The 132,191-nt window shown below is 40.9% G+C and overlaps 4 protein-coding genes across 6 annotated transcripts; 2 read left to right on the forward strand and 2 right to left on the reverse strand.

Annotated features, from left to right (window-relative positions):
* Positions 1–38,931: 38,931 nt before the first annotated feature.
* plod1a (procollagen-lysine, 2-oxoglutarate 5-dioxygenase 1a) lies at positions 38,932–63,806 on the reverse strand. 2 transcript variants are annotated; one of them, XM_053425131.1, is made up of 19 exons: positions 63,404–63,806; positions 59,434–59,525; positions 59,067–59,200; positions 56,285–56,448; positions 54,849–54,961; positions 54,007–54,070; positions 51,591–51,688; positions 49,406–49,507; positions 49,137–49,268; positions 48,336–48,457; positions 47,939–48,043; positions 47,624–47,749; positions 46,400–46,541; positions 46,059–46,172; positions 45,006–45,071; positions 44,737–44,841; positions 44,213–44,359; positions 42,323–42,448; positions 38,932–39,770 (listed from the first exon to the last, which is right to left on the reverse strand). In XM_053425131.1, exons 1-19 carry the CDS (start codon positions 63,492–63,494, stop codon positions 39,615–39,617), a joined length of 2,199 nt encoding a protein of 732 aa, XP_053281106.1. In that variant the 5' UTR covers positions 63,495–63,806; the 3' UTR covers positions 38,932–39,614. The 2 variants fall into 2 exon arrangements, with proteins under 2 accessions (XP_053281106.1, XP_053281105.1); XM_053425130.1 differs by lacking the exon at positions 42,323–42,448 and adding an exon at positions 41,947–42,072 and having other exon boundaries at positions 63,404–63,805.
* Positions 63,807–75,787: 11,981 nt separating this feature from the next.
* On the forward strand, positions 75,788–83,544 carry kiaa2013 (KIAA2013 ortholog). Its single transcript, XM_053423878.1, has 3 exons — positions 75,788–77,128; positions 80,074–80,927; positions 83,178–83,544. The coding sequence occupies exons 1-3, from the start codon at positions 76,180–76,182 to the stop codon at positions 83,226–83,228; spliced, it is 1,854 nt and encodes a 617-aa protein (XP_053279853.1). The 5' UTR covers positions 75,788–76,179; the 3' UTR covers positions 83,229–83,544.
* Positions 83,545–87,572: 4,028 nt separating this feature from the next.
* LOC128441790 (polyhomeotic-like protein 2) lies at positions 87,573–98,379 on the reverse strand. Its single transcript, XM_053423879.1, has 7 exons — positions 98,096–98,379; positions 96,701–96,863; positions 95,013–95,091; positions 94,101–94,212; positions 93,811–93,937; positions 92,438–92,672; positions 87,573–90,460 (listed from the first exon to the last, which is right to left on the reverse strand). The coding sequence occupies exons 2-7, from the start codon at positions 96,836–96,838 to the stop codon at positions 90,306–90,308; spliced, it is 846 nt and encodes a 281-aa protein (XP_053279854.1). The 5' UTR covers positions 96,839–96,863; positions 98,096–98,379; the 3' UTR covers positions 87,573–90,305.
* A 23,984-nt stretch (positions 98,380–122,363) lies between these two features.
* Positions 122,364–131,765, forward strand: rcc2 (regulator of chromosome condensation 2). Of its 2 annotated transcripts, none has more exons than XM_053425251.1 (13): positions 122,364–122,470; positions 123,480–123,702; positions 124,227–124,320; positions 125,848–125,991; positions 126,133–126,264; positions 126,534–126,622; positions 127,608–127,722; positions 128,204–128,370; positions 128,491–128,671; positions 128,836–128,941; positions 129,233–129,305; positions 129,400–129,477; positions 130,608–131,765. In XM_053425251.1, exons 2-13 carry the CDS (start codon positions 123,502–123,504, stop codon positions 130,710–130,712), a joined length of 1,485 nt encoding a protein of 494 aa, XP_053281226.1. In that variant the 5' UTR covers positions 122,364–122,470; positions 123,480–123,501; the 3' UTR covers positions 130,713–131,765. The 2 variants fall into 2 exon arrangements, with proteins under 2 accessions (XP_053281226.1, XP_053281227.1); XM_053425252.1 differs by lacking the exon at positions 122,364–122,470 and adding an exon at positions 122,663–122,798.
* Positions 131,766–132,191: the final 426 nt, after the last annotated feature.

A 132,191-nucleotide genomic window follows, 5' to 3' on the forward strand; every position in this document is an offset into this window, starting at 1 on the left:
TAAAGCAATTTCGTGTTTCACGGCGAGGTGATGAACTTTGATGCCACGCCATTCATATGGCGTTTGACGAAAAGTCACAGTTATCTTATGCCTTCATTATCAATGTCTTGAGACCCATTTGGTACAGTTTGACATGGTTGAGGTCAGTGGATGAGGAGGAATACATCCAAGTGTAAGACAAGCAAAAAACAAGACATTTCCTGGTGCCACCAGAGGGCGCTGTGATTTTAAGTCATTATTTCTGTGTAGATGTCATCAGGCCGGGACTCTTCTCTTACATGTCTAGTTTGGACTTGATTGGACCATGTATGTTCGAGATACAGATGCACGTGTTTTGATGGCGTGGAACCAAATTTTGACTTCACGCCACGGTCACACGAAGTGACGGAAAAAAATTCCGTTGATCATTTTTTTTCTCAATCTTGTTGTGATGACACCCGTCTAATTTTTAAGTTGATCTGATGAAAGCTCTACGACAAGTACATTAAAGTAAAAATGTGGAATTTGGCCAAAATGGCCACTAAATCCAAAATGGCGGGCTTCCTGTTTAGTCTAGCATATCTATCCAAGAGACTTATTTGTTTGTTATGAAAAGACACATGCCCAAATCGATTTTTGTACATGTCGGCCAAGCGTAGTGCCGGGGCTGCCCGTTAGGGGGCGCTAGTCAGTTATTTTGCCACGCCCATTCCTTAAAACCATATGAAAATCTTCAAGGGGGGGGATGTTGTTGCACACATGTAGTTTGAGTGAGATAGAACCATGAACACTGAAGTTAAAGCAATTTCGTGTTTCACGGCGAGGTGATGAACTTTGATGCCACGCCATTAATATGGCGTTTGACGAAAAGTCACAGTTATCTTATGCCTTCATTATCAATGTCTTGAGACCCATTTGGTACAGTTTGACATGGTTGAGGTCAGTGGATGAGGAGGAATACATCCAAGTGTAAGACAAGCAAAAAACAAGACATTTCCTGGTGCCACCAGGGGGCGCTGTGATTTTAAGTCATTATTTCTGTGTAGATGTCATCAGGCCGGGACTCTTCTCTTACATGTCTAGTTTGGACTTGATTGGACCATGTATGTTTGAGATACAGATGCACGTGTTTTGATGGCGTGGAACCAAATTTTGACTTCACGCCACGGTCACACGAAGTGACGGAAAAAAATTCCGTTGATCATTTTTTTTCTCAATCTTGTTGTGATGACACCCGTCTAATTTTTAAGTTGATCTGATGAAAGCTCTACGACAAGTACATTAAAGTAAAAATGTGGAATTTGGCCAAAATGGCCACTAAATCCAAAATGGCGGGCTTCCTGTTGCATTTTTCATAATGCTCCAATAGACTTTTTTCTATGATTAGTCACGTTACACCAGTGTCTAGATTTTGGGGAAAATCGCTTATGTGGAAACCTAGGGGCTGGTTCCAGGGGGCGCTGTTGAGCCATTTTGCCACGCCCAATTCAAATTACTCCAGAAGACTAAATTGTCCGCAGACCTTGAATTTCCTGCAAAGTTTCACAACTTTTTGAGCATGTCTAGACCCTGAAAAAGCTCCCGAAAGGGAAATAATAATAATAACTAGGGCTACGTTGTAGCACTTGCGGGCCCGAGCACCCGCACGTTGAAGCCTGTTGCGGTCGGTGGAGAGAGCGATCGATGACCAAGCGCACATCATCGATCGAGCATGCACTTCTCCACGTTGCATGCATTTTGCGCCCTGCGGCAGTAGGTTTGCCAGTAGGTGGCGCCATCACTATTATTACGCCCAGACATATATATCTGTTCATGTAGGCGCTCTGATGTAGCGTGAGCAATTTTGTGTCAATTGGACAATGTTAACACAACTTAATTTTCACACTGATCAGTAGGTGGCGCTATGACCCTGAACTAATATTTATATGTGGAGCTGTTCAGATCAGTATTGTGATCATAGGTCAGTAGTTTGGAGCCGGTTGGATAATGCAGAGTAGATTAACAAAGTACTTCCTGTTTCCTGGCGAATCAGTAGGTGGCGCTATGACACTGAGGAAATATTGACACATAGAGCTGTTCAGGCTTGGACTCTGACCATGTGACAGAAGTTTTGTAGTGATAGGACAATGCACAGTGGAGTTATGATAACATCGTGTCCTTTGGCGAAGGAAAATCCTTCGCCGCACATCAATGTTTACACGGTTTGAGGAAACGTCACAATTCTGACCATGATGTAATGACTTGACTGATCTGATTTGAGCTGTATATTGTAAATCAGCCAGGAGCAGTTCATCAAAGTATAAAACATGTCACTTCCTGTAGCCACCAGGGGGCGCTGTAATTTCAAGTCATAATTTCTGTGTAGATGTCATCAGGATGGCACCCTTGTCTTACATGTCTAGTTTGGACTCGATTGGACAATGTATGTCCGAGATACAGAACCTCGTGTTTTGATGGCGTTTAATCAAACTCAAGACGCCACGCCACGGTCACACGGTGTGACGAAAGGTCAATCTCTTAATCACTTTTTATCTCCATCTTGTTGTGATGGCACTGATCTTAATTTGAAGTTAATCTGATGAAAGCCCTGGGACAAGTGCATCAAGTAAAAATGTGGAATATGGAAAAAAAATGGCCACTTAATCCAAAATGGCGGCCTCCCTGTTTGGTCAAGCATACCTATCCAAGATATTTTTTTGTTTGTTATGAAACGACACATGTCCCGATAGATTTGTATAAATGTCGGCCATCGTAGTGCCGGGGTTGCCCTATAGGGGGCGCTGGTCAGTTTTTTTGCCACGCCCATTTCTTAAAACCATATGAAAATCTTCAGGGGGGGGCTGTTGTTACACACATGTAGTTTGAGAGAGATAGAATCATGAACACTGAAGTTACAGCAATTTCGTGTTTCACGGCGAGTTGATGAACTTTAATGCCACGCCATTCATATGGCGTTTGACGAAAAGTCACGGTAATCTTATGTCTTCATTATCAATGTCTTGGGACCCATTTGATACAGTTTGACATGGTTGAGGTCAGTGGATGAGGAGAAATTCATCCAAGTGTAAGACAAGCAAAAAACAAGACATTTCCTGTTGCCACCAGGGGGCGCTGCGGTTTTAAGTCATCATTTATGCATAGATGTCATCAGGCGGGGACTATTGTCTTACATGTCTAGTTTGGACTTGATTGGAACATGTATGTCCGAGATACAGATGCCCGTGTTTTGATGGCGTGTAACCAATTTTTAACGCCATGCCACGGTCACACGGTGTGATAAAAAAAAAATCCCTCAATCATTTTTTATCTCCATCTTGTTGTGATGACACTCATCTGAATTTGAAGTTGATCTGATGAAAGCCCTGGGACAAGTACGTAAAAGTAAAAATGTGGGATATTGCCAAAATGGCCACTAAAAGCAAAATGGCGGACTTCCTGTTGCGTTTTTCATAATGCTCCATGAGACTTTTTTTCATGACTGGTCACGATACACCTATATCCAGATTTTGATGAAAATCCGTTATGTGGAAACCTAGGGGCTGGTTCCAGGGGGCGCTGTAGAGCCATTTTGCCACGCCCAATTCCAATTACTCCAGAATACTAAAATATCCGCAGACCTTGAATTTCCTGCAAAGTTTCATAACTTTTTGAGCATGTCTAGACCCTGAAAAAGCCCCCCAAAGGGAAATAATAATAATAATAATAATAATAATAATAATAATAATAAAAATCCTTACAGATTCAATAGGGCCTCTCACCATTCGGTGCTCGGGCCCTAAAAATCCTTACAGATTCAATAGGGCCTCTCACCATTCGGTGCTCGGGCCCTAACTAGGGCTACGTTGTAGCACTTGCGGGCCCGAGCACCCGCACGTTGAAGCCTGTTGCGGTCGGTGGAGAGAGCGATCGATGACCAAGCGCACATCATCGATCGAGCATGCACTTCTCCACAATAAATGCGTTTTGCGCTCTGCGGCAGTAGGATTGCCAGTAGGTGGCGCCATCACTATTATTACGCACAGACATCTATTTATCTGTTCATGTAGGCGCTCTGATGTAGCGTGAGCAATTTTGTGTCAATCGGACAATGTTAACACAACTTAATATTCACACTGATCAGTAGGTGGCGCTATGACCCTGAACTAATATTTATATGTGGAGCTGTTCAGATTAGTATTGTGATCATAGGTCAGTAGTTTGGAGCCGGTTGGATAATGCAGAGTGGATTAACAAAGTACTTCCTGTTTCCTGGCGAATCAGTAGGTGGCGCTATGACACTGAGGAAATATTGACACATAGAGCTGTTCAGGCTTGTACTCTTATCATGTGACAGAAGTTTGGTAGTGATAGGACAATGCACAGTGGACTTATGAAAACATCGTGTCCTTTGGCGAAGGATGATCCTTCGCCAAACATCAATGTTTACATGGTTTGAGGAAATGTCACAATTCTGACCTTGATTCAATGACTTGACTGAGCTCATTTGAGCTGTATATCTTAAAGCAGCCAGGAGCAGTTCATCAAAGTATAAAACATGTCACTTCCTGTAGCCACCAGGGGGCGCTGTAATTTCAAGTCATAATTTCTGTGTAGATGTCATCAGGATGGCACCCTTGTCTTACATGTCTAGTTTGGACTCGATTGGACAAAATATGTCCAAGATACAGGAGCCTGTGTTTTGATGGCGTTTAATCAAACTTTGAGGCCACACCACGGTCAGACGGTTTTGCTAAAACTTAATCCTTCAATAACTTTAGATCTCCATTTTGTTGTGATGACGATCGTCTAAATTGTAAGTTGATTTGATGAAAGCTGTAGGAGGAGTACTTAAAAGAAAAAATATCGAATATGACCAAAATGGCCACTAAAGTCAAACTGGCGGGCTTCCTGTTGCGTTATTCATAATGCACTGATGGACTTTTTTGTGCATCTAGTCATGATACACAATAGTCTTTGTTTTTTTTGATGATCGGTGAATGCTAAATGAGGGGCTTTTCCGTAGGTGGCGCTATTGAGCGGTTTTGACACACCCGTTCCCAAATACTTCAGAATACGTAAACTTGCGCACATTTCTAATTTACTGTACACTTTAGAAACTTTTTGAGCACGTTAAAGCCCTCAAAAAGCCAATTCACTGAGCGAAGAAAAATAATAATAATAATAATCTTTTCAATTTCAATAGGTCCTCTCACCGATTTCGGTGCTCGGGCCCTAATAATAATAATCATTTCAATTTCAATAGGGCCTCCCACCGATTTCGGTGCTCGGGCCCTAATAATGCCTACAATTTCAATAGGGCCTCTCACCATTCGGTGCTCGGGCCCTAATAAAAATCCTTACAATTTCAATAGGGCCTCTCACCTTTCGGTGCTCGGGCCCTAATAATAATAACGAGGGCTACGTTGTAGCACTAACGGGCCCGAGCACAGGCAATTTCAAGTCTGTTGCGGTCGGGGAAGAGAGAGCGATCGATGACCAAGCGCACGTCTCTGCCTTGCGTGCGTTTTAAGCTCTGCAGCAAGAATAAACGCTTCACTTCCTGTAGCCAGCAGGTGGCGCTAGGATTTTAAGTCATGGTGTCCTTGTAGATGTCATCAGATCGCGACTCTTGTCTTACATGTCTAGTTTGGAGTTGATTGGACCAAATATGTCCAAGATACAGACGCTCGTGTTTTGATGGCATGTGATCAGACTTTGACTCCACGCCATGGTCAGAGTATGGTGTTTTCCTATTTTGTAGCAGGTAAAAATACCAGTTAAATGTCAACAGTTGTCTTTATTGTCGTTCTGTTATTTAATAAATGCAACAAACTATAGTTTTTATATATATTGTATAACTATATATATATATATGTATATATATAACTTTATAACCTGTGTTATCAAATATGTTGTGCGGCTCCAGACAGATTTAAATTGGGGGAAGAGGGGACGAAATGGCTTTTTCAATAGTTACATTTTGTGTCTTGATCAAACCATGGTGTTACACTGACCTCTGGTGCCTTAATATTGGCACTACAGGTGTAATTCAATATTAAGTCACTAGAGAGCAGTGTTGGACCATTAACTACAGACATGGTGTTTTCATTTTGTTTATCAAATTTATAAGCCTCACCACGGTCACACAGATTGATGAAAAGTTTAAATTTTGATAACTTTAGATCTTCATCTTGTTTTGTACACATGCATCAAATTTTTACGTTGATTTGATGAAGGCCCTACGAGAAGTGAGTCAAACTGTAAGACATAGAAAAACAAGACATTTGCTGTTGCCACCAGGGGACGCTGTGATTTTAAGTCACGATTTCTGTACCGATGTCTTCAGGTCGCGACTCTTGTCTTATGTGTATAGTTTGGACTCGATTGGACAAAATATGTCCAAGATACAGGAGCCTGTGTTTTGATGGCGTTTAATCAAACTTTGAGGCCACACCACGGTCAGACGGTTTTGCTAAAACTTAATCCTTCAATAACTTTAGATCTCCATTTTGTTGTGATGACGATCGTCTAAATTGTAAGTTGATTTGATGAAAGCTGTAGGAGGAGTACTTAAAAGAAAAAATATCGAATATGACCAAAATGGCCACTAAAGTCAAACTGGCGGGCTTCCTGTTGCGTTATTCATAATGCACTGATGGACTTTTTTGTGCATCTAGTCATGATACACAATAGTCTTTGTTTTTTTTGATGATCGGTGAATGCTAAATGAGGGGCTTTTCCGTAGGTGGCGCTATTGAGCGGTTTTGACACACCCGTTCCCAAATACTTCAGAATACGTAAACTTGCGCACATTTCTAATTTACTGTACACTTTAGAAACTTTTTGAGCACGTTAAAGCCCTCAAAAAGCCAATTCACTGAGCGAAGAAAAATAATAATAATAATAATCTTTTCAATTTCAATAGGTCCTCTCACCGATTTCGGTGCTCGGGCCCTAATAATAAAAATCCTTACAGATTCAATAGGGCCTCTCACCATTCGGTGCTCGGGCCCTAACTAGGGCTACGTTGTAGCACTTGCGGGCCCGAGCACCCGCACGTTGAAGCCTGTTGCGGTCGGTGGAGAGAGCGATCGATGACCAAGCGCACATCATCGATCGAGCATGCACTTCTCCACGTTGCATGCGTTTTGCGCTCTGCGGCAGTAGGTTTGCCAGTAGGTGGCGCCATCACTATTATTACACACAGACTTATAGATCTGTTCAAGTAGCCGCTCTGATGTAGCGTGAGCAGTTTCGTGTCAATTGGAAAATTTTACCACAATGTAATTTTCACACTGATCAGTAGGTGGCGCTATGACCCTGAACTAATATTTATATATGGACCTGTTCAGATCAGGATTGTGATCATAGGTCAGAAGTTTGGAGCCGGTTGGATAAGGCAGTGTGGATTAACGAAGTACTTCCTGTTTCCTGGCAAATCAGTAGGTGGCGCTATGACACTGAGGAAATATTGACACATAGAGCTGTTCAGGCTTGGACTCTGACCATGTGACAGAAGTTTTGTAGTGATAGGACAATGCACAGTGGAGTTATGATAACATCGTGTCCTTTGGCGAAGGAAAATCCTTCGCCGCACATCAATGTTTACACGGTTTGAGGAAACGTCACAATTCTGACCATGATCTAATGACTTGACTGATCTGATTTGAGCTGTATATTGTAAAGCAGCCAGGAGCAGTTCATCAAAGTATAAAACATGTCACTTCCTGTAGCCACCAGGGGGCGCTGTAATTTCAAGTCATAATTTCTGTGTAGATGTCATCAGGATGGCACCCTTGTCTTACATGTCTAGTTTGGACTCGATTGGACAATGTATGTCCGAGATACAGAACCTCGTGTTTTGATGGCGTTTAATCAAACTCAAGACGCCACGCCACGGTCACACGGTGTGACGAAAGGTCAATCTCTTAATCACTTTTTATCTCCATCTTGTTGTGATGGCACTGATCTTAATTTGAAGTTAATCTGATGAAAGCCCTGGGACAAGTGCATCAAGTAAAAATGTGGAATATGGAAAAAAAATGGCCACTTAATCCAAAATGGCGGCCTCCCTGTTTGGTCAAGCATACCTATCCAAGATATTTTTTTGTTTGTTATGAAACGACACATGTCCCGATAGATTTGTATAAATGTCGGCCATCGTAGTGCCGGGGTTGCCCTATAGGGGGCGCTGGTCAGTTTTTTTGCCACGCCCATTTCTTAAAACCATATGAATATCTTCAGGGGGGGGCTGTTGTTACACACATGTAGTTTGAGAGAGATAGAACCATGAACACTGAAGTTACAGCAATTTCGTGTTTCACGGCGAGTTGATGAACTTTAATGCCACGCCATTCATATGGCGTTTGACGAAAAGTCACGGTAATCTTATGTCTTCATTGTCAATGTCTTGGGACCCATTTGATACAGTTTGACATGGTTGAGGTCAGTGGATGAGGAGAAATTCATCCAAGTGTAAGACAAGCAAAAAACAAGACATTTCCTGTTGCCACCAGGGGGCGCTGCGGTTTTAAGTCATCATTTATGCATAGATGTCATCAGGCGGGGACTGTTGTCTTACATGTCTAGTTTGGACTTGATTGGAACATGTATGTCCGAGATACAGATGCCCGTGTTTTGATGGCGTGTAACCAATTTTTAACGCCATGCTACGGTCACACGGTGTGATAAAAAAAAAATCCCTCAATCATTTTTTATCTCCATCTTGTTGTGATGACACTCATCTGAATTTGAAGTTGATCTGATGAAAGCCCTGGGACAAGTACGTAAAAGTAAAAATGTGGGATATTGCCAAAATGGCCACTAAAAGCAAAATGGCGGACTTCCTGTTGCGTTTTTCATAATGCTCCATGAGACTTTTTTTCATGACTGGTCACGATACACCTATATCCAGATTTTGATGAAAATCCGTTATGTGGAAACCTAGGGGCTGGTTCCAGGGGGCGCTGTAGAGCCATTTTGCCACGCCCAATTCCAATTACTCCAGAATACTAAAATATCCGCAGACCTTGAATTTCCTGCAAAGTTTCATAACTTTTTGAGCATGTCTAGACCCTGAAAAAGCCCCCCAAAGGGAAATAATAATAATAATAATAATAATAATAATAATAATAACTAGGGCTACGTTGTAGCACTAACGGGCCCGAGCACAGGCAATTTCAAGTCTGTTGCGGTCGGGGAAGAGAGAGCGATCGATGACCAAGCGCACGTCTCTGCCTTGCGTGCGTTTTAAGCTCTGCAGCAAGAATAAACGCTTCACTTCCTGTAGCCAGCAGGTGGCGCTAGGATTTTAAGTCATGGTGTCCTTGTAGATGTCATCAGATCGCGACTCTTGTCTTACATGTCTAGTTTGGAGTTGATTGGACCAAATATGTCCAAGATACAGACGCTCGTGTTTTGATGGCATGTGATCAGACTTTGACTCCACGCCATGGTCAGAGTATGGTGTTTTCCTATTTTGTAGCAGGTAAAAATACCAGTTAAATGTCAACAGTTGTCTTTATTGTCGTTCTGTTATTTAATAAATGCAACAAACTATAGTTTTTATATATATTGTATAACTATATATATATATATGTATATATATAACTTTATAACCTGTGTTATCAAATATGTTGTGCGGCTCCAGACAGATTTAAATTGGGGGAAGAGGGGACGAAATGGCTTTTTCAATAGTTACATTTTGTGTCTTGATCAAACCATGGTGTTACACTGACCTCTGGTGCCTCAATATTGGCACTACAGGTGTAATTCAATATTAAGTCACTAGAGAGCAGTGTTGGACCATTAACTACAGACATGGTGTTTTCATTTTGTTTATCAAATTTATAAGCCTCACCACGGTCACACAGATTGATGAAAAGTTTAAATTTTGATAACTTTAGATCTTCATCTTGTTTTGTACACATGCATCAAATTTTTACGTTGATTTGATGAAGGCCCTACGAGAAGTGAGTCAAACTGTAAGACATAGAAAAACAAGACATTTGCTGTTGCCACCAGGGGACGCTGTGATTTTAAGTCACGATTTCTGTACCGATGTCTTCAGGTCGCGACTCTTGTCTTATGTGTATAGTTTGGACTCGATTGGACAAAATATGTCCAAGATACAGGAGCCTGTGTTTTGATGGCGTTTAATCAAACTTTGAGGCCACACCACGGTCAGACGGTTTTGCTAAAACTTAATCCTTCAATAACTTTAGATCTCCATTTTGTTGTGATGACGATCGTCTAAATTGTAAGTTGATTTGATGAAAGCTGTAGGAGGAGTACTTAAAAGAAAAAATATCGAATATGACCAAAATGGCCACTAAAGTCAAACTGGCGGGCTTCCTGTTGCGTTATTCATAATGCAGTGATGGACTTTTTTGTGCATCTAGTCATGATACACAATAGTCTTTGTTTTTTTTGATGATCGGTGAATGCTAAATGAGGGGCTTTTCCGTAGGTGGCGCTATTGAGCGGCTTTGACACACCCGTTCCCAAATACTTCAGAATACGTAAACTTGCGCACATTTCTAATTTACTGTACACTTTAGAAACTTTTTGAGCACGTTAAAGCCCTCAAAAAGCCAATTCACTGAGCGAAGAAAAATAATAATAATAATAATCTTTTCAATTTCAATAGGTCCTCTCACCGATTTCGGTGCTCGGGCCCTAATAATAAAAATCCTTACAGATTCAATAGGGCCTCTCACCATTCGGTGCTCGGGCCCTAACTAGGGCTACGTTGTAGCACTTGCGGGCCCGAGCACCCGCACGTTGAAGCCTGTTGCGGTCGGTGGAGAGAGCGATCGATGACCAAGCGCACATCATCGATCGAGCATGCACTTCTCCACGTTAAATGCGTTTTGCGCTCTGCGGCAGTAGGTTTGCCAGTAGGTGGTGCCATCACTATTATTACGCACAGACATATATATCTGTTCATGTAGGCGCTCTGATGTAGCGTGAGCAATTTTGTGTCAATTGGACAATGTTAACACAACTTAATTTTCACACTGATCAGTAGGTGGCGCTATGACCCTGAACTAATATTTATATGTGGAGCTGTTCAGAATAGTATTGTGATCATAGGTCAGTAGTTTGGAGCCGGTTGGATAATGCAGAGTGGATTAACAAAGTACTTCCTGTTTCCTGGCGAATCAGTAGGTGGCGCTATGACACTGAGGAAATATTGACACATAGAGCTGTTCGGGCTTGTACTCTTATCATGTGACAGAAGTTTGGTAGTGATAGGACAATGCACAGTGGAGTTATGATAACATCGTGTCCTTTGGCGAAGGATGATCCTTCGCCGCACCTCAATGTTTAAATGGTTTGAGGAAATGTCACAATTCTGACCTTGATTCAATGACTTGACTGAGCTGATTTGAGCTGTATATTGTAAATCAGCCAGGAGCAGTTCATCAAAGTATAAAACATGTCACTTCCTGTAGCCACCAGGGGGCGCTGTAATTTCAAGTCATAATTTCTGTGTAGATGTCATCAGGCTGGCACCCTTGTCTTACATGTCTAGTTTGGACTCGATTGGACAATGTATGTCCGAGATACAGAACCTCGTGTTTTGATGGCGTTTAATCAAACTCAAGACGCCACGCCACGGTCACACGGTGTGACGAAAGGTCAATCTCTTAATCACTTTTTATCTCCATCTTGTTGTGATGGCACTGATCTTAATTTGAAGTTAATCTGATGAAAGCCCTGGGACAAGTGCATCAAGTAAAAATGTGGAATATGGAAAAAAAATGGCCACTTAATCCAAAATGGCGGCCTCCCTGTTTGGTCAAGCATACCTATCCAAGATATTTTTTTGTTTGTTATGAAACGACACATGTCCCGATAGATTTGTATAAATGTCGGCCATCGTAGTGCCGGGGTTGCCCTATAGGGGGCGCTGGTCAGTTTTTTTGCCACGCCCATTTCTTAAAACCATATGAATATCTTCAGGGGGGGGCTGTTGTTACACACATGTAGTTTGAGAGAGATAGAACCATGAACACTGAAGTTACAGCAATTTCGTGTTTCACGGCGAGTTGATGAACTTTAATGCCACGCCATTCATATGGCGTTTGACGAAAAGTCACGGTAATCTTATGTCTTCATTGTCAATGTCTTGGGACCCATTTGATACAGTTTGACATGGTTGAGGTCAGTGGATGAGGAGAAATTCATCCAAGTGTAAGACAAGCAAAAAACAAGACATTTCCTGTTGCCACCAGGGGGCGCTGCGGTTTTAAGTCATCATTTATGCATAGATGTCATCAGGCGGGGACTATTGTCTTACATGTCTAGTTTGGACTTGATTGGAACATGTATGTCCGAGATACAGATGCCCGTGTTTTGATGGCGTGTAACCAATTTTTAACGCCATGCCACGGTCACACGGTGTGATAAAAAAAAAATCCCTCAATCATTTTTTATCTCCATCTTGTTGTGATGACACTCATCTGAATTTGAAGTTGATCTGATGAAAGCCCTGGGACAAGTACGTAAAAGTAAAAATGTGGGATATTGCCAAAATGGCCACTAAAAGCAAAATGGCGGACTTCCTGTTGCGTTTTTCATAATGCTCCATGAGACTTTTTTTCATGACTGGTCACGATACACCTATATCCAGATTTTGATGAAAATCCGTTATGTGGAAACCTAGGGGCTGGTTCCAGGGGGCGCTGTAGAGCCATTTTGCCACGCCCAATTCCAATTACTCCAGAATACTAAAATATCCGCAGACCTTGAATTTCCTGCAAAGTTTCATAACTTTTTGAGCATGTCTAGACCCTGAAAAAGCCCCCCAAAGGGAAATAATAATAATAATAATAATAATAATAATAATAATAATAATAAAAATCCTTACAGATTCAATAGGGCCTCTCACCATTCGGTGCTCGGGCCCTAATAATAATAATAATAATAATAACTAGGGCTACGTTGTAGCACTTGCGGGCCCGAGCACCCGCACGTTGAAGCCTGTTGCGGTCGGTGGAGAGAGCGATCGATGACCAAGCGCACATCATCGATTGAGCATGCACTTCTCCACGTTAAATGCGTTTTGCGCTCTGCGGCATTAGGTTTGCCAGTAGGTGGCGCCATCACTATTATTACGCACAGACATATATATCTGTTCATGTAGGCGCTCTGATGTAGCGTGAGCAATTTTGTGTCAATTGGACAATGTTAACACAACTTAATTTTCACACTGATCAGTAGGTGGCGCTATGACCCTGATCTAATATTTATATGTGGAGCTGTTCAGAGTAGTATTGTGATCATAGGTCAGTAGTTTGGATCCGGTTGGATAATGCAGAGTGGATTAACAAAGTACTTCCTGTTTCCTGGCAAATCAGTAGGTGGCGCTATGACACTGAGGAAATATTGACACATAGAGCTGTTCAGGCTTGTACTCTTATCATGTGACAGACGTTTGGTAGTGATAGGACAATGCACAGTGGACTTATGAAAACATTGTGTCCTTTGGCGAAGGATGATCCTTCGCCGCACCTCAACGTTTAAATGGTTTGAGGAAATGTCACAATTCTGACCTTGATTCAATGACTTGACTGAGCTCATTTAAGCTGTATATCTTAAAGCAGCAAGGAGCAGTTCATCAAAGTATAAAACATGTCACTTCATGTTGCCACCAGGGGGCGCTGTGATTTCAAGTGATAATTTCTGTGTAGATGTCATCAAGCCGGAACTCTTGTCTTGCATGTCTAGTTTGGACTTGATTGGACCATGTATGTTCGAGATACAGATGCTCGTGTTTTGATGGCGTGTTACCAAACTTTAACGCCACGCCACGGTCACACGGTGTGAAGGGAAAAAAAATGCCTTAATCAGTTTTTATCTCAATCTTGTTGTGATGACACTCATCTGAATTTGAAGTTGATCTGATGAAAGCTCTACGACAAGTAAATCAAAGTAAAAATGTTGAATAGGGCCAAAATGGCCACTAAATCCAAAATGGCGGGCTTCCTGTTTAGTCTAGCATATCTATCCAAGAGACTTATTTGTTTGTTATGAAAAGACACATGCCCAAATCGATTTTTGTACATGTCGGCCAAGCGTAGTGCCGGGGCTGCCCGTTAGGGGGCGCTAGTCAGTTATTTTGCCACGCCCATTCCTTAAAACCATATGAAAATCATCAGGGGGGGGATGTTGTTGCACACATGTAGTTTGAGTGAGATAGAACCATGAACACTGAAGTTAAAGCAATTTCGTGTTTCACGGCGAGGTGATGAACTTTGATGCCACGCCATTAATATGGCGTTTGACGAAAAGTCACAGTTATCTTATGCCTTCATTATCAATGTCTTGAGACCCATTTGGTACAGTTTGACATGGTTGAGGTCAGTGGATGAGGAGGAATACATCCAAGTGTAAGACAAGCAAAAAACAAGACATTTCCTGGTGCCACCAGGGGGCGCTGTGATTTTAAGTCATTATTTCTGTGTAGATGTCATCAGGCCGGGACTCTTCTCTTACATGTCTAGTTTGGACTTGATTGGACCATGTATGTCCGAGATACAGATGCACGTGTTTTGATGGCGTGGAACCAAATTTTGACTTCACGCCACGGTCACACGAAGTGACGGAAAAAAATTCCGTTGATCATTTTTTTTCTCAATCTTGTTGTGATGACACCCGTCTAATTTTTAAGTTGATCTGATGAAAGCTCTACGACAAGTACATTAAAGTAAAAATGTGGAATTTGGCCAAAATGGCCACTAAATCCAAAATGGCGGGCTTCCTGTTGCATTTTTCATAATGCTCCAATAGACTTTTTTCTATGATTAGTCATGATACACCTGTGTCTAGATTTTGGGGAAAATCGCTTATGTGGAAACCTAGGGGCTGGTTCCAGGGGGCGCTGTTGAGCCATTTTGCCACGCCCAATTCGAATTACTCCAGAATACTAAATTGTCCGCAGACCTTGAATTTCCTGCAAAGTTTCACAACTTTTTGAGCATGTCTAGACCCTGAAAAAGCCCCCCGAAGGGAAATAATAATAACTAGGGCTACGTTGTAGCACTAACGGGCCCGAGCACAGGCAATTTCAAGTCTGTTGCGGTCGGGGAAGAGAGAACGATCGATGACCAAGCACATGTCTCTGCCTTGCGCGCGTTTTAAGCTCTGCAGCAACAATAAACGCTTCACTTCCTGTAGCCAGCAGGTGGCGCTAGGATTTTAAGTCATGGTGTCCTTGTAGATGTCATCAGATCGCGACTCTTGTCTTACATGTCTAGTTTGGAGTTGATTGGACCAAATATGTCCAAGATACAGACGCTCGTGTTTTGATGGCATGTGATCAGACTTTGACTCCACGCCATGGTCAGAGTATGGTGTTTTCCTATTTTTTAGCAGGTAAAATACCAGTTAAATGTCAACAGTTGTCTTTATTGTCGTTCTGTTATTTAATAAATGCAACAAACTATAGTTTTTATATATATTGTATAACTATATATATATATATGTATATATATAACTTTATAACCTGTGTTATCAAATATGTTGTGCGGCTCCAGACAGATTTAAATTGGGGGAAGAGGGGACGAAATGGCTTTTTCAATAGTTACATTTTGTGTCTTGATCAAACCATGGTGTTACACTGACCTCTGGTGCCTTAATATTGGCACTACAGGTGTAATTCAATATTAAGTCACTAGAGAGCAGTGTTGGACCATTAACTACAGACATGGTGTTTTCATTTTGTTTATCAAATTTATAAGCCTCACCACGGTCACACAGATTGATGAAAAGTTTAAATTTTGATAACTTTAGATCTTCATCTTGTTTTGTACACATGCATCAAATTTTTACGTTGATTTGATGAAGGCCCTACGAGAAGTGAGTCAAACTGTAAGACATAGAAAAACAAGACATTTGCTGTTGCCACCAGGGGACGCTGTGATTTTAAGTCACGATTTCTGTACCGATGTCTTGAGGTCGCGACTCTTGTCTTATGTGTATAGTTTGGACTCGATTGGACAAAATATGGCCAAGATACAGGAGCCTGTGTTTTGATGGCGTTTAATCAAACTTTGAGGCCACACCACGGTCAGACGGTTTTGCTAAAACTTAATCCTTCAATAACTTTAGATCTCCATTTTGTTGTGATGACGATCGTCTAAATTGTAAGTTGATTTGATGAAAGCTGTAGGAGGAGTACTTAAAAGAAAAAATATCGAATATGACCAAAATGGCCACTAAAGTCAAACTGGCGGGCTTCCTGTTGCGTTATTCATAATGCACTGATGGACTTTTTTGTGCATCTAGTCATGATACACAATAGTCTTTGTTTTTTTTGATGATCGGTGAATGCTAAATGAGGGGCTTTTCCGTAGGTGGCGCTATTGAGCGGTTTTGACACACCCGTTCCCAAATACTTCAGAATACGTAAACTTGCGCACATTTCTAATTTACTGTACACTTTAGAAACTTTTTGAGCACGTTAAAGCCCTCAAAAAGCCAATTCACTGAGCGAAGAAAAATAATAATAATAATAATCTTTTCAATTTCAATAGGTCCTCTCACCGATTTCGGTGCTCGGGCCCTAATAACTAGGGCTACGTTGTAGCACTAACGGGCCCGAGCACAGGCAATTTCAAGTTTGTTGCGGTCGGGGAAGAGAGAGCGATCGATGACCAAGCGCACGTCTCTGCCTTGCTTGCGTTTTAAGCTCTGCAGCAAGAATAAACGCTTCACTTCCTGTAGCCAGCAGGTGGCGCTAGGATTTTAAGTCATGGTGTCTTTGTAGATGTCATCAGGTCGCGACTCTTGTCTTACATGTCTAGTTTGGAGTTGATTGGACCAAATATGTCCAAGATACAGACGCTCGTGTTTTGATGGCGTGTGATCAGACTTTGACTCCACGCCATGGTAAGAGTTTAGTGTTTTCCTATTTTGTAACAGGTAAAAATAGCAGTTAAATGTCAACAGTTGTCTTTATTGTCGTTCTATTATTTAATAAATGCAACAAACTATAGTTTTTATATATATTGTATGTCTATATATATATATATAACTTTATAACCTGTGTTATCAAATATGTTGTGCGGCACCAGACAGCTTTAAATTGGGGGAAGAGTGGTCGAGCACAGGCAATTTCAAGTCTGTTGCGGTCGGGGGAGAGAGAACGATCGATGACCAAGCGCATGTCTCTGCCTTGCGTGCGTTTTAAGCTCTGCAGCAACAATGAACGCTTCACTTCCTGTAGCCAGTGGCGCTAGGATTTTAAGTCATGATGTCTGTGTAGATGTCATCAGGTCGCGACCCTTGTCTTACATGTCTAGTTTGGAGTTGATTGGACCAAATATGTCCAAGATACAGACACTCGTGTTTTGATGGCGTGTGATCAGACTTTGACTCCACGCCATGGTCAGAGTTTGGTGTTTTCCTATTTTGTAACAGGTAAAAATAGCAGTTAAATGTCAACAGTTGTCTTTATTGTCGTTCTATTATTTAATAAATGCAACAAACTATAGTTTTTATATATATATATATAACTTTATAACCTGTGTTATCAATAATGTTGTGCGGCACCAGACAGCTTTAAATTGGGGGAAGAGTGGTCAAGCACAGGCAATTTCAAGTCTGTTGCGGTCGGGGAAGAGAGAACGATCGATGACCAAGCGCATGTCTCTGCCTTGCGTGCGTTTTAAGCTCTGCAGCAACAATAAACGCTTCACTTCCTGTAGCCAGCAGGTGGCGCTAGGATTTTAAGTCATGATGTCTTTGTAGATGTCATCAGGTCGCGACCCTTGTCTTACATGTCTAGTTTGGAGTTGATTGGACCAAATATGTCCAAGATACAGACACTCGTGTTTTGATGGCGTGTGATCAGACTTTGACTCCACGCCATGGTTAGAGTTTGGTGTTTTCCTATTTTGTAACAGGTAAAAATAGCAGTTAAATGTCAACAGTTGTCTTTATTGTCGTTCTATTATTTAATAAATGCAACAAACTATAGTTTTTATATATATTGCATGACTATATATATATATATATATATATATATATAACTTTATAACCTGTGTTATCAAATATGTTGTGCGGCAACAGACAGCTTTAAATTGGGGGAAGAGTGGAGGAAATAGTAAAGGTTGCCTACCCCTGCCTTAGGTGACACAATTTGTGCCTTGGTCAAACCATGATCCTACACTGCCCTCTAGTGACTTAATATTGCGGTACAAGTAGGTTGTGCCGGCAATATAAAGCCACTAGAGGTCAGTATAAGACCATGAAACACATACATGGTTGAAATGAAAACAGGTCTTTTCATTTTGCACATCAAGATTTTAAGCCTCACCACGGTCACACGGATTGATGAAAAGTTTAAATTTTGATAACTTTAGATCTTCATCTTGTTTTGTAGAGTCTCATCTAATTTTTAAGTTGATCTGATGAAAGCTCTCCGAGTAGTACATAAAAACATAACACGTCTTAAAAACAAGACATTTCCTGTTGCCACCAGGGGGCGCTGTGATTGTAAGTCACAATTTCTGCAGTGATGTCTTCTGGTCGCGACTCTTGTCGTATGTGTCTAGTTTGGACTCAATTGGACAAACTATGTCTGAAATATGGAAGCTTGTGTTTTGATGGCGTTTCATCAAACTTTAACGCCACACCACGGTCAGACGGTTTTGCTAAAACGTAATCCTTCAATAACTTTAGATCTCCAATTTGTTGTGATGACGATCGTCTAAATTTGAAGTTGATCTGATGAAAGCTGTACGACAAGTACATCAAAGAAAAAATATGGAATATGACCAAAATGGCCACTAAAGTCAAACTGGCGGGCTTCCTGTTGCGTTATTCATAATGCACTGATGGACTTTTTTGTGCATCTAGTCATGATACAAAATAGTCTTTGTTTTTTTTGAAGATCGGTGAATGCTAAATGAGGGGCTTTTCCGTAGGTGGCGCTCTTGAGCCATTTTGCCACGCCCTTTTCAAAATACTCCAGAATACGTAAATTTTCGCCGCCTTCGAATTTACTGCAAACTCCTACAACTTTTTGAGCACATTAAAGCCCTCAAAAAGCCAATTCATTTAAGCTAAGAAAAATAATAATAACTAGGGCTACGTTGTAGCACTAACGGGCCCGAGCACAGGCAATTTCAAGTCTGTTGCGGTCGGGGAAGAGAGAGCGATCGATGACCAAGCGCACGTCTCTGCCTTGCTTGCGTTTTAAGCTCTGCAGCAAGAATAAACGCTTCACTTCCTGTAGCCAGCAGGTGGCGCTAGGATTTTAAGTCATGGTGTCTTTGTAGATGTCATCAGGTCGCGACTCTTGTCTTACATGTCTAGTTTGGAGTTGATTGGACCAAATATGTCCAAGATACAGACGCTCGTGTTTTGATGGCGTGTGATCAGACTTTGACTCCACGCCATGGTAAGAGTTTAGTGTTTTCCTATTTTGTAACAGGTAAAAATAGCAGTTAAATGTCAACAGTTGTCTTTATTGTCGTTCTATTATTTAATAAATGCAACAAACTATAGTTTTTATATATATTGTATGTCTATATATATATATATAACTTTATAACCTGTGTTATCAAATATGTTGTGCGGCACCAGACAGCTTTAAATTGGGGGAAGAGTGGTCGAGCACAGGCAATTTCAAGTCTGTTGCGGTCGGGGGAGAGAGAACGATCGATGACCAAGCGCATGTCTCTGCCTTGCGTGCGTTTTAAGCTCTGCAGCAACAATGAACGCTTCACTTCCTGTAGCCAGTGGCGCTAGGATTTTAAGTCATGATGTCTGTGTAGATGTCATCAGGTCGCGACCCTTGTCTTACATGTCTAGTTTGGAGTTGATTGGACCAAATATGTCCAAGATACAGACACTCGTGTTTTGATGGCGTGTGATCAGACTTTGACTCCACGCCATGGTCAGAGTTTGGTGTTTTCCTATTTTGTAACAGGTAAAAATAGCAGTTAAATGTCAACAGTTGTCTTTATTGTCGTTCTATTATTTAATAAATGCAACAAACTATAGTTTTTATATATATATATATAACTTTATAACCTGTGTTATCAATAATGTTGTGCGGCACCAGACAGCTTTAAATTGGGGGAAGAGTGGTCAAGCACAGGCAATTTCAAGTCTGTTGCGGTCGGGGAAGAGAGAACGATCGATGACCAAGCGCATGTCTCTGCCTTGCGTGCGTTTTAAGCTCTGCAGCAACAATAAACGCTTCACTTCCTGTAGCCAGCAGGTGGCGCTAGGATTTTAAGTCATGATGTCTTTGTAGATGTCATCAGGTCGCGACCCTTGTCTTACATGTCTAGTTTGGAGTTGATTGGACCAAATATGTCCAAGATACAGACACTCGTGTTTTGATGGCGTGTGATCAGACTTTGACTCCACGCCATGGTTAGAGTTTGGTGTTTTCCTATTTTGTAACAGGTAAAAATAGCATTTAAATGTCAACAGTTGTCTTTATTGTCGTTCTATTATTTAATAAATGCAACAAACTATAGTTTTTATATATATTGTATGACTATATATATATATATATATATATATATATATATATAACTTTATAACCTGTGTTATCAAATATGTTGTGTGGCACCAGACAGCTTTAAATTGGGGGAAGAGTGGTCGAGCACAGGCAATTTCAAGTCTGTTGCGGTCGGGGGAGAGAGAACGATCGATGACCAAGCGCATGTCTCTGCCTTGCGTGCGTTTTAAGCTCTGCAGCAACAATAAACGCTTCACTTCCTATAGCCAGTGGCGCTAGGATTTTAAGTCATGATGTCTTTGTAGATGTCATCAGGTCGCGACCCTTGTCTTACATGTCTAGTTTGGAGTTGATTGGACCAAATATGTCCAAGATACAGACACTCGTGTTTTGATGGCGTGTGATCAGACTTTGACTCCACGCCATGGTCAGAGTTTGGTGTTTTCCTATTTTGTAACAGGTAAAAATAGCAGTTAAATGTCAACAGTTGTCTTTATTGTCGTTCTATTATTTAATAAATGCAACAAACTATAGTTTTTATATATATATATATAACTTTATAACCTGTGTTATCAATAATGTTGTGCGGCACCAGACAGCTTTAAATTGGGGGAAGAGTGGTCAAGCACAGGCAATTTCAAGTCTGTTGCGGTCGGGGAAGAGAGAACGATCGATGACCAAGCGCATGTCTCTGCCTTGCGTGCGTTTTAAGCTCTGCAGCAACAATAAACGCTTCACTTCCTGTAGCCAGCAGGTGGCGCTAGGATTTTAAGTCATGATGTCTTTGTAGATGTCATCAGGTCGCGACCCTTGTCTTACATGTCTAGTTTGGAGTTGATTGGACCAAATATGTCCAAGATACAGACACTCGTGTTTTGATGGCGTGTGATCAGACTTTGACTCCACGCCATGGTTAGAGTTTGGTGTTTTCCTATTTTGTAACAGGTAAAAATAGCATTTAAATGTCAACAGTTGTCTTTATTGTCGTTCTATTATTTAATAAATGCAACAAACTATAGTTTTTATATATATTGTATGACTATATATATATATATATATATATATATATATAACTTTATAACCTGTGTTATCAAATATGTTGTGTGGCACCAGACAGCTTTAAATTGGGGGAAGAGTGGTCGAGCACAGGCAATTTCAAGTCTGTTGCGGTCGGGGGAGAGAGAACGATCGATGACCAAGCGCATGTCTCTGCCTTGCGTGCGTTTTAAGCTCTGCAGCAACAATAAACGCTTCACTTCCTATAGCCAGTGGCGCTAGGATTTTAAGTCATGATGTCTTTGTAGATGTCATCAGGTCGCGACCCTTGTCTTACATGTCTAGTTTGGAGTTGATTGGACCAAATATGTCCAAGATACAGACACTCGTGTTTTGATGGCGTGTGATCAGACTTTGACTCCACGCCATGGTCAGAGTTTGGTGTTTTCCTATTTTGTAACAGGTAAAAATAGCAGTTAAATGTCAACAGTTGTCTTTATTGTCGTTCTATTATTTAATAAATGCAACAAACTATAGTTTTTATATATATTGCATGACTATATATATATATATATATATATATAACTTTATAACCTGTGTTATCAAATATGTTGTGCGGCAACAGACAGCTTTAAATTGGGGGAAGAGTGGAGGAAATAGTAAAGGTTGCCTACCCCTGCCTTAGGTGACACAATTTGTGCCTTGGTCAAACCATGATCCTACACTGCCCTCTAGTGACTTAATATTGCGGTACAAGTAGGTTGTGCCGGCAATATAAAGCCACTAGAGGTCAGTATAAGACCATGAAACACATACATGGTTGAAATGAAAACAGGTCTTTTCATTTTGCACATCAAGATTTTAAGCCTCACCACGGTCACACGGATTGATGAAAAGTTTAAATTTTGATAACTTTAGATCTTCATCTTGTTTTGTAGAGTCTCATCTAATTTTTAAGTTGATCTGATGAAAGCTCTCCGAGTAGTACATAAAAACATAACACGTCTTAAAAACAAGACATTTCCTGTTGCCACCAGGGGGCGCTGTGATTGTAAGTCACAATTTCTGCAGTGATGTCTTCTGGTCGCGACTCTTGTCGTATGTGTCTAGTTTGGACTCAATTGGACAAACTATGTCTGAAATATGGAAGCTTGTGTTTTGATGGCGTTTCATCAAACTTTAACGCCACACCACGGTCAGACGGTTTTGCTAAAACGTAATCCTTCAATAACTTTAGATCTCCAATTTGTTGTGATGACGATCGTCTAAATTTGAAGTTGATCTGATGAAAGCTGTACGACAAGTACATCAAAGAAAAAATATGGAATATGACCAAAATGGCCACTAAAGTCAAACTGGCGGGCTTCCTGTTGCGTTATTCATAATGCACTGATGGACTTTTTTGTGCATCTAGTCATGATACAAAATAGTCTTTGTTTTTTTTGAAGATCGGTGAATGCTAAATGAGGGGCTTTTCCGTAGGTGGCGCTCTTGAGCCATTTTGCCACGCCCTTTTCAAAATACTCCAGAATACGTAAATTTTCGCCGCCTTCGAATTTACTGCAAACTCCTACAACTTTTTGAGCACATTAAAGCCCTCAAAAAGCCAATTCATTTAAGCTAAGAAAAATAATAATAATAACTAGGGCTACGTTGTAGCACTAACGGGCCCGAGCACAGGCAATTTCAAGTCTGTTGCGGTCGGGGAAGAGAGAGCGATCGATGACCAAGCGCACGTCTCTGCCTTGCGTGCGTTTTAAGCTCTGCAGCAAGAATAAACGCTTCACTTCCTGTAGCCAGCAGGTGGCGCTAGGATTTTAAGTCATGGTGTCCTTGTAGATGTCATCAGATCGCGACTCTTGTCTTACATGTCTAGTTTGGAGTTGATTGGACCAAATATGTCCAAGATACAGACGCTCGTGTTTTGATGGCATGTGATCAGACTTTGACTCCACGCCATGGTCAGAGTATGGTGTTTTCCTATTTTGTAGCAGGTAAAAATACCAGTTAAATGTCAACAGTTGTCTTTATTGTCGTTCTGTTATTTAATAAATGCAACAAACTATAGTTTTTATATATATTGTATAACTATATATATATATATCTATATATATAACTTTATAACCTGTGTTATCAAATATGTTGTGCGGCTCCAGACAGATTTAAATTGGGGGAAGAGGGGACGAAATGGCTTTTTCAATAGTTACATTTTGTGTCTTGATCAAACCATGGTGTTACACTGACCTCTGGTGCCTTAATATTGGCACTACAGGTGTAATTCAATATTAAGTCACTAGAGAGCAGTGTTGGACCATTAACTACAGACATGGTGTTTTCATTTTGTTTATCAAATTTATAAGCCTCACCACGGTCACACAGATTGATGAAAAGTTTAAATTTTGATAACTTTAGATCTTCATCTTGTTTTGTACACATGTATCAAATTTTTACGTTGATTTGATGAAGGCCCTACGAGAAGTGAGTCAAACTGTAAGACATAGAAAAACAAGACATTTGCTGTTGCCACCAGGGGACGCTGTGATTTTAAGTCACGATTTCTATACCGATGTCTTCAGGTCGCGACTCTTGTCTTATGTGTATAGTTTGGACTCGATTGGACAAAATATGTCCAAGATACAGGAGCCTGTGTTTTGATGGCGTTTAATCAAACTTTGAGGCCACACCACGGTCAGACGGTTTTGCTAAAACTTAATCCTTCAATAACTTTAGATCTCCATTTTGTTGTGATGACGATCGTCTAAATTGTAAGTTGATTTGATGAAAGCTGTAGGAGGAGTACTTAAAAGAAAAAATATCGAATATGACCAAAATGGCCACTAAAGTCAAACTGGCGGGCTTCCTGTTGCGTTATTCATAATGCACTGATGGACTTTTTTGTGCATCTAGTCATGATACACAATAGTCTTTGTTTTTTTTGATGATCGGTGAATGCTAAATGAGGGGCTTTTCCGTAGGTGGCGCTATTGAGCGGTTTTGACACACCCGTTCCCAAATACTTCAGAATACGTAAACTTGCGCACATTTCTAATTTACTGTACACTTTAGAAACTTTTTGAGCACGTTAAAGCCCTCAAAAAGCCAATTCACTGAGCGAAGAAAAATAATAATAATAATAATCTTTTCAATTTCAATAGGTCCTCTCACCGATTTCGGTGCTCGGGCCCTAATAATAACTAGGGCTACGTTGTAGCACTAACGGGCCCGAGCACAGGCAATTTCAAGTCTGTTGCGGTCGGGGAAGAGAGAGCGATCGATGACCAAGCGCACGTCTCTGCCTTGCGTGCGTTTTAAGCTCTGCAGCAAGAATAAACGCTTCACTTCCTGTAGCCAGCAGGTGGCGCTAGGATTTTAAGTCATGGTGTCCTTGTAGATGTCATCAGATCGCGACTCTTGTCTTACATGTCTAGTTTGGAGTTGATTGGACCAAATATGTCCAAGATACAGACGCTCGTGTTTTGATGGCATGTGATCAGACTTTGACTCCACGCCATGGTCAGAGTATGGTGTTTTCCTATTTTGTAGCAGGTAAAAATACCAGTTAAATGTCAACAGTTGTCTTTATTGTCGTTCTGTTATTTAATAAATGCAACAAACTATAGTTTTTATATATATTGTATAACTATATATATATATATGTATATATATAACTTTATAACCTGTGTTATCAAACATGTTGTGCGGCTCCAGACAGATTTAAATTGGGGGAAGAGGGGACGAAATGGCTTTTTCAATAGTTACATTTTGTGTCTTGATCAAACCATGGTGTTACACTGACCTCTGGTGCCTTAATATTGGCACTACAGGTGTAATTCAATATTAAGTCACTAGAGAGCAGTGTTGGACCATTAACTACAGACATGGTGTTTTCATTTTGTTTATCAAATTTATAAGCCTCACCACGGTCACACAGATTGATGAAAAGTTTAAATTTTGATAACTTTAGATCTTCATCTTGTTTTGTACACATGCATCAAATTTTTACGTTGATTTGATGAAGGCCCTACGAGAAGTGAGTCAAACTGTAAGACATAGAAAAACAAGACATTTGCTGTTGCCACCAGGGGACGCTGTGATTTTAAGTCACGATTTCTGTACCGATGTCTTCAGGTCGCGACTCTTGTCTTATGTGTATAGTTTGGACTCGATTGGACAAAATATGTCCAAGATACAGGAGCCTGTGTTTTGATGGCGTTTAATCAAACTTTGAGGCCACACCACGGTCAGACGGTTTTGCTAAAACTTAATCCTTCAATAACTTTAGATCTCCATTTTGTTGTGATGACGATCGTCTAAATTGTAAGTTGATTTGATGAAAGCTGTAGGAGGAGTACTTAAAAGAAAAAATATCGAATATGACCAAAATGGCCACTAAAGTCAAACTGGCGGGCTTCCTGTTGCGTTATTCATAATGCACTGATGGACTTTTTTGTGCATCTACTCATGATACACAATAGTCTTTGTTTTTTTTGATGATCGGTGAATGCTAAATGAGGGGCTTTTCCGTAGGTGGCGCTATTGAGCGGATTTGACACACCCGTTCCCAAATACTTCAGAATACGTAAACTTGCGCACATTTCTAATTTACTGTACACTTTAGAAACTTTTTGAGCACGTTAAAGCCCTCAAAAAGCCAATTCACTGAGCGAAGAAAAATAATAATAACTAGGGCTACGTTGTAGCACTAACGGGCCCGAGCACAGGCAATTTCAAGTCTGTTGCGGTCGGGGAAGAGAGAGCGATCGATGACCAAGCGCACGTCTCTGCCTTGCGTGCGTTTTAAGCTCTGCAGCAAGAATAAACGCTTCACTTCCTGTAGCCAGCAGGTGGCGCTAGGATTTTAAGTCATGGTGTCCTTGTAGATGTCATCAGATCGCGACTCTTGTCTTACATGTCTAGTTTGGAGTTGTTTGGACCAAATATGTCCAAGATACAGACGCACGTGTTTTGATGGCATGTGATCAGACTTTGACTCCACGCCATGGTCAGAGTATGGTGTTTTCCTATTTTGTAGCAGGTAAAAATACCAGTTAAATGTCAACAGTTGTCTTTATTGTCGTTCTGTTATTTAATAAATGCAACAAACTATAGTTTTTATATATATTGTATAACTATATATATATATATGTATATATATAACTTTATAACCTGTGTTATCAAATATGTTGTGCGGCTCCAGACAGATTTAAATTGGGGGAAGAGGGGACGAAATGGCTTTTTCAATAGTTACATTTTGTGTCTTGATCAAACCATGGTGTTACACTGACCTCTGGTGCCTTAATATTGGCACTACAGGTGTAATTCAATATTAAGTCACTAGAGAGCAGTGTTGGACCATTAACTACAGACATGGTGTTTTCATTTTGTTTATCAAATTTATAAGCCTCACCACGGTCACACAGATTGATGAAAAGTTTAAATTTTGATAACTTTAGATCTTCATCTTGTTTTGTACACATGCATCAAATTTTTACGTTGATTTGATGAAGGCCCTACAAGAAGTGAGTCAAACTGTAAGACATAGAAAAACAAGACATTTGCTGTTGCCACCAGGGGACGCTGTGATTTTAAGTCACGATTTCTGTACCGATGTCTTCAGGTCGCGACTCTTGTCTTATGTGTATAATTTGGACTCGATTGGACAAAATATGTCCAAGATACAGGAGCCTGTGTTTTGATGGCGTTTAATCAAACTTTGAGGCCACACCACGGTCAGACGGTTTTGCTAAAACTTAATCCTTCAATAACTTTAGATCTCCATTTTGTTGTGATGACGATCGTCTAAATTGTAAGTTGATTTGATGAAAGCTGTAGGAGGAGTACTTAAAAGAAAAAATATCGAATATGACCAAAATGGCCACTAAAGTCAAACTGGCGGGCTTCCTGTTGCGTTATTCATAATGCACTGATGGACTTTTTTGTGCATCTAGTCATGATACACAATAGTCTTTGTTTTTTTTGAGGATCGGTGAATGCTAAATGAGGGGCTTTTCCGTAGGTGGCGCTATTGAGCGGTTTTGACACACCCGTTCCCAAATACTTCAGAATACGTAAACTTGCGCACATTTCTAATTTACTGTACACTTTAGAAACTTTTTGAGCACGTTAAAGCCCTCAAAAAGCCAATTCACTGAGCGAAGAAAAATAATAATAATAATAATCTTTTCAATTTCAATAGGTCCTCTCACCGATTTCGGTGCTCGGGCCCTAACTAGGGCTACGTTGTAGCACTAACGGGCCCGAGCACAGGCAATTTCAAGTCTGTTGCGGTCGGGGAAGAGAGAATGTTCGATGACCAAGCGCTCGTCTCAGCGTTGCATGCATTTGCGCACTGCTGCAAGATAAACGCTTCACTTCCTGTAGCCAGCAGGTGGCGCTATGATTTTAAGTCATGGTGTCTTTGTTGATGTCATCAGGTCGCGCTTCTTGTCTTACATGTGTAGTTTGAACTCGATTGGACCAAATATGTCCAAGATACAGAAGCTTGTGTTTTGATGGCGTTTAGTCACATTTTGACGCCTCGCCACGGTCACACGGTGTGGCGAAAAATTGATCTTTCAATAACTTTAGATCTCCATCTTGTTGTGATGACACTCGTCTAAATTTTCAGTTGATCTGATGAAAGCTCTCCAAGAAGTACTTGAAAATAAAAAACATGGAATATGGTCCAAATCGAAAATGGCGGGGTTCCTGTTGCGTTTTTCAAATTGCTCCGAGCGCGTTTTTTGTGCATCTGGTGATGATACACAACTGTCTTCAATTTCGTGAGGATCAGTGAATTCTAAATGAGGTGTTTCTCCATAAATGAGGGGAAGCTCTGTTGGTGGCGCTGTTGAGCCATTTTGCCACGCCCATTCTTTAAAACCATCTGAATATCTTCAAGGGAGGGGGGCTGATGATACACACATGTAGTTTGAGGGAGATGGACCCATGAACACGGAAGTTAAAGCGTTTTCGTGTGTCATGGCGAGCTGATGTGACGCCCCGCCACAGTCAGACAGTGTGACGAAAAGTTGTTTCTTTGATAACTTTAGATCTCCATCTTGTTGTGATGACACTCGTCTAAATTTTCAGTTGATGTGATGAAAGCTGTACGAGAAGTATATCAAAGTAAAAGATTATGGAATATGACCAAAATGGCCACGAAATCGAAAATGGCGTGCTTCCTGTTGCGTTTTTCAAATTGCTCCGAGTGCGTTTTTTGTGCATCTGGTGATGATACACAACTGTCTTCAATTTCGTGGGGATCAGTGAATGCTAAATGAGGTGTTTCTCCGTAAATGAGGGAAAGCACCATTGGTGGCGCTGTTGAGCCATTTGCCACACCCATTTCCAAATACCCCAGAATACGTAAATTTTCACGAGGCCCATAATCTGCTCTATAGATGTTGAATGCATTCTGTAGTGAGAACACATTCAAGCACATGTCCTACACCTCCATGAGAGGGGGGAGGGGTGAGAAGGGGGAGGGATGAGAGGGGTGAAAGGGGGTGGGGTAAGATGGGGGCGGGGTGAGAGGGGGGCGGGGCCTTCAAAACAGGTTGATCTGAGGAGGTCTGTTTTAGACAGAGTATAAAGGTGCTGTTTTAAATTATCCTTGGGGTATTTTTACCAAAATATTTTACAGACATTTCATTAAGAACCCAAGGAACCATATCAACTGTGGTGAAATGGAAATAATATGTCCCCTTTAAAGCGAATATGTCCCCTTTAAAGCGTTTTCGTGTGTCATGGCGAGCTGATTTGACACCCCGCCACAGTCAGACGGTGTGTCGAAAAGTTGTTTCTTTGATAACTTTAGATCTCCATCTTGTTGTGATGCCACCCGTCTAAATTTTAAATCGATGTGATGAAAGCTCTCCGACAAATAAATCAAAGCGCACGATGTACAAAAACAAGACATTTCCTGATGCCACCAGGGGGCGCTTTCCTTTTAAGTCATGATTTCTAGGTAGATGTCTTCCGGTCGCGACTCTTGTCTTATATGTGTAGTTTGGAGTCGATTGGACAAAATATGTCTAAGTTACAGAAGCTCGCTTATATTGGCGTTTAGTCGAACTTTGAGACCTCACCACGGTCACACGGTATGATGAAAAGTTTAAATATTGATAACTTTAGATCTTCATCTTGTTTTGTAGAGTCTCATCTAATTTTTAAGTTGATCTGATGAAAGCTCTCCGAGTAGTACATAAAAACATAACACGTCTTAAAAACAAGACATTTCCTGTTGCCACCAGGGGGCGCTGTGATTGTAAGTCACAATTTCTGCAGTGATGTCTTCTGGTCGCGACTCTTGTCGTATGTGTCTAGTTTGGACTCAATTGGACAAACTATGTCTGAAATATGGAAGCTTGTGTTTTGATGGCGTTTCATCAAACTTTAACGCCACACCACGGTCAGACGGTTTTGCTAAAACGTAATCCTTCAATAACTTTAGATCTCCAATTTGTTGTGATGACGATCGTCTAAATTTGAAGTTGATCTGATGAAAGCTGTACGACAAGTACATCAAAGAAAAAATATGGAATATGACCAAAATGGCCACTAAAGTCAAACTGGCGGGCTTCCTGTTGCGTTATTCATAATGCACTGATGGACTTTTTTGTGCATCTAGTCATGATACACAATAGTCTTTGTTTTTTTTGAGGATCGGTGAATGCTAAATGAGGGGCTTTTCCGTAGGTGGCGCTCTTGAGCCATTTTGCCACGCTCTTTTCAAAATACTCCACAATACGTAAATTTTCGCCGCCTTCGAATTTACTGCAAACTCCTACAACTTTTTGAGCACATTAAAGCCCTCAAAAAGCCAATTCATTTAAGCTAAGAAAAATAATAATAATAATAATAATAATAATCATTTCAATTTCAATAGGGCCTCCCACCGATTTCGGTGCTCGGGCCCTAATAATAATAATAATAATCATTTCAATTTCAATAGGGCCTCCCACCGATTTCGGTGCTCGGGCCCTAAAAATCCTTACAGATTCAATAGGGCCTCTCACCATTCGGTGCTCGGGCCCTAATAAAAATCCTTACAGATTCAATAGGGCCTCTCACCATTCGGTGCTCGGGCCCTAACAAGAGTTCTCCAGAGTCCATCTGGTTTAAGTAAAAGGTCAAACTAAAGATTCAATGCAGAAGTACAAATAAATTTAATTTATGAGGCTTGATATGATGCTATCTACAGTAAAAAAAAGTCTGATTCAACCTCTGGTCTAAATTCACGGTGACATTAATGTAGCTACTGATCCAACTCAATGTTTCACCAGAGTCAGAAGATGACAACTGTGGTGAGCTAGACAACCAACGTGATGGGAGACACTTCATGATCCATCCATTATCTAAACCACTGATGCTTTGAGGGGGATGGAGTCTCTGGTTCTTGTATGATAAACACCTGCAGGGAATTTCATTTTTCTAACCCTAACCCCTCATCAAATTTGATACAAATATTAATGTGTCCTCATATGAAACTTAAAGAAATGTATGTAAACTGATACTGGAAGGCAATAATTCAGGTTCTGTCATGTCTATGGAAATATTGGTACCGAAGATACTGTTATGATGTCAAATTCTAGATCCTCCATACTCTTCATAGGTTTCCTTCTATTGTCCTCATAGCTGGTTTAATGATGTGACCAAGTATAGAAGGGATCAGGAATGTTAAACTTTTATTTCTAGAATGTTTTTTACAAGATACTTGAATAAGCTGATCAACGGAGACGCCTCCGAAGGCAGAGGGCGGATCACCTAAGAGAGGTATAGCCAGATGCTGGGCACCTCTTCATCAATGTCAGCAGCTGATCTATGACGTCCTCCGGCACCTGAACTACCTGCTCTACTGTTCAACATTTCACGCAGCTACAGAGCCATCCTCCTCCAGCTCCGTGTCAGGAGGACCATCTTTAAATTGTCAAAAACCTGGTGCACAGTCTGCCACAGTGCTCCTGGTGTCCTCCAAGCTGCCATGGTTGAGAAAACTGTCAAAAATGTCTTAGAATTTTTCACATTATTTACTACTTGTTTGCATTTCACTGAGTGAATCAAAGATGACAGATTTTACCGTGGGTAAAAGTGCTTTTTTAAAATCAGTTAACTGCACATCAGTGATGCCGGTAACGCGTTACTCTAATCTGACCACCTTTCAGTAATGAGTAATCTAACGTGTTACTATTTCCAAACCAGTAATCAGATTAAAGTTGCTTGTCCAAGTCAGAAAGTGAGAAAAAAACACCCTAAATATGTTTATAACTTAAAAGAAGCTTTCTTCTACAGAAGCGTATTACATTCACTTCACAAAGAATTATTCTGTTTTTCGGGGATAATTATCTCGAAAATTCAGAGACAAATGCCCAAAAAAATAAAAAATAAAAGTGAATGCAATACGCTTCCGTATTCTTCTGTTGATTCTTTTTTTTTTATCTTGCCATTGAAATACGCCATCACTTCTCAAAATAACTTCATGACTTTAATGCTGTATCTAGACCCACATACATAAATCGATTTTGTCCTGTATTGTTAAATGTTAGAATATCTAATTTAATCAATAGGCTGTTATGTGGGCGTCGCTGGTGGTGGTGCATGTGGTGCCTTTCTCTTTTCTCTTGGGCCGAGGGGCGGTGTCCGGTTGGAGGGGACCGGCAGCTGCTGAATGTTACTAATTAAGTAACTTGTAATCTAACTTAGTTACTTTTCAAATCAAGTAATCTGTAAAGTAACTAAGTAACTTTGTCAAAGTAACTGCGGCAACACTGCTGCACATGATGGCAGATGTTTTACGTAGCACAATGACAGCTGTGAATAAAAGAGTACATAAATACCTTCTGTTCATTTATTTTTTTCTTTTCTGTTTGTCAGTATAGCCATAAATCAATATTGTGATTAGTCTGACTTTTGGCAACATGACAGCTTGGAGTATCAAAGTGTCAACAAAAAAACATTTGGGCATCGGTGATAACTTTGGGGTCATCATAATAACATTGTTATGTTGGATTGAGGGGCCTTCAGACGTTTGTCCCCAACGAGTTTGGATTATTAATTTTATGGAACACTTTTGGCAGAAGTCCTTTGGTTGGGAAATTAACTAGTACAGTAGCAACATTTGAACAGTGAAATGCACACTTGGTAAAGGTAATCTGTAAAAACGAGGTATAACCATATCAAAAATAGAAATAAACAAAATAATGACAGTTCAATTTTAGCTGACAATGTTGAACATGCGTTAAAAGTAGACCTTGTCCGAGGGTGATGCACATTATATACTACTATTCGACGATATTTGAAAGTGCAGGATGCCGAAAAACAACATTTTAGTTTATTTAGTCCAAACATTTTACCTCTAATAAAATTGGACACAATGCAGATGGCTCATAATTACCTATGCTGTATAGAATACAGTCATTTTTCATTCAAGGATTTCCCCTTGATTTTGAACCCTTTGAATGAAGCAGCTGTTGGCAATCTGTATACCAGAGGGAGTCAGAGGTACAGGGCAGAGTTGCAGCACAGAGGGACCATCACATTACATCACATCACATTACATTACATGTCATTTGGCTGACGCTTTTGTCCAAAGCAACTTACAATTATTACACTCAACATTTATGAGGGGCCATTTAGGGGTTCAGTATCTTGCCAAGGACACTTCGGCATGCAGATGGGGAAGAGTGGGATTTGAACCGGCAACCTTCTTGTTGAAGAACCACCACTCTACCACCTAGGCCCAATACGGAAGCAGCAGTTTTAGAACAAGCCAGCCAGTGATGAGAGACAAATCTTCTAGCTTCACACGTTAAAGCAAGGCGGTGGTTCGTATAATGGGTAGAGGTATCTCTGTAACACTCTCAGTCATTTAGCTTTTCAATTACTTTTAGAGAAGTTTCAGCATTGGAGTGAGATTGGATGGTCTCATGTGTAGCCGATTGCGTGTATACCACAACCCTTCAGTGCTTCAGCAACAGCCCCTCATTGGTACATCAGCTATATGTACCTCTTAACCCAGCAGTCAGTTAATGCATGAAATGTACATGTAGGTGTAACTATCCTGTACATACCTCATAATTATCCATTACACTATGGCCTGATATTGGGGGGAGGGGGGGCCCAATCAGTGTCTCCCTAGAATTCACAGCTCTATGCTACCGGCACAAAAGGCCTTGAATAGGAAACTTCCAGGTGCACCCAACAAGATGGACACTATCGCAGGATAGCAGCTTCAGAACTAGTCTCCAGATGTAGCAAGACGTTCTGTTTTCTCAGGGAGTGCGGTAACAAGTCTCTTTACTAGAAGTCATTGTAAATCTGTAAGGGCTTCAAGTTGCTGTGTTGGGTTGGGAGGGGACTTTGTATTTGTAACTCTTGCAGATTAAGTCATATGGGCCGCCGTTCCAAAATCTACATTCAAGTCTACACCTACGGTTCATAAAAGGAGGAATCCTTCACTTTCAGGTCTGTGGTATTTAAAAGCTTCTTCTGGAAAAAGGTTTCCACTTTGAATTGTATTCAGTCAAACAGTTGTCCCTCTGAAGGCAGTTGTAATTAGGATAACTCTAATTCCAGTGATTGTCTTGTAGTGTTGTACTGCTTGTATTTGGGGAAGGGTATTGTTGGGAGAGGCTTTTTCCTTTGCATTTTTCAGTGTGCTGTGTCCTGTGCGCTTTCCAATACCCAAGATCACCAGGAACTCCTAACTCATTGTTTGTACAAGTTCCCTTGCGCATCAAGCATCACGTAAGGTCACTAAATGTATTCACATTTCTAGTCCATCAGGGGAAGATCTGATGGACCTTCATTGATTCTGACATTATCTGCAGTAAAGCTTATGGGCAAGGATATCAATGGTCAGTTCTACGATTACCTTGGGGGGCATAGGGGGTGTTTCTTGTTTACCTCTTGTTTGATCTTGCAGAACAGTCTGGAGGAAGAATGCGGTCTACGTGAGACAACACAGGAATCATCTCAACCAACATGCAGTTTGAACAATGGGATTCAGATTGCTTTTTGATCAATGGATTGAAATGATTAGCCCTCATCTGCTAACCCTTGTGCAACTGTGCATGTGGTAGGTTGCTCATATTAAGATCTTGAAATTGCGCAACAGCCTTCCTCTGAGCTGAGGTGCATGGTGCAGCTTCAATTTGGTCTGAAATGCAGTGCAAATGTGTTGTAGTAGTTTATACTGCTATTGAGTTTGGTTGGGTTTATCCCTGCACTTCTCTTCACAGAAATAATAGTGCGAGACTGGCTCAAGAACGAGTGAAGTCCTCCAACCTGGAGCAGGTAGTAAGATAATGGCTTAACTTTTCATAATGAACTTCTGCAATGTTGTAGTTGAAAAATTACATCTTGGAACTGTCTTCATGTTAACCTAAAGTAATTAGTAACAATAATGCTTTACTAGCATTTCTCCATGGCCACAGGGCCTCCTGACCGAGATAAATATAAATTCCAATGTGGTGACAGAATAATATAGCAGCCAGTTGCTGAGTGGTTTTCTTTAACTGGGGGAACAAAGCCTTGGCTTTGTTCCTCCAGGTTTTGCTTTTGCCCTTATTACAGCAAAAACAAAAAAGCAAAAGACCCCGGTGGTGGCACTCCTGACTTTGTCAGGACAGGGTTCAATTCCCTGCTGTGTCTTGCTTTTAAGAATGCTGTGCAATGGGGTGCAAAAAAAAAAATGGTGTGTTAGAGAAGAACCCAATTTATTTGGGGGCCGATTCAGATCCAGGATTTTTTTTTTCACGTTCTTAACATTGAGAGAATATTCCCTGGAAATACTTCATTGATCTTGATGAGTTCAGGGAACTGATATCTATGAGTGTGTGAAATTTGTTGTAATTTGATTAAATTCAAACGGATTGTCTGGCCTTTTTCTGCCATTGAAAGTTGGGCCAATAGTGACTGAAAAGGTTCAGTCAGAAGAAAAAATGCTTATCTAAACATGCATCTCTCAAACTGAATAAGGTCAAAGTTCAGAAATAAACATAATAAACATGTTAGTTCATTAATACGCAGATTTTGTCGGCTTTTGTGAAATTGATGAAGATGTTTTCTTACCTTGCATTGTGTTTTGTCAACTTGCATGTGTTTTCTTAAGTTGCTGTTCGTTGAGCTCTCAGGGCCACCGTACGCATCAGATAATGAGGTAACATATTGTAATATTGCATTCACTCTTGCAATCAATACGATTGTAAGAGTGATATTAAATCTACACCTGATTTGGATTAACCAATCATTCATCATGACCTCTTGGGTCGCTGACCCAATAAGGACCACGTACCCTAAAGCATGGCATCAAACTGTAATCTACAGGTCTACAGATAATATGCTGCATGTAGTAGTTCCCAGCACTTGGCAATTACATTGTAGATGTTTGAATCTGTTTAGGTTGAGAAATGTGAAAGTAATTATTTAATAAATGGTCTCTGTCATGGCCCCTGCCTCACCTGCCTTCTAGTTTCTCTCTCTCTCTTTCTCGCTTGTTGCAGGTGGCGGCACTAATTATTGATGAGGTCCTGGTGTGCTGGAGTTGGGGCCTTGATTGACCAGCTGCCTTTATAAGCTCCACTCCTGCTCTCAGTCGGTGCCGGACTATAGACTAAGCTAAGTCAGTTGTCGCAGCCAAAGAAGCAAGTTAGACTCTGAAGCCTGTTTGTTCCCTGTCTGACCTCCTCTGTCTCCCTGCCCAGGACCAGCAGCTGGACTATTTGCCCCGACTCCAGCCCCTGCCTGCCTGCCTGCCTGTTATTTGACTATTGGATTCCAATAAAGCATCCTTTAACTTTACTTCTGCCTCAGCCTCTGTCTCTGCCTCTAAGTCCCAGGACCTGGCCTTAACAGTCTCTCCATCTGGAGAATTCTCCAGCTGCTGTGTCTTTATACTGGATGTCTTAGAGGAAGTTTTCAATCACTTTCCTCTGAACCTTTCAGGTCCCCCAGTTCAAGGCCCAGCCGCTGCCAGATTTTGAGTCTGTGATTCTCCCTGAAAAGAAGAAGCTGGAGGCCACAAAGCCGGAACCCTTCAGACTTCTCCTCGATGAACGTGGTTCTGTGAAGAACAGTCGCTGGGAGCTGATGGTATGATGGATCTGCCTCGGAATGCACACAAGCACCTTTTATTCTTCACAACATTTACACATGATCTCTGTGCCTCGTAGGTGAAAGAGCAGAAGCAACAGGAGGAAGCAGCAACATTCAAAGCCAGGCCCAACACTGTCATTCATAAAGAACCTTTCCAGCCCAAAAAGCAAGAGCGAGCTACAGCAGGTAGGACTGACATTTAATTTTCTCCTCTTCATGAGAGCCTGATGAAGCTACATGTAGAGTTTCCACTGGACTCTGTTCCCATCCAACCCAGATGGTCTCACAGGAGCTGAGTCAGTTCTTTACTGAAGACACAGCCTCTTCAGTCCTAACTCATCAGTGTCTTCATCACAATCAGTATTTTTTTACTCCAACTGATCAGTGTGAGTTATATTATCTGATCAGTGGAAACATTATAGTTCAAACGAAATTGGAAGTTTATAACAGTTTGTATTAGTATTGGAACATATTGTTGATGATCGCAGCTTCGTGCTTCAGGCCTGATTTATAATTTGATCACATGATCAGGTATTGAACATTGTATGTGACGGTGAAGCAGCTTCAGCCTCCTGCTCCGAGCCTCCTTCACTATTGTGAACTCACTGTGCTCTTGTCGTCTTGACTATCGGTCACTTCTCTCTTAAGTCCCCCTCTCTTCCACAGCTGTGGGGAATTTTGAGCTGTCGACAGAGCGACGCGCCCGGGAGCGCCAGGAGTACGAGCGACTGGTCAGCGAGAAGGAGGCTCTCAGGGAGCTTATGGAGGAGGAGCAGAGACGAGAGGAGGAGCAGCGACAAAAAGAGGAGATCACCAGGCTGCGGCAAGAACAGGTCACTTTCAAACACGACACTATTCATTGAGAGGAGATGAGGGAAAATACTATGAGACAACTGTGTAGCTGTAAATTTAACCTGTAATGAAAATGATGAGATATTATATAATGTTAAAAGAGCAGTTGAGAATCCATTGTTATCTTACCAATGTGCGACTAATTTGTTAATAGATTCAATATTTAAAAATCAGTTGCATGGATGATCCTCAGCATTAAAACCAATGAATTAGCAGTTTGACTGTTGTGTTTTTACTAAATTACTTCTATGCCGCTGTATCAGATGGTGTGCGTGTGTGTGTGACACTCTTCCTCTGCATCTCCTCTGCAGGTTCACAAGGCTCAGCCCGTCAAACACTTCAAACCTCTTCTGGTTAAGAAGAGTGACGTTCCTCTCAAGGTCCCACACAGTCCAAACTTCTCTGATCGCTTCCGCCTGTGATCCAGACAGTGTCTCTGTACTTGTACATAGATTGTATATTTGAAACAATTAAAGCTTGACGTAGTTTCTTGAGCTTTATATTTCAATAAAGCGTTTACATTTTAACGCTGTGTTTTGCACTTTACTTTCCTCTTAATAAAGTTGATGAATCAATCATGATTATGGACATTTAATTAGAATTTCTGATGGCTGTAACCTGTAATGTTTTTGCTCTTGAATCTTAATATTTTGTACATGTGCTATTAAATGCAACATCTATTGAACTTCAGTCCATCCGGAGATGGGGATCCCTCTCTTGTAACTCTCTGAGCTCTGTTTGCTTTTTATGTCACCTTTTGTTGAGGGTTGTCCAATTTGGTTTTTACCGTCTCAGGATCATTATCAAATCCATTTCAGAAATGATCATACATGCTTTTATTAACTCACGGCCTGAGGTAATACATGATTGCAGTCTATACAAAAAACATTTTCTTTCTCTTCAAACTTCATGGCCTTCAGTATTTTAACCAGGTTTCTGTTGTAAGTTCTCTAAATAGTTATTATTGAAGGTTCAATGTGTATATTTTAGTGATATCTAGTGGTGAAGTTACATGTTGCAGCTTAATAACCCTCACCTCACCCTACCCTTTTCTAAACATGAAAGAGAACCTGTAAAACATGGTGATCTCCGCAGAGAGGACCTACTCTTGATAAAGTATTAAATATAAAGGTCCTTTTCTACGGTAAAGAAAACAACTGTACAATTTAGTTGAAACACACTAATGAAAACATCACTAAGATTATTTTATATTCAATTTCTGCCAATACATATCTTACACACTGAACTTTTTAAGGGAACAGGATGTCACACAGCAGCAGGATGTGAAGCAGTTTAACATTCAATTGAAATCATCTCCAGTGTTTTATGGTTCACAGCAAACACTGACCTCAGTGCTGTTATGACATCACTGAGTGAAAGTGAACTGTCTGCACAAAGCCACTCTTTTGAATGCTACCACATCACCTGCTGCCTTTGTATCTACAGTTTGATGTGAAGCTGCTCTGAGCAGAGAAAGCTAGTCTATGTTCTTAGTTTTCTCATCACATCTGTGAGAAGCTTCAGTCAGGGATCACAGCTCAGAATCACTTTGGTAAATTGTTTTATTCAAGTTGTGTTTAAAGCACAGCGAGTGTGTGAATATGTTACTCAGACCAGAAACTCAGCTGACTGACCTCAATGAAAGCAGAGGAATACAGAATCTGTCAAACAGCAGTGAGAAAGCAAATACACAAAATAGTGGAGTGGGTTTTATCAAAAGAACTCAGATTAAAATAAATTAAGAGGCATACCAGGAGTTGGAGTATTTCACTTCAATGAAAAATCTAAAAAGAACAGATGTGAGTATAGAAAGGCACTTTATGTAACTTATGGAAGTAAATTCAACAACACAAGCTTTTTACAAAAGCATGTTTAAAAAGTCTGAGCAGAACTGGTGATTTCCTGAGAAACGTGGAGCTAGAGGCAAAGCAGGCTCCATACCAAACTCCAGACCAGTCTTTAGATCGATCAAAAAAGAAAACTGTTGTATTTTAATGACCTCCTACATGTTGGTGTCTCATTACATGATTGATCTCTGAAACTCCACTGCTGATAAAGGTTGATTAGAGCCATAAGTTGTGTTTGATTCTATAAGTAAAAAAGAAATGGTCATGTTGGACTTTTAAAGAAAAAAAATGGTCACCACTCCAAATCAGACGATACAGAGTGGCTGTGATTGAGAGTTTGTCCCCTTTGGTCTGGACTAGCTGGTGGGGTGTCGTCATCTTCAGGGATCCACAAAGGAAACTGCAATGTAGCGGACGCCGGCAGTGGTTGGCAAGCCTTCGTGGTAGTGGGTGAGGCGGCCCGGGTGCATGAGGGCCCAGCCTTTACGAGGAGCGTCTACGGAGCAGTCGTAGCGGAGGAACCTGCATCCACCACCCTGCAGTCAGAGCATGACACACGTTAACATCTGACAGCAGAACAAGGTTCAAGTGCTGGTTGTGCTTGTTCCAGACATTTTTTTTAAATATGCTATTGTATAGATATGATATAATTGTATAGAAGGGTTTAAAGTGATTATTGCGGTTTAAGTTTAGTCTTTTCAGAAATTTTGCTTCGATTTGCATTCGGACTTCTAATACTGAGAGCAACAGAAAGGGAGCTACCATTTTTTCTTTGTGCCAAATAGTACTCCACACTCACTACATACCCCTGGGGTAGAAGTACCCCTGGTTGGGAGTCACTGGTGTTTTTTCTATGGTTACCTGCCACTAAATAGAACCATCAGGGTTCTGTTTATCATTACATGTGGTTAGTAACACTCCATACTGTTCCACTTTACTAGGATTCACCTCACTGACCATTTACACTGTTTGACTAACTTCCTGGCAGCAGATTGTTTCCTTAATAAAATGAATGGAGACATAAAAAAGTGTTCCACACAGGTGACCTCTCTGCGACATGAAAATAATGCTAGTCACAGTCACCAGATCTCAATCCAACTGGACGCCTACGCCAGAGCTCTTCACCACCATCATTACACCACCTGTGTAACTGTTCTTCACCTGTCGCACAACCTGGAGAGTGTATGACAAGCAGCACTGAGGCTGTTCCGGTTTTTGGTTGAGCGAACACATTTACCCATGTTGGAGTTTACCATAATTTGTAATCATCTCTCACAGTGATGTGATAACACTGTGGATTCATGGCTTCAATCTACTGAAGATGCAGGGAAAGAACATGGATGCAACAACTAACACAAGGATCCAGCTTCAGCTGTATGTGTCATGCAAAGAAGACAGACTCCCAAAAAGGAGTGATGCACAGGGAAAGTTTGAAACACTAGAATGTCGATGAACAGGCCAGAACAATGAGGGCATTCCATTTTCAATGATATGACTCTGATTTCAGCGTCATGCTTCTTCAGACCTTCTGAGCTATTCCAAGTTAATATTCACCTTAAAACAGGGAACAGTAACTCCTTCTATACCTTGTATGTGTTATTTACTGACTAGTTTGTGATCCTTTTATGAAGAGATGTAGACTTTATGCTCATCAAACTTGTTCTGATAATAATCTGTATTGATTTCCTCTATATTATTTTTCCACACAATACAAGGATCCATCTGACTATACTTGATTATGGACGTGGCTCAATTCCTCGGCCACACCCTATAAACATTGGCCCCTTGAACATTGGTCGCGTGTATCATGCCCAGATGTACAAAAAGCCTGAGCCCAACAAGAAGTTGGTCATTTTAGCTTCCCAACCACAGTACATGAATGAAGTCCTCCAACAGAATTAAACAGAGTGACTTGACAGTGTGTATAACCTAGAGAACTCCACCATGTAAAGGTATCAAAATATTGCATTTTCAATCGAGGGCGTGTCCGAGGCGTGGCGTACAAATTTGATGTTTTGAAAAGAGTCACAGCCTTGAGGCAACTACATGAAATATTCAGTCAAAGTCCACAGCTCTACCTATTGGACAATTATATGGTCTATTCCTTTATGTTCTCCACATGTCTGGGGTCAAACGAGGGCCTGATCATAGCTGCTTGCAGCATTAATTTTATTCGGTTCATACAAGGTTTATTTACTAATTCTCTACATTTCTGATGTTTTCCTTGACATTTCCTCAAAAGAGAACAAAAAAGGCTGGTGTGATTCAAACTTATTGCTAGTGAAACATAGACAGAGGTCAGCTGAAAGTGCAAAACATGTTCAATCTAGATATATGCTATATGAAGGAAAGATTTTTGGATGATAAATAAATACTGAATAAATAACCAATAATTAGTACCAAATTATATAATGCTCCACTCTGTGAGGTCAAGCAAGTCATCTGATTTACAGCAACATATTATTTGATTTTGAAGGAAAACTGCAACTTGAAATAGAATTCAATATATTCTATGACATTGTGCATAATTTATTTTCAATTTGTGGGTTTGAATTTCACAAACACGACGGGACAGAAGCACCACCATGATGTAACATAGTCATATGGTGAATGACCAATTGGTCTGACTGACATCATTGTGTGTGGATCATGTGATTATATGTTGAGTAAATAACATTTGGTGCTATGCTACCATTGTCTGAACACACTCACCTGGTAATCAAGGCCCACTTGATTGAGTGCAAGGTTAATAGTGAATGTGGAGGCATCATGGTGTGGCTTCAAAGAGGGCTGCTCATCTGGTTTATATCTAACTACAAAGGCCAAGTCAAACTGAGCCTGCAGACACACAGATTGAGAGGAGTCATGCAAAGCATTCGCATAGAAACTGCTCATGTGGCCAGACCCAGAGTGTGTGTACACGACGTACACCCCTCACAGCTCCTGCTCAGTAAAGACAAGCATCAGCTCGGCTCCTAATCAAGCATTCACTTCCAGCGGTGGAGCAGAAAAGCAGAGAGAGAGGAGCAGATCACCTGCATCATCATGTCCTGTAGCGTCTATTACCTGCCTGCTCCTCCACATTTACCTGGTAGTCAATGTCTTTGCTGTTGAGAGCTATGTTAATAGTGAATGTGGAGGCGTCATGGTGAGGGACAAGCAGCGGCTGCTCGTCAGGTTTGTACCTCACCACAAAGTTCAAGGGAGTGGCACACTGATGAGAGAAGACATATTGGTCAGCAGAACAAACAGCAGCAGCTCAGGAGCCACTGAAAAGACACATTATACCAGAAACTGGATATAAAGATGGATGACATGACAGCTCCCAAACATCTGGACAAAATGAAGTCATCAAGATTGCCTCCATGTTAGCAGATAGAACATGGTCGCGTCAAGAGGATTTTTGTCACTTTAGGTAGTTCCTACTGAGAGTCCATTTATCAAATAAGTTTGGTTGTGATTGGTGGGGTGGGTGTATCCATTCTGTGTGCAGACTCTGGCTCCTCATGAAATCGGAAGCACCTGTATCTAGGAAACACTCCGTTTTCAAACACTGGGAGGGGGTAGGGCCGCATGGTCCACCTTTACATACAGTTGTTGGCCTACACATGATCCTCTGCATTGTTCAGTAACTCAATAAAACGTCAAAGATGATTGATAAATGATTAATCACTAATCAAAATCGGACATCTGATGACTGGAATTAATTCAGTACCATGATGAGGAATCACACACATAACCCAGTTCTGCTCATATGTATAAAAAGTAAACCAGTACAACAGTAAAACAAGTTGATGATGAGAGCATTTCTTGTCTGGTGTTAAAAATACATGTGATACAACCATGAACATACACTTTAGTTTATAATGACTGATGTGGATGAATCCGCTGCGAGAAATAGTCCCATACAAAAGCACCTTTTTTTTTTACAGCTTTTGACGACTATTGATTATAAAGTGGCAAAGTGGGAGTAGGCAGAGGTTACAATGTTTGAACATTTTTGACAACATGAAAGGACGGGTTCACAAGTGTCTCATAACAACAGGTGTCTGTGTGAGCACTGAAGCAGCTTCTACTTTTTGACTCATCAGGTTGGAAGGCTTCAGCAGTTACGCATATCAAGTGGGAGTCTTCTGAAGTTAATAGGATATTTCATGCAGCCTGTTCAAAGCTGGAATGTTGCCCAGGTGTGAACATGGTTGTTCATGTCTCACCTCTAACTTAATGCAATCTAATCTACACCCACATTAATATGTTTTTGTTTTAAAATAAAAACCTTATCTCATCTAATCTTAATAATGACATAATCAGGAAGTGGATTATCTGCTCTGCTGTTTGTTGCTTGACTGCAGAAAATACTACGGACAATAAACAACGATTGTGAAAAGAAAGAGGATGGATTTCTTTTCTCTGAGCAAAGTCTACAAAAGTTTTAAAAAATGGGATCAGCAGTGTTTCTAAAGTCTCTGTTTAAGGGGCTGGAAAGTTCCAGAGTGGTGTGGATGCCAGCTGTAAACAAAAGTGATGCGTGTTTAAAACTAAAGGGTGTTGGTGTGGACAAAGTGTAAAATTGGACTGGCGATAATATGGCAGCTGGTTTGGTTTAGAGTACACGAGAAAAGTAGCCGACTTCACAAAAAAAGCAATGTGTGTGTAAAAGGGGCGATTGTCTTATTTAGCAAGTGGCTCAGTTTTCAACTGAACCGTGTGAGTTGCACTCTGCTCAATGGTCCCAGGAGCAGCCAGACTCCTGAAATTGTTTAGGAATAAAATAAAATAAACTTTTCCTCCTGAAAGAAACACTGCAGCCAGTTTCAACCTGCAACAAAGCTGGAGACAGTCAGCTTATATCAACATTTCATGAAGTAAACTGACTCTCTCATCTAACAGTTTGGAATTTAGGAGAGGTCAATTAATTTATTGTCAGCTCAGACTTATTCTCATCTCGTGGGACAGTTGTGTGACCATGAAGTCTTACCTTGGTGTAGTAACCAGGATACATTTTCTCTGTTATTGGTGCTATATACTCCAGTAAGAATTTTTGCCATTCCTTATCAAAGTTGATTTGATTCAAGTGGATATCAATGGTGGGGACGTTCTCATAGCCACCTTGGATTCTGGTGTCCTGAAAACACAAAAATCAACCTAGTCAGATAATTCTTTAATATAAATGACAAATACAGATTATTTTGGCATCGAAATCAGTCAGTATAGTCATTCTTTTATATATATTTACTTGTATTAAGATTTGTTTACTTATTTATTAATTTTCTACTGATGTTTCCATATTTACTATCCTCCTTAAAATGTGCTATGACAATACATTTAACTTTATTTTATCCATATTATCTATGTTCATCTATTATCTCATGTGATCTTTTCTTTTCTTAAAACACCCAATGATTTATCTTCACAATCACATTTTAAACGAAAGAAGATGAAAAACGCACTGCTACACACACACACTGCTACACAAACACACACACTGTTATGATAACATACCCTATTGTCTCCTCCAGACCACTTCCCAAAGTTTTCCAATTCCTCAACAAGGTGGTTACAAGCTATGTCAGAGAAAACTGGGAACCAGTACACATCAGGACAAGGCTGTTGGACAGGAGACACAACACAGTTTAACCAGTGACATCATTTATACATCATACAACCACACTGTTACACACTCATGTAAATATACTGTAAATAGTTTTGTTTCTTTGGAAATATTTGTCTTTACTACTGAAGGAATTTCTTCCCAGTGTCGGGCCACTCACAGTTTCAATCAGCTTATCTTTCATGATGCGTGTGTAGTTCTCATGAATGTAGCGCTCCTGCCAGTCCTGAAACCAAAACACACCACTGACACTGTTCAGTACAATCACGCAGCACGTCTACCATGTTACCAATGTTAAATGTTCTAAGAAGGAGGGAATCTCTGTGGTTTGTGTCGAAGCTGTGGCCCTGTCCCGAACATGGACATTCCCAGATCAGCCTCACTACAAAGTTTTGCGTCCCGTCCATGCGGTTAACCCTAACCCTAACCCTCCAGCATCATCTGAGCCAACACACCACAAGGTGGTGAATGGTTCACAGCTCTTCTACTCTCTAGTGTCCAGGACATATGAGCGCAGATCAGGTAACAGAGGTCTGGTCTATGGAATCAAGGTCTGAGGCCTAACATGCTCTGGTATCATGTGCACTCATGAACCACCTTATGATTGAATATTGTACTTATTTACCATCTTTCTGGTGCGCTTTGGAAACGCAATTACAATAATATACATAATATACGCAATACATTCATTATTAATCAAAAGTTAATAAACAGGTGAACAGTGGGCCAGATCATAATACACAGAACATGTACATATTTTTGAAAAAAAGGACAAAAAGAAGAAAACACTTTTTTCAACAAAGGTTTCTAGCTTCGCTCTGTGCCATAGACAGTAAATAAAAAGCTCAGCACACAAACTATAAAAAGTGACAGTATATTGTAGAACTGTTTTAGGAGGACTCACTAATGACAAGGAATATTTCTGATGTAGCTCCAGAGCATCCACACAGGACAAGAGAACAGGCACTGCAGTAGTATACTTTATGAACTCTGAAAATGTAATGTATGTGTGTGTTATTTTGAAGATAAGATAATACTTCATTAGTCACACCATGGGGATGTTTTTTATATTATAAAATATATCTGAAGTCGAAGGGTATACAAAACATTTATTGCAACTGCACTAACCAAAAGCACATTGATGTTATCATTAGTAATATGAACATGCAGATACATCTGATACATCAGCAGCTATTTAATCGGACGGTCTCACCTCCGGGTTTTCAAAGATCTGCCACAGATCATTATGAAGATGGTTGGTCGGATAGTTCTCTGTTGACAGGATACGACCGAAACTGTGCACGTTGGTTACATACATGAAGATTCCCTGGAGGAAGATTAACAGGTCCAATATTATTATGGACGATTTACATTTACAACTAAGAACATTTATTTTTCATTAGATCTTAGGTCCCTTCCAGATAAAACGTGATGGGTCAAAACTAACTGAAACTATAATTTCCATGCTGTTATGATTCAGTTCATTTTTCATATAAAATCCATTCATGTAAAGATGCTAATGAAATTGGATACCTCTCCTTCTCTGTTACCCACCTTGTTGCGTACGTTGTGGCAGTAAGCCATGTCTGGGTCTAAGATGTGCGAGTTGAACAGTTCCTGGTCTGTGAGCTCTGATCGGAGGATGCTGGCCTTCACCAGGTACACATTGGACACATACGGGACATTCCACACACCCCTAACAACCAGAACAATCTTAGACAATTTACACACCAACCCAAGGATCTAATATCACAAACGGTCCTAAGTTTCCTCTGCCCACTAAAAAGAACCACATGAAAGGATTCCACTTGGAAACCCATGATGTTATAGATATTTCCTACATAAATCTCACCACTGTCTAATGATCACTGTGCAGGGCTCTGTTTAAGTGTCTAGACTGCAGTGTAACGCCGGGTTCACACCGGACGCGGAAGCGACGCCAAAGCGTGGCGTAAGCGCTAATCCCTAGCGCGCCGGCGCTTGGCTGTTCACACCGGACGCTGAAGCCACGCTGAAGCGCCGGGCAGCGCTAATAATATCACCCGTTGATCCAGTATTATAAATGCATATAATTACTTGGTGCTCGAACATTAAGCAACAGCGTCCCAACATTTGTCTTTTTTTGTGTTGTCTTTATACAACATGTTCCGAGGATCATACAACTCACTGTACTTCTCCACTTCAATTATTTATTTAATGTCATCCATGTTAAAGAACTTCTCCGCTGTTTGCTCCGTTAAATATCGGGTGTCGAGGGTAAATTACGTATTCTCCACTCAAGCCTATGTGGAGAATACGTAGCCCCCCCTCTCTCTTTTTATCTTTATCACTGCTTGTGTGGCTGTACTGGAAGGGCAGAGGGGGACATTTATGTGGTTGGTAAAATTGGTAAAATTAAAACTCCAAGACAACAGAAGGTGAATACAAAGTATGGGATGCATATTTGATCATTTATATCATATAAAATATTTCATCAATATCGTTTAAAATCATTTTTCAGTGTGTTTCCTGGCGCGATACGCTCGCGTCAAGCAGAAAAAAAAGACTCGACGCCGAAACGATTGCTTCACGGCGCTAGGCAGCCGCAGCGCAGCGCGGCGCTTCAGCGTCCGGTGTGACCCGCACAAAGGTTTAACATGGGAGTGGATGGGAGCCAGCTGTTTTTTAAGGCTTGGCGCTGCTTCCGCGTGTGAACCCAGCGTAAGTGTTGTCAACAAAAGTCTTATGTTGCTAAACAGGCGTCTCAAGTCTTAAAAGAACAATGTCGGAGCAACTTACACTCTGCGTCCTTGAACTATGTCCACGTAGTCCTCTGACCTGGCGTAGTAGCCATCTGCACTGACAGCTCCCCAGAAGTTGCTCCACAGTCGACCAGGTCGAGTTATCATCGGTGCTACGATAGAACTGAAACACCATAAAAGGAGCATAAGTGTATTCCTTCATCTTGCCAAAGGCTGTGATTAAGGATCGAATCATGTTAACAAATTAGTGTAATAAAGAGATTTACTTTGTGTGGTTGTCACTAGAGCAGTCCAAAGACATCAGCTAGCACCACATTGTTTTTAATATTTCACTATTGATAAATATACTTGCCGGTTTTGTTCAATGAGAATTTTGAGTGTGTTCTCATTCTTTAAGACCACTTCAATGTCCAGGCATAAGAAGTAGTCACAGTCCTTGTCCTTCCGGCACATATCACTGAAAGAAGGGAAAGAAACTGTGTGTAACACTGGAACACACTCCACATGAACAATATGTCAAACACCACATGTGATGACACCTACCCCAAAACTGCCACCTTAATGTTCAGTAGCTCTATGACAATGTCAAACAACATGTGCTACTATTTTAATAGCAGCCAAATTGATTTATAGAAGTCATAAAGATTTTTACTCAGAAATTTAAATATAAAGCAGAGATATAGTCTCTTTAGAATCATTTGAAACTTAAGACGAGTCACAAAGCCAACGGCTAGTTTCATTGGACTCACAAGCCCAGGTTACGGGAGGCAGCTCCGTCCATGTCCTCCTCATGCCCGAAGAGTCTGACGTCCTCATAAAGGCTTCCATGATCCTGCAGGAAAGAACTTATCTGACCTTCGTGATGAGCTTTCTGGAGGAGGAGAAGAAATTAACAAATAGAAAAAAATAATGACATTTGTTTATGTCTAAAAGGAGTGTGAATTACTATTGGCACATAGAGCAGCACATGCCTCCACTTGGTAGGGAAAGATGTTCTCTGAGCAGATTGTGTTTGCACAACTATCATGATATCATGGAGTCAATCATTTTTTTTTTTTTTTGCCTTTACTTTGTTTATGATGAACCTGCACCAATAAAGTTGCATTAGCTGCTAGTAAGTTAGCAGTTCCTATTAGCAATGAAATCAAGTCTTTCCATCAGTCCCAAGTGTTGATGAACGGTATGTGTTCAGATTAACAGAGCAGCGTTTCAAAATGAAAAGAATCAATTGGGTTCAAATAAACTTTATGCAAATTTTTTATTTCATCACAAAATTCTATAGTAAGTTAAACTAAACACTGAAATCTTCAGTTCAATGCATAGCTCATTTGAAGCCTTTATTTTATTTTGGTGTCTCGTTGATATGTGACTTATATTATCATATCCTTATCACTGAATTTTGATATCAGTGTCCTGTTAAATATACTGGTGTCATATTCTTTTTACAGGGTCTTGATTTCAGATGAAGTTATTTTGCTGCAACAGTTGCAACAAAAACACTCAACAGGGTCATTAGAGCGATGTAAATGTATGAACTCTCCTCCCGTTACCTGGCTGTGAATGAAAAGCTTGAGCCTGTTCTTGGGGTACTGCAGCTTCAGGAGGCGTTCAAAAAACACTGCGACAAAGGGGGTGGGCTGCTGAATAAAGATGCCGATCATCACCAGTGGATACTCACTCTCCTGTGGGACAAAAACATGCATCGGTGTACCAGGAGAAAATACTCATTACTTGTACTTTTCGCCAAACATTGATGGGGAAAACTCCCAAAGCCTGAATCATAAATATTTGAAAGAATGAGAAGAGCCTGTGAACAGACCGTAAGAGCTGTGAGAGGATGGAGATCTTCATGACACACTGTGCATCCAGTTTCAAATGTCCAAGTGTTGGGGATGTAGTTACCCAGGTAGTTGATCTGGAGCTGTAAAACAAATGCCTGTTATCACACCTCAATCTAATATATAAGAAGTGAATGCCAGACTAAACCTTTTCAATATCTTTACAAATACTTTGTTAAGACTGAGTTTATGAACTAAACAAATATCTTAAAGCCCCAAGAGGTGTTCCCTCAATGTGGGTGAGTTGGTGTCGTGGACGTGTACAGCTGAGCTGGCAGAGGCACCACCACACTAACTTGTCCACAGACCTGTGGTGTTAAGTTGGCAGTGGTGTGACGGAATGAAAAACACAGCACTGAACATCTAAACTGACAAATGATGACATTTGGAGGGAAACTTTTCTTGTTGTTCATTGTGCTTCAAAGCTAAGAAACTAATAAGCTCTTGAGATTGTTAGCTCACTCACACCACTTTCAGTTCGAGAGGCAGACACTATCTGTTCATTTAAGAGTAGGCTCAAAACCTTCCTTTTTGATAAAGCTTATAGTTAGAGCTAATTAGTGCGGCAGAACGTTACTTGTCTTATGTTCTCAAATAGGAAGCGTTTAATTTAAAAAGGCATAGAGGTATTGATGGCTGATCTATTGAGTGGGCCACATGGTATTCATCGTACTACCATACAAACAAGTAGCGAGTCAGATTTACCTTGAGCCTCAGTGTACACCCAAGTTCAGCCTGTATCATTGATTACAAGGCAAAAACCCCTGATGATGCTAAGACGCAAAGGGAATTTATGACACACGGAGCTTCTCTTTCCAGCTTCTCCTTCCTCTTCTCCATCCCTATCACATCGAAGTAAGTCATATCTCATCAGTACATGTTACTGACTTGATCCCTTCCCCGAGTCCCTTTGCTTTATCGCCCGCAGATCCGGGCCCGCTGTGGCGCACCATGGATTACGATTTGTGGATCGCGCATCAGAGGTCGCAATGGTGGATCCAGTATGGCGGATTCTATATCGTGCTGGCTCATCGTAGTGGGAATGACGGATCCTTTGTCGCGTTGGAGTGAGATAATGGTGTTGGACCATGTCCGAGGCGGCGCCTGATGATGGATCCTAATAAGCGGCAGTGGACAATGACTGTGGACTATAGTGGATCTGATCAGGATGGCGGATCATTATCTTGCTGGCTGCTGACCATGGACTATGATTGCAGCTTGACTACTTGACATATAGTATTGAAGTTATCCTTCAAGATGTTTACCCTCATCAATGCTGCTAAAACCTTTATCTTGATGATGTTTTCCTACACCTCACATCTATTGCACGTCTGTCCGTCCTGGGAGAGGGATCCCTCACATGTGGCTCTCTCTGAGGTTTCTATGTATTTTTACCCTGTTAACAGGGTTTTTAAGTATTTTTTCCTTACTCTTGCTGAGGGTTAAGGACAGAGGATATCTCAACATGTTAAAGCCCTATGAGACGAATTGTAATTTGTGAATATGGGCTATACAAATAAAATTTGATTGATTGATTGATAAGGCAAACTGGGGTGTAGCACGGAAATCAGCCCCATGTTTAGAGATAAGAAGAAGACACAGCAGGCTGTAAACAGCCATCCAGTCAACCAGTTGGCCAGCCACCAGTCCACCAGCCAGCCAACCAGCCAGTCAGCCAGCCAGCCAACCAACCAGCCAGTCAGCCAGCCAGCCAACCAACAAGCTGGCCAGCCAACTAACCAGCCAGTGAACCAGCCAGTCAACCAACCAACTTGTGGCTTCATGATGATTTTACCTAGTATTGCAGTAATCTAATAGAGTACCATTGTCCTGCATAGATGGAGATCTTACTTCAACACAGCCAATCAGATATTTCAGGAACATCAGTGTGATATCATAGATAAAGCAGATGTTCACACTAAGCCAGACAGAAGCTACTGCATAACAAAAGAGCCACAGATGTAACAACACATGAGCTTTCCTATTAAAACACTGATGATCTGTTTAAATACTGTAAATTCAGTGTTATTTGAAATCTGAGATCTGAGATGCTGCTCAACGATTGATTAATAATTGAAAATGTCTTTTCTCATGACACACAAGGAAAATGTATCCGGCTGATATGATTAGCATGTGATGAGACAGTGTGGTTTGACAGGTCAATACTTTGGTTTCTCCATTCCCATGGATGATGACAGGCAAGGTATCATACAGCACATTTCTGGCTCGTACACGACCATCCTCAAACTTCAGTACCACCTCATCTGCGTGAGACACACACAAACACGCACAATTCGATTCAATTTTAATTGCACAACGTCAAATGACAACATACATTATCTCATGGCATTTTACAAAGTAAGGTTGAGACTTGAGACCTTAGAATATTATAGAGAAAACCCAACTGTTCCCACAATGAGCAAGCACTTGGTGACTGGGGAACCAGATTCAACGTGGGCGGCCATCTGCCTTAACCGGTCAAGGGGAGCATCTGGATTATTGCAACGCTTTTTTTACATGCCTTAGTCAAACCTTAGTAACTCGTTTGTAGCTTGTTCAAAATGCTGCTGCTCATATTTTAACTAAAACAAACAATAGGTCTTATATCACGCCAATCCTTAATAACTTTCAAAGCTTAACATGGGCTGGCCCCCACTTAAATTCCACAGCTCTTGCTTGACTCCCTACATCTAGTCAAAACCTAAGGTCAAGGCTGGCTACTCAGAGTGACCAGGTTTTGACTGTCATGGCCCCGAGGCTCTGAAACTCCCTGCCTGACGAGATTAGGCCTGCCAACTTACTTCCTGTCTTTAAATAACTTGAAAATTATAGAAAAACAATTTGACATGTGATTTGTCCTTTTTTTTACTTATTTGAGCAAAGACACCATTGCAAATCATTGGAACTACGAAATAGCTTTAAATTACAGTAATTCAAACAGGCCGCAGATATACACCAATTAGCCACAACAATTAAACCAGTTACAGGTTTAACACTGTTGGCTGTATGTAAAATGTATGTTGAAAAGAAAACAGTGGTTGGTAGGACTGTGGTATGAGGATTTCCTAGGGGACACTATTCATGCCATGGACTCTCAATGTTATCTCTGCAAGCTTTGGCACATCCATCTCACAGAGAACTCTCAAATTCCTTTCTCAGGGAAAAAATGTCCTGCATAGATTTCAGCTCATGTTTAAACGTGCAGCCTGATAATGCCACAACTGTAAAACCTTTCAGGTTAGACTTCACTCCGTCCACTGTGCTGGTGTAGCAGGGCTTCAGTGATCAACTGATTCTGAGAGGGCTGTAACTCATGGAGTTTTTTATAACTGCAAGAGGGGTGGAGCAAATTTGAGGAGAAGTACAGAACACATTTTACTGTTCAGTGGCCGACATAGTGTGCACTAAGTGATTGCAGGAGAGGAGGCAGGTCATTTCATTAAGTCCTACAAGATGTTTATCATCCAGACGTTTCCTTCTGGATGAAAAGAAACATACAATTTCTCAAACGTGTTATTGGAGGTGTGCACTTAGCATTTCTAAAATAACAGGAGAGACTCTGCATCCAGTTAACTACACACAATGTGTTGCAGGATATTTCAGCTCATGCAATGACTCCTCCATGTACACCAAAGTTAACAATGGAGTTTCAAAAGGTTCTGAACTTTTTCACTTTAAAAGCACATAAATAGCTCATAGCACTCTATTGTCCCGATTCACTTCCTAAACACAGGCTCACTTGTTTCCTAAAGGTTGTAAGAGTAGAATTGGAGGTAGAGCCTTCAGTAACCAGGCTCCTCTCCTATGGAACCAGCTCCCACTCTGGGTTCGGGAGGCAGACACCATCTTTACATTTAAAGTTAGACTTAAAATGTTCGTTTTGGATCAAGTTTATAATTGGTTCTGATCAGGGGAGTCCTGAGAGATTCAGATAAAATACAAAAGCACACACAGCCAAACTTGATAAACACTAGGTGCTGGACAGAGGTGACAAAAACCAGACGACAAGAGATGTCTGCTGGTGTTCCCCCAAACTTTTACATTTTGCCTCCCAATAGGCAATGTTTCAGAAACAGGCCCTTCCATCTTTCTTAGTTATGCTACTTTAGTCCTCGACTGGTGGGTGAACTCCCATCATGCCCTGAGCACTTATCTCTCCGCGCTATGTCTCTGTGCCCCCCATTTATTTTACTACATGTCACTTACTTTTTTTCTCTCTCCGTCCTCATTCTACAGGTATCTGATCGGACATTATTCTAATATATATCTCTCTTCTCTCCCCTCTTTTCCTCTCTTCCCCAATTTTTTCTGCACACCCCAACCGGGGCGAGGCAGATGGTCGCCCACATTGAGTCAGGTTCTGTCAGAGCTTTCTTCCAATTAATGAGGGAGTTTTTCTTCTCTCAACTGTAGCCAAAGTGCTGCTTTTTGTGTGAACTGTTAGGTTTCTCAATAATGTAATAAGGTTTGTAGCTTGTTCCTTCAAAATGTCCAATTCAAATAAATTTAATTTAAGTGAATTGAAATGTTCTGTCATCTTAACAATCTTCAATGGCTGCACCTAGAAATTAGAGGCACTCACCGAGGGCTCCATGAAGGTTCTGGAACAGTCTGCATTTGTTATCCACTGTGATATTTATGGATTTCTGAAACATAAAAATACACAGTTTCACTTTATTTGTAATTATCATATCTAATGGAATAAATTATCATATAAAAAACTTAATATTTGAGAAAAAGACCCTTAAAATGAAAGCAGAACAGTGAGATGAAATGACTTGTGAAGCTCACACGGTGCATTCGCTACAATGTTTTTCCAGAGCTTTGATTCCATCAGAATGAAAAGAGAATTATGTCACACTCCACACTCTTCTCTTTTAATATAATCCTGCTTTCTCCCATAAATTGATTCAAGTTGTCTACTCTGCTGTTTTGTTGTTTATCCTAAAACTACTTTCATTAAAACTTTGCCCTTCCTGCAGATGTTTCAAATTAAAATCCCACCAGGAACATGAGAGATTATGCTGAGCTACTGGTAGATTTTAATGTGAAACATCTGTGCAGAAAGTACAGAGAGGCTCACTGACAGCATTTTAGCACCGCTCGAAAAATGGATATGACAGAAAATAAGTCACTAAAAATATTTTTCCTGTTAGAATTAGTAAAACATGACAAATCATATTTCTATAGCAAAACGGAAATAAGATTCCTGCCATTCTGACATTATGATCTGGTTTTCTCATTTTTCAAATTAAAGCCAGTATTTGAGGATTTTTATAACACATAATGAGATATCATTGTGTAGCACAATATTACATTATGTAACACATTTCAAACTTTGATACATTAGCAATTCTATTTTAATACATCTTATTATCAAAGTGCATATCCATAAGGTGAACACCACAGTGAAACAACTCCTACTTTTTTAGCTGGATCAATGTAAATCTTGGTGAAGAACAGCTGGTCACTCTCATCGTCTTCACCTGTCCAGTCGGAAAGCATCTCTTTGATGCTTGGGAGGTAGCCAATGAAACCTGAGGACAGAGCGAACCCAGAGCAGACACAAGATCCAAGTTAAAAGTTTGAAAGGATTCTAGTCTTGTACATCAAACAGATTTACATCTATAGCCATGTACATGAACTCTTGTCACATTCTGTCCGCTCTTTCAAATTACCAGGACCCATGACTACTGCCAGCTTGTTTTTATGACTGCTGACTGCTGACTGCAGACCTGCTCTTTCTTGCTATAAAAAGAAATGGCCAAACTCCTTCCTACAAAGCAAGACCAAGGGTCTGGAATCATACCAGTGGCCTGGGAGCATAAGGCTATCAAGAGTATGTAAAGTTCATCTGGAGCCGTGGAGAGTAGTTGCAGCGCGATGCGGTCGTGGACGACTCAGCATCGACGCCATGACAGACCATATTCAATTCATGTTTTCTGCTACGTTAATTGTTTTAGCGTTTTTTCCACCACTGAATAATTATAACCACCGCTGCTTCAGGATCAGGACTGATGCACATTAAAGGTTCAGTCGTCCTGTATGTGTCAGACTCTCCTCTGTTTTCTCCTCACTCCCCTGCTGACCTGCGCTCACTTAACACTTAACACTATCACAATAAACACCATCACTGATCACAAGTTATTAGGACACGTACAGGACTGACGTTTACTTTGTGTTTGATTCACTCTAGATTTTGAGACACACATTTAAACCTGAGACTAACAGTCAGGACATGAGTTAAAGTGACAAGAACGATCTGGATTCATGATCCGACATCATTGATTAAAAACTAAATACATGTGGTTATCAGTTGTGTGAAGAGGGACAGAGTCAAGCGCACACACACGCACGCACGCACACACACACACTCCTGCAGATTATGATGTAACACAGTGTTTTAACTTAATTGTTGCAGAAGAAATTTATCCAGGAACATTAATATGAATTCAGCAGGTTTGAATAAAGATCAGTTGTAAGTGTGATGATTAGAAAACATCAGAGGAGCAGAGTCCCTTGTTGACCAGTGTAGTAATGCGCCTCAGTGCAGTGGTGCTGCTAAGGGGGCCCGGGGCGGGTGTAATCACAGTTTGTCCTTTTTAAGCCTTTGGTGCAGTTCACAAGCCTAAACTGAATGAATATTACATCAGTCTGGAGATCACTGACCACTGTCTTAGACTTACTGTTGTATTCTGATTTTAAATAGAAAACTTCTATTCTATTCTACTTCTTATTACTGTTACAGAAAATGTCTGTAACAGTAATAATAACATTTAATATAACAGATTAATTTCATCACAGTGTGAAAGTTATGTGTCCTGCCCCGACTGTGAGTCGGACAGGACTGATGGACCTACCTCCTGAGCCCAGGAACCTGTTGCCCTCCCTGACGTGAGGATGTTTGTCTTCCAGGTGTCTGTCGGGCCAGATCAGGCTCTCAGAGGAGAACACCACCTTGTGTTTGGCCTGCTGGAACTTCTTGAGCAGCTCTTTAGGACCCGAGGCAAAAACCACATCATAGCTGTATCGAACAGGAAGTGAAAATAGAAAACTTTATTGCACTGTGTATAAGCTGTGTGTGTGTGAAGCCAATGATATAATTAAAGTAAATTGAGGGGTTGCCTTCATAAGCAGACAGCATTTTTTACTTGGACAATTAAATTGCCAGTGGTTGTGTTTAGTCGCATAAAATGAACTGCTAGAATAAAAATACAAAAACATACTCTCTCTTGATTTCATGAGTGATAATAAGTGTAAGTACAATAACCATTACATGTTTTCCCATATACTACTTTCCATTACTTTTGAAGCTGCTTTAAGATAAAGTTCTACAATATAGGAGACATCTTTATAGCTTTTTTTCCAATGAGTGCAATGAGAAGTCATAAAATCCATAAACCAAATAATTTCTAACACCAGAACTCCAAACTTGAGTTTTCGCCAAGCAAATCAGCCAAAGAAAACCAGCAACAAAGATGAAGTGATAACTCTTACTACAAATAAGTTTATTTGGATATTGCTTATCGAGGTGTAGATTTGTTCTGACCTGCAACTGGCTGAAAACAGACCTAATCAGCTCCATACATAATTTTGAAAACCACAGTAAAACTGCTCACTTAAAGCTGAAATATGCTACTCCAACTCCGTTATGGATGGACAGACGGATATGTATGGTTCTCCGAAGGCTGTGGGTCCTGAAAACAATTCACAGCCAAAACAGTAGGTGGCGCACGTTTTTTTTGTCGAAGACGAGCTTAGAGAATCATAGTTGACTCTGAACACGCGTAGAAAGGACAGTTTTAGCTAGGGATGCACCGATATGGAAATTCTTGGCCGATACCGATACCGATATTTAAAATAACAATCTGGCCGATAGGCGATACCGATATTTGTTTATTTTCTTTTTGTTGTTAATCATTCACCCTTTTGTGCCAGAAAAATAATTAAATCATTATTTAAAAGCACTATTTAAAAAAATGTCAGCCCTTCATCACTCTTATCTTTTAATGAGCACAAATTGAATCAGATTTATGAAACAATCTTTGATTTAACTAAACTTTATTTAACAGAGACATATTATACCCATTTTACCGCAAGTTGAAATGGTTCCTCGGGATCTTAATGAAATGTCTGTAACATATTTTGGTCAAAATACCACAAGGATAATTTAAAACAGCACCTTTTTACCCTGTCTAAAACAGCCCTGTTAAAGTATCATTATAGAGAACGCTCTTCTCATTGATTTACGGTAGCAGTATTGCCCGTTTATTAGATGTGTTACGGCTTCTGTGTGTATGACGTATGTTGTCAATTCCCTTGTTACCTGTGCATGAGACGGATGAATAGAGCCGGTGCACATGAGAATAAAGTACTTAAACAGACGCTACGTTCATACTTTTTACGCCAAGTTACACTGCGTGAGTCAAGATAACTTAACAAGCCCTCCTCAGTTTTACCTGTTTTTAGTGTCGGGCAGAAATCACATCGCGTCAACACCCACCGTGGCCCTTCGCGATGCTTGTTTGAATTAAACAGTCGGATTCCCCTGGTCCGCACCAGTTCTCAGTCAGCTGCTAGGCGCCAACCGAGGTGCACCGCAGGGTGCACCGCAGGGTGCACCGCAGGGTGCACCGCAGGGTGCACCGCAGGGTGCCCCCCCCACGCTGAGGTGATCCGCGAGAAGGGCCCGACACGCGTCCAGAGTGGCCGCCGCTGACCGCGTACCCGGTACCCTCCAACGGCCCGCTTTCCGCGCCGGCGATGGACACCGCCCCGCGGAAAAGCCCCCGCACCAGTGACGCCGTAAGGTGCCACCGGATGAGGACCTCCCGGTGCCGCACACTGAGCCTCCGGCGGCGCGGAGAGGAGGGCGACGGAGCGACTGCTCCCCCAGCCGCGGCACGTGCCCAGCGGTTTTACCACAAATATGAACATCGGCCAATGATATCGGTGAAAGTCAAGTTTATTACCGATAAGCCGATATCAGTTAACGAGGCAAATATCGGCCGCTACCGATGTTCGGACGATAAATCGGTGCATCCCTAGTTTTAGCTGAAATAAAGTGACAACCAGCAGGTCAAAATGCTTGCATGCATGTTATCGTTTCTTAGCGCAGCGGTTACCCGGTCTTGTTTCCGAACTGCGTTGCTAATTCCACGGCTTGAAGCTACACGGAGGCAGCTAGCTTCCCCTCAAGCTTCAACACACAGTCATAATCCGATTAGTCGATTAATCGTTTCAATAATCAATGAATAATAAAGAATAGAATAGTCGTTAGTTTGCAGCCCTAATATCAATAAACTAATTAATAAATTCCACCTATAGATAATGGATGTCAGTCTCAATGGAAATATAAAAAACTATTCCTTTAAATGATTTTTGCGGACACAGAGAGACAACAACGCCAACTCAAAAAAAGTCTGGTTTACTAATAGCTGATGCAAAAACTGCATGTAAACTAAGATATGACACATTTCAGACACAGCTTTCTTCCCTAAAGTGATGTTGTAGTGGAAATAAATGTAAACAATGGCTGCCTGAAGGATAGATTAACACCATGATACCTCTAGTCCGGTATGGTTTGGAGAATGTTCAGCAAAATCTACTTTGAGTGAGGTCCAGTACAATATAAAAGTGTACCTGTCAATAAAAAGGATGATTCTTTCCTCATTCTTCATTTCCTCCACAGCTGCTTTGAAAAGTTGCACTTTTTGGCCTCCTCCTGGAGCGGATGTGTAGTTGCCTCCTTTCCATTTCTGACCCCGACCAAGAACCTTAAAACATTCATATAAATATTCACTGAGATTTGGAAAAAATTGAATATACTGTATTTATCATTCATTTATCTTCTTTTCTGCTTCTAAAATAAAAAAAACTTACATTTCTTTATAAGTTATAATCAGTATAAAACTATGTCGATCCCAAACTAATATGTTTCCTTTTAGAGCATAGAGAGGGGCTTTCAAGTCTAGACAGTAGGAGAGGAACTTGCTGTAGGGGTTCCTACCTGAACAGTGTAGTTGAAGTGTTTAGCCGACCTCAAGAAACGCCTGAAGCCATCTGTCTCTTTGGTTGCAACTGTCACAACAAGAAGTTTCTCTGAAAAACATAATATCAAAGAGGAATTCAAGAAAAGGCTCTGTGTGCACTTTTTTCCTCTTGCCTTAAAGGAATAGTTTACCCAAAAATGATAATTCGCTCATTATCTACTCTACCCTATGCCTAGGGGGGTTTGGGTGAAGAGATTGAGACCATATAACACTTCTGGAGTTTCAGGGGTAAACCGAGTAGCAGCTGAATCAAATACAACTGGAGATATAAGGGACTTATCTTCAGATGTAAAAAAAACTACAGATAAAACACATAACATGTCTCCATTCTGCTCGTGTGGTGTCATCCAACATTATCATTCAACTCGAAACGGAAGATATCAGCAGACATTTAGGCTTTAAAACACGGTTCATATGAACCCGTTTCGAGTCCAAAATAACGAAGGTCGGGGCTTATGGACACTTGGATGATACCAAAGGAGCAGTATGGAGGCCTTTTTTTTTCTTTTTACTGTTGTTTTATTATGTCTGAAGATAAGTCCATAATATCTTCAGTTGTATTGGATTCAGCTGCTACACTGAAACTCCAGAAGTGTTTTGTGGACTCAACTCCTCACCGATCCCTCCATTGGCATAGTGGTGAGTCGATAATGAGTGAATTATCATTTTTGGGTGAACTATTCCTTTAATCATGAATCGACTCAGAGATACAATAAGTTTCAGGGATATCCTGATTATGCACAAAGATAGTCTGATCAGAAATAAAACTGAAAAGTACTAGATTTATCTAATTAAATCCCTGCAATCCCTGTATCTATTACCATGCATCATAATTATAGAACTAGACTTCAACACAGGCTATAAATATACATATATATAGACAGAACCACATGATTAAATTAATAATGAATTGTTCACCTTGGTTTATACTGTTGTCTACACAGCAGATGGAAGTGAAAAAGCTGCTGAATGGTTATTTAGCTGTGTTACAGATGATTTGCTGATGAGCTCATTCATTTAATGCGCTGGGCTGTAGCATCCATGTTAAAATCCAACAAGGAAACTTTGTTGCATCACTCTGTATGTTCTTCTTTCTTAACTGTGACACAGCCTTTAAGAAACACATAACTTTACAAATCTTTACAAATACCTTTGTTACTGCTGCCACTGGTAATGGTGAATCACTCTCAGCTCTCTCAGTATATGGATTGCTTTTAAGTTTTTTAAAGATCCATAACAATCTGAAACCTCTGAACAGCCATTCGCCACTCAACTTTTATAGTCTTGGAAAAATATATCGAGACAATTCTGATCGGTTAATTCAGCAAAAAAATCATAATATTAATAACTTTTTATAGCACCTTTCAAGGAACCCAAGGATGCTTTAAATAATGGGAAATAATGAGAATGCTGTAGCAGTGACAGACGTTTTTCCATCTCTGTACAATCTGCCGTGGAAATGTACAAAGCCAGCAACTCAACTTTCACTTTAAATGATGCAGAGATTATCACAATTTGTCTACTGTAATCTGGAGATATGAACTGGTGGGAGAAATTATTTTAAAACATGATATTGGGTCAGTTTGATGGTAACCTCCTACCACAGCTCCCCTACCATCACACTCCATGAACTGGAGTGTGAATTAATAAGAGCCCAACTATTGACTTCACTTTAAAGTGAGTAGCATACACAGAGTTAAATCTGATGTTATTTGGAACTTTGTAACAGTTGTAGTTACATAAGAATACACAACTTTAATTAGGTGTTATTGGGGTAGAATGACTATTCTTGTGGTACTAACTTAGCATATTAACATTGTCATCTACACAGCAACTTCCTCACCATGGACATGCACAGCATAGGGCTGAAGTTGCCTGACTGACTTGTCCCTCAGGAGACAAACGTTTCATTGTGGTTGCATTAATAGAAGTAACCCAATCGTTCTTTAAGTTTGATTGCATTGCTTGTATAATCCAGTCATAAAAGATTTGTTAAAAAAGATGCAGTCATATCCTTTCCACGTTTTCATGTGACACTGTCCAAACAGGGTGACTGTGTCTGCATTTACTAAATCTACTTTTTGAATATTTGCTTTAAATGATGTACACAATGTCAACCCATAATGCTCTAATTTTATATATTAAGAGTTTATTTCCAAAGTTTCAAAGTTGTGGTTTGCAATCAGATGACAGTGTTAAGCCCGATACGCAAAATCACATTGCTGCTTAAAGTAATTTACAGGAAACAATAGCCTATCTGACTAAATTGTTAACTTACACTAAAGTGTTAACTTACACTTTAGTCTGATAGGCTATTCATATCTCATCAATACATGTTACTGACTTGACCCCTTCCCCGGAGTCCCTTTGCCTTATCGCCGGCAGATCCAGGGCCGGAGCTGTGGCCACACCATGGATTACGATTTGTGGATCATGTATCAGAGGTCACAATGGTGGATCCAGTATGGCGGATTCTATATCGTGGGGGCTGATCGTAATAATAATGGAGGATCATTTATTCCGTTGTCATCAGATAATGGTGGTGGACCACGAACGAGGTGGCGGCTGATGATGGATTCTATTTGGCGGCAGTGGACAATTACTGTGTGTGGACTATAGTGGCATCCGATCTTGATGGTGGATCATGATCTTGCTGGCTGCTGACTATAGACTATAATTGCAGAAGGACTGCCTTCAAAATGTTTACCCTCATCATTGCTGCTAAAACCCTTATCTTGATGATGTTTTCCTATACTTGACATATATTGCACTTCTGTCCGTCCTGGGAGAGGGATCCCTCACATGTGGCTCTCTCTGAGGTTTCTACGTTCTTTTCACCCTGTTAAAAGGGTTTTTAGTAGTTTTTCCTTACTCTTGTTGAGGGTTAAGAACAGAGGATGTCACACCATGTTAAAGCCCTATGAGACAAATTGTGATTTGTGAATATGGGCTATACAAATAAAATTTGATTGATTGATTGATTGACTTGCATGGAGGGGGGAGAACGGTGTAGCTCTTTTTTTTCAGGTCAAAGCAATGGCCCCCCTTAAAGTCTGTGCACGATCCTGGTCCTTACTCACTATCAATGAGCGGTTCTTAGGAGGTAATCACGGAAAACTCTTAGCTTAAGTCCTGGTGGCTGTAGAAGATTGGCATGCAGAATCCTGTCATTACTGAGTGCTTTATAACGGCTGACAAAGAACAATATCCTCCTAATATGCAAGGACCAGGTTCGTGGTACTCCTTCATTGTTCCATCCATGAAGAAACTAAAAGATGATGTCCTGGTGAGTCAAACCATGTGTCTCTGAAGGAACTCAGAACATTTCCCTGAATGACTCCCAACTCAAATCGTTTGTTTAAATGTTTCCTCAACTTTACTCTATTGTTTACCAAACACCTGGAGTGTGGCTGTAGGAGAGCACGGGGGGAGACTGGCCTGATCAACTTTTCCTCCGGAACCAGGTCACCTGTTCAGATAAACCCTTCATACTCGGTCCATAACAAACTGCTGCCAATCTCAAACATGTTCATAAAGCATGGCTAGTCTAGCCTGGAGCTAACCTTAGCGTTAATTTCGTTAGCAGAGCTGACAGCCCCCCGGCTGCACCGACACCAGCCCCGTCCACGTCAGCGGCATGGATGCATTGGGGAACTAAATTAGCATTAGCACTACAGTCTCCGAGCGAGGGGGGGCTGACAACTGAATCTCAGCTTTTCCCTCCAGGCTACTGTTGTTTAGGCCAAGGGTGAAAACTGTCTCATATACTGTGCATTAGCTAACAACTCTGCTGGAATCTTCTAGCAGACATGTTTGTCATTTCAGAGGGAGAGCGTTTCCTTCCACATGAGCCGGGGAGTCAGCCCCGGTCCCGCAGCGCTGCTCCGAGCCCACACATGCTGGGTCTACTGGGTGCTGCTGACTTACCTTCAGGGATCCGCTGTTCCTCACACTGTGTCAGAGGAAGAAGAGCACAGACAATAACTCCTGGAAACAACAGCAACGACCAGAGTGTCATTTCTGCCAAGTGAAAGCTGGCGTCCCGGTGAGGAGAAGCCCTTTTCCTTCTGCTCCAGTCTGAGGAGGGGAACTCTACAGAAGTGTGGTCTGCCGGCACCGCCTTCTGTGTCCGTCTGTCTCTCCCTCCCCCTCTCTATCGTACAGCTGTTCAAATAATTCAGTAAAACAACACTAGTATAAAACAGTATCTTTCGCTTATTTGGAATGCCGAAGGTCAGAAGGCAAGGGCTGCATACATTCCCAACACCCACTGCCCAGATGGAAAAACTCTGCTCTGTTACAGACAGATGATCCAGCTGTTCAGTGAACATGATCACTTGCACGTAGTCTGCTCCCTCCACCACACTGCCCAGCTCTCATACTCCTCTCCAATATGACGTTGAATACCATATAAATCTAGTGATGTTTTCACTAGTGGGTTTCATCTAAATTGTATGAATTGTTGTTTTATTTACCATAAGATTAGCCTTTTATGCTTACATCAGTAGCGGGTCCTCTGTGGAGGCCGCTTCGTTTTTATTTACAGTAGCCCAGACTGAACAAACTAAACACCTTTTCAGTTTGTATGCCAACTGAAGGCTACCAGAGGTTCTTTTTCATGTTTCGAAAGGGGAGGGTGAGGTGAGTCGTATTCAGCTGAAACAACAGTGTGTACAACTTACACACTTAACCCTTTAACACATTTATTCAACAAGTCAATTCAAAGTGCTTTACATAAGATATGAAATCCAAATTGTAAAACAAATATACAGTATACCATTACAAAACAGCAGGATTTTGAAGTTAGTTAGTGACAGGGAGTAAGTTTAAACAGTAAGTTATGTTTCACTTTCTCTGCGTTAGTGAGGACTCCAGCAGCAGCATTTTGAATCACATTCATTTACATCTATACGCGAAAGACAATGACATAAGGCAATACCCCCTTAAGTGATATCTTTTAATGTACATGAACATGTGCAGGTGAATGACACTCATGCATGCATCAACTACTCACCTATTAAAGGATTGACTGGGGATTTATGAATTAAAAACTGCAGCTCACCATTCGCTTAGAGACTAATAGTGAGGGGTTGAATCATAAAGAACAGTGTGTAAACATGGGGGAGAAGCTCATCTCCTGATTTTGTAGACTGAATCTTTGATTCATGTCCCAGCTTGCTCCCTGCAGGCTATATGTCAGGATTATCTTGTTTTAGAGCTCTGGCTGAGATGACAGCATCATTTCTTCACAAAGGATAGGACCACAGCATTCCTTCTTTCCTTTTGATCAGGGCCAAACTAACCAGTTATGATAACCCCTGATATTTTACTATTTGGCTCCTTCTTATGTGTTTGGTTCTGTATACACCATCACTTTAAAACTAAGTTTGACACAGTGTCCCTCTGCAAGACAAAGCAATACATTTAGCTAATAATGGAAGACCTGCTTAAAATTGGTGTACTTATGTGGCACGAATCCAAACCAGCTTTGCAATTGGTTAAATTGGCAGTGAAATATATAAGCTGGTGAAATATGGTGTTGGGGTTTCATGGAACTCCTGGAACTTTTGCTCATTTTACCAGTCTAGCGTCTGGTCATTTCATAAGATACGATCAGATAAGATAGAATAAGATAAGCTAAAGGGCTACTGCTGATGCAAGATGTTGCATGTAGGGGATATGAGAAGTCCTCCATTATGGAGCAAAGCTCGGCCATCACCCCTCTCTCGTACCACTTCCTCTGTATCCAGGGGGAATCCAAGAACAGGGCCCACCCTTTTGACAATTTTTTCCCGTCTTTCATTGTGGCCCCATGCAGGCACAGGGAGAACATGCAAACTCCCCCCAGAAAAGTCATGGTTAGCCATCACGTGCAAAACAAGTAGCCATCTTGCTGTGCGGTGACAGTGGTACCCACTTCACTGTGTGGATTAGTCTCCAATACTTCTCAGCAGCTATATGGCTGAGTATGGCGTTGAATGTCTACTGCATAGCGTATGCCCTGATATGGTTCCTGGACACTCCCCTCACATTATTCTCTGCTGCGGGTTTTCTCTTTCATATTTTCATGCTATTCTTCTCTGCACACTATTCAGCTCTTCCTCATTCCATATCCTAAGCATGTGTGTTCTGTTCATAAGAGTGATATGGTGACGCACCACCAAAGCGAAAAAATGTTCTATCATATTCTACCACATGTGTTACACTAGTAGTGATTGCTCTAGACCATTTGACCTTCTTCGCTTGTCCAATTAGTGTATGGTTGTCCTCCATGGAGTAGCGCTACATGAAGTAGCGCCCCTTTTAGGGGATTTCAGTCAAGGTGAAAATTGTCCAGATTGCTCTAAAAGACTCTATATTCCAGTCACGTCCCTGAGAGGAGTTCCTATCAGTCATCGTAGTAACGAAGATAAATTGGCAACAAAACAAATAGGACACCCCCAGACCAAATTTGAACATTAAACAAGTTTCTACCAAAGGGGGGAAACCCTATAGATTTTTGCTGGGCTGGTTCTTTATTCTGCTACCATGCATGATGTTCATCCCTGGACAACTACCTAAGTCACTGGCATGCACCATCTGTCTGAAAAGGTGAAAAACGGCTTCAGTTTTCAAGGGGAAGGCAAAGCCTGTGCAGAGCAAGCTTCTGCAATGCATTCTAGCAGTCATCAGGGACCCATAATGGAGGAGGTCAACTCTGCTAAATTTCAATCCATCCAAGCAGATGAAACCGATGTTTCAACACAGACGCAGCTGGTGCAAGTGGAGAAATACTTCAACGTGGACCATTCTTGATCCGATTGTCACACGAAGGCTGCCAAGAGCTTCATCCACAAGATGGAGCTTCAATGGCAGAATCATCAACACCGTGTACGAGAACCTAGATGACCTCAAACAGTGTTTTTAATCCATCTCAGTCATCAGGTTCATTTGACAGTACAACATTAAAGGAGTTATCTGGCTTCATACGGATGTTGCAGGATGATGACTTTCATCAAATCATGCCTAATGTTGACGTGCTAAAACAGCAGCTGATTACTGCAGTCTTCATCAAATCTGCCCTCCAGAGCTTCACAAGCAGTGTGCACTGTGCAGGCCATAGATTACAGTCAAATAATATTGTTACACCCTTCTCATTACAGAACCATGACTAAATGTATACATGAAGTACACCTACACCTAACCCTAACAAACATTGTTGGTCTGCTGCCCTCAGGGACTCTTCTCAGCAGTAGCAGCGACCAAGGATTGGCTTGGGAGAAAAGAAGCACAGGCAGACGTCTGCGATACAATCCTAAAAGGAAAGGTTCTCCTTCACTGATCACCTTGTGAGTGCCACACAACTACAAGCAGAGATGTTTGAACAGCACTGTGGCACTGTCATACATTTCCTGTTGAGGTTCTGAATTCCACTTTTAAGGCACTGTGCAGCTCAAGACATAACTATCACTGCTGTGGTGCACTGGCTCTGTACCAGGTTCTACTGAGATAAAATCAGGAGACGTTGTCTGAGACTGCGGCTCTGCTGAACATCCTCATTGCCACCCCATGTGTTAAGTCTTGATTTTGTTCGGACCCCAAAGCAGAGACTGATACAGGTGAGTAGATACATTTATTTATTGCCCAACAAAAAGGAAGGTAGAGCAGGCAGGGGAGGCAGAGAGCAGGCTGGCTGGTAGAATCCCAGGGACGGCACAAGTGCTGGAGTGAAGGCCAGGCTTTATGAACTTGTCTGCTGCCAACCCAGTCTCATCAGAAAAATGTCAGTGGCAACGTTGGTCAACTTGGAAAGACGTTCCCATCTCACAATCTGGCCTCTCAGATTGTGAGATGGGAAGGTCTCTGTCCGCCCATTGTTTTGCATTGGTGTGTTCTCACGTCACGCGACTCCCAAGTTCCCGTCTGCGGAAAGGAAAACATGGTGGAGATTCCTTGTTTTTTCAGATAAAAATATCATTTTGTAACTTAGTTTGGGCATAAAAATACATTCTGGCACCATTTCTAGCGAGAAATGTGCTCTTTGCTTCCACATTCTTCAGCCAGTTCATGCTTATGATATATATTTTAATAGTTATCAGGAATGTTTTTATCATTGCTATGATGGTTGCTATCAACGCTGCCATGCCGAAAACCATGTCGTAGCATGCTGTTTAAATCATCATCCCTGCGGTGTGTCGTTCAGTGATCGTTGATGTTATTCACGTTATATAATATTAATATTTGATGAAAGATTACACCCTCAAGCGAAGAATCCTGCGATTCCGTTCATACCGAGGCGTGCCCGAGTGCGCATGCGCGAGCGGAACTGTCGTGTGACTGTCGTAAACAACGTTTTTGTAAACATCCTGTCCATTTAACACACAGCTGCTTCATAAACACGGAGCGCTTGAAAGACGACGATGTTATCTTCCTTCTGTCAGGTAAGTAGTCTATTGTTTTTAAAGATTGTTTTCCATTGTTTTTCCCCAGGCTGCGGCCCACGGTAGCCGGTGTTACCTGGGATGTGAATATATGTGTTGGGACATGGTTTTTGTGCAAACCACAGGCCTCATTTCAGTCAAACTTGAAACAAGCCAGCCGCATGTTCTGGAGTGAACTCAGTCTCCCAGAGTGCCACATGTTCCCTTTGTCTTAAGACAGTCAAGGAACTCCGTCTCCCAGGATGTAACAGGACGCTGCATTTCCTGTGGGCTGGGCAATATCACACAAAGGTGTCAAGAACCTGGGGGGGTCACTCCTATTGGTCACTCTGGTCCAAGACCTGTGAGGTCACCGGGGCCAATATAAGGAGATGTCTGCCTAAAATCTCTCTCTTTCTCCAATCCTCCCGAGGGCGGAAGGCTGCTAAAGCCTCTCTTCTCTCATCCCTCCAAGGACGGAAGGCTGCTACAGCCTCTCTTCTCCTACATCGCCAAGGGGGGGGGCCTGGCTGATCCAGCTTCCTTCTCTATCCAACCCACAACCGGAGGTCAGAGGTGCAGCTCCCAGCTCACCCCTCTCAAGGAAATCTCCTCGCCCTTCAAGCTCTACAAAACTCCTCGTAGCGACGCGATGTCCTGCAGGAAAACTTCAACCAGCATCTGAGCACACGGCTCGACAGAATCACGAATGCAGAACTCTACGACCACAAAGCCAGGAGACGTCACAGAACTGCAACTGGACTGCAACTTCTTTTCCCCTTTCCCTCGGACTGGTAACATAATCTGGGCTTAATAATTATACTACGCTAAGCAAGACTGTTTATTTGATCGGTGTGTGTTTATATGTTTGATATGTGTTGTGATATTGTGGCAACAAGTTATTTGAAAGTAATTGTTAGTTAGGCCCTTCACAGGCCTCCTTTGTAGGTCTCTCTGACTCTTGCATTATCTGATTAACATCTACACAGACACACGCATAGTCTCCACCTAGTTAAACCTACCCCCATAAAGCAACCTCAGAAGAAGGGGGGGGGGGGGGGCTCTTATCTTAGGGGCCATTTTTAAAGCATGCTAATTTACATTCACACACACACACACTCACACACCTCCTTGTTAGTTAGTTTGATTGTTTAGTAATTTGTGTTTTTATACTTTATTATGTTCATAATAAATGTTCTTCTTTCACAAATGTTCTGTCATTAATATTGCATAAGTGAATCTTGCCAACTGTTACACTGTTAAGAACTCCATAAAACCTTCATTGTTCCTTATATAATCTTTAATGGTAAAATATTGAGATTTCTAATTGAACTAGATCTAAATGAGACTGATCTTAATCAATAAATTGGCTATCTTTTCCCTTCTATGAAGGGTGGTGCCCCGCGAGAACTTTAACCAATTAAAGTTATGATTTAATATTAATATTTTAAATATTAATGTTTTACATTTTATTTTGATAACCAAATTTATTGAGTGCCTAAAGGCACACCATTCTATGGTAACACTTTTTACGTACTATTGCACAACATATGGTTGGTGAAACCAGTTCAAGACGCTTAGCTCATCATTGAGGGACGCTACAATATAAATATAAACATGAACAGATAATGTAATGGTATAAGGAAACTAACAGAAACCACGAATCAGCCCATAAAATAGTTTTACACGACACAGTGTAGGGTGCAGGGTGAATTTTTGGTTTCTATTTTGTTTGATTTTGGTTTCTCAAATTAAGGATGGTTTATGACTTAACTTTGATTTATGAATGCTTTAGATTAACAAGGACTGTATTTGTCTACCATTACTCCACAATATCAGATCAATTTGGTTTAATTTATAGTATGCAATATGACAATAATGTTTTCAAAACAAGATGTTGGGGCGTTGTGATTCATTTTATAAAACAATTGCTAGGTTCGGTTTTTTAATCAAGGAGGATCCAAGTGAAGCTGCAGGAGTTTCAGTAACTTCAAAAACTTGGACCGAACAGTGGGTTTCGCTTGATGAGGAGCAGGAAGGGCAGACTGGAGAGAAAGAGAAGCCGGGTTGAGGCCACTCCACCATCCACATACATCGAGGAAGATGAGGGAGAGAAATTATCCTACCATTAAAGAGGTACTTTTAAGTTACATACAAGAAACACCATTTTATATTATATACCAAATATAATATTTTATTAAGTCCCCAAAGTACGCTGGGTGAAATACAAGTTAATATCACACTGAAAGAATTTGTATCAATCATCCTTCCCTGCTGTGATTGTTCAACTGGGAAAACAACTTTTTCCACAGGAAGGCAATTAAATTGGATTGGAATGAATCTAAATGTTTTTGGGGAAAAACATGTATGCAGTTTTATCATTCAAGATTGCTTGTGCATTGAAATAATTGCTTTTTGTCTTTGAATTTCACGGTGATACAATCATATACTTTCAGTGGAAATTTCTGATCTAGTTGAAAATCTTGTACGCTGCGGATAGTTCACTATACACTCCTGATCAAAATCTTAAGACCAGTTAAAAAATTGCATGAATTTGCATTTTGCACTGTTGAATCTTAGGAAGGTTCTAAGTAGAGTTTCAAAATGCAAAAAGAAGAAATGGGAACAAGAGTCCAAAAGTTGTGAGCAGGCAATTTATTGAAAACAACAATTTAACTGAAGTAGGCTGTTCATCAGCTGATCAAAGGTTTAAGACCACAGCTCAAAAAAAAAAAAAAAAACTCCTAAAACAGAAATTAAAGTGTCAAAAACTGACTCAGTAATGAGTAGCTCCACCATTATTGTTGATCACTTCAAAAATTCGTGTTTCCAAAAGGCTAGTGCGAATGTTGCGCCAAGTGGTGAAGATGGCTTCACGAAGGGCATCCACTGTCTGGAACTGAAGTCCATTTTTGTAAACTTCCCTTGCCATCCATCCCCAAATGTTCTCAATTGGATTAAGATCAGAGGAACATGCAGGATGGTCCAAAAGAGTGATGTTATGATGGTTATTGGGCTGCAGTCAGCACCAGTAATGGCCTTAATTTGGGACGAGGATCATCCCGTGTCTTGACGGACAGCCATTTGGATCCTCCGGCTCAGCGCTGGTGAGATTTTTTGGGGTCTACCACTTGATTTTTTTGTTCCATAACCCTGAGGATCTTTTAAGATATGCAAAATGACTGTCTTACTGCGTCCAACCTCAGCAGCGATGGCACGTTGTGAGAGGCCTTGTTTATGCAGTTCAACAATCCTACCACGTTCAAAGACGGTGAGCTTTTTTGCCTTTGCCCGTATTCAAATTTTTGCACAGATTTTGGCTTTTAAAGGCTGTGGTCTTAAACTTTTGATCAGCTGATGAACAGCCTATTTGAGTTAAATTGTTGTTTTCAATAAATTGCCTGCTCACAACTTTTGGTCTCTTGTTCCCATTTCTTCTTTTTGCATTTTGAAGCTCTACTTAGAACCTTCCTAAGATCCAACAGTGCAAAATGCAAATTCATGCAATTCACATGTGTGAATTTTTGTTTCAGAAAAGAGCGATGATCCACGGTCAGTGGGCGGCAGCACAAGACTCCGCAAACTAGTCTGTAAGCAAAGTAGACGAAGGCGGTGAGGTTGCCGTCTGCCATCATTGTTATTTTGCTTAAGGGACTGAATATGTTTCGTGCAGAAAAATTTGCATTCCCTTATATCTACAAAAACTGCTTGTTTCACAGACTGCAGTTTTGTTTTGCTTCGATGTGGTGTGCAAATACTAACGCTTGTGGCTCAGGGCCAAATGTCTTGTATCTGTCACTGTGGTACAAGCTTTGAGCCACTTGTAGGCACTTTACATTACAGCAAAATGCCTAGAAATGTCCCACACTAGGGGTTACGGAAGTGCAATATTTGGGTCTCTCTGAGTAATTCAAAAGGAAACATTCCTATGATCCTCTCCAAAGGAAACCCTCCTATGCTTATCTCCAAAGGATCCTTGGTTCCCGATATTTCCCATGTTTCCTATGGTTATCTCCAAAGGAATCAAAGGAAACATATGTATATCAGTTTCCTGTGTTTAGATCTCTCTCATTCTCTCTCCCTCTCTCTCTCTCTCTGTCTCTCTCTCTCTCTCTCTCTCTCTCTCTCTCTCTCTCTCTCTCTCTCTCTCTCTCTCTCTCTCTCTCTCTCTTGTACTGCATCGTCACTCTGAGATCACTGTGACTCCCTGTGTTGATCCTATCTGCAGAAAGCCCCCCGCCCATATTAATTATACACAATTTAGAAGAAAAAAAGATGGTGTGATCCAACCTCTTGTATTTCCAGATTTCCATCACAATAGGCATGGTGAATGAAAGGAGGCAAAAGGGAGAAAAAAAATTAAATTGTTCAATTGTATTCATTAACCACTGTTCCCCTATCATGAGGCCACTTAAAGAGGACAAGTGATAGATGAATGTGCAACATTAGGTACTGATCTGGATCCATTTCCACTGAGAGGGAGACCGCTGCAAACAGAGCAGGCGTCGGCTTCGACCCTAGCCCCACTTCCAGAGTTCAACTTTGTTGTGGAGGAGAAGGTAGGCAGGGCTTTCAGCTTGCATTTCACATGTGGAAGATGTGCTTATTTTACAGAGAAGCTGAAGATGGCACAGCCAACGGCTTGGAAAAGCCAAGTTTGCGGAATAGGAAGGGGAAGAGGACGAGGAAGAGGAAGAGCTGAAGCTTGTTTCATATGCGCTGAAGCAGGACATTGGGCGAGAAATTGTCCTGATAATCCGCACAACACAGTGCTACTGACCAGAGGTGTCAAGTAACGAAGTACAAATACTTCGTTACCTTACTTAAGTAGAAATTTTGGGTATCTATACTTTACTGGAGTATTTATTTTTCAAACGACTTTTTACTTCTACTCCTTACATTTTCACGCAAATATCTGTACTTTCTACTCCTTACATTAAAAAATAGCCTCGTTACTCCTATTTCATTTTGGCTTGTTTTCATTCCGGTTTGTCATCGTTCAAAAACATTAAACCCCCCTCCTCCCTCCGGAGGAGCGAGGAGAGGTGCCCGCCGCAAGCGCGGGAGGACGGCCAGGCCGAGGCCGCCACACATCCGCACCGGAGGGTTCCGAAAAGTAGCAGAGCAAAGGAGGAGAGCAAAGCCAGAGCTGCGTGCGGCACCATCCTCGCAGCATCAGCCATCCCCCGCCTCCGCTGACGCGCCTCGCTGTCAGGTCCGTCGGCCATCGGAGCAGGCCGGCAAAGACGCACGGAGGTGGGTGGAAGAAAGGAGCAGGAGGCACCGCGTGAATGCAATACGCTTCCGTATTCTTCTGTTGATTCTTTTTTTTCTTTTATCTTGCCATTAAAATAGGCCATCACTTCTCAAAATAACTTCATGACTTTAATGCTGTATCTAGACCCACATACATAAATCGATTTTGTCCTGTATTGTTAAATGTTAGAATATCAAATTTAATCAAAAGGCTGTTATGTGGAGTGGAACTTCTAGCTCTAGGTCCAACCCTCTTCCTTTGATGTGCGCCGCAGGATGATGTGCGGTGATGATGTGCCGCAGGATGATGTGCGCCTCAAGACGATGTGCGCCGCAGGATGATGTCGCCGCAGGATGATGTGCGGTGATGATGTGCGCTGCAGGATGATGTGCGCCGCACTGTTAAGTGGGGCGGCATTGCTAGCTCTACGATCACCCCTCCTCCTTTATCCGGGCTTGGGACCAGCAAAATGAGCCAAAAGAGACACTCTGGCAGAGCAAGTTTTGTTTTTCATACGTTTTTTTTTTTTTCAGGGTCCTGAAAGGGTTTAGTTTTACCACGTTCCACACTAGAGGTCTGGAAATGTTTCAATTCTTAGATGCATCATGATGTGGACTCTGCATCGATGAAGAGACTGAACTCAATGACTCATGAGGTGCTGTCATTTGCCAGCACCTCGGCACACAAAACACACTGAGGACGTTGCTCAGTCGTGCCAGTGAGCCGATCCGAGGACCTCACTAAACCATCCAATCGGTAGTAGCGACGGACGGTGTGTACAAAGGGCAGGGCCTCAGCAGGCTGTGAAAGACTGTTGAGTGTTGTTGGGGCTCATCTTCAGTTCAGGTGGAGCATGCATAGGCTCAAATAACTTTGAGAACCTGCTGCTTTTGCGGCTGAACAAAGCCTATCGGTAGTGTTGTTGTACATAGATTTAGTCCAAAGGTCTCATGGTCTCTTCCAATAAAGGTTATTGATAACATTCCACTGAAGTTTGACTTTTTGCACGATTACAATACTTAATGTCAATAATTAAGACATTCCTGCGAAATGCAATGGGCCTCCAATGTCTGAATGCTCGGTCATGAACATGCCTGATTTGAATAAGATGTCACAGTCTGCTCATCTCCTGTCTGCTGGTATTTTTCCACTCACCTGTCTCTGCTCCACTCTGCCAGTCAGCCACACCTCCTCATCAGGCCAACTCTCCACACCTGTGACAGCCCTGGCTGCATTTAAGCCTGCTCCTGTCTCTGCTTCAGTGCCAGATTGTCTTGTGTTATGCCTGACTTCCAGCGTGTTTTCCCCGGACTGATCACCTGTTGTCGATCCCCGACCTGCCTGCCTCGTCTCTGCCCTGGATATTACCTCAGCCTTCTGTCTTCGACCACGAGTTTCGCCTATTCCCTCCTGGTTACGCTCCTGCTCGGCTCTGTGGCTACACAGCTCACCACTGGACCTGTCTGCCAGCTAGGTAACCCATCAGCTGTGACTTTACCTTCAGTCAGCGACACCAGGCTCGCTCCTGCTCGGATCTCGCAGATGATCACTGTGAGCAAAGACTTTTCACCCTGCCACTGTTTGAACTGTTAAAGACTGCAGTGAACAATAAAGGTCATTACCGACTGGTATTTCGTCTGCCTGTGCTGCTTTTGGGTCCTCACCATATCCGTGACATACGAGGGATATTGATCACTTTTCTGGTTTAAAAGTGAGACAAGCCAAATGTCTACTTTAGTTTTCTATTTTTCCTATTGCTATTGCTGTTAATTGGTGAATGTGTGCACTTTCATTTGCACTTAAAGATAATTAATCTGCAAAACCCTTTTATTATTTGCATTTATATTAACTATTATGTACTTGCAGTTTATTTATGTTTGTCATGTTTACAATCATACCTTACCATTGTCATGTTATAGTTATTCATATAAATGTTCACTTAATGCAAGTTACTAGCACTAGATACTACATTTATATTATTGGGTCAGTGCTTGTACTCAAAAAAACAATGTTAATGAATACTTCTAATGTGTTTTACTTGTATGTAGTCTACTTCTTTATTAATGGTAAAGCAGATTTCTCTTTCCATGTTCAAATTGAGAATTTACCTTCAAGAATTTGAAGGTAAACTGATGACAACAGTGGACTGATCATATTCATCGTAGAGCCAACATAATGTCTATGAAGACTCCTGAAGTAACATTCCACAAATAGGCCTAGCTTAGTATGTAGCTGAAGGGGAAATCTTTGTACTGTATTGCCATCTAGGGGTTATAGGTATTGCTATGTGAGTTCGCCAGAAAAAGACAATTATTGTGCTACCAATTAATTTACCTTAGTCATAATCCCAACAATTGCCCCCCCCCCCCCCCCCCCCCTAAAAAAATCTGTGAAATGTTTTCTAACATTGAAACGGGAAGTAAAAGTAAAGCAATAGAAGGGATTTCCACATTCATGGACATTTTAACAATCAATATAGTTCACTTCAAACAAAATCTTCAATATTTACTAATTTCAAAGTACTTTAAGACAGTTTGTCTTAATACAAAAAGTGGGGTTTTATTTTCATGCATTGTATGTTTTTACTCAAATACACATTATTCAATAAAAACACATGTACTCAGAAACCCAAACTGGTGTTTGCGACATTTCCGGTCACAGCTGTGCAGGTTTGCTTTACGACACTTGTGACATACCAGAAGTGTCAGTCGCTGCAGCAAAGAGCGACAGGTGGCTTTCTCTAAGCTGAAGGCAAAGTCAGAAACGAAACTCACAGACGTGACCCTCTGCTGACGGTCATACAAACCCGGCGAGTGAGAGGACTGCAACCACGATGCGAGAAATAACAGTTGATTTCCGACAGCTTTCCTTCACGGCCCTAGCCACCTAGCTAAGCTAACCCACCCGGATGCTAGTGAAGCCAGTTTGCCAGCTTTGAGCCCGGAACATGTTGTGAGCGGGAGACGAATTCAATGTGACTCCCTGACATTTGCACCCCGTGGGCAGCGTTTCCACTCGTGGCTGGGCATCCATCATTCTAACACAAAATGTGGCTCCAGCAGAGACTTAAGGGGCTACCGGGCTTGTTGTCAAGCAGCTGGGCGAGAAGACTGCTCATAGGACTGCTGCTCTTCCTCATCTTCTACTGGTACCTGGGAGCGGAGCGCAGGTTGAGGTTCTTCAGCAGCTCGGCCATGCCCGGCGGGGCGGCAGGACAGTGTCTACAGGCGGAAATCCACCGGTGGAAGTCGCTCGTAGACCGAGGAGAGGGAATATACAGCACACCTCAGGAACAACTTGACACACCGTTTGTATCAGGTAACGGCCACATTTTGATTGACATTGACTCTAACAAACTGTGGGTGGCGTCGTCCTCGCAGCCCGGCTCAGCCCCGGTCCATCCAACTGAGTATTCACCGAGAGTCGGCGTGCACCTGGAGGGGAAGCGGGCCGAGGCTCAGGCCAGCATGCTGTGGTTCCGGAAAGGTTCCGTGCTGTCGGTGCGCTGTGCCTCCCTGCAGTCATCCCGGGACTGTGTCAGCATCAGAGAGGAGTTCATCGCTCACAGAAGCCGACCCAACGTCTATCTTCAGCGAATCCACATCAACAACCTGTCTGACAGGCCCACCTCCCTGGACGTTTCCTCTGGCAATCCCTCCTTTGGTAGCAAATTCTCCACCAGCGATGAGAAACTAGAGGAAAAGGAAATACTGCTCTCCTCTGGCAGAGTGCCTGTGGAAAATAATCGCATGGTTCTGGTGGTAGTGGTCACCAAGAAGCTGAACAGCAGGATTCAAGTCCCTGCTAAGTCAGAGTTCACAGACAACATTGTGTCAGTGGTCTGGACCTCAGAGCCCATCGAGCCCTCCAAGCTGGAGGAGACCTTCATCAGCCTCAGAGAAGGAGCCAAAAAGGAACTGGGGGAGCTGCTTAGAGCCAGTGTGGAGGAGCTGGTTGTAGATCACCAGCAAGCGTGGATGGATCTCTTCATTTCAGGTGAGCTGAAGCAGCAGTAGCAGCAGCTGCTGCTGTGCTTTTGAGGGGCACACTGATGTTCCATTAGATTTGAATTCCATCTACTATAAACCCTACTAAACACACTACTAAAGTATATTACCATGCTATAATGAGACGATTGTGGTAATAAAATCCAAAATTTCAGACAATGTGAAGTACTTCAAACTTGCCTGCAATGTGTGGAAGGGCAATAAAAAAAGCCTTTAAAATGGTTTAAAGTCAACAGCCCATCTACTACTGACCAATCTGATCTCTGGAAAAACCGATTCATCATTCCTACAGGATCCTGACAGGGACAGCAAAGTTCACAGTAAAGTGAGAAACATGCAAGAGAAGTAGATATTCTTACAGAAAAGAGAATTGTATTCATCTGTGTTCTGTGATTGTCACAGAACACCTGACAGTGTTGATTATTTTACCCTCATTATATCAGTTCAGCTCAGAACAACACAAAGAGAAATATACACTAAAGCCTCAGATTTTATTTCTTTTTATGAATATATTGTTCACATTGTTCAATATTATAAATATAATAATATATTTATATATTCAATCAAACATTAACTACTTATATCCCTTCCTCTTCTGTCTGACATCACTTCACGTGTTTATCTGCATCACATGTTCATTTGTCAATCATTGAACCATAACCATAGCCATAAACTCAATAAAATTCTTCTGATCATTTACAGTTTATTGTCAGCCTGACTTAACCTAATAACTGGACATTATCTCTAGTGTTTCTGTTCTTCTGATCATGTGATCATATTGTTCACAGGTCACACTTTTGGGCCACACCATCAAAGATCTTAATGAAATTTGACATGCAGAGTTTGCAATATGAGAAACATGGTACATATCTTAGGTTTCTAAGATAGTGTGTGAACAAAGTTTAAACCTTTTTAGAAAGACTAAAATTGACTGGTCCAATTCTTCTGATTGATTTCAGCTCTTATTGATTCCAATATGGTCAAACATTGGTCAAATGGTAAAATTACAAAATATCTTCCTTTTTTTAGAAGCAAAGACAAAATAGCAGCATCAAAGTCTGGAAGGAGCAGAAATTAAGAATGGCCACTGCTATGTAGAGGCTCTGTGCCACCTCAGTAGAATAAACATTTAGCTTAGGATTCTGATTCCACACATGTTGAATTTCTTTGAATACATTATCAAGTATATTGCTTGTGCCTGACCATGCACTAATCACTAAGTGCTGTTCAACAAGATTATAAAGAATTAGTGATGTGATGCTACATCAGATAAATACTGATCTCAGCAACGAGTCGGGAACCAAAGCCCAAAATATCTTCGATTGATCGATCGATCGATTATTGTAATTGGCTTGTAGCACATGCACTCTCCTCCTGTAGAGTGACATAAAGGGAATACTAACAATGTTATGACTGGCTCTGTATGGGATGGTATCATCAGCAGGCATGGTGATAACTGTATAGTGGTTTTGATGGTCAATTGACGAAGCAGGATTTCACATGGTTGCTATTGAACAAGTTTCAATACGAATCTGTGTGCTTTAAACAAAAACATGAGATCTCAGCAGCAGAATTAATATGTTACTTCATGCCTCTGCCTCAACAGTTCTGACTCAAGGCCAAGGCATTTTGCAAACATATAAACCTGATTAATACAGCACAGTAACCGTTAGGGTTAGGGTTATTTTGAAAGAAATCGTTTGTTGCTCTCAAGGGACGAGGTCACAGTAGTTTGTCACAAGACATAAAAAAAATGTCCATCCAAAATGTCCTTCAGTCTTTTTAGTGTTGCATTGTAATGTTTTATATCTTTATTATTTTCTTCCCCGATTTTTATTCAACTCAGTCCTGAATAGGATTTTAGTGGTAACCCAGTGTCACCGTTACCATGTATGAATGTTGATGATTATCACACATTACTTTTACTTATTAGTGGTATTGAAGAAAATGCAACAGAAACCAAGAATCTCACATTGACCCTGTCGACCTGTCAGACTTAGAATCTTGTTTCGTTGTACCACACAGACAAATACACAGAAAATTACAGACACCTGCAAGACTAATTATCTCCATCGACTAGGGGTGGGCAATTAACCACAAATGTATCAAAGCTGGCCCTCCCCCCTTTTCCCCGCTGGCCAGCACTCACTTTACACATTACCAATGAACACCAACACTAATCATGAATTATAAGGACCCGTACAGGACTTGAAGTTTCATTTGTTTGATTCGCTCTAGAGTTTATGAAACACGTATTTGTAAGGCAGAATCATCTTTCATTAATTGTTATCGAGGTGAAGTTCAGAATAATCGTGATATTTGATTTGAAGTCATATCGCCCATCCCTACCATCCACCAAACTGACCTATAAGCCTCTCTGGGGCTTGGCAAACACCAGTTTCAAGAAATAATAAGTAAAAGCATTTGTGTTTAAGTTAAAGTATGGTCAGAATTTTATGTTAATTACAGTAATGAACAAAAACATAACACACAAATTATTCTATTGCTTTGGTCAATATTTAACATATTCAAATGTGTTAGAGATATTTATTACAGATTTAAAGAAACACATATAGGGAGTTTGCTGTTCACTAAAAGGATCTGCTGATGTAAACCAAGTCAAAAAGGAGAGACCTCTAGTGACTGTAGATAAAGAGTCATGTGAAAGATCTGTGTTGTTGCCGTCGTTATTTTGTAAATAGTTGAGGAGTCTGCTGACAAGATCGTGATCAGAATTCACAGGTTTTATCAATTAAATCAAATTATCATCCCATAAAAATGTTATGGACAATGTATGTGCCATTTAAAAAAAAAAAGCCAAAAGCTCTAGAAAAGCCAGTAAGTGGAGGTTGAGTTAAGATGGTGTTTTTGTCTAATTGCATCATCTTACAATCACAGTAATAAATCATTGCATTTGCTTCTTCATTCATTCAGGTGTTGAAATGAGGAAGATCACAGACTCCCATACGCCATCAAGCCGCACGGTGAACACCACCCTCTACTACATCCTCTCATCCTCCGCGGCTCCCCTGCTGGACCGTAGGCTGAGCAACGAGGAGAGCGATCGGCTGGAGTCCAGCCTCAACTACGCTGACCATTGCTTCAGTGGCCATGCCACCATGCATGCAGAGAACCTGTGGCCTGAGCGGGTGAGCAGTACAGCCCAGATCCTGCAACTGGTCACGCTATGGACCTTGACTCTGCAGAAGAGAGGCTGCAAGGTACTCGTTGCAGCTGGGGCCCATGGAACAATGCAGGGCATGGTGCTCAGCTTTGGTGGCCTTCAGTTCACAGAGAACCACCTTCAGTTTCAGGCTGATCCAGACGTGCTGCACAACAGCTACGCCTTGAGAGGAATCCACTACAACCAGGACCTCATCAACCTGGCAGTGCTGCTGGATGTTGAGGGGAAGCCTTTTCTTCATGTTTCAGTGAAGCAGCAGGATAAACCAGTGAAGCTGTATGCTTGCGAGGCGGGCTGTCTCAATGAGCCTGTGGAGCTGACATCAGAGGTCAAAGGTCACACCTTCCCAGTGATGGTCACTCAGCCAATCACACCGCTGCTCTACATCTCCACAGACCTGCGCCACCTGCAAGACCTGCGTCACACCCTCCACCTTAAGGCCATCTTGGCCCATGAGGAGCACATGGCCATAAGATACCCAGGCCTTCCCTTCCTTTTCTGGTTCAGCGTGGCCTCTCTCATAACTCTCTTCCATCTTTTCCTCTTCAAGCTCATATACAACGAGTACTGTGGCCCTGGCGCTAAGCCCCTCTTCAGGAGCAAGGTATAAACTGTGGCAACGGAAAAACAAAAAAACTGCAAACTGATAAACTATGCTCATCTTTTTCCTTTCATTTGTTTTTTGTCTTTTTTTGACTTGCGTGTGTTGGCAAAGATTCTTCTTTCCCTCTCTCAGTGCTCTCTCTGTTGGTTGGTTTCTTGGTTTTGACTTTCTCCCTCTCGGTGAGTACTTCCTATCTCATGTGGTATCCTCTTGGAGTGGGTTGTTACAGTAGCCTTACACACCTCGCCTTCCCCATATCACAAAACATGATTCCACAGGTCTTGTTCAATGGTGGGGCTGATAAAGTTTTTCACCACAGCTGTTGTCTAAAAGAAAAGTGAGCAATGAAAAATGTGATCGAAGTTGAAGGCAGTAGAGTAGCAACCTCCATTCAGAGTCAGACTTCACAGTTTCAATGAACCATCTGATGTATGGCGTCATCTTAGCACAGCATCTGTTCCATGTTTAGAATGTAACAAAATTGCTGATTGCAATGGAAGAAAAACAAACACAAGAATAATTTTTTTCTTTCACGTCAGGAGGTGATGTTTCACTGCATTAATGCCACTTTGTGACAGCACTCCCATTGTCCTGTCTTAGCATTCTTAAGGGAACATATCAGTGTTTTCCATTTACAAAAAAAGACACATTTTACAGGGAATATCACAACAAGCTAAGGGTTGTAAGACTGTTCAAAGCTGCACATTGAAGGTGATCTGTTGAGTAATGTTGTTAGGGTATACATCTTGTGCATACTCAAGGACATGACAGTGAAACTAAAAGCAACCAGAGACTGCTCATAAAAAAGTATTACACCACTTCCCCCCACTGCACAAAAATGAAGCTAAAATACCCTGGATATGGGTGCTGCCATCTTGTATTAGGGACATCATGTGGAGCTAGAATAGACCATAGGTGTAAATGTGAGTGTTGACCCTGTGATTCGCTAGCGACCTGTCTAGTACCCCCCTCTCGCCCAATGTTAGCTGGGATTGACACCAGCTCCCCCTTAAAGGTTAAGCAGAATAAATTATGGATGGATGGTGTACTTGTTAGTTTGATCCATTTCCGATGCGCTAACAAGGAGGGGCTGGGGTTTATGACTGCAGCCAGCCACCAGGGGGCAATATCTATGTTTTGGCTTTACTGTTGGGAGACATGTTGTCTTTATTTATATTGAGTCACTGGATGCAACAAGTTTTTGGGTGGTGTCAGGAAAAAGAAGGCTGCGGGCCGGTGTAAACATGGATGTTAACTAAACAAATGTGTACTAAAGAGCTAAATTCATATCAGAGCTTTAGTGTGTTTATAAGAAACCTCCACATAGTACCTTTGACTTTGGCAGGGGTAAGAGCAGCTTTAATGCTGACCCTCACACTGGAACTGACACAATGGGGAGCACTGACTCGCTGATGGCCAGGGAAACCCTTAAATCTGCTTGCATCACTGGTTTGCAGTGAAGAAACATGATCATGATTTATAGTACATGATACTTAACATTGGTATGGTCCTTTCCCTGATTATCTACTTTGCTTTTTATAGGTCTGATCAACAGTACCATCAGTAATGATAGAGTATTCACAACGACATTGGGAAAAACTGAGAGGCTCAAGTTTATCACCCAAACTGTCAGCACACAGTTGTCGCTGTGCAGGAAGAAAGTAGTATTCACATGTTCTCAATTGACCACCAAATGAAGTGGTTTAGATTACCCGCAGTTTTGTTTCCACTCTGTCTGTTTCCTTGTGAGCTACAATACATTTTACTGTTCATGTGAGATTGTTGTCATGGATCAACCCAAATCAAATTAATCCTGCAAACAATAGAAGCCCAAATTGGACCTCATTGTAGTGTGGTGGTGCTAACTTTACAGATGTCGTTTTAAAAAACATGTTGACATGATGGACCGTTAGGGCAGATTATGCTGAAGGGTAAACGTTATTTTCTGATCAGCTTGGACTGTGTGCTCACTTTTCAGGAACCTTTTCTGCTATTCCTTTTTCTTCCTGACTTTTGATGATGTTTTATATTGAACCACTCAATTAAATTAACAAGAAATCTATGGGTTGGCTTTGGCTCTTCACTATTGACCTGTCACCTTTCTCTGGCACACTCACACTTTTCTCATCCTCAGCATGTCTATGTTTTCTCCTCTCTCCTGGGAAGCAGTGTGGATGGGTTGGGTAGTATTAGTCAGGTTCCCAGCTCATAAATCAATCTAACCCCTTACCCCCTTTCTGACTTCACCAGGTCGCCAGCAAAAGTGAGGATGGCTGCTGCAACACCACAAGCGCCGCTTGAACGCTGCAGTGCTGTGCACACATACATCATGTAGCGGTGGTTCTGCTTGAGCTTTGGCAGCATGCAAGATGTTAACATGGGTGTGCTGGTGCTGAATCTGAAACGGTCTCAAACAATTTCTTTGTTTGGGCCTGCATTGTGTGGAGAGATACTCCTCCAGATCTGCTGGTGAGAGGCTGCAGAGGCATGGAGGTTAAAACTGGCTGAGTACAATCAACACCAAGTATTTTGACAGTTGGATTTTTTTTTTGTTTTTCAGGTTCTGTGCTTCAGCATTAAATTTCGCCAAAATTTTTGTACCCCAGAAATTTTGGAGAAATTTAATGCTGAAGCACAGAACCTGAAAAAAAAAAAAAAAGTCCAACTGTCAAAATACTTGGTGTTTCTTGGGCAGCTGTTGTTTCAGTGTCAACCCTACAGGTTATTGAGATTGATTTATTTGTCAGTATGAAAAGTAAAGAGGTGACCATGTAAGTCAGGAAAAAATAATGAGGTCTAAGACAGCTAAAATCTGTCACAAATATCAAAGGTTTGTTTGGACACTTTCTAAAAAATAACCAAAATGTCAAAGATACAGTTTGACCGGGAGCACAAGACTTTACAAATCCATGCAAACGCACATGAAGAGACCAGCATGATGAAATAAGATATCAACCTCCAAGTGGTGGAAAGAGGACAGGTAGGAGAGCGAACAGGAACAGTTCTTGAGGTAAAGCCTACACCTCAACTGTCCCACATAGCACTGATTCTCTCCACTGGAAGTGACACACTATTATTTACTGATAAAAAGGATGAACAGTGACAAGTCATCATTTAACAGGACTACAATACTAAAAAAAAAACCTAAGAAACAAAGAGGTAGAATATCCTGCACTGGGTTCGACAATCAAAGGCACTAGTCAGCTGGTAGCTCCTCAAAGATAATTTTTAACATTAAATTACTGAGTGCTCAGTGATTTTCAAGGGCCATTAGTGGATTATTCAGCTCCCAAGACAAACCTCCTGGACCATGACCACTAAGGGAAAGCTAATCGAGAGAGACTAAGCGAATACACCCAAAACTCCCATGATGCCACGCTGTGACCTTGTGACCAAAATGTTTCGTTAATACTTTGATCGAGAGATCCCCTAGTGGAAGATAATTACATATTGTGTGTTTAAATAGGTGTTTTTTTTGGTTTAATGTGTTTTTGTCCAATTACTTTTGAACCCCTAAACTTTAGGCACCATTTTTGTAAAGGGTTGTAGCCTATCTCCACACGCAAAATATTCTTCTTTTTTCTTCTTTTTTAAACCTTCTCAAGTTAATGCTGAGAATGGACCCTTTCATGTAGGATTAAAATTAAACTGAATGTGTTGAATTTTTCAGAACCTGAACTAGATATTTTTAACCCCTCAGAATATTGAGTCTAATATCAGACAAGATGGAAAAACAGCCAATTTTCAGATTTGAGAAACTGGAAATTTAACATATAGACTATGACAATGAAAGCATATCTCTTCCTGATGTTTGAAAAGCATTTCAAGAAAGCAACTTAACAGTGAATCCAAATTTTTGGAAACTATACACCATTTTCATGGCAGCAATTTTGATATGAATGGTTAACAGCTAGCAGATCTGTTAGCTGCCTGTATTTTAGCTTGCTAACGAGCTAACATGATGTTAACATGGGCGCAGTAGTCTTTACTATGCTATGTCAGTATGCTAACACCTGTAGATTAGCACTATGTTAATCATTGTGTGACAACAATGTCTTGATGCAACACATCTTGCAACACCAAGATGTGTAAAGAAAACGTAAAACTCTGGATGGGAATGGTGAAAGTTTCCTGCTGGTAAAATGAAACAACTTTTTTGTTGAAATTATTTTGACTCATTTCACCTTTTGATAGTCACAGATTGCATGCAGCTTACCTGTCGCTGGCTTAATGGGCCTCCGGTGAACTGCTCTCTGGAGTTTTCTCTCTTAAGCCGTTTTCAGACGTGACCTGTGGTTGAAATCCAGACAATTAGCTACGGAGTTTACCTGCAGTTTGCCTTTCACACATGCACAATGCAGCGGGAGTTTCTTTGCACAGATACCCTCACAACAGCAACAAATTTAGATGAGAGTTGTTGCAGACAACAAATTAGTCCTGGACTTCTATGAACTTTGTACTTGGAGGTCTGGCGGAGAAAGTCTCACAGGAACTGTGCTTGGCTGAAAACAGCCCAGAACTCCCAAAGAGACTGGCTCTTAAGAGGGCCTTTACCTGAAGGCCACCATAGGGTCTCCTACATGGTTTGAACAAATTAGTGAGGGCTTTTCAGCTGGTTGCAATGTGCCTTGCATGCAACATCACCACTAGATCCTACCAATTCCTACATTTTTGTTTGTTCCATAGTGACCATTGGTGCAGTCTGGGCTGCTTTCAGTGCCTTTTAGAATTCAGTATGTTTGAAGTAAACAAGATTGCACAAGTCTGAAGGCCAAAGTATTTGTTCAGACAAGACGTGGAAGGCTTTCATGGTGTGTTGTAGGTGGTTGATGGCATGAAAAGAGAAAAAGATGTCCAAAGGTTGCTCCCTACGTTTTGTCCAACACTGGTTACATAGTGCTTTGGTTGTGATTGAAGGTATGTCGGGGCTGTTTCTACTCATGGCATTTTAATGTGAATTGCAATTAATTGGATAGTACGTCTAGCTGGAGACCTGCCACACATAGAGGTATGGATAGTATATATATAAAGGCTGTTAAATGGAACCCAGCTGAACGTTGGTGTTCAGTTGAGATGTCAGTCAGCAAACTAGTCATCAAGCCAGTCAGTGAGCCCTCCTGCTCTGTAATAAAGTCCTTTTGCCTTGATTCTCCTTTAATCAGATCTTCCCTCCATGTGTTTTTTTCCTGACATCCTGTTCATTGAACTTTCCCTGTCATCAATTCTATGAAAGTATTTCTTTACACGACTTCACTAAATTCCCAAAAGAAACAAAACAGCTTCGTAACAGCTCTTCCACAAACACTATTCTCCACTGGCAGAAGCTTGATTAGCCAGACAAGGGATGCTGATTTATAACGCCTGTTTTTTAAATGTCTGTACATTTTATTGGTTACAATAATACTCTTCAGACCAAAGGGATTTTCTTGGTTATGTGAACAGAAGTCCAACAGGTGACGCTGCTTCAGAAGTAAGAATCGAGGCTGGAAACCAACCTCCAGGTGAACCAAACATCACTAAATATCAGTGTACCGATAGAGTTTCTCCTTCCTCTCTTACTTTTGTCTTGAGAAGTTAATTAATTTAACCCCCCAGAACACAAATATCTTTGCTAAGCATTCACTGAAAACAGTGTCTGACTGCCCATACTTCTTGACTGTTGAAACTGTGTCAGTGATACTTTGCATAACCCAACATGACATGCTGGGTTACAAATAACATAACCCAACATGCTTATGAAAGGATTTATAAAAAGGAAATAATACAAAGAGTGGGCAGGATATGAGTACCATGAATTGGCAGAAAGGCTGAGCATTGACTTGATTCATTAATCCATTTATGGTTCAAACATTCAAGCCTGTTGCACTTGTGTCCTCATCAGTGATGTTACGGTGGGTATCTAGTCCTCCACAACACATCTGCTGTGACATCACTGGCTGTGGTACAGGCAGGAAAATGGCTAGAAAGTTTAACTGCATTAGTTCGCACATATTGGCTGTCCCTCTGGATTAAAACTACACCATTTATATTGTAAAACGTTGAGTTATTTCGACTATGTAACACGGGGTACAATCGGTTAATATAAATAAGAAATAGAAATTGTGTTCGAATTTATTTTGTCCATTGAAATCACTGGCTTGTCTGTTAATGATTTGATGTGATTTCTGAGGAAGATAACTTGGGGTTGTTCAGCTTTTTTTGTCGTTGGGTTATCTGATTAATCTGTGAACTACTGAGTCTGCCTTAATGAATAAATGAAGTAAGAAGTTAATTTATTGAGCTCATGGCCAGAACTATTGACTAAGTAGATTGTACTTGAATGCTTTGGTGTACGATTGTGTCAAATAGATTTTTTTTCTGGAAAATAAATCACCTTGTTATTGTTAAGGAATGTATGATTATGTTGTCTGAGGATTTGCTTCATATATGTCTGGGTTTATGCAACATCATGTCAGAAGAAATGTCATCACTATAAATTTGACCCTGGTTCCGTACTCGGGTCACATGCTGGCCAATTAACTAATTTGGTTCACTGAGGAAGACCATGAGATGTTAAAAGCTCATGAACAGGAATACCAAGTTAGGGCACACGACATATTAACACTTATCAACAGAACTTTAAAGTAAACTATGTGTATGGTGTTCTGAGCACTAATGTAAAGGGGACATCACTAGTGTATTGCTCCTGTCCTCTACAGGGTCTTATTGATTCAAACATTGATGGATAGATATAGTTTAACTTTGAAAGTGAAAGCAGGCAGACCAATGTATTTATATAATGGTTTTATATTTTAATAAAAAAAATCTGGAATTCAGTAAAAAAGGAGAAAAAAATAAACTTCAGAAGAACAAAAACAGTGTTTAACAAAGATTTTTCACAGTCATGGCCCCAGTACTGCTACAGTCCAGCTCCCACTAAAGAAACTGGTTTGATTCCAAAATAACATACTTTAAGCAAACAATTACTACGTTCACATATGTGAGATGAGATCTTGGAATTGTTTAATAACATTAAGTAATGATGCTATCTAAAATGAAATGTGTCTCTGTTCTTATGATCCTGATGAATTCGATACGGATTTAAATGAAATATTAAAAAACTTCAGAAAACAACTTTTCAAGCATTGTCTGTCATCTGTGGTAAGAACCCTGGCCAACATTGCCGTGGCTCACAAATGGCTACCTCAGCTTAACACTTTTACTCAAGACACCAATTCAGCAGTAACATTCACTTGACTTTGGTAAACGTTTTATATTAGTTAACTCCAAACTATCCACAGCGGTCTCATTTTTCAAGACTGAATTATACTTCTGCACTTTTCTGTGTGCATAGACTCCACCTGATCAATGTGGAAGAAGAAGAAAATTCAAGTTTATCCAAGTTCACTCTGACACAGAGCTTGACATATTAGAGTCAAAAGGTAATCTGCGTTCAAATGGCTGATACAAACATACATGCCATCAATAAATACATGAATATTCAAGCGGCTAAAATTAATGAACCGATCCCTTGGACAAAACTTAGCTATTAGGATATGAATGAGGTTGGGTCATTCATAGGTTAGGTTGTGGTCCCATTTCTTTTCATATGTGTCTGTTGTCTCCGTACGGAGGCACAGTGAAACAGAAGTATAAATCATCCTCGATTAAGAAACATTCATTTTTCTGTTGGATGAGGAATATTTAAGTCGTGTTTGAACTAAACATTGGTTTGTCAAAAACCGAATTCAAATAATCATGATCGGTGTTCAGCCCAGCGGTTCTTCAGTTACTTCTTGACCACAATAAACTGAGCAACTGACCAATCAAGGCATTTTCTGATGGTCCTGGCATTGAGGGAAATACTCCTGAGGTGAATTCGCAGGAGATAACCAGCCTTCTCGTAGGCTTCATGTCTGGGTGCCCAGTGCAGACATTGTTAGTCTAGCTTATCACAAGGACCGGAAGCAGAGATAAAGCTGTACCTAGTGGTTAAGTCTGTTTACACACAGCACTAAGGGGCTCAATCTGCAGATCTGTGTCAGGGTCATTACTCAGAGTTGTAGTTGTTTGATGTCTTTTTTTCCAACTGCTGTTGGGGTTAGTCACTCTGCCTCCAGTCGCTTTGCTAAACGCAGTCTTGACTTACATAATGAATTTTAGCTTGAACTGTAACACTATGCATTGCTATTTGTTTGAACTAGAACAGTTTAGTCACTGAGCACCTCATTAAACAATCAAATAGAAAACCACACACTAAGTAAAAAAGTCCACTGAAGACCATGGAATGTGGTTTAAAAACTAGTGATATTATTCTGTCAACTACTTTCACATCTTCTTCCCCTTGAACAATCAATAAGGACTTAGAGATTCAGGTTTCTGTCACTGACTGGGGAGCTGCTCAGCACCGCTGACCTCAGTGCTGCCACTGGTGGCTGGAAGATATACCGCCGCAATATTGCCCTGTTCACAGTTACATCGGTCTCAAGTGACCCAATCACAAGTGGACAGCTCCAAGTCCTTTTGTTCACACTTGACAGAAGAAGGTCTCCTGTGACCACTGTGATCAGATCTGACTTCTCCTATGAACTTTTCTTTTCATTATCACTAAATAATGCTGTTTTTACCCTGTCTGACAATACAGCTGGGTCAGTTTGGTTGAGTGAGAGAGAGCACGAGACAAGAAGATGCTGACGGAATGCTCTGCGCACAGCTTTACATGAAATAAGATTGAACTATATGACATGAAATTGAAAAAAAACATCAATATTTGGCAGTTAGTGTTAACATTGGGCAGTGGTCACAAATACAAGATAATTTGAAAACACTGAGAAGTGTTAAAATACTCTGGTTCAATATGAAAGTGTGATGGGACAAAGAGTAAAAAATGTAAAATGTTTTTGTTAACCTTGCACTTGCATCCCTGTCATCTTTCCCAACTTTTAAGAAGCTAACAAGATTTATCACTTGAATCAGTGAGTCTGTAATTTCAATAGTATCCCTGTAGTCTTTTTTATGAGCAACTCAGTGAATGAACTGTCCAGAGTTCAAAGAGACATCAGCCGTGCTTCTGTGGAAAATACCAGAACAAATCAACTGCTAACCTTAAATGTCTCCAGCAGGAACACATTGCACAGGAATACTTAACAAAAAAGAATCACGTACTCAATGAAACCCTGTTCTTGTCACAGCTTAGTGAACTTGATGGAGAGCCAGGGTGAAGTCTTCAGTCTAAGCAGTCAGTCCAGCCGTTCAAGCTGGTGTCCTTGTGTTCAGCAGGCCTTGACAAAACAACCCAACAAACAACTGACACAGAACCTGAACTCAATTCAGGTAGTCAACGTGTGGGATCCTGAGCACATTGTCCGGAGCTGTGACATGTGTGTGGAGTGGGATGGGCTATGAGTCTTTGAGCATGCAAATCTCCGCAAAAATCTTGAGTGCAGGGCCCAGTTTGATGTTCATGGTTGCCATAAGATGATCCTCCTTCAGCAGCAGCAGAGCCTGTCCATCGATCTCCTGAGAGCGGAACTCCTCAGCAATCTCCAGACAACCTGCAGCCAAAACCCACCAACAGTCAGTTTACACCACGGCCATGCACACAAACCCCACTGGATTTGTGTCTCAGTATGATCACCATCATGTCTGTCTACATTCATATTTCATTCCTTACTTCCATGGTTGCAAATATAATTGTTTAACCAGAATCACAAAATGTATCAGTGTTTGATGATTCTTATTACTGAAAGGAATAAAGAAACATATCTTGAATCAGATCTTGTATCAGAAATCAGAAATGTCCTTTAGCCTCTGAGTGGGCAGGCCAATGTCATGTACTAAGCTGAGAGGAGACACATTAAACCCATTAGGGATTGGTTAACCAATTGTCACAAAGAAAAACAAAATAAAACAATAATCAGTGGTCCAGACAACCAGATAATACAACTCTGATTGTCTGCATAGAAAAAATTGAAATTCATTTGACTGAAATAAACTTAAATATATATAAATTTACTGCAAATGCGATATTCTGTCCACTGTATCATCATCATTTGGGCGAACAGTTTTTCTTATTTTTTCAGCACAGAAAAGTTTTTTCTTCTGGTCAGTCCAGTGACATGCGCAGCTGTAACCCTTACTACGGTGGCCCTGAAAGCTCAACGAACGGCAACTTAAGAAAACACATGCAAGTTGACAAAACACCATCAAAGTAAAAAAACATCTTCATCAATTTCACAACACAACACAACACATTACAGCAACGCGCTGTACAGTACAATGTTGTGCATATGTTTCGCGAACGCTTAACTTAACGAATCAGTTTTCATATTATTAACGTGAACGTAGCGATGAACGTGAGTGAATGTCACGTACATTTTTTTACACCCACACACACACACACTCGCCCGCTCCTGGTATTTCATGATGGCCTGATACGGTGATGATTTAAAAAATGTACGTGACGTTCACTCACGTTCATCGTTACGTTCACGTTAATAATATGAAAACTGATTCGTTAAGTTAAGTGTTCGCGAAACATATGCACAACATTGTACTGTACAGCCACTGCAGAGGGGCCGAAGAGCCGCGGGTGGCCGAACCCTGTGTGGAACCGAATTTCTATGGTGTATTGGACGTTTTTGTGGCAGCAGTGTCCATCACTTTTAGCTGTCCCCTGGAAACACTTCCGTTGTGTTGTGGCCTCTTCTTGCTGCGCGTTTGGCTTTTTGCAGCACGTTCCGGTATTTGCAACGCGTTCCGGTATTTGCTGCGCGTTTCTCTATTTGCAGCTCGTTCCGGTATTTGCAGCGCTTTTCTCTTTTTGCAGCGCGTTGCTGTAATGTGTTGTGTTGTGAAATTGATGAAGATGTTTTTTTACTTTGCTGGTGTTTTGTCAACTTGCATGTGTTTTCTTAAGTTGCCGTTCGTTGAGCTTTCAGGGCCACCGTACCTTACGCATAATAACACCATCTAATATAGACTGAAACATTCTCATCTATCACCACCATATAACCCCCTCACATCCAAGTCATGCCCCAATTTCAATTACAGCGATGTGGACCCTCATGGAAAACCTCTCTCTCTTTGTGTCTGTCACAGTGAGTGTTGGACAAAAACAGACACATGAAAGGTCTCCACTGGGATTAGTTAGATTGATATGAATGACACTGGTATATCGTGCCTCCAGGAAATCATCATATGCAAGCTTGCCATGCTTCAACGTGACTTACAGCTTTCACCTTCTTCCAAATACTTGGCTTTTATTTGCCACCAAACTAACTGTCAGACATGTAAATTTAAGCATTACAGCCCTGAATAGTTATAAAGTTAAGTGCAAACATCAGCAAACACAACAGCTTTTCTCTAGATTTTGATTCTAACAGTTACTCTCTCTTCTGCTTTCTCATCCACTTCAAACCAGGTAGGCAATTACAGAAAAAAATGCTAATCCAGGAATCTCATGTAACTCAAGGTAGCTGAGTTTTGGATATAGCCTAAAATAGCACTGTGACAGCGGAGGCAGCGCCCACCTGGTCGAGAGGAGATGAAGTCGTAGACGTCCTCAATGTTCCACTGGCCGGGATCACTGGGCAGGAAGCTGTGTGGCAGCAGGGGCAGCTTAGAGCCTTGCACTTCAGGCACCCGCTGGGTGGCTGACAGGAGAGGTGGTGTTTTTTTGTAGCCATACAAGTCTGAACATTGGCTAGACTCTCCTGGTGCAGGCTGGACAGAGTGACCAGTGGACAGAGCAGCAGCAGCAGGCTTCTGCACAGAGAGTCAGAGGGGTTTAACACAGCACTTCACGACAAGAGGAAACTCAAAATACCACACAGTGGTTGTTTGCCTCCACTATCCAGTACAATTTCAGTCTACATACATTTTCCTTCCACTCTAATATGAGGTCACAGTGAACTTGACCCCTGAAATATAATCACTTCATCCTAGAGTACAAGTGACCACTGCTCAAAATGTGAAGACATGTCCTTTAGACAGACTTGAGATAGAGGCTAAAACATGTTTTGTGAGGTCCCTGAGACCCTTGACCACCCAAATCTATGTGAGCAGAAAGAAAGCTGCGTCCATCAGCCTTCTTTCTGAAGCTGTAAAATGACCCTGCAGTAATTGAGTCGTGGCAAGTAAGACCAGCTGTGGAACTCAATCCGCAGAACCCTGAAGCCACCGCTGCTGCACAAACAGCTGTTAAACCTTTATTCAAAGTTCGGTGACGCTCGAGTCTGTAAACAGAACCGTGAACTGTAGAGTCGATTGTCATGAACACACTCTTGTTTTAATATCGCTTACGTTGATGATTCCCAGGCTCTGCTGCTACAGGGCGCTGGTTGTCTGTATATTCAAAGTTCATTAATATTTAACATACCACATGTCCAAATCGTACCAAATGCAGCATTGCACTTCCTTGGGCCATTTACAATACACTTTCAAAGTGAGAAGCAGATAAGATGAAGGGTTCTCGAGATATGCATTCCACATACAGACAGATTTCTGGAATCATTTAATTCTCTCAATTCATTTTTTAAGATAACACATTCACAGGGCAAAAAGGGTTACCATGACCTTGACCTTTAACCACCAAAATCCAACCAGTTCATTTTTGAGTCCAAGTGGACGTTTGTACTGAAGCTGAAAGGATTCCCTAGAGGTGTTCCTGAGATATAGCGTTCACGAGGCAAGGGTATAGCCAGCGTGGACTCATACAAATTTGACTTACATGTTTGCCTCTGACATGATGCGATGTAGAGGTGGCCTAAAGGTCAGATACAGAGGACAACCTGTATTAGACCTGTGCTGAAATAATTTTTAAAGGGTGCAGGTGGTCCTGTCACAACCAGAGGGCATTTCTCCTTATATTATACATTACATTACATTATAAAAACTGTCTCACCTTCTTTTTAGATTCTAAACTGTAGATTTTGTGTTGTCCGTTCGGTTCTCTTTGTTTCTTCATGTTCCCCAGGGTGGTTTTGCGGTTTGGGAAGAGACCCACTCTCTTTGTACATCCCACGTTGTAACTACAAATTAAGTTAACATGGTGAGAAGCACAGCTCTATTGATTATTTTTCTAAGTTGGCGACTATCAAACTTGATCAGTACATCCCTTATTTCTACCACAGGGGGAGAATAGCAGAAATGTAGCAAAAGAAAAGATGGTAATGTCTTTGTTGTCTTTCTTACCGTTTGGCACACACTGTAGAGCAGAACCTCTTAGATCTTTTGAAAATGTAGGCAAAATCCACCCTGCCACACAGCTCACAGGTTAGCATAGGCTCCTGCTGGGCCTTTAACTCTGAGTGAAAACAGTCACAAAACACAGTCAGCTGGACACACAATCAACAACAACATCCACAGAAAAAAACTCTGTGTACTTATATCCACGTTAAAAGGGAGATGTAAATAGTCCGGATTTTTGTTTCTCTCTAACTTCTTCAAATTCATCTGTTTATGTCTGAGTAAGTCCTTAAAATCGAACTTGCAAACACATTGTCCTCAAAGTTCACTTGATCATAATGAAGATGTTTCGAACGTATCATTTCTTTAGATTAATAATGAAAGAGTGATGAAAGAAATTAAATTTTCAATGAGAGCAGGCAACATACATATATATATATATATATATATATTATAGACACACCGACATAATGAGGGGTAATATAATTGCAATAACATTTTCATAATCAAAAGTTAGCTTTACTTATATAGGATAAAATACACAAATGACCCACATTCAAATGTTGTCTGAACATGCTGACTCTCGCTGTTAAAAGACACGTGAAGTTAATATGTCATCTGACCTCAGAGCAGTCCAAGGACACACCGAAGACATTTTATATTCTATCTAGTGTGGGAATGCCTTAGGATCCCCCAGAAGACATTTCTAGAGAGGACATCTGAGATACCTTTAAGTGTTGGAAAATTACTATACACTTGAATATAATGAACCAACCAAAGAAATACCAGATATCCTGATACTGGGAGAAGGTGTAGCCTTGAGACAACATCATGTTTTGTATAGTATTGCATTCACACATGTATGTACTATACAGTGAAATAAGTAATTAGGCTGTTCTACTAGTCCAAGGACTTTACCCTTTGGAGAGAGATTGTCCATCTTTGAGTCTGCTGTGTTTCTCCTTAGGCTTTCAATAGAGAAAGATGGATGTTCCACCTGCAGACAGAAAATGAAACATTACTAAAGCAGCTAATAGTGCTGCAAATTACCAGAACACCTGCAGAACAAGATGAACATGTGATCTGGCCTCTTGTTTGTTTGTGTGATCCAGATCAGTCAAGCTTTCAAGTGCCCATATTTTTTCTTTACTGTGCCATGTGTGAAAGATGCAAAGATACGACGACTAGTCAACAGCATAGGGAGTTCCCACCCCATGGTGGGCCAAAAGCTATAAACAAAGCGTTTCATACCAAAAGAGGTACGTTCATTTTGATAACACAGTATGTTAACCTGTTCTAGTAAACCCTTTAATTAAATGCAACCCTAAAGCAGCTGGAGCTGCAGGTCAGTTGAGCAAGCAGCCCCATCCTGCTATCTGTACTCTCTCATATATATGATCAGTTCGGGCAAAGAGCTTTCTAGGTTTGAAACCCACATTACTGGGTGTTTCTTTAATGTGTCATGGCATGAAGAAGCATCCCTATCATACCACCTTCAACTTAACCTTTTCAAGATGACCTCTTAATCATCCTGGTCAATCAGTCTCTCAGGCACTTTATAAAAGAGATGCGGTTGTGCTGTACGATGGCAGCACTGACGCGAGCTCTGAGTCAGTTCAGCAAATTTAGCTTATAAATTAGCTTATTCTCTTTTTGCACAAACTCAGTTAATGGTATTTAACTTTTTTTTATGTTAGGTTTTTTAGCTGCTTACCTGTCCTGTCCTTGTCCAACATTTGTAATTATGCTGTTGACCCTGTGTTAATTTACATATGACAAATAAAACTTGAAACTAAAAGTAAATACTGGGATTCCTGAATAAAAATAAAAAATAAATATATATATATATATATATATATATATATATATTCTTTAAAATAAAACTTCTGAATTGATAACTCCGTAAAATAACGTTTTCATTCATTCAGTCATGAATGGCTCATATCTGCAGATTTCACAAGTCAGGCTTGAGTATTAGTCTTAGTCTCTTTGGTGCCATACTTTATAGAAGTATTCAGATGAAAATAACTATAGGCAGGTTTCTGAGCAACATACAGAGAGAACATAAACCCCAAAGGATAAAAATGTAAGGGTGGATCAACATGAAAGGATGCTTTACTGTACTGTAAAATTGGCAAATGTTTGTCAGGCTCAGTGAGCAATGCTTCGGTCTTCAGTTTGACGGGGGTATGATCTATGCATGACTTTGATCAACTTTAATGAGATCGTTGTAATTGTTAGTGTTCTGAGGAGAAACAACGACCAAAAGGGAGGCAGAGTCTTTTCCATTCTTTATGTGCTTTTAACCCTTGATGCCAGTTAATGATTTGGGACACAATAAATTAATTTCTGTTTCTTACAATAAATTGATAAATGACATCAGAAATAAATAACCACAATTAAATAAAACAACACAGGTCTAGACCAATCTTGTGGAGGTTCCAGTCTCATTATCCACCACCAATTGTCTCTTTGGTACCTGGAACTGAAATGTATTTAGGGTACACAAGTATATGGTTTCGCACTGGTAGGTGGTGGGAAAGTAAACTAATGTTTTTTGTGTGTGTGAAGTTACAGACACACACATGCAGAGATCCAGTACTTACAGGAAAAGGCTCAGCACCCTCCTGGATAACAAAGCCTTCTATCAGATGGGTGAGGATCTGGGACGTGACTAGGGCCTGGGCTGGTTTGCTCTCTCCATAATGTTGGCTGCTGTTAGTTTTCCCATTTCCGGAGGTCATGACTGGAGCACAGGCCTCCCCTCACCTGTCAACACAAGCAGCAAGGTGAACTCAACAGATAATGGCCACAGAGTTCTGGGACCTGGCCCCAAGTAACAGCCATGAGTAATAATGCACCAGTTTGATATTTCCCAGAGTTTTCACAAAGGTTCACACAATTACAGTCACTATATGTGGAATATGGCAGGTTTTAATCTGACACCTTGTGAGCCACTTTGAATTTAGCAGAAAATGTATCATTAAATGGATAAAACATTTGTATTACTTTAACAACCTCCCAGTTGTATCCTGAGAGTTGATATGGACCGGGACTTTTTTTTAAATGTGACTCAAGACCATGATCACCATTAGCCAATCTTATTTAAACTGTTAACCAATTTTAAATATGCCAAAAGCCAATTTTAAATACGCCAGCAACATATTTTAAATGCCACAATAACAACATTTTAAATATACGGCAGTAGACAATTTTATTTACAGCAGTAGACCATTTTAAATGCGTCAATAGCCGATGTAACATAAGCCAGTAGCCAACTTTATGTCAGTTGCCAATTTTAAGTATGCCAGTAGCAAAATTTGAATATATGTAGAGCCGATTTTAAATGTGCCGTAGCAAATTTGTAATTTCTTAATAGCCTATTTCAAACACGCAGTAGCCAATCTTAAATACGCTGTAGCTTTTGGGCTACAGCGTATTTAAGATGTGCGATGTTAAGAGTTGCTCTCAATGCGTCACAGTCCATCCCTGACATGTTTTCTTATCCCTTCTCTGTTAGTCTTAATAAGAAAGAGTGCACTTGCAGATTAGTGAATGACAGGGAGGACACACTGGTACCAGATACCTGGACTTAGAGAGCTGGCTGTGGATGCAGACACATCAGCTTAGTACTGATCCTATCAAAGTCGAAATGACTGATTCAGTCATACCAAGAAATAATATTAAGACTTTAATGGCTGCAGAGCTATGAATGAAGTTGACTGGTTTACAGAGGAATAGTTAGCTATCTGCTTTTATACTCCACACCGAGCTAAACACAATACAGGTGTCCATAGATTCACATTAAATGGCATATAGTACATGTATGTGGAGTTTACGGACATGCATCCTGCTCAGGACCCTCGTTTTCTGTGAATATCAGCCTTTCATGAACTTACCGCTAACCTCGTTTCAAACCCATTCAGCCGGTAGTTAAAGTGTTAGCCGCTCGTGTGGATGAATTAAACTACAATGGGTTTTAAAAACACACGTTTCCATACCTGCTTTTAACGATCACGCTCCCTCAGGAGTATTTGTGTTAGTTTCACAGAGTGAAGCCAGCTCCGGGAGAGAAGCTGCGTTCGGTAACAATGGCAGAGGAACAAGCGCTCTTTGTTCAACGGCTCCAAACAACGCGTTCATTGACTCCAACTGCCTCCGCCGACCCGACTCTAGTGTGTCCGCTGCACGAAGCGCAGGACCCGGACACCCCGTCACACCAGGACCCGCCAAGTTAGCGATGCTTTCATATCCACACTGTGTTTGAGCTCTCTCCTCATTTCAAATACACACATTGCGTCTGTGTGGGTGCGCGCCGCGTTCCCGAGTCACATGCAGGACTTCCGGCAACAACCATCAAAATTAAAGCCAAGTTGAAGCGTAAACAAAATACACAGAAAACAGTACCAGAGAGTCAGCAGCTTCAGGTTCCTTGGGTTCCACATCAGTGAACCTGACCTGGACCCACCACACAGACTCCATCAGGAAGACGGCCAGACAGCGGCTCTTCTTCCTCCGCAGGCTGCGGAGGCTCAACATGGATGCCAGGATTCTCTGCAATTTCTACAGGTGAACCATAGTATCCTGACTGGCTGCATCACCTCCTGGTATGGTAGCTGCACCACCCTGAGCCATAAGGCTATACATAGGGTGGGGAAGTCTGCCCAGCACATCATGGAGGATCTCTACATGGAGGACCTCTTCACCCAGCTTCTGGGAGAATGTCCTTTGGACAGATGAGACAAACCTGGAGCTTTTTAGCAAGTCACATCAGCTATGTGTTCAGAGACACAAAAATGATGCATACAAAGAAAAAAACACTGTACCTAGGGTGAAACATGGAGGAGGCTCAGTTATGTTCTGGGGCTGCTTTGCTGCATCTGGCACAGGGTGTCTTGAAACTGTGCAGGATACAATGAAATCTCAAGACTATCAAGGCATGCTGGAGCGAAATGTGCCCAGTGTCAGAAAGCTTGGTCTAAGTTGCAGGTCAGGGGTCTTACAACAGGATAATTACCGAAAACACAGCTAAAAACACCCAACAATGGTCAAGAGCAAAGCATTGGACTATTCTGAAGTGGCCTTCTAAATCCTATTGAACATCTGCGGAAGGAGCTGAACCATGCAGTTTGGGAAGACACCCTTCAAACCTGAGACAGCTGGAGCAGTTTGCTCACGAGGAGTGGGCCAAAATACATGTTGACAGGTGCAGAAGTCTCATTGAGAGTTACAGAAATCACTTGCAGTGATTGGCTCAATAGTTTGTGCTATAAAATATTAAGTTGAGGGTACCATAATTTTTGTCCAGGCCATGATTGTATGAAAATTATTCTGTTGAACCACAATTCAAAAGCAATGTCTGATTTTAAATAGTTAATTTTCAGTTTTATTATTACTTTTGTCAGTTTCTAGTTATTTCAGTGACCATTGTTTTTTTTTCTTTCTTTAACGGAAGGGTACCATCAATTTTGTCCACGCGTGTATATGGAAACTTTTATTTCATTATCTTCTTTATACATAAGCACAAATCCAGTATACGTCCTTGTGCAATCATCCTGTGCCACTGCACTTTACTCAAGTATATTTCTCTACAAGCAATATTTCCTAAGTGAAAGGGAATATTAGTCACAGCATCTACAGCACTTGTCTTTGTCCTGGGAGAGGCATCCCCCCAGTAAAGTACCATGTAAGGTGTTATTATTATCACCCTCCCATCAGACATTCCACCAATACCTTCCTCTGAACGTCAGCTAGATGTCAGCCCTCCCGAATGAGTAAATGTTACATGTTAATTCTTAATGTTAAATGTTCAACCTGAATGTTAACTGTTAGTCTAAATGTTAAATCTAAATCTTTATGTCAAATCTAAATGTTAAACTTAAATGTAAATGTTAAATTCAAATTGTAAATGTTGAATGTTCAACCTAAATGTTTAATTTAAATCTTAATCAAAAAAAAATTATGTTAAATGTTAAATGTTAATCCAAATGTTAAATGTTAAATCTAATGTGTAATTTCAAAATTTATTGTGAAATGTTGAATCTAAATATTAAATCTTAATCTAAATTTGAAATCTAAATGTTAGATGTGAAATCTAAATGTTAAAGATTAGATTAGATTAGATTCTTTATTGTCATTGCACAGTACAAGAATTTATACAACGAAATGCAGTTTAGCATCATTAAAGGCTGGATGAATGGTTTTAAAATGGGAATCACCAGGGGCCGGTATTTCAAAACTTGTAATCCAGATCAGAATGATCCGGATAACCAAATCCCCCTGTCCTCAGCCACGGATCAACCTGATCTATCCCGGTATTTCAAAACTTTGCTGGATTGGATCAGAGTGATCCTGATACCGGCAGATTGGGATGTCCAAATCCGTCCCGCCCCCTGGATCACAGACAGGAAACAGGAAATGGAGCCAACATTTTACAGAAAAAGGAGAAGCTAGCTCAACTATTGTCTCTGAATAAAAGTATAATCTTAGCCAGTGTTGATGCGTCCTCAGACTAGATGAAAGGCAATCATTATATTGAGTTAACCAATTATGTAAATCAGCACAAAGTTGAAAGAAGAGCTCGGCGATCTCTAATTAAGCAGAGTTCGCGCTAATGCGAGCTAACGCTGCTCCATTGACTCCTGTGTTAAGGAGCTAACAAGCTAGTAAATAGGCTAGCGTCTGTATGTCGCGGTCCACAGTCCATTTGAATGCATTCACTCGCAAGGCATTGTGTGTAGATTTTAAAATGTGTTGTACATATCTTTTTAGGAAACAGTTGTTAACAAAGGGGACAGCCCTAAAACCTTAATATTAGATTTTCTTTACAGATGTCTGTGGGAAGAGACTTGCACAGACTTGCTCCAAATGGCATTACTTTTTGAGCTTTGGCTATGAAAATTAAGTGTGTGTGCTGAATGCATGTGAATAAAAACATTTGACAGAGACAAATAATTCTAACAAATGAACAAATCAAACTAACACTTCTTAAACAAGAAGAAGTGAAGTTAAGAATTCAGTTGCTGGAAAAGCAGTTAAAAGACTGAAATGTATACTGCATAGTTTAACACTGTTTGTTTAATAAATCACATTGTTTTTCCTTCATAATTCCTTGTTAATTGGAGTTTGTAATGTCACTGTTTGTAATGTTTATTCTGTGTTGCACTTCTGACGCCGATTTGTTAAAGCATTGCAGTGAACAGCGTGCATGTTTGCAGAAAAAAAAAAGGAACGTGAAAAGGAAATAAACATTGATCAAACAGCAGTGAAGCTTAGTTGTATTAAACAAAGAACTTTGGGAGCAGTTACACTTCAACTGTTCAAATCTTAACATGTAATCTCCCTCAAATCCACCTCTGAGGTGGGATCAGGGTGATCCTGATTTTTAGGATCAAACTGATCCAGATTTCCCACTTAAGTTTTGAAATACTCAACAGCAGCTTTTAATCCGGATCAAAGGCAGGATTGGATTGCCAAATCTGAATCTGAATCTTCAGGATCAGATTTGCTTTGAAATACCCGTTTTTAGGATCTGATCAGGATTTAATCCAATCCAGGTGGATTAATCCTGTCGGATCATTTTGAAATACCGGCCCCAGGAAAGTCCGTTATCCCCGTATAGCGGACTTTCCTGGTGACACGTTGGTCGATTCCCTGGCACATTTTCAACCATGTTGCCGTACAACCCTATCCACACAAAATCAACTGTAACAACTTTTGAAACCATTATTTTGAAGTTTGTAAGCGGAAATTGTGAAGCTGTTGCTGCTGACTTGTTGCCGTGTGTTGAGTGCGGTGCTGCAGACACTGCGTGTGTCTGTGTGAGTGTGTGAGTCAGTCTCTCTGCAGCATCAGTTTCATGTCATCGCTGGACTTGATGAAAGAACAGTGTTTCACATCTGGGACCAGGTCCTCGGCCTCTCTCACCAGAAGATTCATAAAGAAGAGGAGGGTCGCTCCGGGGACGCAGCAGGATGCCGACAGTGACCGTCAGCTTTGCAGGTGAACTAAACTCCCCAGACAGTTTTTACATTGTCATGTTGTGATTCAGATGCTGCTTGAGATTGGATTTGTGTCAGTGGTGGAGTCAGGATGCTTCTCACATACATCGTCATTCCTTTGACTTCACTCAAATGATGGAAAGCACTGTGTTGTCATTTTCAAATCAACTTTTAGCCAATTTTATTTAAGTGCCAAATCACAAATCAGGGCACTTTAAACAGTATGGTCAAGACCCTTTACATTATAAAAGTATACAGAAACCTAACAGTTCCAACTAACCAACACTGAGAACTCTGAAGAGGAAAAAGTCCCTCTAAACGGCTAGAACATTGCATTGGCCTTATATGTAAATTGCTTTGGGATAATGTATATTTTGATTTGGCGCTATTCAAATCAAAATTGAACTTTAATCGAATTACCAAACTAAGTGTGGGCGAACAGCTGACTCAACAGGTTGGGATGAGGAGAAAAATTAGGCAGAAAGAACAGGTGGGTGATAAAGAGGGGAGAGAGGAGAAAGAGACCAGGAACAGTTGTTGAAAATAATATGAGGTTATGATGTTAATAATGATAGAAGCACTGGTTATTATTATTGTTATTATTATGATAATTAATTAATAATTATCATAATCGTTGTTGAGTAGTGGATCTGGATCCTGCTGCTCTGGAGTCTGAGATACCTGTAGAATGAGAGAGAGAGAGAGAGAGAGAGAGAGAGAGAGAGAGAGAGAGAGAGAGAGAGAGAATGGCTAATAAAAGTAGTACTAATAAGTAATTGCAATTCATTTATTGATTAGGGCCCATACTTTGAAGATCCAATTCTTGTCATATAGGCTTCAATGTTTCAGTCTGAAGAACATCCTACCCCCTATTTCTCATATACTTAATAACGTTGATATTTTTTTTGTAACTGTCCAAAACCAACAATGCAAAAAGCATACCAACCTGTGAATGTGTCTTGAATTAGTTGCTTTGGAGCTCACTGAACACACACCCCTTCTTCAGCTTTTCAATGTTGTGTTCTTGTGTTCCAGGTGTTCCATATTTCCGCTGTCTGGCAGTAGTCGCACTGTTCGTCGAATTCTGACAGCCTGCCTCCTCTCTCTGCTGGCCCTTCTTGGTTCTGTATCCATTGATCTTAGCTCCCACTTTGAATTGCTGCACAGTACAGAGGCCGCCTATAACGAGCTGACTTCGTGCAGGACGATAGCTATCCTGCAACTTGTCAGTAAGCTGCAAAAGATGAGACATTTATTTGCCAAACACACAGGCAATGAGACAATGGAAGCCAGTTTTTCCGAGGTTCTGTTTCCAGTGTTTGGTCACCTCTGTGGTGAGATGGCAGGTTACAGTAACAGCTACGGGCTTTCTTGCAGTGTGGAGTTGGTTGGATTTTGCCAGGAGATGAAGAGGAGCATTCAAGGATTTCTAAATACTTCAATGTATGCTAACAGCACAAGTGGAAAAGGTACTTCTGCTGTTACCGTGGTCATTGGTAGACTTCTGGACATCTGGGGTACTATAGAAGATACTTTAGTCAAAGTCAAACAGAGTTCTAACTGGATAGATGTTCTGTCTGCAAGACTTCTGGTAACATTTATAGAGCTCAACCACCAGCTGATGGAGTTTCCCCATATGGCAGCTAACACTGACTTCCAGTACAAGTGGACTTACGTACTGAGCTACCTCGGCTACGCCAAGGTTCTGACAGAGCAACTGAATGACTGCTGGTTAGAGAACATAGATCTGAAGTTAAACTCAAGCCTGCATGTAAAACATTCCTATATGTTTGACTCAAGTCTGTGGCAGATCTCTGGAGCAGGAACAGTGCTTCTGTCTGGGTCTCACCGTGGAATTCAAGCTCTGACAAACACTCAGCAGTGCCTATTTGAGAGTGCAGTGCCGGCTCTCAGGTTGGTGTCTCGATCTGTGTCTTCAGGCCTCAGTATGAGGATCTGCCTGTTGGCCATCGCCTGCCTCATCTACCCGGTGGTTATGCTCTCTTTCAAGCAAATGACAGAATGGATACAGAATTATGCCCAAAGTTTGAAGGAGAGGACAGAGGACCTGAAGCGCCAGAGGCAGCTGGCTGAAGATCTGCTGCACCAAATGTTGCCCAAGTCAGTCGCAAAGCAGCTTCGCCAACATAAACATGTCCAGGCCGAGAGCTATGAAAAGGTTGGTGCAGACTATTAAAACTGTCAAATATTTATCATAAGCAGTATTAAATACATTTGAAAGGAGCCAATTGCTGTGCACATCACATTACACTGTGTCTTTAATTTCTATTTATAATAGTTCTTCAAAAGACAATTTGCTGAAAGAGTCAGCTTCCTGCTACAAGGCTTCACTGATGCTGATTGCCAACAGCAAGGGGCAACTATGCTCTTTTCGGTTCATGTTGGGAAGTGTGAGCTGAAACTAAATATCTCAGAGTCTATGTTGAATCACAGCACAGGTGCAGCCTGAGGTGACCAAAGCTCAGACTGAAGGTGGAGCTTGGAACTGTGTGGAATAAAGACGTTTTAGAAGCAAGGTCAGTAGCTATCTAGGTTGGGAGGTGAATCTTTATCAATATTGAGGTTCCCTTCAGCAATACGCTAGGTCAGCCAACAGACCAAACAATTGTTGTTCTGGGCCACTGTGGCTGAGAAATAGTGTAGGTGTGGAAGTGGTTTGATGCCCAACTGCTTTGGGAGCACGATATTGAACCCTAAATAGTTACAAATGTACAATTGTACAAAATCCCCATGCAATCCTTTGGCATCCAATAAGGCTTGTGACTCACACCTAATTTTGTGAATCATATTTTAACATCTCAGTGGTTATTGGAACATTTACACCAATGACTTGACCTTGAATTACTTAATTGTCTCGTCAGGTTGCAAGATTAAACTTATATCATAAAGAGGTGGTCAATAAATCAACTTTTAGTATTTCAGCATGCTATAGCGCTGTGTGTCAGATGGACAGGGGCGAAATTATGTGGAATTAATGTGGATCTAAAGCCTACATAGCTGATCAATAGAAAAAGCCCTGTCTTGAAAATGTTTTTGGAATTAAACTCAGTGAAGGACACATAAAGCCCTGTAGAGGACTTGAAACACTTTGATTTGGGTTTGACTCGTTGGTCTGGACTTGTGAGCTTTCACTTTTTGGTCTTGTGGGTAATTCATAGAAGTGTTATTCATCGTATAAAAATCTAGCTGTTATTTTAGTTGTAATGTTCATTACACTCAGCCTGCAAATGGAGCAATAATAAGCTATGACTCATGTCCAACGCAAAAAGACATACTAAGGTGAAATGCACATAAAAGATGAGCCAGAGAGGGGATAGAGGTTTGCCTTACACAGTGCCAACATTTTGTACTTTAGTTCATTGGGACAAGAGCTCAGTGGCTTTATAATCAGAAGCCTTCTCTGAGTCTGGTGCTGCACAGAAATTAGGAAGTAGTGGAGAAAAGCTCGAGTCAGAGTGTTATCCGGTCAGTCATAAAACATTTCCTAAAGGCAAATGTAGAAAGTAGACAACAATTCTAAATAGAGATAAGACAACAATATATCCCTTCATGCTCCTTCCCATTCACTTTTCCTCATAACCCAAACAAATTCAGAGTTTATAATGATACAAGGGCTTGCAGGGTGTTGCTGCTGTGAAGAGGGAACCTCTGCAAGATCCGCAAACATGCTAAATGAAGGTGTGTGTTTGCTGCCTTTGTTGCTATTGTTAGCGTAATTACCTATAATTGCCCTGCTCCATATTCATTAGAAGATAAAACAAGTAACACGGGTGAAAATTGCGTCTGGCTTATTGAAGAGGTTTGAAGCAGCTGTACCAAAAGCACTCTGCACAGAGTAGGGCTGCTCCTGAATAGGACTGTGGGCTGATTTTGAAACTGATGTGGAGCTTTCAGGTTTTCTGGGAAGAAAACCTAAGACCCAACAATTCTCGTTTGACAGGAATGTAAAATATGACTTACCTCAGTAAGATGTCCACTCTCAGCCTCCCTGATTCTGCTTGTCCTGGGCAATAAATGCAACACCTGTTAAGTGAGACCATAGAAGAAAAGAAGATGAGGTTTTCTACACTTAAGACTTCACTTATCAGACACACGTAGATACCCACTATCATTTTTATTTCCTTTCCCCTAATGTCAGCGGGGATTGGCATGGATGGATGGGACTCTACTCAGGGATGGTTCTTATTTATTGATATATGTTTGATTATATAATTAAATAAAATACAACGAAGATGAAAATATCTTTTCTGAATTCTGTGAACGCAAAATGATCCAGTAAGACTGATCTGACTTTAAATGTAACCTTCTCACTGAAAGGATAAGCGTGTCAATTATGTAATATGTTAAAAATGTTGTTTATGTATCGTTAAGCTGATTTACCAACATACAACTAACTTGTAATTGATTACAGAGCATCAAATTATATGTTTTTATTAATATTATGATTATAATAGACTAAAGATATTGATTGACATTTTACAAAATCCATATAATTAAAAAAAACTGGACTGATCTTATATCTGATTTATAGAAACTATACTGACATTTGATTTAAACAAATAACCTTATAAGTAAAGACGTTCAGACATATTGCAAATCGTGCTCGTGCCTAGAAACAAGAAATACATTTTGGACACATTCGACCTGTCCAGCTACCAGGGCATAGCTGTTAACTATAATGGCCTTACATCTATTTGAAATTATTCCCCTCATGACTTTACTACAATTCAATTCTAAATGTCGTTCTTTTCACTTTATATCCTTTATACTTAATTGGTGGTTCCCGACATTTGTTGGCTTGTGACTCAGTGTCTGGGGACCAGTGTTACCAGGTTTAGCTGTTTTCTGCTCTTTATTCCACTGATGGCATGTACCATTTGTTTTGCTTTGGAATTGAGTTCAGGAATTGACATGAATTGACTTAACAGTGATGACTGTCAAAACCAACTGTCGCTTCACTTCTAGGTTGAAACTTTTTCTGTTTTCAATAATAATAATAAACATTGTACATGTTAAACAACATTTAGTTTGGAAACTTCTAGACTAAAACAACTAATTGCATATAAATCACAAAAAAAAATATGTATGTGGCTCAAACTTCAACAAGTCAAAGGAGACACGGCACAGCCACAATTTAATGCTGGTATGAATCTTATAATTTATATGTATCTATTTATTAATATTTAGGAGTGCTGGGTATACAGTTGGTCTGTTACAGAAGTAGCATTAGTTTAAGCTAAATTAACCTAATATTCTGGTAACTGAGTGTATTTATGTCCAGTTTTATCCAGTGCAACTTACACTTCATCACTGATAGTCACTTCTCTCCTTTTTCTTCCAGGTGACCATTTTTTTCTCTGACATTGTAGGCTTCACTTCTATCTCTGCGTCCTGTGCTCCTCTGCAAGTGGTGGAGATGCTCAACAACCTCTACATGTGTTTTGATACACGCATTGACTCGTATGATGTCTACAAGGTAACAATGAAATGTTCACATGCACGCAAAACACATGCACTTCTTTTCTTTAACAGTTTGCTTTCTGTTTGAGATTGCCCTGCTAAACACGCAACTCTTTTTTTTTCTTCTACTGGTGAACTGTGAACAGAGCCAGTAGAAGCTGTTGCCCTTGGGTTACAGACTTTATGCTAAGCTAGGCTAACCACCTCTCGAATCCATGAGACTTAGATCTAACGCGACGTCTCACTATATACTTATCCTAAAATGTTGAACTATTCCTTAAGCATTAGCGCAAATAGGGTCAGAAACAGACAGGAGCGGTTGGTGTATTGTCTGAATGTAACATAAGTTGTTTCTTGAGCTGTGGACGAATGCAAAGACAGTACACACGCACTGACAGACATATATATACACATATATAAGTAATAATGAATGTAATGACCGAGCACCCTATGGGAGTGGGTCCTATTACACAGGTGAGCAGCTTTGAATACAGCAAAAAAGTCATAGGACTTCTGGTGGGTGGATGGAGAGTGATCGAAGAAGGAGGCAAAAATAAACAGGAGAGACACAGGAATAATAATAGTAGGGATGGTTGATCCAGGGGAGTGAACATAGGACAAATCATGTCATTAACCTACAACCTGAAGTGTTTTGCAATGGAGAAATGCAATATGAAATGTCGCCAAAGCAATCATGTCTAAAATGAAAGTGTTAAAGCAAATTCTACCAACTTGTCGAACCAGGTGGAGACCATAGGGGATGCATACATGGTGGTGAGCGGTCTTCCTGAGCGGAACGGGGACAGGCATGCTGATGAGATTGCCAAGATGGCGCTTGATCTGGTAGCAGCTGTCAGACAGGTCTCCATGCCTCACATGCCCAACCAGAGACTGCAGCTCCGTGCCGGCATCCACACAGGTGAGAGGAGCTCCCTGTTATTTGTCATTGATACGCTAAATGACAATGTGTGTAGTATGTTTTATATTGTATGTTGACGGCTCAACACAGTCCAGGCCCCATGTGGAGGTAATTTATTCTGGCCAGATACTCAAACATGTTTGCTCGTAGGTGAGGGTTGGAAGATAGACAGGTCAATTAAAGGCTCAGCTCCGTCCTCCAGTCCAGGACCACTCCTGTATCACTGGCTGTGCCCTTAGCCGACTCTCTGGTCGCCTTCACTCGTGAACCAAACGTTGAAATATTTAAACTTCTTCAGATCACGCAGCAACTTCACTTCACTGCCAACCTATAGGAAGCAATCCACCATTTTCCAGTAGATTGGAAACTATTTGAATTAAATCTGCTGAAGAATTAATGCTCTTAAGGGAACAAGTTGCTTTAACTTTTGTCTGGCAACAAATAGTGACACAATGGTAAATAGGAGAATCCTTTACTTGTGCCATCGGTAAAACATTTGTATAAGATAAGATAAGTTTATTGATCCCACATAGGGGTAATTCCCTTGTTAAAGCAGCAGACAAGTCAGACCTAGGTAGACAAGAGAATGGACGAATTTTAAAAAGTCAAAAGAATAAATAATACAAAATAAAAATAAATAAAAAAGAGAATATTATCATAAACAGGCTTTTTAGGCCATGAAAAAATGGCAGACCCACCACTTTTAGAATCAGTGGTATAGGGTCTGTGTGAGTGAACATGATGTGTGAGTGTTGCAAGGTGCATGGAAACAACTAAGGCCTCAGTATGCTTCTCCGAGTCCGTTTCGGAATGACGGACGGACGGATCGGACGGACCCTTTTTGATTTATAGTTCTACGAGCCTTTTTATTGTGAAAACAATTCACCGCCAGAACAGTAGATGGCGAAACGGAAGTCGAGCTTAGACAATCCTACCTCATGAGGTATATAGAAGAAGTCCACGCTGGTTTATTTACGTCCTCCCGGCTCCTCAAACACAGTGAACGATGGTAACAGAAAAATGATGTTGATGACGCGACAGTTTTTGCTGAATAAAGTGACACCCAGCGGGTCAAAATGCTTTTGTTATCGTGTCTTAGCGCAGCGGTTCCCCGGTCTTGTTTCCAAACTGCGTTGCTAATTCAACAGCTGCAACAGCTTGAAGCTACACGGAGGCAGCTAGCTCCCCCCAACTTCCACACACAGTCAGCACGGACACCCGATACTAGCTACTACCAAGTGTTTGCTTCTAACCTGACGGTGTTTGAGAAACAGTGTCATGAGCCGTGGGATTAAAGTCAGCGGGTTTTTGCGCTGTTCCCACCGCAGTTAGCATGGTGGCTAGCCCGCTAGCCCCGTTATCAAAGTTCGTTATAACCGTATGTGACCGTACACACATGCTGTAAGTGCTCTAACCAGCCACCGTCAGCCGGACAACGCCGCTGGCTTAACACACTTGTCACATTAATCATAGAGTCGTAGTTGTGATTTTGGTTTATTGTGATGTAGGGAATGGAACAGGAAGTTTCCATTCCGAAATGCTGGCGTTAGCGGACCAATCACAGCCAAGTGCTATCCGTGGGCTGTCCGTCATTTCGACGTATAGTTAGAAAAATGAGCGCGGCACGAAAAGCTCTCCGAGGAGCCTCGGAGAGGCACGGAGAGGGCGTTCCACGTTGGAGAGGGCGGTCCTATCTGTCCGTGTCCGTCAAAACGCAGAAGCATACATTGGCCTTTAAAGGCCTCAGTATGCTTCTCCGAGTCCGTTTCGGAATGACGGACGGACGGATCGGACGGACCCTTTTTGATTTATAGTTCTACGAGCCTTTTTGTTGTGAAAACAATTCACCGCCAGAACAGTAGATGGCGAAACGGAAGTCGAGCTTAGACAAGCCTACCTCATGAGGTATATAGAAGAAGTCCACGCTGTTTTATTTACGTCCTCCCGGCTCCTCAAACACAGTGAACGATGGTAACAGAAAAATGATGTTGATGACGCGACAGTTTTTGCTGAATAAAGTGACACCCAGCGGGTCAAAATGCTTTTGTTATCGACACGCAGCGGTTCCCCGGTCTTGTTTCCAAACTGCGTTGCTAATTCAACAGCTGCAACAGCTTGAAGCTACACGGAGGCAGCTAGCTCCCCCCCCCCCCAGCTTCCACACACAGTCAGCACGGACACCCGATACTAGCTACTACCAAGTGTTTGCTTCTAACCTGACGGTGTTTGAGAAACAGTGTCATGAGCCGTGGGATTAAAGTCAGCGGGTTTTTGCGCTGTTCCCACCGCAGTTAGCATGGTGGCTAGCCCGCTAGCCCCGTTATCAAAGTTCGTTATAACCGTATGTGACCGTACACACATGCTGTAAGTGCTCTAACCAGCCACCGTCAGCCGGACACACTTGTCACAATAATCATAGAGTCGTAGTTGTGATTTTGGTTTATTGTGATGTAGGGAATGGAACAGGAAGTTTCCATTCCGAAATGCTGGCGTTAGCGGACCAATCACAGCCAAGTGCTATCCGTGGGCTGTCCGTCATTTCGACGTGTAGTTAGAAAAATGAGCGCGGCACGAAAAGCTCTCCGAGGAGCCTCGGAGAGGCACGGAGAGGGCGTTCCACGTTGGAGAGGGCGGTCCTATCTGTCCGTGTCCGTCAAAACGCAGAAGCATACATTGGCCTTAAGGCCAATGTATGCTCCAACGTGGAACGCCCTCTCCGTGCCTCTCCGAGGCTCCTCGGAGAGCTTTTCGTGCCGCGCTCATTTTTCTAACTATACGTCGAAATGACGGACAGCCCACGGATAGCACTTGGCTGTGATTGGTCCGCTAACGCCAGCATTTCGGAATGGAAACTTCCTGTTCCATTCCCTACATCACAATAAACCAAAATCACAACTACGACTCTATGATTAATGTGACAAGTGTGTCCGACTGACGGTGGCTGGTTAGAGCACTTACAGCATGTGTGTACGGTCACATACGGTTATAACGAACTTTGATAACGGGGGTAGCGGGCTAGCCACCATGCTAACTGCGGTGGGAACAGCGCAAAAACCCGCTGACTTTAATCCCACGGCTCATGACACTGTTTCTCAAACACCGTCAGTTTAGAAGCAAACACTTGGTAGTAGTTAGTATCGGGTGTCCGTGCTGACTGTGTGTGGAAGCTGGGGGGAGCTAGCTGCCTCCGTGTAGCTTCAAGCTGTTGCAGCTGTTGAATTAGCAACGCAGTTTGGAAACAAGACCGGGGAACCGCTGCGCTAAGACACGATAACAAAAGCATTTTGACCCGCTGGGTGTCACTTTATTCAGCAAAAACTGTCGCGTCATCAACATCCTTTTTCTGTTACCATCGTTCACTGTGTGTGAGGAGCCAGGAGGACGTAAATAAACCAGCGTGGACTTCTTCTATATACCTCATGAGGTAGGCTTCTCTAAGCTCGACCTCCGTTTCGCCATCTACTGTTCTGGCGGTGAATTGTTTTCACAACGAAAAGGCTCGTAGAACTATAAATCAAAAAGGGTCCGTCCGATCCGTCCGTCCGTCATTCCGAAACGGACTCGGAGAAGCATACTGAGGCCTTAAGGCTGCAGCATAACCAACCGTGTGCCTGAAAAGAAGGAGATAGAGATACTGTTAGTGAGGTCACACTTTATACTTTATAGACTGTTACCAGGTGCCCAGAGTTGGTACTGATGCTCCAGCTCCTCCCACATACACACAACACACATGCTGTGTCTCAATATTGGGGGGAAATCCTTCGTAGACCAATTGCGTCACATCGGTGCAACTAGGCTGTCCAAATTCGAAGGCTCTTCCAAATGCAGCGGCTGTGGCTGAGGGGATCCATTTGGATCCTTCCCTGCCAAAAACATATCCCATGATTCATTGGGTATCACTTACAAAGTATTTTTCCGAAGAAGTAATGCTTGTATAACCCAATGAAATATCCTGTTATCAGTGTTTAGGTTATGGCAACAAAGATTCTTATGACACTTGACAAAGATGTTGTAATAGAAAAGATGGCGGAGGGCAGTAAGTTACCGCGTCACCTATTCGTCTACAAGTCTGGTATCAACAAATAGGGTTTATACGAAATAAGAGGTCTGGTACTTTGCGTGAATAGGTTGGCCTGGTAAGGAGTCAAGTTGCCGTCTTGAATTATTTTCTCAGTCTAATCCTGCTAGGTACCCATATGTGCAGTGATGTTCCTAGCTCCTCCCACCAGGAAACCCATATACAAACAACACACAGGAAAAATTGACCGGGAGCAGGAGTTGTCACTATTTGTACAGAATAATATACACCTTTCAATACAGAAAAATATTGTTTATATAGAAAAAAAGGATTTCAGTAAGGTGCAGGATGATCCAATACCTGCAGAACTAATGGCATTCCCAGCTGCTTCCTTGCTTTGCATTTACTGCTCATAAGAACATTTTAGAATGCTAGCACGTGAGATAGCAACAATGACAGATATCTGTTACCTGCTCCAACAGCAGCATGTTGCCACAGTGAGCATTGCAGCCACTATAAAAAAAAACAGGATAGCCACTATATTATTCTTTGTCTCTAGCCTTGTACTGTGTGATGTATTGAACTGTCAATGCTTGTTACCGCTAGCAAAAGAGTGAAGCACAGCTCTTTGTCCCTCTACTCTGTAGGTCCATGTGTGGCAGGAATAGTGGGCTCTAAGATGCCAAGATACTGTCTCTTTGGAGATACTGTCAACACAGCCTCCCGAATGGAGTCCACCAGCCTGCGTAAGTGCACCTTGACCCACAAGACACACTCATTGGAAACTTTGTTTATCTGTAGGAGTTGAATATTTCAGACTTTGGCAGCACGCACTGGAAGCATTTAGAATTCGGTAATATTGTTAAGATATATCCTCCTTCATCATTATTTGTGTGTCAGCTCAGAGAATCCATACCAGTTCAGAAACCTACTTGGCTCTGATGAAAGACAACGCCTACGAGCTGCAGCTTCGGGGAGAGATTGAAGTGAAGGTACATGATGTCAGCCTTGCTGTGAAGTTAAATTTCTTTGTTGTAGTGTAGGAGCTCAGGTGGCTCAGATTCCTGTCTCCTCCAATCTGCATGTCGCTGCAAGACACTAAACCCCACATTGCCCTTGATGACAGTTTGTAACAATGGGATGTGTGAATGATAGCCAGTATGCTATGTATACCACAGGCCATACGTGTGTGTGAATAGGTGAATGTGATCTGTGAGGGAAAGCACTAGTGGTCATGAAGCGGAGAAAATCCAGTCCATATAGTGAAGCCCATTTATTTATTTTAATGTAATACTAGAGTTCAAGGTTAATATAGTTATAAAAATATACAACTCTCTTACATATATTATATTATTCCTCACCTTGTATTGTGAATCTAAAAAGTGTAAAGATAGATAAATAGATAGATAGAAGAATTCACTGTAAAGAAGTATGTGCTAATGGGGATAATGGCAATACCGATTAGTAATAAGATGATTTGAGGTGAGAGAAGTAGAGTAAGGTAACACAGGTGACTGAGGCTGAGTACTGATCCCAAATATAAATCCAAAACAACATAAATATATATTCTCATCCAGTCCAAATATGCTTTTTTTGTTGTGCCAGCTTTGGAGATGTTGAGGATAAATTCCTATAACTAAACTCAAGTTGGCCAGCAATAGCTCAGTCTCTTTCTCTGTCTCTCCTCGTGTTCCTTCTCCATGTGGCCTCTGCTGCTGCATCTTTATCTGAGGAGTAATCAGCTACCAGCCATCAGCTGGACTGATTCCTTCCTTAGTACAGGAGGAGGTGCTCTCTGAACCTCCTCCATGCCCACATGTATACAGTAGATAGATAGATCATTTAAAACCTTACTGATACTGCTCTTGGTAGACTTTGTTATGTGGACGGCTGTGGCTGAGGGGGTAGAGTGGTCGACCTTCAACCTGAAGGTCGGCAGTTCGATCCCCAGTCTGACCCATCTGCATGCCGAAGTGTCCCTGGGCAAGATGCTGAACCCTGAATGGCCCCCCATAGAATAACAAAGTGCTGAGAATAGATGCACTGTATGAATGTGTGTGTGAATGGGTGAATGTAAAACTGTACTGTAAAGAGCTTTGAGTGGTCATCAAGACTAGAAAAGCGCTATATAAATACAAAACCATTTACCATCCTTTAAATCATATTTCTCATTGACAATAATCTCTCTGATAGACTAGGTGTCACACCCAGGATGCATCATTCCTATTTATTATTTCTCCTGCCAGGGTAAAGGAAAAATGAACACATACTGGCTGATTGGCCATAAGAACTACAGTGTGCAGAACGACAGTCTGGTCTGCCACTGGAATCCCAACATGACCAGAAAGAAGAAGAAGGCAGTGGCTGGCAGTCAAGTCTCTGTAGGCACTGTGAGTTCAACTGCTTTAGTTTTATAAGTGTTTCCTGTCTGAAGAGCCATGTAGCTTGGCAGAACATTTGTCCATTTCGTGCAGTTGTTTGCTCCATGTTATACAGTGCTGGCACAGATTTTAGGTTCCTTGTCTTTTATATATATATATATAAAAGTTAGTTAACTTTTGCTCTTTGTTTAAGTTCTGTCAGTACTTTAGGTCACTTTTCTCTGTTATATTTACGATATTAATAGGTTCACTGATTTGCATGTCTATCTTATTCTGAGAATTTATTTAAAAAAAAATTATATACACAAATTGTATGTGGTTTGGGCCTATTTGAGGTATTTTTCATTATTTACAATGCTGTGTTATATTGGTGTTACTGTAATTAGTTTGTGACCTGTAAATGCTGTTCACATTATGTTGTTTATGAAATATAGCTGAGTTATGCAGCTGTTGCTGAATGCATGTGCAGTTCAACTTTCCATATTCACAAAATACCAATTTTCTTCATTGGGCTTAATAAGGTCCAACATCCTGTTCCCTTCACCTTCAACAAGAATGAATAAAAACTACACAAAAAAAAAAAACAGAAACCTCGGAGAAGTATAGTATAGTAGGCTTATGGTATAGTATTGTATAGTATAGTATAGTAGGCTATAGTAAAGTAACAATACAGTATAGTATGGTGTAGTGTTGTGAATTGAAGTATAGTAAGCCATCATATAGTATTGAATAGTAGGTTTTGATATAATATGGTAGGTTAATGTGTAGTATCATATAGCAGACTATATTATAGTACAGTAGGCTGCGGTACAGTAGTATGCTTTAGTATAGTATAGTAGGCTATATTATATTAAAGCACATGCTATAGTATATAATAGTATTTATACTATGCTTTAATATAGTATAGTATGGTATGGTATAGTATATAAGAGTAAAGTATAGTACAGTATACTATAGTACAGTATACTATAGTAAAGTAGGGCGTATAGTGTAGAGGCGCTTACTCTTGTTGAGGGTTAAGGGCACAAGATGTCACACCATGTTAAAGCCCTATGAGACAAATTGTGATTTTTGAATATGGGCTATACAAATAAAATTTGATTGATTTGTATTTATAATGTGTCCTGCACTTTCACTCTCACTTTACCATTGAGAAGCAAATCATTTACATCCACCTAAAGCTTAGCTGGACAGCTAGCTGGTAAAATTGAATGTCATTGATATAGATAAAGAAAATAGCTTCCCACCGAACTTCAATCTTTGTCTTTTTGACAGACATTATATGAAATTGACCGAAAAATAATGTAATGTTGAATTCACCTCATCTGTACCTCAGTGCCAGTCATCAGTGACAGTGCAGAGCCTCAGTGAGAAAGCCACCACCCCAGTCTCTCTTCCCACCTCAATAATGAGCCAAACTCCACCACAGCCTCGGACAGACATGCCTGGCCTGAGCGTGGCAGCTCAGATGGAGCGGTACGGTGGCAGCAATGGTACCCTGGGCTCCATGATTGTGGGGCTGCAGGCGGATGAGTCGTCCACTCGGCCAGCATAGGAGCAACAGAGGGCGCAAACTTGACGTGGGGCCTGGCTGCTGCCACATAAGGACTTCAGTAAGAAGAGAACATGAGTCAGTGACAGAGGAGAATGACAGAGATGCGTTTGTAATAACTGCTGGATAATGTAATAATTTTTCACCTCCAGCTAAGACATTCATTTGCTTTCTAAATTGTGAAAAATTGGAGTTGTAAGAACTCTCATGAAATAGTTTGGTTTCAAAATGAGTCACCTGATCTTAAAACAACTTTTAAGTTTTAGTGTAGGACTAAATATTACTTCAAAAAGTTGCATACTGTTGCAGAGCAGATTGCTGTCCAGTTACTTGCTGGTGCTAACTTTTTTTACTATGTATGTATCTACATGTTTCTATTGTAATATAGGTAGTGTATTCTGTTTTGGTCCCTGTGAATCAAAGCCTGAAATTTTAAGCATAAATTAAATTAACTTACTCACTCTTTTCCTATTTATTTGGTTGAATTTTGACATATGGAGGATGCTGCTGTTATTTTTACTCCCATGTTCACCAGCTGCTGAACATTTTGATGTATGTGGGAGCTTATGCGCCAAATATTTTTCCAGAAGATGGTAGAGACCAAACCTAGAGCTTAAACACAGTTATTATTGGACTTACATGTCAAGTGAACACAGTAAAGACATATTAATTATAATGAGATTTGCAACTGCTGGATGTTAGAAAAGCCAACAGTTTGAAGGTTGCTGACTCTGGATATATGTTTGACCAGTTATGGACAGTTCTGTTAGGCTTTCACAGAGCAAGGACCCAATCGCAGACCAGGATGCAAAAAATACTTCTTTATTTCAAAAAAAGGAAAACCAAGGATCCAAAAAGGCAAAAAATTACATGAGCAAAATACAGAAAATCCAATTCAATAATTTGGCAAAACAGAGTTCCAAAAAGGCAAAAACAAAGAGGCTCCAAAATCATACCAGACTTCACAGTGAAAAAATTATACAATCCGACAGGGGACAACATAAAGACTGGGCTTAAATAGAAGGGGGAACAAAGACAAGACACAGGTGAACAAATCAGGCAAACACTCAGGGTGACGATAGGGAACAGGTGAGGGAGAAAAAGAGCGGGAAGCAGTAGAGGGCGGAGTCTCAGGGCAATAACAAAACATACATGTCCTGACAACATAAACACAACAAGCACATGACAACATAAATAAACAGGGGGAAAGACATGACATAAAAAACCCAAGCAGGAAGCACAAGGGAAAATGTCTTAAATCACGGGGTCTTAACAAGTTCATGATTTCAAAATGTCTCTGTCACCTCATGTAGCCCTTTTACAGTTATTCCCCAAATGTTACAGCTCTCCCAGCTCTTACTGATGAATTCCGAAAAGGTTTAAATGCCAAATAAACCGAATAAAACTAAATGAAGTGAAATACATTACACATTGTTCATGTATTTGCTCTGTGTGAGCATTTACGGTCATTTCTTGTTGCAAGTAGGGGCTGCTATGTCTTAAAATTGGCATGTAGATGTGTTAAGGGCGTGACTCTTATTAAACATGTGAAGTTTGATGCAGATTGGATAATTAACACTTAAGTAACAACAACTTCCTGTCTCACTGCGAAACATTGAAATTTGTGTCACAGACAAGTCCTCCATCAAAAACTCACTCAAGAGTACTACTTTTTATCATCAAGGTGGTTAGATTGGACTGAACACTTGAAGTACATCTGATTAATCCTCTAGGAGGATTTTGTTTAAGTCTGATGTGGGTGACTGGACTTTAGGGGTCACTATCAAATCAATAAGGGAAGCCCATTCACGAAAACCTTTTAATACGGAAAATGTATGAAAAGTTTCAGCAAATGTTTAGACCGTCAAATATTAAATTCATTGGGAGAAAAAAAAAAATATTACAAAGTAAAGTCTATCTCCATAGGGGATTATAATATTCAGTTTTTATCAAATCTCTTTGAAAGAGTCATATTTTGTCCATCCCATTTATATGAATCAAGTTTGACAAAATGTTAGATATACAGTGCTGTGAAAAAGTATTTGCCCCCTTCCTGATTTTTTTGTTTTTTGCATATTTGTCACACTTAAATGATTCAGATCATCAAACAAATTCTAATATTAGACAAAGATAACCCAAGTAAATGAAAAATGCAGTTTTTAAATGATGATTTAATTTATTAAGGGAAAAACGCTATCCAAACCTACTTGACCCTAAGTGAAAAAGTAATTGCCCCCTAAACCTAATAACTGGTTGTGCCACCCTTGGCGGCAAAACAACAACAATCAAACATTTGCGATAACTGGCAATGAGTCTTTCACATCACTGTGGAGGAATATTGGCCCACTCTTCTTTGCAGAATAGTTTTAATTCAGCCACATTAGATGGTTTTCGAGCATGAACGGCTTGTTTGTGGTCATGCCACAGCATCTCAATCGGATTTAAGTCCGGACTTTGACTAGGCCACTCCAAAACCTTCATATTGCTTTTATTGAGCCATTCAGAGGTGGACTTGCTGGTGTGCTTCGGATCATTGTCCTGCTGCATAACCCAAGTGCGCTTGAGCTTGAGGTCACGAATTGATGGCCAGACATTCTCCTTCAGGGTTTTCTGGTAGAGAGCAGAATTCATGGTTCCATCAATTATGGCAAGTTGTCCAGGTCCTGAAGCTGCAAACCAGCCCCAGAACATCACACTACCACCACCATGTTTGACTGTTGGTATGATGTTGTTTTTATGAAATTTGTATGTATCGGGACCCACACCTTCCAAAAAGTTCAACTTTTGTTTCGTCAGTCCACAGAATATTTGCCCAAAAGTCTTGGGGATCATCAAGATGTTTTTTGGCAAATGTGAGACGAGCCTTAGTGTTCTTTTTGGTCAGCAGTGGCTTTCGCCTTGGAACTCTCCCATGGATGCCATGTTTGCCCAGTGTCTTTCTTATCGCTGAATCATGAAAACTGACTTTAACTGAGGCAAGTGAGGCCTGCAGTTCCTTAGATGTTGTTCTCTGGTCTTTTATGACCTCCTGGATGAGTCGTCGAAGTGCTCTTGGAGTTATTTTGGTAGGCCGGCCACTCCTGGGAAGATTCACCACTGTTCCAAGTCTTCTCCATATGTGGATAATGGATAAAGAAATTCAGGTTCAATACAAACTGAACCTAACAATCCTGGGAAAAAGAGAATCTATTGCAAGCATTTTTAATTATACTATTTATCTAGGTGCACCTAACAAATTAAAAGGTGAGTGTCGATTATCCCTTTTCCTGGAGTGGAGAATCAGTATTTGTAGAACATAGGATATTATTCATTTAATCACTTGAGTAATATAGAGTTACAAAACTGAATTGCAAATAATTTTTTGCATCAGCAAGGACACAACACTTACTTGGGTCCACCACAGATACCAAGTTTCAGGTTGAATGAGCAGTTGTCAGAAAAACTAAACAAAGCAAATGCAGAAAGAAAGATTGGTCCATTTATAAATGGGATAACAGAGATTTGGGAGTGGGATTTATTAATGGTTAATGATTAATTGATAATTATTAATTAATTAATGCTAGCTTGTGGAGCGACACTGGTACGTGGTTCAGTATGTTGTTGGCTTTTGGGTTCATGGTGCTTAACACAAGAAGTACAAGGTACTTTGAGAAAAATGGAAATATTTTCTACTTTAACCACTGTTACTCCACAATAGATTTAACCAGGGCAGTTCCCTTTTCCAACAAGCAAACCAGGTTCCAGTTCCGGGCTGGTGCAAAGTGCTGGTTCACAATGGCTTTCTTAGAGAAGGTTGGGGTAGGATCAATCAAAGCCAATTTTCTAAACCTTTTGCTAATAACTGTACTTGTCTTCAAAGATCTATATCAATGCATATATTTCTGTTCATCGTTTAAAAAAATAATACAATAAAATATTTAACATTGTGGGCCCTAATGTGTTTGCTGTCTCATTTCTTAAGTCTAATGTATAAATGCTAATTTCAATTTATATATTTATGACCCTGTTAAACCAGCTGTCCTTAGTGGGCTGAGATATTTGTCAATTAAACTCATACAAAACAGAAATTCTTGTTATTGGCCCCGGTAACACAAAAACAGTCAAATACTGCCATCTGCTGGAGACCTGTTCAGAATCTTGGCGTCCTGTTTGGTTGTAGCAGCATGTCACTAAACTCATACAAACATCTTTTATCCACCAAGGTACATTGGTAGAATTCCTCTTATGTTAAATTGTACAGATACATAAACGTTTTTTGTCTTCAGACAGTTCAGAATTCAGCTGCCAGGCTTTTAACCAGAGTAAACAAGGACACAAATTATTTTATCTATTCTTATATGATGTGTTTGTTTGCTTGTATGTCATTTTTAATGACATTTTATTTGTGTAATTTTTATTTTTGAAGGACTTTGTATTATCTTGCCCACGTAAAATAACATCTTGTTTCTTAAAGATGAATGAACCTTTGGGGTAGTTCATGGCCTGTATCTGTTTCTCATCTATTGATCAGCAACTATGTTGACATGTCATAGATGGCAGCTATGACAGAAAGTATTTCACATTAAACAGTTTTCTGTGGGCTCTGTTGTCAAATGGGAACATGCACAATTAAAAGGCATGGTCCTACAATTGATCTGGAATCCCTGAGGAAATCAACGACATTCATCGGATTAACATAAAACTATGTAAACATGTCAGGGAGGAAGAAACCAAAGCTTGTCGCAGCAACTAAATGTTGCCGTCCTTTGATAAAACATTACGATCGACAGAATATAAGAAATAGCTATTCTTAAATGATGGTTCTTAATGTATTATACTGATATGTACAGTGGTCACATCTGAAACCTGAATGTAACACACCAGAAACCCTATGGATGGAAACTTGCTATATCCAGTTTTTAAAAGAAAAGTTTTCCAATATTCTCCTGAGTGAGGTACATACTTTTAGCTGGGATGTACCCACTACTACGACGAAGCATTTGTGGAACTCGGAGAGCACAAACCTCCAAGGCTGACACCCTATCTAACTCATCATGTTAAAGAACTGACACAACATAATCCTGGCTTCTCCTGTTTATCTGGGTCAGAACTTGAAATTGAATGGGTCATGTCCCAACCCTACACAAAAAGTCATGAAATTTGGCAGAGTAGTTTTGGTGCAATCTTGCTAAACAGACAAAGAGAAAACAAACAGTAATGAAAACATATCCTCATTGGTGGAGGCAATTAAGCTTCTTGGCATCACATGATGACAGAGTGGATAATACATACTGAGAATCGTGTCTCCAGCATATATTAGCTGTTTTTGCATAGAAAATATATACCATTCGTTAGTTTAGTAGTACTGATTTGTTTGGAGACACGAGTCCGATTGAAGGAACCACAACAAATCCAACATCCAGGTAGGAAATACACTAATCCCATCTTCTGTGAAATATTGAATTTTCCACATGGCTCTACTCTTCCTCTACAACACACCCTGACAGACAGTTATGATTATGAACAAACAGTGAGGTAAACAGACACAGACAGACAAACAAACAAACAGATAAACAGACAGACATAAACAAAAAGACAGGTAAACAAACAAATAAACAAACAGACAGACAAAAACCAACATACACAGAGAGACGGAGGTAAAAGCTCCTCCGTGGAAGGAAAAGAGAAGCCAATGGTGAAGGCAGTTGGATTAGTGGATTTATTCAAGTTTTGACAGTGGCTTTAACAGCAGATCATTGTAATCCTAAACTAAAGTATTTGTAAATGTGTTGTCTGTGTTTTATTCCAGTGTGTGGTTATTATTATTATTATTATTATTATTATTATTATTATACCTTGGACCCAACTTGTAAGTTTGTGGGTCCGTCTCTCGTCTCATCCGGCCCCCCCGTGTGTCGGTGGCTGCTTGGTTTCCTGTATGAATAGTAAATGCAAACCACGTGATGTGAAAGCAGACTGCAGCTTCTTTTGTTCAAATCAATCAACCCGGAGACGGACAGAGAGCTGCTGAATCAGGAAATCACCGGTACGTATTTTATTCTTACCTTAGTCAGACTACAAACATCCTTATTTCAGAGGATTACAAAGCCTGTGAGTGCGCACAACTATTACACGGGCAATGACGGAAATGTTGAAAAGTTTTTATTGTCGAATCGTTGAATGTAACGTTGGTGCCCACGTCTTTATTTAGATAGCCTGTTAGCTTACAGCAGCGAGGTAAGCACAATGAAGCCCACCATACCTTCTGTATTTGATCAATTTCAGTGTAACTTTGGAGTCTAGTGTGTTGGTACAAAGTTCACCGGGGTGGTTTGTGTAGCGACAGCCTCACCGTGGAGCCTTCACTTTACACGGTGAGTGTTAGCCCGTCTGCTAGCTTACAGCCCGAGCATTATGTGAACAAAGAGCGGCAGTGGTTAGCTCGTTAGCCTAATGAGGCTAGCGGCTAGCTTGTCGAGCGACACCGGTACACGGTTCAGTATGTTGTTGGTTTGTTTGTTCCTGGCTCTAAAAACAAGAGGAGTAAGAATGAACCTAGGGGAAAGTGGACCCATGCTCTTCTTTAACCCCTTTTACTCCTCAACAGAGTCAACCAGGGCTCTGTAAAGTAAACTTACTGCTGAGAAACAGATGCTGTTCTCCAGTGTGTCTGAACTGTTCACTTCTTTAAGTCAATATAACGAACAGAAAGGCTCCTCATTGCTGTTATAATGCCATTCTTCCACTCATGATGTGCAAATGTTGGTATCAGCTAATTTGGGTTGTAACTTGAATAACATGTATTCCTCCATATTGTTCCTCTTTATTGAGGAATGTTTGAATTTTTTCTGTCTCACTGTGCTGCTAAAGATGAATGACCATGTATCATAATTGTACTGTCTAATTCTTCTTGAACTATTCTAGAATTATATATTTATTGGGTTAGAACCAGGATCTCTTTACTTTTATTTCCACTATCCCATTAAATCCTCATATTGTAATCAGTTTCATTCTTAATTCCACTTTTTAACCCGTTCGCTGCTTCTTTCTCACAGAAACTGCATCTTATTGAAAAAAATGCCACGCAAGAAGGTGACCGACATCTCAGGGAATGGTGGGGTGAAGAAGAAGAGGGCCAGCGGGAAAAGGAAAGAGAGAGACTTCAGTAGCGATGATGAGTTTGACTTCGAGCAGGAGAACAACAAGAAACCTGGCAGGCCCGCTGCCAAGTCTGGTCTGCAGCCGGTCACTGTGTCCGATGATGTCAAGGAGACAATAGTGGGTTTGGTTCAGTGTTTAAAACCAGTTTAAATCAGTTCCTAATAAAATACTGTTTTTTCTCTAGCCCCATCTGTGTATGACTAGTATCACCGATGATTGTGATTGAACGAAGAGTCCGAATATTGGATTAATATCTCAAAACAATTAGTAAAATCTGAGTTTTTTTCCTAATATTTAGGAAAAATAAATATTCTCAGTCATCTGTTTTCAGGTGAACACTCTGCAGTGAGGGTTTCAGCGTTCAACCACTGCTCTTCAGCACTTTTTATCCATAGTGTCAACAAAGATGGATTTTTTGGGGATTGCTATTGTAGAAGCAAAGTTACTTGCTAGACTGACTAGAATGATGTATTTAAAATTTCTTGTTCATCAATATTCTTAAACATTCTATTAAGAAATCACAATGCAGCCAATTTGCTGCCGTTGTAGATATAATAAGGTTTTTGAATTAATAAATGCTACAATGCTACAATATATTAACTTTTATTCATGTTATTGACCTGATTGTTCCCTCTCTACAGAAACTTGAATGTCCAAAGGTAAAAGGTCAACTACTCATCTTTGGAGCAACCAACTGGGATTTGATTGGAAGAAAGGAAGTGCCCAAACTACAAGGTAGAATATTTGGATTTCAAAAGCCAAAATCCACACTGCAGTCGTGGAAGTCGCTGGGTGGATTGATAAACAGTTGTTGGTTAAGAAATAGTCACACCAAGTAAATAAAACCAATCTGATGTTTAGATTTGATCTCTTTTCTTCCTGACAATGCACTGGTGGTACAGAGAGGAGACGTAGGGAGTTGTACAGCCAGACAGAATCAATAATAGATTAGTAATTGGTAGGTTTATATGTGTGCATTTTGTTTGGGATGCACAGGCAACATATGCGTTAATACCATTGATATCCCATTAATTGATTGTGACATTAATGCCTATTCATATGTATGTATTTTCTGTGCTGCCCCCCTGCTGCAGGCCCACTGATGCATGGGGCAGTCTGCACTGCCTTGTTCTATCCTTTTCTCACTACTCTGGTACACACTGATAATTCAGCTTTGTTGAGACTGAATGGGGGTTGGGGTGTCAGCAGGAGCAGCTGCATAGACAAAGACCATCTCTAGGTAGACAAGATGCTGTGCCTGCCACACAAACACAGATTCAAATAATTATTTTGTGCAGTTACACTCAACATACACTCAAGGCCGGAAGTATTGGACTGTCACTCATTTTTGTTCGTCAGGCTCTGCTTCAGCATATTACATTTTTTGTTTGAAATGGATACTTGATTTAAGTAGTTATGGATCAGTAAATTAACAACAAAAAGTAGTGTATTGAAGATATACTTATACACAGTGCCCAGATATGGGATTTAAAAGTAATTAAACTAAATGTTTCTTGGGTGGCTGTTTGTCATTTCACTGATAGTTTGTGTATAACACGTTCTCAAATGGCTCAGCTGACTGAGAGTTGATTAATCATTAAAGCTTGAGGTGGAATTGTTGATAGGACGAGTGAAGAGGCTATTATGCAAGTGAAGAACTAGAATCGCACTACCTCCTCCCAACAGTCCGATTAAAGTCAACAAGCTGCATAAGTTGCACACACTCTCATATCGGTCCTCTTAGTATACCTGACTTTTCCCCCATCCATATCATGTTGATATCCATCTGATGAGAAAGCATTACATTGTAATTACATCCTCTTTTACGATAGTCGGCAAACAAGAGAAAGTAAAATGAGATGAGTGTTGACACAATTATTGTGAACAAATTAGTTCACAATATTAAGAACAACACAATCTATTCACATTGTAGTTTTTAAGTTATTTGTTTTGATTTCTCATTTTTGGAAAACGCATTATTATAAACAGACTGACATCGTTTGCTGAAGATTACTGATCTTCAGCAAACGATGCAGCGAAACATGACTTAATTAACACATACTATGTTAGTGTGTGAAACAGTTACTGCATCACCATAGAAATGAGAGAAGCAATGGATTACTTGATTTTCATGATATTATTAAATGCATTATTAACATGACATCAATAATTATTTCTCAGTTAAGGTTATCCTGAATACTGATATATTGAGAAACTCCCTGTATATGTTTGTTATGGGTATAATGATGACTCCGTTTCCAGCTGCATTCCGTAACCTGGGCCAAAATCTGTGGGGTCCTCACCGCTACGGCTGTCTGAGTGATGTCAAGGTTAGCTGTGTGGTGTCTGGACCCTGTTCTGCACACAGTCTCCTGATGACCACTGAGGGCAAGCTCTGGAGCTGGGGTAAGTAACACGCTGCATTCAGGATTGAATGAAGCATGTATCAAAACCTTTCATTAAACCACAAATGTAATGTGCTGTATGCAGCTTTATATCCAGAGTTGAAGGAGTTGTCATCACTGTGCTTGAATCTGTCTTCCTCAGGTCGTAATGACAAAGGTCAGCTGGGTCAAGGCGACACCAAACGCCTGGAGGCTCCCAAGTTAATCGAGGCGATGGCAGATCATGTGATTGTTGCTGCAGCCTGTGGACGCAACCACACTCTCGCACTCACAGGTAGAACCCCAGGGCTGGCCTATCATCAAGGATGCCTGTTTTCATTATAGCCAAACAGCACAGCAGCTGATTACAGATATTTATTTTTTAATTGGTGTCGATCTGTTGTACTCATTGTTTGGAATTAACACACAGTTGATTGTCTTGGTCATCGGGGGGGGGGGTTAAGTCCAACTTGCATAGCTCAATGTTGAAACCCATTCCAAAGAATATGTTGGTTGATAAAAGCAGCTGTGTTTGCTGACTGTTTGTTCATGCTTTCTCCTCAGACGATGGTACTGTGTATTCTTTTGGTGATAACAAGCTTGGCCAGCTTGGCCAAGGCAACCAAACTGATGCCGTCCTCAGCCCTGCAGCAGTAAGTCATCACCATCCCACGTAGAACACACTGCAGAGTCAGGCTGCCGATTTGCTAACACAAATGCCCACTGCAATATAGGGATGGGGAGAAAAAATTGATTTAGTTACGATTCGCGATTCTTATGAATGAAGATTAAATCGTCATTCAATAAATCGCCACGCTGTCTCCCAAATCGTTTTTATTTTTTTAATAAAAAAAAAAAAAATTGACTAACCTTTTATTTATGGTTTAAAAGTAGCCTAAATGGCATGCATTTCTTAATCTGTCAGTTTGTGTGCAGTTGACAGAGAATATACAGTAATAGGGCACATTTTTATTTATTTTCTCTATTGGCTGCCCGGCCGTCATTAAGTTAATGTTAATATTTGAAATAAAACTTGTAAAGCTCTAAGTGAATTTGACTGTGTTGTATTTGAAGGTATGATTCAACTGTTTTCCATGGTCCAGTATTTAAAAAAAAAAACAGAAATCGTAATTGCATTACTTACAGAATCGCAATACACATCGTATCTCCACCTAAGTATTGTGATTGTATCATATCGGGAGGTCCCTGCCGATTACCGTCCCTACTGCAATACATACAGACATGCATAGATACACAAATCCATATTTCTGCTGCCTAATTCATAGGGTGGGTGAAAGCATTGACTCATGTTCAAATTATTATCGTGCGTTTATGCTGTCAGCAGGGTTGTCGCAGCGCCTAATCAAAAGAGCAGTGTGATAGATTCATGCAGTCTAAAATCAGGGCTCCTGGATGGCAATATGCAAGTTTGTTGGGTAAACATTCGTGCACAACTTATGTTGTGGCTTATTTTGAAGGTTATACTGATGCTTAGCTAAGCTAGGTTTCATTCCCAGTAGAATTGTGATGCAGCTCAAATGAAGATGGGATGTTTTTTTGCTCTAGCAGTAAATGTTTGTAGAGTAAAAAGCTTCATCCATTGCAGTGCTCTGTTGTGAACTTTCTCTCCTCCTCTAGATTTCCTACAATGGACAGCCCCTAGTGAAGGTGGCTTGTGGCGCTGAATTCAGCATGGTGGTGGACTGCAAAGGAAACCTGTACTCCTTTGGCTGCCCGGAGTATGGACAGCTGGGTATATTCACAGCATCCAAACTCAATCATTGCTCTCCATGTTTCATCTTTGTTGTGTTTTTGAATAACTTTGCTATTTATCTACTATAACTATAAATGGATTAATGTCTGTCCTTCGGTGCTTCGATTTTCTTGACAACTGCTATTTTAGACACATGCTCTGCAAATAGTTGATTGGTATGTCACAGTACTACGTCATGTATGCACGGCCACTAGAAGCAAATGCATGTGGAGCAGTGACAGCAAGTCAGCACTATTTTATTTACTTGAAGTCTGCCTATTATTTAAACACTGTCCTTAAAGTATTGGCTATAATACAATTATAACTTAAATTGATAATTTTAGTTGTATTTTTTCTTGGCAGGGTACTTTCACCTGAAAGCACTGACAAGTTTATTCTTGGTTGGTTAACTCAGTGATCTAGCTTTAAGTATATTGTCTGTATATGTATTTATATAACATTGACCACTCTCGCACTGCAGGTCACAACAGTGATGGGAAATTCATAGCTCGTGCCCAGCGCATTGAATTTGACTGTGAGCTCATGCCTCGTCGGGTTGCAATCTTTATTGAGAAGTCTAAGGACGGTCAGGTCATGCCTGTGCCTAATGTGGTGGTCAGAGATGTGGCCTGCGGGGGCAACCATACAGTGAGAATATACACTTATCAATCTAATTTCAACTATATCAAACATTTCTAACAAATATTAAATTCTAATGCCATTATCCTTTTAAACTAAACATTTAAATGTGTATTTGTGCGTGCAAAGCTGGTGCTGGACTCTCAGAAGCGAGTGTTCAGCTGGGGTTTTGGTGGTTACGGTCGTCTGGGCCACACAGATCCGAAGGACGAGATGGTTCCCCGACTGGTGAAACTGTTTGACTTCCCTGGACGTGGTGCCAGTCAGATCTGTTCAGGCTACCAGTGTTCCTTTGCTCTCAATGAGATGGGTAAGAGGAGAGCACATCATGATGCAATTTAATTAGTTGATGTTCAAGCTAAAGCTATTGATACTAAGTACTAAATATTAAGCTAAGTTAAAGTGACTCATGTGATCCTTGATTCTGTAAGGTGTTGCTGTACTTGTAGTTCTTGACCAGTGTTGTATTTGCAGGAGGGCTGTTTTTCTGGGGGGTGACCAACACTTCTAGAGAGTCAACCATGTACCCCAAATCCGTGCAGGATCTGTGTGGCTGGAAGATCCGCAGTATGTCGTGTGGGTGCGTATTTTTATGGAGGGGCTGTATTAACACAATATTATCATATTTTTTTTTAGAAATGCATATCAGATTCTAACAACCGTTCTAGAATGACCCTGTACTCTTGTTGTTGTAAAACAGTATATAGACAACGCAGAGGGTCAGGTTATTAGTATTTAAGTATATCGTGGTTAAAGGAAAGCAGAAGCTGGTGCTTACAAGTGTTGGCCAGTGACGACCATCCCTAGCTTGACACTGGCGTATAGTAGTTGTTCTCTGTGTGAAGTCTGATAGTGTATTTTTATTTAACAGGAAGAGCAGCATTATCGTTGCTGCAGACGAGAGTACAATCAGCTGGGGCCCCTCACCCACATTTGGAGAGCTGGTAAGTCCTGAGGCCTCAGCAGATGTTGGGATTGTTGTGACTGCTGTGCTGCTTGGGAGCTCAGCACTGATTTTATCTTTTCATGGACATTCAGGGATATGGAGACAATAAACCCAAATCCTCCACCACAGCTCAGGAGGTTAAGACCTTGGATGGCATCTACATTGAACAGGTAAGTGGCAATATAATACAAAGTCCTAATAATGATTAAGTGTTTCCCCTATGACCCCAACACTTTTTAGCTAACACAAAGTGAACGCTGAACCAATCTAAAATTGAAAATGCAGATGTTTCTTTTATTGGGCTCATCTGAGTGCATGAATCTAAACCCGGTTATATCTAAGCCAGACTGCAGTGTACATCCTTGCTAAAAGCTGTTCTTGAAACAAATAGCCAACATCAGCATGCTTAACATGCTCCCCAGTGACAATGTTAACATGCTAGTGTTTAGCACGTATAATATTTACCATGTTCACCATCTGAGATAAGCCTGTTAGCATGTGTTCGTAGCACTAAATATGATGTTCAGCTCATTTTGATGCGAATGACAATTTTGAAGGTTTTTGATGATGACACTACATGTAAACTGAACATAATCTACTTAATTACAAGTCCTCCTGAAGTGAGATATTTGACTCAAAACAAAAAATGTCAGCCTCTTTGTGGCTGACATTTTTTTAATTGAAAAGGTTTTATTTATTTTTTCTCAGCACCATAGATGCCAGTTCAGTGTTTTATAATCTTGATCTAAAAAAAGAAATGCTGCTGTGTAGATTAAGTGTCTCTAATGTTCCCCAAGTAGGGATGGGAATTCGATTAAATTGTCTTAATCGATCGTCAGGAGAATTAACGAACGATTTTCGATTAATCATTAATATTTTTATATTAAAATTCACTATTTTTGGCTATATTAAAATGCAGTGAATATAGAAAAAACTGTGCGTTTCCTCATTGAGATCTTTATTGCAAGATGAACAACTCTTGTGGCAGTTAAACGAGATCCGTTCACTGGTTACACTTGAAAATATGCGCTGCTGGACTCTTAAGCCCCGATGAGAGAGCAGCAGCTAGCCGCTGAGAGCTAGCTGGACTTGACGGTTCACTTAAACATCCTGTGCTGTTATGCCTCCGAAACTCCTTGAGTTCAGATAGTGTTTAATTTGAGCAGTGATGAGCCACAATGTTGGTAAGAGGAACATGTGCATCACTTCACTCAGCAGAAAGCTCTCTGTCTATCATACCTGATGTCCTGAAGGCCTCAAAGAATAAAAGCTGAAACTTTAAGATGTGTTTTCTTTGCAGGTGGAGATGGGCTACGCGCACACGCTGGTGATTGCCAGACAGGACACTGAGCAGGAAGAGGAGAGACTGAAAAAGCTGCCTGAGTACAACCCCCGGACACTCTGATTGGACTTTCAACAGCGACACCTTAACCTTTTTCACTGGGGCCCAGACCAGCGCTGCTCAGGAGGAACATCTTGCCTACTTAGTAAGGGTCGGTCATGGTGGTGTGCTAGTGGGATGGTTGAGTTTAAGGGGGAAGGCTCTCTAAAGTCTGAAAGATATCCACACATCTCAGCTACCAGATAACTGGTTCTTCACCAATTAGGACACTAAAATAAGAGAAAATGGGAATGGAGGTGGACCGATCCTCTGGGCGGTCCAACTCTCACAAGGAATGGTCAAGATATCGTCACTTCCCACCTCGAGTAAACTGTTCGCTCCAAGAACTCAACACTTAGCAGAGTTGTGCTTCCCAAACCCTTTTCCATTTTGTAACACAGCCAAACATTGCTGTCTTCATGTCTCTTGTTCTATTATTGTTTTCTTTGTTGCAGTATTTGAAATGATAGTAGTTTGTCACATATACGGGTGCTACAGCTGAGCCCTCAGACTTTTCCTTCTGAGGGCTTTTCAAAGGTTTTCAAAACACTCCATACCTGTGCCTTTTTCTACATGTATGTTCAGGATATGGAAGTTGTGATTCTGGTGCTCAGAGAATCAGCTGTTCAGTCTGATTTCATGGGCATGGCAGTATGGGGAGGGTGTGTGCGTGTGCAGCTGCCACAGATTACAATCAGGATTTTGGAACATAATGTTCTGAGTTAGTGCACTTCACTCGATGTTACATTCCTTTAGTCGTCTTCAGTATTTGCATCAAGGATGCACACCTCAGTCCTTCCAAGACCACACTCTCTCTTTGCTAATTTGAGTAATGTTAATTATTCCAATGCTCAAAGAGGTTTCACAAGCAGGTACAAACTTGTAGAACCAATATTGTCCTGTCTGAAAAATGGTTCTGTTTGCTGGGAATGAAGGCGTATTGTTTTGAAAACAGCACAGGTGTTTTTCTTTGATCTGTGCTGCAATCTTTTTTTATAGTGAAATATATCGGCTACATTGTTTTTCATTGAAATGGTTAAATAAAGATGTCATGTTAAGTGATTTTTCTTCACCTCACCACTTGTGCTGCAGTTATACTTGTTTGTTAATTGTTATTAGCCGTCTCTGTGGGCACACAACTCACCAATGCAAAGTAATTTTTTCACTTTTTCCATGATTTAACTTTTGGAGCAGATTAACTAAAACATTTTCCAACATCTCTGTAAATAATGGACAATCTATAGCTTCTATTAATCAGAAGGTTATTGTCCATGTCATGAGAAAAGACATGCAGAGTACAAAAATTTAGTTATAGACACAATCTAAAGCCTATAAAAATATTTGAGCTTATGTTGTAGGAATGATGCCACTATGAAGTCAGAAAATGTTAATTTAGTGTAGAAATGCAGTTAGGGTAAGATTAGAGACAGGATAAAGAAAAGTTAGATTTGTCCACCACCATCATTTGGTATAAATGTCCTTTAGAACTTAAGTTGGCATTGC

Source organism: Pleuronectes platessa, chromosome 6 (genome assembly GCF_947347685.1).
Source record: "Pleuronectes platessa chromosome 6, fPlePla1.1, whole genome shotgun sequence".
In the NCBI taxonomy this organism is placed as follows: Eukaryota; Metazoa; Chordata; class Actinopteri; order Pleuronectiformes; family Pleuronectidae; genus Pleuronectes; species Pleuronectes platessa.

What these genes read in the sequence shown, in the direction of transcription:
- kiaa2013 (XM_053423878.1), top strand. Translation starts at nt 76,180, where the DNA reads ATGTGGCTCCAGCAGAGACTTAAGGGGCTACCGGGCTTGTTGTCAAGC. An exon ending in GATGGATCTCTTCATTTCAG is followed by an intron (nt 77,129 to 80,073) that starts GTGAGCTGAAGC and finishes TCATTCATTCAG; the next exon opens with GTGTTGAAATGAGGAAGATC. An exon ending in AGCCCCTCTTCAGGAGCAAG is followed by an intron (nt 80,928 to 83,177) that starts GTATAAACTGTG and finishes TGACTTCACCAG; the next exon opens with GTCGCCAGCAAAAGTGAGGA.
- plod1a (XM_053425131.1), bottom strand. Translation starts at nt 63,494, where the DNA reads ATGACACTCTGGTCGTTGCTGTTGTTTCCAGGAGTTATTGTCTGTGCT. An exon ending in ATCATCCTTTTTATTGACAG is followed by an intron (nt 56,449 to 59,066) that starts GTACACTTTTAT and finishes TGTTCGATACAG; the next exon opens with CTATGATGTGGTTTTTGCCT. An exon ending in ATCCTCTCACAGCTCTTACG is followed by an intron (nt 49,269 to 49,405) that starts GTCTGTTCACAG and finishes TTTGTCCCACAG; the next exon opens with GAGAGTGAGTATCCACTGGT.
- LOC128441790 (XM_053423879.1), bottom strand. Translation starts at nt 96,838, where the DNA reads ATGACCTCCGGAAATGGGAAAACTAACAGCAGCCAACATTATGGAGAG. An exon ending in GGACAATCTCTCTCCAAAGG is followed by an intron (nt 94,213 to 95,012) that starts GTAAAGTCCTTG and finishes GTTTTCACTCAG; the next exon opens with AGTTAAAGGCCCAGCAGGAG. An exon ending in TCTACAGTGTGTGCCAAACG is followed by an intron (nt 93,938 to 94,100) that starts GTAAGAAAGACA and finishes CTTAATTTGTAG; the next exon opens with TTACAACGTGGGATGTACAA.
- rcc2 (XM_053425251.1), top strand. Translation starts at nt 123,502, where the DNA reads ATGCCACGCAAGAAGGTGACCGACATCTCAGGGAATGGTGGGGTGAAG. An exon ending in GGGCAAGCTCTGGAGCTGGG is followed by an intron (nt 125,992 to 126,132) that starts GTAAGTAACACG and finishes TGTCTTCCTCAG; the next exon opens with GTCGTAATGACAAAGGTCAG. An exon ending in CCGTCCTCAGCCCTGCAGCA is followed by an intron (nt 126,623 to 127,607) that starts GTAAGTCATCAC and finishes CTCCTCCTCTAG; the next exon opens with ATTTCCTACAATGGACAGCC.